Genomic DNA, 144,179 nt, shown 5'->3' on the forward strand with positions numbered 1-144,179 from the left:
ACAACCTGCCAGTTATAATAGCTGCCCATCACCCTGATTCACTGTCTCCTTCACTCATCCAATTTCCCAACCAGGTTAATAATTTGACTTCAATTCCTTGAGATTCATGTTTTAGGAGGGACTTTATCAAATGCCGACTGGAAGTCAACATAAATACCATTCTTCAATCCACTGCTTTAGTCACCTCTTCAAAAAAATTTAATTAGGTTCATCAGGCAGGAAGTACTCCTTATAAATCCATGCTGACTCACTCTGATCATTGGTTACAATGATGTTTCAGTCACTCTATTCTTAATAATAGACTAGAAACTCACTGGGTGGAATTTTCTGCGCCCGCTGGCAGCGGGCGTGATAGGTGGCACGTGTGGACAATATGGTGTGATATGGTTCATGACGGCGGGAAGGCAGGTCGTGATCATCCGCTCAACCTGCCGATAGCGGGCCGCATTTCCCGCCAACGCTCGGTGGGGAGCTCATTGTAATACATCGGCATCTCATTAAAGGGCCATCCCGCCAGGGTCTTAGACCCCACTGGATCGCCCGTCCACGTCATCGGGAAAGCACGCCGCCGTGTTTCACAACAGCACCCAGGCGACGTGCACTTGGCGGCCTTCACTTTGCGGGAACTGAGGGGAGTGAGCAGCAGAGTTCTCCACAGCTCACCAGGGTCACCTGTTGCTCTGCAGGCCTCAGGGGAGCTGGGGGGGGCCCAGGGTGATGTGCCACCCAGGCCCACAGGCGACTGCTGCCCTGGCACTGCATTCCATACACAAGCAATCGAGGTGGGAGACAGGGTAGGCGAGGGAAGTGGCCATGCAGTACGGACACCTGTATAAACTGAGCATCCCTCTGCAACTGAGACAGTTCAGGCACAGACACAGTGATATGATTGGGGTCGGGCTCCTAGCCTGCCCACCCACGCAAGCAATGTGGAGGCAGTGTGAGACTGGACCATCACTGTGGTCTGAAGCTGCACAGAGCACAGGGAAGAGGCCCTGGACTGAGACACCTGCCTTTTATCTTGTGCAGAAAGGTTTCACATCTGAGTGACAAGAAAACTGCTCATCGGAACAAGCAGCCACAGGCAGGGAGACATTCTTAGGAGTTTATTGACAATAGTGAACAGGTACAATGATCAACACATGCCCAAGCTCTGCAACTACTTTTCCTTAACTGCCCTAACCCTGTCTTGGGGCTCCCCGGACATCCACAGCAGAGGTGGAGGCAGCCTGCTGACTGTGAGTGTCCTCTGGAGGGCAAAGACTTGGAGGGCCCCGGCCTGCTTTCGGAGGTCCTGCTGTGAGGCAGTGGCACCCTCCCCGGTCTATGAAGTTGGATCTGCGGAGGTCACATTTGGATGGGTCGGACACTCCCGGAGTCACCTGGGTGGATGGCCCCGGAGCGTGCACCTGCTGATGCTGCTCCCTATGGGTGTCCGAGGGCCCCAGGCTGACTCCTTGAGGAGCAGGGACAGCTGGAGTGAGACCGAGCTGCCCGGCACCCCTCTCACATACACACTTTAGAGGCCAACTATGGCATCAGCGATGGAGTTCAGCCCGCGCAGCAGTGCAGGAGCGACGTCCTGGACCAAGGTCTCCATGGCAGCCGCCATCCTGCCAGTGTTGCCCTCGGTGCATTGCAATGCCAGCGCTATCATCTCAGCCTGAAGGCGGATGGACTCCTCCGTCGTGCCTTGCAACCTGAGGAGTGCAGATGACATCCCTTCCTGATGTTCCCGAGTTTGCCTTTGAAGCTCCAGCAACTGTGACACAGCCGAGTCCAGAGGCTCATCATCTGACTCGAACTCAACAGGTTCCTGGCCTCCAGCAGCCCTCCGAATGCTGGGGACCTGGGAAGTCCCCGCCGTGGCCTGCTGTGGATCAGACTGTGCACTGTGCTCACCAGTATGTGATTCCGCGCATATGCTAAAGCCAGGTGCCACTGAAGTGTGTGTCCACGCACTGGTGGAGAGTGTGGGTGAGCGCTGTGATGGAACTTGTAGGGGGACTTTGGATGTGCCTTCCGAACTGGCTCAGAGGCCCTGGTTCATGGGCTCCAGCAGCTCTTGGAGTGATGTGCCTGCGGATGCAAGGGGAGATAACTAGTGCATGGCAGTGGCCTGTGAAAGGGGACACATCACTGAAGGCATGTTTGTCTGATGGATGTGGCACTGCTGGATCCTCACTGACCTCGAAATGTAATAAATTCTCCAGATATAGGCATCGCTGTCATTTATTACCCGTCCCTAGTTGCCCTGAGTGGATGGTAATGGGCTGTCTTCCTGAACTATTTCAGAGGCTAGTTGGGAGTTAACCAGGTTGGAGTAGGTTGGAGTAACAGGACAGTAATGAACTAACTGGCTTTTATGTGACAACCCAATAGTCACATGGCCACTTTTACTGGTACCAGTCCTTTTATTTCCAGAGTTTTGTTCAACTGGACTCAAATAGACTAGAGTGTTGGCTTTGACTCTGTGATGCTCCATTGCTTTGCTAATCTGATCCCTATCATGCTTCAAAGATCAAAGTCCAGGCCTCCCTGTCGCTTGCCATTTTAACACACCACCCTGCTCTCATGCCTACATGTCTGTCCTTGGCCTGCTGCAATGTTCCAGTGAAGCCCAGCGCAAATGGGAGGAACAGCAACTCATCTTCCGACTAGGCACTTTACAGCCTTCCGGACTGAATATTGAGCTCAACATCTTCAGACCATGAACTCTCTCCTCCATCCCCACCCCTTTTTAAATCCCTTTCTTCAAAATTTATTTTTATTTTTTATCCACTCATTTCTATTTTTATTTATTTTTACTTTTATTGAATAATTCATCGTTTTATCCTCTTTTTTAATCCCCCCTTTTTCTATCCTTTTTTCCCCACCACTAACCCCTCCTCTACCCCACCCCCACTAGGGCCATCTGTCACTTGTTACATGTTGTTCTTTCCAGAGTGCTTACCCTTGTCCTGCTATTATCACATTCTGCTTTCTTACCTTAATGCCACCATCAGCACCTCCTTTAGCCAGTATCACTACCGTTAACATTCCCTTTATCCTTTTGTTCATGATATCTCTGGCAATCTCTCCTTTGCCCCCACCTATCACTGGCCTTCTATCCAGCTTCACCTGCTCCACTCCCTTAAACAGTAAAAATTTCACTCTGTAGCTCTGAAGAAGGGTCGTACGGACTAGAAACGTTAAGTCTGTTTCTCTCTCCACAGTTGCAGTCAGACCTGCTGAGGGTTTCCAGCATTTTCTGTTGGTGTTTCAGATTTCCAGCATCTGCAGTATTTTGCTTTTATCTTGGAAATGGCTGGCACGGCTTCGCACTGGATTTCTGTTTTAAGGAGGTACACAAGACCAGTTCGGAGAAGTACCTGTCATTTCCAAGTTCGTCGGATTTTTCCTTCTGGGAACTGGCCCGAGCTGCCCCTCCCGAACTGCACTGTGCTGATGACATGCAAACCTGGTATTTGTTTTGCAGTTTGTACAGAATGACTAACAGGGCAATTTATAGCCGGTTAATGAAAGCTCCTTTCACTTTCATTTTGAGTACATTTAATACTTCTTCCCACTCAGCCTATCGGGAACAGCAGACAGTTCCTCGGTGGTAGTCGGATTGAAAGCAACTTCTCTTTTCAGCTCCAGCAGGCAGGTAATGTGTGAATTTAATAAAAGGGGTGATCGAGAATGTTTCAGTTGTTGGTGCTGTTTACCTTCATGCACCAAGACTGGGCATGGGCTGAAACAATGAAAATTAGTTTTACTAACTGGATCATAAATTGCTCCCACTTTACAGAAAAATAATTAACTATTTCTATAGCTTTTTTTATACACAGTCAAAAGGGCTTTTACAGCCAATGAAGTCATTTTAACATGTAGGCAGCTGGAGCAGTGGGGGGATGGTGGTGCAGTGTTAACACCATTGGCCTAGTAATCAAGCATCCTGGGTGAATACCCTGTAGGGCGTGGGCCCAAATCCCACCACAGCAACTAGTGGAATTTCAAATCTGGAATATAAAATTAGTCTCAGTAAAATGAAATCATTGTGGATTGTTGCAAAAGCTCATCTTGTTTACTAAGATAAAAGCAAAAAACTGCAGATGCTGGAAATCAAAAACAAAAACAAAAGTACCTGGAAAAACTCAGCAGGTCTGGCAGCATCTGTGGAAGGGAGCACAGTTAACGTTTCGAGTCATGAACTCTCTCCTCCATCCCCACGCCCTTTCCGTTTCTTCCCCCTCCTTTTTGTTTTTTTCCAATAATTTATATAGATTTTTCTTTTCCCACCTATTTCCATTATTTTTAAATGTATTTCCATCCATTGTTTTATGTCTACCTTTTAGCCTTTTTCGATTCCTTCACCCCACCCCACCCCCACTAGGGCTGTTTTGCCGAAGGGTCATGAAGACTCGAAAGGTTAACTGATTTCTTCTCCACCGATGCTGCCAGACCTGCCGAGTTTTTCCGGGTAATTCTGTTTTTGTTTTGGATTTCCAGCATCTGCAGTAGCTTTTAGCTTTTTGTTTCTATCTGTACCTTGCTTGTCCTGCTTTCTACCCTTAATTAGTACATTCCTTAGATAATATCACCACCTTCAACACCTCTTTGTCCTTTTGCCTGTGACATCTTTTGGTTATCTCCACCTATCGCTGGCCCTCTATCCAGCTCTACTTGTCCCAGCCCCCCCTTAAACCAGCTTATATTTCACCTCTCTTCTATTTTTACTTAGTTCTGTTGAAGGGTCATTCGGACTCGAAACGTTAACTGTGTTCCTCTCCGCAGATGCTGCCAGACTTGCTGAGTTTTTCCAGGTATTTTTGTTTTTGTCAAGAGTAAGGACCCTGGCTAATTTCATTACCTCTTCCTCCCAAAGTGTGCTGAAGGTTTGCCGTGGACAGAGGATCTGTAGGGAGCTAAGACTTTGTGTGTGGGAATAATGTAAGCTGTTTATCTTTAGATGAGGCACAGAATATATTGGGTAGAGTTTGAGAGATCAGCAAGCAGAGCACTGGAGCTAATGAAGCCTTAGGCTGTGTGAATTGGACATTGAATCTGTTTAAACACAGCCTGGAGAATAAGCCAAGCCCCCATCGCTGCTTTGGTTGAGACTAGCTGTCTCAGTACTGAGTGGGGATTGAAACTGGGATCTTCCTGTTCTGATTTGTGTCAGTGTGACACTGTCTTGGAGGTGAGAACAATTAGGGCAGCTTTTTAAAACTTCTTTATCGGTCGATATGTTCGATGAAGAGCGCCAAGTAACTGCAGCATTTTTATTATTTCAGGTTGTTAAAATGAATTCTGACACCTACATGCAGAGTCCTGTGTGTCTGATTGAAAACACCCAGAAGGGGAAACTGGTGATCAATGAGGAAGCCCTGCAACTTCTCTCCAATATTAATGAGAGGGTGGTGGTTGTATCTGTCGTGGGATTTTACAGGACTGGGAAGTCCTACTTGATGAACAGATTGGCAGGAAAGACTGACGGTGAGATTCATGGCCTGTTACTCGATGAGCTTTTGGTGACAATCTGAGGGGCGACTGTTGTGAGGGAGAGGGTACAGTGAGTTAGTGAACTGCTCAATGGATACTAGACAAACATGGGATCTTCCACTTCAGTCTTGATGAGCAAAATTGATCCCCTAGGCATGTGGTGAGGCTGTTGACCGGTCAGGTATGGTTACAGCATCCAAAAATTCTTCAGTTCCCATTCTATCACCAGAATCGTAACAGTATGACATCTCTCGTTTGCTGTGATCCCTGTGATTGTGATGGGGGGAGCCATTTGCAGTTTGACTGGGCAATCTGATCCTGCTGGCAGTGTTGATGGGGGAGGAGTGGGGGTTCTGGAGTTTCACCTTGCCACAATGTAAAGGTCATGGCTGCTCCAGCCGAAGATGTGGTGAAGTGGTAATATTAGTAGACTAGTAATCCAGCAGCCCAGGCTAATGCTCTGGGGGTGTGGGTTTGAATCCCACCACAGCATCTGGTAGAATTTAAATTCAATTACTTAAATCTGGAATTGAAAACGAGCCTCAGTAATGGTGACCATGAAACTATTGTCGATTGTTGTAAAAACCCATCTGGTTCACTAATGTCCTTTAGGGAAGGAAATCTGCCGTCCTTACCTGGTCTGGCCTACATGTGACTCCATCCCCACAGCAATGTGGTTGATTCTGAAGTGGCTGAGCAAGTCACTCAGTTCAAGGGCAATTAGGGATGGGCAACAAACGCTGGCCTTGCCAGTGATGCCCACATCCCATGAAAGAATACATTTTTAAAAAAATCAACGAATGGATAGATTTTGTGGGATTCAATGTGATGTTTCCCTGAATGTAATTGATTCCCACTTGGAAGCTGATATTTCAGCATTTGTGGGCCTCATTTCCACCAAATGTTGCCTGTATCTTAAATGTAGTTAGAATTCTGGATAATAGAGGTGGAACTGCTGGGATTTTTTGCACTGATCCCGGTGATTTACTTTTCATCCTGCAACGGTTTCCTGGTGTTCACTGCTCTTGGTCCTCAGGTCTTAGTTCTCTGTCAATATGCCAAATCCACTGGAGCACAATATTAACCTGAGGCACCTCCAGAGGACTCCTTGATCAAACCTCGGCCGTCTCTGCTCCTCCATTTCTACCTGACCCTCTGATTTCACTGGACAATCTCCGGCTGTCAGATTATCGTAAAATCCCAATTGGATCAGCAATGTCCTTCAGGAACTCTTCTGCCCTTACACTATCTGATGTCCACATGACTCCAGTACCTCGCCAATGTAGCTGCTTCTTAGCTACCCTCTGAAGTGGCCTAGCCAACCGCTGAGGCGCAATAAATGCCAGGCTTGCCAGCGATTCTCACATCCCCATAATGAATTGTCTCTGTGGTTTCTTCCTCTGCTCCTCTTGCATCCTCTGCTTTTGAGGAGCTCAGCTTGTTACACCTCTCTAGCCTCTTCTTCAATGCCCTGGATCTCTACAAGAGTGCAGGTGGTGGCATAGTGGTACTCCAGAGACCCAGGGTAATGCTCTGGGAATCCGGTTTCGAATCTACTCAGTAGTTAAGAAACAGCTACATTGACGAGGTACTGGAGTTCGATGGAGGAATTTGAATTCAATGAAAATCTGCAATTCAAAGTCTGATGATGACTACGAAATCATTGCTGATTGTTGTATAATCCCATCTGGTTCACTAAATCTGCTGTCCTTACCTGGTCTGATCTGACCCACAGCAGTGTGGTTGACTCTTAAAATGCCCCTGAACAAGGGTAATTAGGGATGGGCAATTAATGCTGGTCTAGCCAGTGATGCCCATATCCCATGAACGAATAAAAAAAAGTACCAAGATTCCTACTGAGATCATCATCACTGCTTTCCCCCCTCAGCCTCTGCACTGAGTGACTTCTCACCCTCGATGGTTTTAACCTCCATGTCAACTCACCTTTCCTCCTGTCCTGTGAGTTCAATACGAAATAGGAGCAGAAGTAGACCATTCGGCCCCTCAAGCCTGCTCCACCATTCAATAAGATCATGACTGAAGTTCCACATTCCCATCTACCTCTGATAACTTTTGATTCCCTTGCCTAACAAGAATCTGTCTGCCTCTGCCTTAAAAATATTCAATGACCCCGCCTCCACTGCCTTCTGAGGCAGAGAGTTCCAAAGTCGCACAACCCTCTGAGAGAAAAAAAATTCTCCTCATCTCTGTCCTAAAAGGGCAATCCCTAAATTTAAAACAATGCCACCTAGTCCTGGACTTATCCACAATATGATACATCCTTTCCACGTCCACCTTGTCAAGGCTTTTCAGGATCTTGTATGCTTCAATCAAATCACTCCTCCCTCTTCTAAACATGGTTTTTTATTCATTCATGGGATGTGGGCGTTGCCGGCTGGGCCAACATTTATTGCTCATCCCTAGTTGCCCTTGAGAAGATGGTGGTGAGCTGCCTTCCTGAAATGGTGAGTGACTTGGAGGTGTTCCCATCTATCTGCTGCCCTTGACTGTCTAGGTGGTAGTGGTCGTGGGTTTGGAAGGTGCAGTCGAAGGAGGCTTGGTGAATTCCTGCAGTACATCTTGTAGATGGTGCACACTGCTGCTACTGTGCGTTGGTGGTGGAGGGAGTGAATGTTTGTGGAAGTGGTGCCAATCAAGTGGGCTGCTTTGTCCTGGATGGTGTCAAGCTCCCTGAGTGCTGTGGGAGCTGCACTCATCCAGGCAAGTGGGGAGTATTCCATCACACTCCTGGCTTGTGCCTTGTAGATGGTGGACAGGCTTTGGGGAGTCAGGAGGTGAGTTACTCGTTGCATGATTCCTAGCCTCTGACCTGCTCTTGTAGCCACAGTATTTATATGGCTAGTCCAGTTCAGTTTCTGGCCAATGGTAACCCCCAGGATGTTGATAGTGGGGGATTCAGTGATGGTAATGCCATTAAACATCAAGGGGCGATGGTTGGATTCTTTCTTGTTGGAGATGGTCATTGCCTGACACTTGAGCGGCGCAAATGTTACTTGCCAATTTTCAGCCCAAACCTGGATATTGTCCATGTCTTGCTTCATTTGGAAATGGACTGCTTTAGTATCTGGGGAGTCGCGAATGGTGTTGAACATTGTGCAATCATCAGCGAACATCCCCACTTCTGACCTTATGATGGAAGGAAGGTCATCAACGAAGCAGCTGAAGATGGTTGGGCCGAGGACACCATCCTGAGGAACTCCTGCAGTGATGTCCTGGAGCTGAGATGACTGACTTCCAAAACCACAACCATCTTCCTTTGTGCTCGGTATGAATCCAACCAGCGGAGAGTTTTTCCCTGATTCCCATTGAGTCCAGTTTTGCTAGGGCTCCTTGATGCCACACTCGGTCAAATGCTGCCTTGATGTCAAGGACAGTCACCCTCACCTCACCTCGGGAGTTCAGCTCTTTTGTTCATGTTTGAACCAAGGCTGTAATGAGGTCAGGAGCTGAGTGGCCCTGGTGGAACCCAGTGAACAGATTATTGCTAAGCAAGTGTCGCTTGATAGCTCTGTTGATGACCCCTTCCATTACTTTACTAATGATCAAGCCTAAACGGATGGGGCAGTAACTGGCCGCAGCAAAAGCTGGCCATGAAGTTCCCATAATGCATAGAGGAGTTTAACCCAAATACATTAACGAATCCAACACTAATGATGCATCCATGAAAAAGTTGCTAGCCAATATAGGAGAGAATCTCTCTCTTATCATTGTCGCATCACAGTAGGACTAATGAAACCATTCACCTCACCACACGGTGTGTTTGCAAATCTGGTTCAATAACAACTCTTTTTCATGAACACCACAGTCCCTTTAACACTTTCTCCTTCCCATGCCCCTGCCATTACGCCCCCCTCTACCCACCCCCCAGCCCCCACCCCCAACCCCCCCACCCCCACCCCAACCCACCCTGCTTCTGTGGTGTGCTGTGATGATAAATAAATTTAGGAGTAAAGAAGCTGCAGTTGTATAGAGCCTTGGTGAGACCTCACCTGGAGTGTTGTGTACAGTTTTGGTCCCTTTATCTAAGGAGGGATATACTTGCCATAGAGGGAGTGCAAGGGGTTTCACCAGATTAATCCCTGGGATGGCAGGATTATTTTATGAGGAGAGATTGGGGTCTGTATTCCCTAGAGTTTCCAAGAATGAGAGGTGACCTCATTGAAATGTACAAAATTCTTACAGGACGTGACAGGGTGGATGTAAATAAGAAGTTTCCCCTGGCTGGTGAGTCTAAAACCAGGGGACATCATCTCAGAATAAGGGGCAGGCCATTTAGGACTGAGATGAGGAGGAATTTCTTCACTCAGAGGATGGTGAATCTTTGGAATTCTTTATCCCAGAGGATTGTGGAAGCTCAGTCATTGAGTATGTTCAAGACAGAAACCCATAGATTTCTGGATACTAATGACATCGAGGGATATGGAGATAGTGAGGGGAAGTGGTGTTGAGGTAGATGATCAGCCATGATCTGTTAAAATAGCAGAGCAGGCTCGATGGGCTGAATGGCCTTCTCCTGTTCCTATGATGTGTGAGGTGGCTGAGTCTGGTTTAACATGACATTCATTTTCCGATGTGGAGAAAAATAAATGTTGGCAGCAAGTGAGACAGGTAGTTTGTAGTTAGTGACACTGTACAGGACCATTCATTCTAAATGGTTGAGAATCTCCCAACCTGTCAATTAATCTTTGTGATTGTAATTGTGGTACCAGGTTTCTCTCTCGGATCTACTGTCCAATCCCACACCAAAGGGATCTGGATGTGGTGTATGCCTCATCCTAAGAAGCACAATCACTGCTTGGTGCTCCTGGATACAGAAGGTCTGGGTGATATTGAGAAAGTAAGGAGATTTCATCTTTTCCATTCAAAAGCTTTTAACTGGTGAACTAAGTGAGGTGATGAGGTAACTATATCTACACATCCACCTGACACAGGTGTCAGTCTTGGCTCAGTGAGTAACACTCTTTTTGTTGCGATATGTGCCTGCATGCATTGTAATGTAAAGGTGCTCAAGGATATAATTGTTGTAATCTGATGTGTATTATACCTTTAAGAAGAATGTTATAATAGAAGATCGCATGATCTTATTATCCAATGACAGAGTAGCGTGGGTTACCTCAGTGGTCTGTAGCCTGGAGTTAGTAGTCTAGAGTAAGATTCTGTAATGTAGAGACAGGGTTTGAGTTGAAAGCACACAAGTGTAGCTGCTGAGTTCCTTTGTAAAGAAATAGAATGTGTGCTACATAAGAATTGTCTACTGATCTGCTCTGTCTATGGTACCAACTTGCTCATCCCGAAACAAGCGTGTGACCTGGATCCATCAGTCTAACTGAACTCGTGACAAGGGTCCAACAAACTGGCGACAAGGTGAGAAAGCAAGAAAAAAACAAGGAAAGATGAGAAAAAAAAGCAAGAAAAAGTGAGGAAGGAAATCGAGTGAACCGAAATCGGGCCGTACCTCACACGATAATTGTAAATAGATTTTCTGTCCTAATCGTCGACACAGTCCCCTCAAAGTATGCCGCAGTTTCGAAGAGTTGATCCTTTTGACCCAATGGTGGACAATTGGTTTCATTACGTTGAACGCCTCACGTTCTTTTTCCAAGTTAATGACATTGTAGGGGAGGAGGAGAGGCTCGCGATCCTCTTATCTGCGTGTGGGAGTAAGGTTTATGGATTGATCCAAAGTTTAATGGCACCCCGTGCCCCGGATTGGAAAAGTTTTGATGATTTAGCGAACCTTGTGAAGAATCATTACCAGCCCAAACCCTCGGTACTGATGCAACTGTTCAATTTTAATTCAAGAACGAGAGCCCCATGGGAGACAGATGCTTATTATGTGGCAAGTCTGAAACAGTTAACAGGGTATTGTGAGTCTGGTACATCTATAAATGAAATGCTTAGAGAGCGTTTGGTGTGCGGTGTAAATAAAGATTCGATTCAGAAGAGATTACTCTCTGAAACAAGTTTGGATTTCGGAAGGCGCCTGGAAATATTACTGGCCATGGAAAGCACAGTGAGGAACTCTAAAGCCATACAGGAAGCGCAAAATGGCGCCGTAAGACCATAAGACATAGGAGCAGAAATTAGGCCATTCGGCCCATCGAGTCTGCTCTGCCATTCAATCATGGCTGATAAGTTTCTCAACCCCATTCTCCCGCCTTCTCCCCGTAACCTTTGATCCCCTTACCAATCAAGAACCTATCTATCTCGGTCCTCCACGTTGGGTGGGGAACCCCTGCTAAAAAGGGCGTGAAATTGCACAGCTCTGATGAGAAGCAGGAAACAGCCACAGCTTTCAGACAAATAAAAAGAAATGACTGAGCAGCAAAAACATGGAATAATGTTAACAGGTGGAAGCAGATAACCTTGTACTGAATGGAAGGTTAAAAAAAATTGAATGTGTTTACTGTAATCGAAACGGACACCTCTTGAGACATTGTGAGGATAGAATCAGGCAGACTTTCAATCAAAAGAAAAAACCCCATGAGATTCATAACATAGGAGAGCTTAAAGTAACGGATTCAGATATTTATTCATTGCATAATTTAAAGGTAGGAAGAACAGAACCAATCTATGTAACAGTGAGGGTAAATGATAGAGCTATCAGAATGGAGGTGGATACAGCAGCTTCCACTATGGTGATAGATGAGTATACCTTCAAATAGCTGAATCATGGGGAATGTAAATTAAATTTGAAAGAAATAGATGTCAAATTGAAAACTTACGCAGGAGAAGACATCAAGATTAAAGGCAAAAACAGGGTTACTGTGCAGTACGGAAGTCAATCAGTAAAATTACCCTTGATGGTGGTAGCAGGAGAGGGGCCAAACCTCCTTGGATGAAACTGGCTGAAAGAAATTAAATTGGATTGGGCTAAGACCTTCCAACTGGGAGCCAGTGGCTACCTGAGCTCTTATAAAAATACACCTCAGTTTTCCAAGATGAACTCAGGAAGATCCATGGGCTACAAGCAAACATTCATGTTGTTCCATACTCTACCCCCTCCGATTTATGAAGGCAAGACCAATGTCTTATGCTATGTGGGAAAAGGTAGATGCCGAATTGGATAGATTTGGGAAACTGGGAATATTACAACGTGTGCAGTTCTCGGAATGGGCAGCACCAGTAGTCCCCATACTTAAGTCTGACAAAAGTGTTAGAATTTGTGGAGACTACAAATTGACTGTCAATAAAGTGACGAAGTTGGACAGACGTCCTATACCAAAAATTGAAGAACCTGTTTGCTAAGCTGGCAGGTGGAACCGCCTACACGATGCTTGATATGAGCCATGCTTATCAACAATTGGAATTAGAGAAGGCCTCCCAGAAGCTTGTCACAATCAGTACACACACAGGGTTGTACCAATACACCCATTTGCCTTTTGGTGTAACGTCTGCATGTGCCATATTCCAGAGAACAATGGAAAGTTTACTGCAGGGACTGTCTCATGTTGTAGATTATTTAGATGACGTTCTAGTGACAGGACTCACCGAAAAGGAGCATTTGGCAAACTCGGACAGTTTTGAAGCATTTTTCACAGGTGGGAGTGTGCTTAAAGAAACAAAAATGCACCTTCCAAGCGAAAGAGGTAATCTATTTAGGTCACAGGGTAGATTCACAGGGCCTAGCCTGGCTGAAGAAAAAGTGAGAGCCGTTAGAGAGACCCCAGCGCCAAGGAACACCCCTTTGAGCTCATACCTGGGGATGATCAATTACTATGGACGCTTTTTGCCTAATTTGTCGACAGAACTGGCATCGCTGTATTACCTACTCAAGAAAAACCATTGTTAGTCTTGGCAAACACCACAGAAAGACGCTTTCACAAAGGTGAGACAACTGTTACACTCATCCACCCTATGAGTACATTTTGACCAAAGAAACGAGTTAGTTTTGACATGTGAGACATCTCCTTATGGAGTGGGAGCAGTACTCTCCCATCGAATGGATGATGGCTCAGAAAGGCCTATTGGATAAGTATCAAGAACACTCAACACAATGGAAAAGGGAGACTCATAGGTAGAAAAAGAAGGCTTGAGAATCATCTTTGGTGTCAAGAAATTTCACCAGTGTGTACGCGGTCGTCATTTTACTATTGTTTTGGACCACAAAGCCTTTGCTAGGATTGTTCAGCAAGGACAAGGCTATACCACCCATAGACTCAGCAAGAATACAGAGATGGGCATTGATCCTGGCAGTGTATGAGTACACTTTCATCCACGGGCTCAGGATTGCAAACACTGATGCACTTAGTCATTTGCCTTTAAAGAAAATGATGAGGATGTTCCAGCTGCTCAAGAACTTGTTTTATTATTGATTTTCTTGGATTCATCACCGGTATGTGCTAGACAGATTAGAGACCGGACAAGTCGAGACCCAACCTTATCCAAAGTTTGAGAACAAGTTCTTCACGGTTGGTCACAAGAACAGGAATCTGACAAAATGAAACGGTATTTTCACAGAAGATATGAGATAACCAGCCAGGATGATATCTTATTGTGGGGGGCTCGAGTGATTGTTTCTCCAAAAGGGCAAAAGCCTTTGTTAACTGAATTGCAGAGTGCACATCCAGGTATTTCCCGAATGAAGACCATAGCACACAGCTATCTATGGTGGCTTGGGGTGGATGGAGAAATTGGGAGTTTAATGAAAAGTTGCATGCAGTGTCAGCAAGTGCAAAAGTTACCTCCAACAGCTCCGTTACACCTATGGTAGTGGCCAGGAAGGCCATGGGTGCAATTGCATATTGACTATATGGGACCTTATATGGGAACAATGTTTCTCCTTATTGTTGATGCTCACTCAAAATGGATGGACAGATATGAGGTAAAGTCACCAACATCTTTGGCTACAATAGCCAAGCCATGCCAAAGTTTCGCCATCAACGGACTACCAGAAGTGGTCGTACCAGATAACGGCACGGCATTTACGAGTTCTGAGTTTCAATGGTTTATCAGCCTCAACGGTATCACTCATGTAAAAACTTCACCATACCACCCTCCTTTGAATGGACTGGCTGAGCGAGCAGCTCAAATATTCAAAACTGATATGAAGAAATTAACTGGAGACTCCAGAGTGACCAAGTTAGCACGTTTCCTTTTCCACTTTAGAACCACCCCTCATACGACAGCAGGTGCCACACTTGCAGAATTGTCAATGAATCGCCATCTCAGAATGAGATTGAGCTTAGTAACGCCAAATTTAGTTGGAAAGGAGCCAGGGAAGTCAGAAAATTGTACATGATTGGCATTGTCCTGACAGAAAGTTCACCGTAGGAGAGGTGTTATATGTGAAACATTTGGTGAAGGACCTACGTGGTTATCAGGTGAAATATGTGCAGAGACTGGACCTCTTTCTTACCATGTGAAAGTAGAAGACTGAGTCATATAAGGAGGAGAGAAACAAAGTATCAGGAAATGATTCCTCCAATGTTTATGACTGTGTCAACGTCTCCTATAGAAAGAACTCAACTGAGTACAGATGTGTTTGAAGGATCGGCTGTATCTGCAAGAATTGAGGAAACAGATTTGCAGGTGCCCACCAAAGAACCTGATGTTCGGACAACACCAAGAAAGGAAGTTCCTGACAGAACATCTGAAGCTGTAGAGCTGAGGAGTTCTATACGCATAAGAAAAGCCCCAGAAAGACTGAATTTGTAAATTACTTATCTGTGTAGATAATTTGATATTTTGAGAAGAATTGTAATTGTAATTGTAATTGTAAAATGTATTTCTGAGTAAAGGGGAAGGAATGTGGTAATCTAATGTGTAATATACCTTTAAGGAGAATGTTATAATAGAAGATCGCATGATCTTATTATCCAATGACAGAGTAGCGCGGGCTACCTCAGTAGTCTGTAGTTAGTAGCCTAGAGTAAGAATCTGTAATGTGGAGACAGGCACACAAGTGTAGCTGCTGAGTTCCTTTGTAAGTAAATAGAATGTGTTCTACATAAGAACTGTCTACTGACCTGCTCTGTCTATGATACCAGCTCGAGCATCCCGAAGCAAGCATGCTACCCGGATCCATGAGTCCAACTAAACTAATGACAAGGAACCAACAGTAATCCAGGCTGACACTCCAGTGCCGTACTGAGGGAGTGCTGCACTGTCGCACATGCTATCTTTCGGATGCGATCTTAAACTGAGGCTGCACCTGCCCTCTCAGGTAGACTTAAAGGATCCTGTGGCCACTATTTCCCTGGTGACCTAGGCCAAAATTTCTCCCTTAACCAATATCAATAATGCAGATTATCTAGTCATCTCCAACATTGCTGCCTGTGAGATCTTGCTGTGCACAATTTAGCCACCATGTTTCCCACATTACAACAGTGACTACATTTAGCTGTAAGGTGCGTTTGGGACACCCTGAGGTTGTGAAAGGTGCTATAGAAATGCATGTTTTTCATTCCTGTTTGTACAGTTCTTCATGTTATTGACAGTGAGATGAATGGTGTGTTTCTCATTATGTTCGTGTCCAACAGGGTGATCAGAAGAACGACTGCTGGATCTTCTCTCTGGCCGTGCTCCTGAGCAGCACGTTTGTGTACAACAGCATGGGAACCATTGACCAGTATGCGGTGGAGAAACTCCAGTATCTTTTTATCTTGTTCTAACTTTCAGGAGAAACGTCATCATTCAGAAAGTGGCGAGAATGAGAAACTCACTAACATGTGGAGCGGTAGAGATAAAAAGTGTCAATGCATTTAAGGGAGAAACAAGATAAGAAGATGAGTGGGAAAGGCAAAGCTTAAAGCTCCACAGTGTGGGAGGCAATCTGAACTGTGGGTTACTCCTCAACTTTCGGACTGACCGACTCTCTGTGGATCAGGTCAGTAACATTCCTCCCCAGTGATGGAGTTAGGAGAGAGACTTAATAAACTTGGGCCAGCTAGTGGCTTGTGCCTATAACTGCATGACAACAATCGATGGCAAAAGTTAAAGGGAAATGTCAACCTCGTAATTTACAGTAAATGTCAAAGAGTGTCCTGACCTTGGGGCATTTGGAAGTTGGATTTGTGAATGAGAAGTATGCTACTTCACACAACTGCTACAGCACTGAAGGAGGCCATTCGTGGTTCTCCAAAGGAGCAAATCACCCAGTTCCACTCCCCACCTTCTCCACATAATCCTGCACATTCTTCCTTTTCAGATAACAGTATAATTGCCTTTTGAACCCTGGGCAATTGACCCTGCCTCCACCACACTCTCAGACAGTGCATTCCAGACCCTAACCACTCGATTGACCTTGACTCCACCACACTCTCAGACAGTGCATTCCAGATCCTAACCACTCGATTGACCCTGTCTCCACCACACTCTCAGGCAGTGCATTCCAGACCCTAACTACTCGACTGATCCTGTCTCCACCACACTCTCAGACAGTGAGTTCCAGATACTAACCACTCGATTGACCCTGTCTCCACCACACTCTCAGACGTGCATTACAGATCCTAACCACTCGATTGGCCCTGTCTCCACCACACTCTCAGACAGTGCATTCCAGATCCTAACCACTCGATTGACCCTGTCTCCACCACACTCTCAGGCAGTGCATTCCAGACCCTAACCACTCGATTGACCCTGTCTCCACCACACTCTCAGACAGTGCATTCCAGATCCTAACCACTCGATTGACCCTGCCTCCACCACACTCAGACAGTGCATTCCAGATCCTAACCACTCAATTGATCCTGTCTCCACCACACCCTCGGACAGTACATTCCAGATCCTAACCTCTTGATTGACCCTGTCTCCACCACACTCTCAGGCAGTGCATTCCAGACCCTAACTACTCGATTGACCCCGTCTCCACCACACTCTCAGACAGTGAGTTCCAGATCCTAACCACTCAATTGACCCTGTCTCCACCACACTCTTGGACAGTGAGTTCCAGATCCTAACCACTCGATTGACCTTGTCTCCACCACACTCTCAGACAGTGCATTCCAGATCCTAACCACTCGATTGACCCTGTCCCCACCACACTCTCAGACAGTGCATTCCAGATCCTAACCACTCGATTGACCCTGTCTCCACCACACTCTCAGACAGTGCATTCCAGACCCGAACCACTCGATTGACCCTGTCTCCACCACACTCTCAGGCAGTGCATTCCAGACCCGAACCACTCAATTGACCCTGTCTCGACCACACTCTCAGACGTGCATTACAGATCCTAACCACTCGATTGGCCCTGTCTCCACCACACTCTCAGACAGTGCACTCCAGATCCTAACCACTCGATTGACCCTGTCTCCACCACACTCTCAGACAGTGCATTCCAGACCCGAACCACTCGATTGACCCTGTCTCCACCACACTCTCAGACAGTGAGTTCCAGATCCTAACCACTCGATTGACCCTGTCTCCACCACACTCTCAGACAGTGCATTCCAGATCCTAACCACTCGATTGACCCTGCCTCCACCACACTCAGACAGTGCATTCCAGATCCTAACCACTCGATTGATCCTGTCTCCACCACACCCTCGGACAGTGCATTCCAGATCCTAACCTCTTGATTGACCCTGTCTCCACCACACTCTCAGGCAGTGCATTCCAGATCCTAACCACTCTATTGACCCTGTCTCCCCCACACTCTCAGGCAGTGCATTCCAGATCCTAACCACTCGATTGACCCTGTCTCGACCACACTCTCAGACGTGCATTACAGATCCTAACCACTCGATTGGCCCTGTCTCCACCACACTCTCAGGCAGTGCATTCCAGACCCTAACCACTCGATTGATCCTGTCTCCCCCACACTCTCAGGCAGTGCATTCCAGACCCTAACTACTCGACTGATCCTGTCTCCACCACACTCTCAGACAGTGAGTTCCAGATACTAACCACTCGATTGACCCTGTCTCCACCACACTCTCAGACGTGCATTACAGATCCTAACCACTCGATTGGCCCTGTCTCCACCACACTCTCAGACAGTGCATTCCAGATCCTAACCACTCGATTGACCCTGTCTCCACCACACTCTCAGGCAGTGCATTCCAGACCCTAACCACTCGATTGACCCTGTCTCCACCACACTCTCAGACAGTGCATTCCAGACCCGAACCACTCAATTGACCCTGTCTCCACCACACTCTCAGACAGTGCATTCCAGATCCTAACCACTCGATTGACCCTGCCTCCACCACACTCAGACAGTGCATTCCAGATCCTAACCACTCAATTGATCCTGTCTCCACCACACCCTCGGACAGTGCATTCCAGATCCTAACCTCTTGATTGACCATGTCTCCACCACACTCTCAGGCAGTGCATTCCAGACCCTAACTACTCGATTGACCCTGTCTCCACCACACTCTCAGGCAGTGCATTCCAGACCCTAACTACTCGATTGACCCTGTCTCCACCACACTCTCAGACAGTGAGTTCCAGATCCTAACCACTCAATTGACCCTGTCTCCACCACACTCTTGGACAGTGAGTTCCAGATCCTAACCACTCGATTGACCTTGTCTCCACCACACTCTCAGACAGTGCATTCCAGATCCTAACCACTCGATTGACCCTGTCTCCACCACACTCTCAGACAGTGAGTTCCAGATCCTAACCACTCGATTGACCCTGTCTCCACCACACTCTCAGACGTGCATTACAGATCCTAACCACCCGATTGGCCCTGTCTCCACCACACTCTCAGACAGTGCATTCCAGATCCTATCCACTCGATTGACCCTGTCTCCACCACACTCTCAGACAGTGCATTCCAGACCCTAACCACTCGATTGACCCTGTCTCCACCACACTCTCAGACAGTGCATTCCAGACCCGAACCACTCGATTGACCCTGTCTCCACCACACTCTCAGACAGTGCATTCCAGATCCTAACCACTCGATTGACCCTGCCTCCACCACACTCAGACAGTGCATTCCAGATCCTAACCACTCGATTGATCCTGTCTCCACCACACCCTCGGACAGTGCATTCCAGATCCTAACTACTCGATTGACCCTGTCTCCACCACACTCTCAGACAGTGAGTTCCAGATCCTAACCACTCAATTGACCCTGTCTCCACCACACTCTTGGACAGTGAGTTCCAGATCCTAACCACTCGATTGACCCTGTCTCCACCACACTCTCAGGCAGTGCATTCCAGACCCTAACCACTCGATTGACCCTGTCTCCACCACACTCTCAGACAGTGAGTTCCAGATCCTAACCACTCGATTGGCCCTGTCTTCACCACACTCTCAGACAGTGCATTCCAGACCCTAATCACTCGATTGACCCTGTCTCCACCACACTCTCAGACAGTGCATTCTAGATCCTAACCACTCGATTGACCCTGTCTCCACCACACTCTCAGACAGTGCATTCCAGATCCTAACCACTCGACTGACCCTGTCTCCACCACACTCTCAGGCAGTGCATTCCAGAACCTAACCACTCGATTGATCCTGTCTCCCCCACACTCCCAGACAGTGCATTCCAGATCCTAACTACTTGCTGCATGGAGAGGGTTTTTCTCATATCACTTTTTCTCCTTGCCCTAAAATTTTAATAATCCAATAGATGATGTAGTTTGTGGTTACAATCATGCAGTTCACCCCTTTTGATCATCTGGAATCTTTGTAGGTTCCTCCTTCGTGTTTGGTGTTTGTATATTTTGTTGCTCTAAGTTGACAGACATGGTGGTTCCTTTCTTTCCTCTTGATTTGTTTCTATGTTTCAGTATTTGGATCCCCCTTTAGCTCTACCTTGTGTCTGGTCAGTTTCTCCTGTTAGGCTGTAACTTCTGGGCTCCCCAGCATCAGATTGCGGGGGGTGTAGGAAAGATGCACTGTGGAATCCCTCTCGGAACTGCACTGGTAAGGGTTTGCACGGCAGTTGCCCAGAAGTGCAAACTTCCTCTGGGCAATTGCCCTACTCCTGGAACCATCCGAAAATGCGGTTTCAATCGCAAACCTTGGATGATTCCCAATAACCATAGTTACCCAAAAAAAAGTTAGAATTAAATCCTTTTCTAACATCAGGGTAGCTGTTGTAAAGACCCAGACTCCCCACCTGCTCCTTAATGTCCGACCCCCCTCAACCCCCTCTTGAATGTTGGACCCTGCCCCATTCCCTCCCGAATGTCCAGCCACCGCACCCCCTCCTGAATATCTGATCCCTCCCTAGCCCCCAGTCCTGCACAGGACTCGCCATAAGCCCCCAATCCCCCCAGGGGCTTCCCCCAACCCTGACTAACCACCCCCCATCATGGTATGCCCCCAGCCCCAAAACCCCCACGGGACTCCGCCCACAGAACCCCTCACCCAAGCCCCCAAGCTTCCCTGGGGGCCCGACTCTCACCCCCTACCCCTGAGGCACCGAGCTCCCCAACCCACAGGCCCAACCCGAAACCCCTACCCCCCACCCCTGAGGCACAACTAGACACTCACCCATTCCAAGTCCAACCCCACCCAAACCCCCATGCCTGACGCCCCCCCCTCAACCCCCAGAATGTCCGACCCTCCACCTCATCCTGATGTCTGACACCCCCAGCCTCCCCTGATGTCCGACCAGCTCAACCCCCTCCCGATGTCTGAAACCCCCCACCGAATTTCCCATGCCCCCAGCCCCCCCTCGAAGTTCGACATCTCCCAGCCCCCCCAACACCCCGAACGTCCAACCCCCACCCCCTCCCAAGTGTCTGACTCCCCCACCCCCTCCTGATGTATGACACCCCCCCCCCCAGAATGACCAACCATTCCCCATGTCCGAAAACGCACCCCCCACAAATCCTATCCACTTACCTTGGCGGCTAGTGCTGTAAAAAAGAGGTCATGTCTTCCTTCAATTCAACGGTGCTGGGTTGCGATGCTGGACTTCAGAGACAGGCACACTGCCTGGATCTTGCCCATCCAAAGTCGGAAGGTCGGGTGAGACAGGCACCGAACAAATTTGGCGTAGATAAGTGGGCACGGGGTGGCAATCTTTGTCTCTCAGCTGCTCTGTCGGCTCCACCTCCTCTTCAGTCAGTTCACCTGAATCTTCCCTTTCCCAACTGCAGACCTTTCACCCCCTGAAGCTCCACCAAGTTCCTCCCGATCAGATTTGTTCCACTTTCTGGAATTTGCTCCCTTGGAATAACAGGCGCCCGATCTCTGAGCCGACTTGTTATTTCAACAACAACTATTTGTCGGCAACCATCACCTACAGTGTTTTAAAGTAATTGTCTGGTGCAAAAGACTGTAGTCAGTCATTTCCTTAACAGAATGTAGTTTTATTTCCAATCTGACGGAGCTCATCAAGGTGAAGTCCAATGGAGGAGATGATGATGATGATGAAGAGCTAGACTTATTGAAGATCTCTCCGGCCTTTGTTTGGGCAGTGCGGGATTTCACCCTGGAACTGAAAATCGATGGTCAGGATGTCACGGCAGATGACTATTTAAACTATGGGCTTCAACTCAAAAAAGGTAATTGCACAACTACAAATATCCAATATCTTTCACCCATGTGAGACTGTGTTAGACTTTATGCTATTGTGTTATCACCAGTACTTTCCACTCTGGGCCAAAACACTTCTAGAATGACACAGCTCAGGAAGAGACCAATCAGCCCAACATGCCTATGCTGCTTCTCTGACTGAGCTCTCCAACTAAGTTCCACTTCTTCTTTCCTATTTCCAGAGACCTGAAAATATCTCCACTTCAAATAGTTATCCAATTCCCTTTTGATCGAATCTGCATCCCTCAACCTTTTAGACACTGCATTCCAAATCATAAAAACTCATGGTGTAAAGAATATTCTCCTCATCTCCCCTCCAGTTCTGTTACCAATAACCCTAAGTCCGACCCATCTCCTGCACCTCTGCCCTCACACCTTTCTCTCCCTCCCAGAACCATGATAGGGTCCTCCTTGCCCTCACTTTTCACCCCACCAGCCTCCGACATTTCTGCCAACTCCAGCATGACGCCACCACCAAACACATCTTCCCTTCACCCCGCCTTCCCTCTGTCGGCATTCCGTAGGGACTGTTCCCTCCAGTACACCCATGTCCACTCCACCATCAGCTCAAATAACTCATCTCCCTCCCACGGCACCTTCCCATGCAATCGCAGAAGGTGCAACACCTGCCCCTTTACCTCCTCCCTCCTCACCCTCCAAGGGCCCAAACACTCCTTTCAAGTGAAGCAGCATTTCATTTGCACTTCCCTCAACTTAGTCTACTGCATTCGCTGCTCCCAATGCGGTTTCCTCTACATTGGAGAGACCAATCGCAGTCTGGGTGACCACTTTGCGGAACACCTTCCATCTGTCCGCAAGCATGACCCAGACCTCCCTGTCGCTTGCCATTTCAATACACCACCCTGCTCTCATGCCCACATGTCCGTCCTTGGCCTGCTGCAATGTCCCAGTGAAGCTCAACGCAAACTGGAGGAATCGCACCTCATCTTTTGTTTCGGCACTTTACAGCCTTCCGGACTTAACATTGAGTTCAACATCTTCAGACCATGAACTCTCTCCTCCATCCTCACCCACTTTATATCCCCTTTTTTCAATATTCATTCTCAGTTCATAATTTTTAAATTTTTATTTTTATCCACTTATTTTCATTTCTATTTTTATTTAAATTCATTTTTATTCATTGTTTTATCCTATTTTCTATCATTTTCCCACCACCGTCCCCTCCCCCCACCCCACCCCCACTAGGGCCATCTGTCACTGGTTACATGTTGTTCTTTCCAGAGTGCTTACCCTTGTCCTGCTATTATCACATTCTGCTTTCTTACCTTAATGCCACTATCAGCACCTCCTTTAGCCAGTATCGTTAATCATTAACAACCCTTTGCCCTTTTGTCCATGACATCTCTGGCAATCTCTCCTTTGCCCCCACCTATCACTGGCCTTCTGTCCAGCTTCACCTGCTCCTCCCACTTAAACAGTAAAAATGTCATTACATTTTACTTCTCTTTAGCTCTGAAGTGGAGTCATAAGGACTCGAAACGCTAACTCTGTTTTTTTTCTCCACAGATGCTGTTGGACCTGCTGAGTTTTTCCCGCATTTTCTGTTTTTGTTTCAGATTTCCAGCATCCGCAGCATTTTGCTTTTGCCTTATATTTGTGTTCTCTGGTCACTGAGCCTCTTGCCAGTGTCTCTTTACTCGATCAAAATCCCCTCATTGTTTTATTAAATTTCCCCATTGCTTTATGTGCTCTAAGGAGATCAATTCCGGCTTCTCCAGTCTCTCCAGGTAACTGAAGTCCCACATCTCTGGTACCATTCTAGTAAATCTACTCAGCATCCTCTCTAACTCTCGACTGCCTAACAGGACTCCTATTGGACTTGGAGCGGGTGCAGCTCAGATTCACCGGAATGATACCAGGGCTAAAAGGGCTGAATATTGAGGACAGGTCACATAAACTTGCCCCGTATTCCTGTGCATTTAGAAAGTTGAGTGGAGATCTAGCTGAGGTCTTCAAAGTGATGAAGGGATTCAGTCGGGTATATAGAGAGAAACTATTTCCTCTGCTGGAGGAATCCAGAGCAGGGATTATCAACAATCTTAAAGTGAGAGTCAGTTATTCAGGAGTGAGCTCAGAAGGCAGTTTTTTATACAAAGTGTGGTGAAAATGACTAACTCTCCTCAAAAATTAAGGGTAAATTAAAATTTTCCAAGATTGAGACGGATGGAATATTGTTGGTATCAAGGGATTTTTAAAAAAAAATTCATTCATGGAATGTGAGTGTCACTGGCTAGGCCAACATTTATTACCCATCCCTTGTTCATAAGGGCATTTCAGAGTCAACCACATTGCTGTGGGTCTGGAGCCACATGTAGGCCAGACCGGGTAATGACAGCAGATTTCCTTCCCTAAAGGACATTAGTGACCTTAGTGGGTTTTTAAAATAACAAAAAAGACAATGGTTTTACACTCATCATCAGACTTTTATCAAATTCACATTTCACCACCTGTCATGAGATTTGAACTCCTGTCTCTGAAGTATTACCCTGGGTCTCTGGAATATTACTGCAGTGACACCACTCTGCCACCCTCTCCCCTTAGATGTGGCTATGGAATAAAGAGGAGGAAATAGATTTAAAGTACTCCAGGGCTTTTAATTCATGTTATTCTGAACTCTCGTACTGGCAGCCAAAGTGGATTTGGTTTTGTTTTCTCTTTCTACCGAATTCAGGTATCTCGAGAAAAGTGATGGAATACAACCAGCCCCGTGAGTGCATCAGGAACTATTTCAGGTCTCGCAAATGTTTTGTTTTTGTTCAGCCAACGGCCAGTTCGAATCTAAACCAGATGGAAAAGCTCCCGGAAAGTCAGCTTGACCCCAAATTTGTTGACATGTGCCATGAGTTCTGCCAGTACATCCACCTTGAATCGCAGCCTAAGACAATGAAAGGTGGTCACAGGATCAATGGTAGAAGTAAGTGCATCACAATTGGACAAGTATGTGTGTCAGCTCATTGAAGTGTTGATGGCTGTTGTTATATACAACAAACTCTCTAATGGCTCTGACACTGAAGTGCTGAGTCTAACCAGGTCTCTCTTTTCTCCTGTCTAAGTTTGCTGCTCATCGAGATGAGGGACGTTAGTAGTGAGAAAAGAGACACTTTCCAATTCAGGCACTCAGTTTCCCACCTGAGTGTTCACATCGAACACTTCCAGGTCACCAATAAATGAACTGAGGCTCCTTCATTGACGTGTTTCAGTCAAAACCTCATAATGTTGACTCTTATTACACACTGTGGCAATTTCCAGTTTTACATCCTGAGTCTAGCTTTAGTCTCTGAATAACATTAGCAATTTAATGGCAGTCAGTGCTGGATTGGAGTTGGTGTTCTTGAGAGTGCCAACCTCACTAAGAGGATTTGATCCTCCATATTTACAAATGTTCTGTAATGAACTGTTTGTCCTGTCCTTTGTTGCAGAGTTGGCAATCTTAGCTAAAACCTACGTTGAAACTATTGCCAGTGGGATGGTACCTTGCATAGAGGATGCTGTTAGCAGCATGGCTAAGATTGAAAATACAGCTGTCCTCAAAGATGGCCTCGCTCACTACAAACAACAGATGGACCTGATGGTGAAGATACCAACTGAAACTGAAGAACTGGCAAAGATGCACACACAGTGTCAGAAAGAGGCCTTTGACCTCTTCATGAGGAGGTCCTTCAATGACCAAGATCAGGCTTATTACAAGCAGCTGGTGGTGAGGGTCTAAACCACATTTCAAAAATAAAATGAGGACATTAAAATAAGCATGGAATTGGAATGGCCATTTTAAAGACCTGGCCTCTTCCACAGACCTTGTGCAAACAACTTCAGCATGGACTCTTACGTTGACCTTTTCATCTCACGATCAAAACGCTCCCTGATTCCCTAAAGTTGATCAAATAGTCATTCATCCTTACATTTTGCACTGCTCAGGCCTGACTTGTTGTTTTTCTAGACAATCTTTACCCCGACTGACATTCCCCTCACACCACACCCCACCCCCACCACCCCCCTGCCGAAATGCCCTCCCCTCCCCATTGCCCCAACACCATCCCCACACACAAACAGCACACGATTGTCTATCCTTGGGGTTAGGGTGCAGTCACATAATGATTATGGCCGGGATGTTCCACCCTATCGAAAGTCAATGGGCTTTTGCCTGGCCTGCCACACCCCCCACGGAGATTCCTGCTCTGGCAGGGCCAGGAAATCCTGCCCCATGTTACTGGACTAGTAAATCATAAATCAAAGTATTGAGTATAGGAGTTGGGATGTTATGGTGAGGTTGCATAGGACATTGGTGAGGCCAACTTTGGAGTATTGTGTGTAGTTCTGGTCATCTAACTACAGGAAGGATATCAGTAAGATTGAGAGAGTGCAGAGAAGATTTACTAGGATGTTGCCGGGTCTTAAGGAGTTGAGTTACAGGGAACGATTAAACAGGTTAAGACTACCTTGGAGCGTAGAAGAATGAGGGGAGATTTGATAGAAGTTTACAAAATTATGAGGGGTATAGACAGAGTAAATGCAAGTAGGCTCTTTCCACTTAGAATAGGAGAGATAAACACGAGAGGACATGGCTTTAGGGTGAAAGGGGAAAGGTTTAGGGGGAACTTCTTCACTCAGAGAGTGGTGAGAGTGTGGAACGAGCTACCATCTGACGTGGTAAATGCAGGCTCACTCTTAAGTTTTAAGAATAAATTGGATAGATACATGGATGGGAGAGGTCTGGAAGATTATGGACGAGCTGCAGGTCAATGAGACTAATGGAATAATATTTTGGCACAGACTAGAAGGGCCGAATTGCCTGTTTTCTGTGCTGTAGTGTTCTATGGTTCTATGGTTCTAGTAATCCAGAGGCCTGTGGTAATGATCTGGAGAGTTAAGTTCAAATCGCACCATGGCAGCGGGCGGGGGGGGAGGGGGGGATTTAAATTCAATTCACTGGAGAAATCTGACATTTTTCTCTTAAAAAATAACTAGTATCAGTAATGGTGACCATGTCGCAAGGGGGGTGCAAATGGCACAACTAAAGAAATAAAAGATGTGTCCGAGGAGGTGTTCATCTCGCGCCCCCGTCTCCCCAACACCATTTTCCCCTGGCTCTGCACTTAGTTAACCTGCCATTTGTCTAACTTCTTCCAGTTCTGATGAAAGTTCATTAACCTGACATATTTACATCATGTAACCAGCCATCCTATTCCTAACCCAAAATTAATCCACCTTGTCAGCTTCCACCAAATTTAATTCCAGACCTGCATTTACAATTGGTTTCTGCTTTGCAAATTTCCACCTGTTTTTCCACGGGTTTATCTATCACCAACGTAGTGATTTGTACATTATATTTTGTAAACTAGCACGGCCAACAGCTGAGATGATTCCATAGCTGGCCTAACTACCTCCTGCTTTCCTTTCAAACAGGTTACAGAGTATCACCTTCTCCATTTGTAATTGGTCTATTCGTTGATTGCACTTGCCTCTCTCCTCTCCTTCCCCCCCAACCCACCCATGACCAATATATGCTTATTTTGTTCATGTTGAATATGTTTAATGTCTGATTATGCTATATTGTTCTCGCTAGAGATGTTTACTGCCCTGCAATGTATTTCTCAGCATTCACTGTTTTTAACAATGTTCTGAGTATTTTCAGGCTAACTTGACACAGCCAATCAGATACTTGCTCCAATGTTGTCACCAGGCCTGGTTACACGATCTGGATTTTCTGTCATTGTCAGGCCGATGTGCAAACACATTATTTGGAGCTTTGTGGCAAGAATGAAGCTGCTTCCATGGAGGCGTGCACCAACCTGCTGGAGATCCTGTCCTCCAAGATAGAGGAGAAAATGCGAGAGGGACTTTATGCTCAGTCCGGTGGCTATCGACTGTATGAAGAGGATCGCCAGAAGATGATTCTGAAATTCCACTCCACCCCTGGAAAGGGGAATAAGGTAAATATTTCTCACCCATTTGGCCAAGCTTTCAGCAGGGAATCGATTGCAATTTTACGCGAAACGAAACCCTCCCCAAATTACCTTCATCGTGTCTCCATCGTGCCTCTCCTCAGCAATAAACCAGTGAGCACTCCTGCCCCAACAGTACAACAGGTTTACAGAGTAATGGACTAGAGGACTCCTGCTCCAACATGTAGATCAGATTTAATTCTCAGTAATAAGTCAGTGAGCACTCCTGCGCCAACATGTCTTTTTGTCAGTGTTAAAGCAGTGTGAAGTCCTGCCTAAATGTATTTGCCTTCTCGCTATTTCTTTAATTGTATTTTAAATCCCCCACTCCCACAGGCCGAAGACGCCTTGAACAAGTTCATAAAACGCAAAACTCCGGAAGCTGACTCCGTGCTACAGGCTGACAAGAAGCTGACAGACAAGGATAGGGAACTGGCAGGTAAGCTAGTTCCAGTAACTTTGTTGGTGGAAGGAAGAAAAGGCTTAAGTGGAAAGGCTTAAGTGGAAAGGAATTTAATGCGCAGGAGCTGCAGCTGTACAAGAGAGAGATGGAAAGGCAGTAGAGTTAATGACAATGTGAAGATTAGCAATGCTTGAAGTGCACAACAACTTAACACAGAATGAGAAGGTAAAAAATGTAGGTACATAAGAAATAGGAGCAGGAGTAGGCCATTCAGCCCCTCGACTCTGCTCCACCATTCAATAGGATCACAGCTGATCTGATTGTGGCCTTAACACCACTTTCCTCCCTGTCCTCCAAAACCCTTGACTATCTTGTCAGTCCAAAATTTGTCTGACTCAGCCTTGAATATATTCAGTGATGCAGCCCCCACTGCTTTCTGGGGAAGAGAATTCCTAAGATTAATGAACATCAGAGTGAAGAAATTCCTTCTCTTCTCTACCTTAAATGGGATTAAAAACTGTGTCCCCTAGTTTTAGATTCCTGCATGAGGGGAAACATCTTCTCAGCATCTACCCTACCAATCTCCCCCCTCAGAAACATTTTATTTCAATAAGATCACTTCTCATGCTTCTTAACTGCAATGCGTATAGACCCAACCTGGTCTACCTTTCCTCATAAGACAACTCCTTTGTCCCAGGAATCAGTCTAGTGGACCTTCTCTGAACTGCTTCCATTGCAAGTATATCTCTTTTTAAGTAAGGAGAACAAAACTGTACACAGTACTCTAGATGCAGTTGCACCAATACCCTGTACAGTTATAGCAAAACTTCCCTACATTTGCCTTCCTAATTACTTGCTGGACCTGCATGTTAAATTTTTGTGATTCATACACAAGGACACCCAGATCCCTCTGTACTGCAGCATTCTGCAGTCTCTCTCCATTCAAATAATATTCTGTTTTCCTATTCTTCCTGCCAAAGCAGATAGTCTCACATTTTCCACATTATACTCCATCGGCCAAGTTTTTGCCCATTGACTGAACTTACCTATATCCCAGACTCTTTGTGTCCTCCTCACAACTTGCTTTTGAATCCACAAAACAGTTAGTCCCTTTATCCAAGTTATTAATGTAGATTGTACATAGTAACTGGGTTAATATTTCAGTTATGAACCCTTCATCAGAATCATCTTAACCGTAGAGAGTATCAGAGCTGAACCCAGTCATGTTCACCTTCATCATTTACACACTTGCACTTTACAGGAGGGAGCATTAGACAGTGATGTGGAAGTTATCTCCTTCTTTGGTTCATTGTCCAGGTTATTTATTCTTTAAACAGCCTGGGACATTGTTAAAGACACTACATAAATGTGTGCAGTACTCGTAATAATAATACGAGTAGCATTGCATTAGTTACATCTAGTACCAGCAGCATCAGTAGTAGCAGCCATAGCAGCAATGCAGTAGTAGTTGTAGCATTCACAATAATCAGTAGCTTTAGCAGTAGCAATACCAGCAGTAACAGTAATGGCGGGGTCTATCCCAATGGTAGGAGCAACAGCAGGAGCAGCAGTAATAGCAGTAGGATCATAGGATCATAGAGCCCAGGGATGAGAGGATTGTCCAATGATGAGAGGTTGAATAGAGTGAGCCTATATTCTGGAGTTTAGAAGAATGAGAGGCAATCTCACTGAAACACGTAAGATTCTGAAGAAGGGTAGATTCTGAGAGGCTGTTTCACCTGGTGGGAGAATCTCAAATGAGGGAGCAACTAAAGGATTGATAATTTAAGACTGAAATGAGGAGAAAGTTCTTTATTCGGAGCATTATGAATCTCTGAGGCTATGGATGCTCAGTCATTGAGTATCTTCAAGGCTGAGATGGACTCTAGGGATATCAAGAAATATGGGGCTTGGGCAGGAAAGTATAACTGAGATCACCAATCAGCCATTGCAGGCTCAGGGGGCCTAATGGGGGCTACCCCAGCTCCTATTGCTTATGTGTTTGTTTCTCCGTGTGTACATGTATCTGTGTGTGTGTTTGTATTGTGTGTGTCTGTGTGTGTGTCTGTGCATGTGCATTTTTCAAAATTCATTCATGGGATGTGGGCTTCGCTACCTGGGCCAGCATTTATTGCCCATCCCTTACTGCCCTTGAGAAGGTGGTGGTGAGCTGCCTTCTTGAACCGCTGTAGTCCATGCAGTGCAGGTACACCCACAGTGCTGTTAGTAAGGGAGTTCCAGGATTTTGACCCAATGACAGTGAAGGAATGGCGATATATTTCCAAGTCAGGTTGGTGAGTAGCTTAGAGGGGAATTTCCAGGTGGTGGAGTTCCCATCTATCTGTTGCCTTTGTCCTTATAGATGGTAGTGGTTGTAGGTTCAGAAGGTGCTGTCTAAGAAGCCTTGGTGAACTCCTGCAGTGTATCTTGTGGATAGTACACACTGATGCTACTGTGCGTTGGTGGTGGAGGGAGTGAATGTGGATGTGGTGTCAGTCAAGCGAGCTTCTTTGTCCTGGATGATGTTGAGCTTCTTGAGTGTTGTGGGAGCTGCACTCATCCAGGCAAGTGGGGAGTATTCCATCATATTCCTGACTTGTACCTTGTAGATGTCTGTATATTACCAAAAAATGTCAATCTGGCTTCACAATTCCTTGGTGGGGTCTTGTTTGCTTTGGCATTGTTTATGGTGGTATAGTGGTATTGTCACTGGACTGGTAAGGTAATCCGGAGAACCAGGGTAATGCTCTGGGGACCTGGATTTGAATCCCACCACAGCAGAAGGTGCAGTTTGAATTCATCTGGAATTAAAAGTCTAATGATGACTGTGAAACCTTTGTCGATGGTCACAAAAACCCATCTGGTTCACTAATGTCCTTTAGGGAAGGAGATCTGCCATCCCCACCCGGTCTGGTCTACATGTGACTCCAGACCCACAGCAATGTGGTTGACTCTTAAAAATGCCCTCTGTATAAGGGCAATAAACGCTGGCCTAGCCAACAAAGTTCACACCCCACAAATGAATTTTTAAAAAACCTTGGAAGGTGTCCTTGCACTTTAAAACAGTTTTCTCTATCTCATTTCCAATTTCAGACATCAGATGACCTATGGTGGCCATCATTATTGTCTTTTAAAAAGGATCCCCTTTAAACAGTCCAGTATGTTTTTGGTTAGCTGGTGATATTACCGGCTGATATCACTCAAGTGATATCGAGTGACTTTACATTAGTCACAATTTTCCAACATTGTGGCACCGTGTAAGTGTGCGTGTGTGTATGTTTGTGTGCCCTGTGTATGTATGAATGTATGTGTTTGTATGTGTGTGTGTATGTGCATCTGTGCGTGTGTGTATACCTGTGTGTGTGCACCTATGTGTATATATGTGTGTGTGTATATTTGTGTATGTGTGTGTGTACATATGTGTTTGTGTCTGCGTATGTGTGTGTCTGTATCTGTGTGTGTGCGTATCTATGTGTTTGTGTGTGTGTGTGTGTGTTTATGTGTGTGTGTTTGTTTGTGTGTGTGTCTATGTGTGTGTGTGTGTGTGTGTGTGTGTTTATGTGTGTGTGTTTGTGTGTGTGTGTCTGTGTGTCTATGTGTGTGTGTGTATCTGTGTGTGTGTATATGTGTGTGCGTATCTGTGTATGTGTGTATCTGTGTGTGTGTGTATCTGTGTGTTTGTGTGCTTGTGTGCAAAAGCAGGACAATGGCACGAGATGATAATGCTCAGTTGGAGAGCCGGTGCAGACACGATGGACTGAATGGCCTCATTCTGTGCCATTAAGATTCAGTGATTCTGCAGGTTCTGGTGGGAAAAGGAACTTTTTATTAGCCGGCTGCAATGGCAGCTTCTCATGCCATATCATCCCAATCCCGCCTAATTATTCATGCATTCCCGGGAAACATGCCGTTTCGATGCTGAGCAGGCTCCGATTTGCTGCCATGCCACCACCTCGCCACTTCGTCACGCCGGACGCCACATTTAAAGTTCAGTCGCGCGCACACCTCTCAGTGCTTCCAGCCCAGGACTGCTGCACAGAAGACATGGCCCCGAAAGGCAAGAATACTGCTGTCCCCAGGTTTAGTGACGCGCCCCTCGAGCACCTTTTGTACACTATGGAGGCTCACTGTGATGTCCTCTAACCCCACTCTGGCCACAGGAGGGGCAGCAACATTACCACTCAGGCTTGGGAGGCGATAGCAGTGATGGTCAGTGCCAATGATGCACAGAAGAGGTTGGCTATCCAGTGCAGATAGAGGGTGAATGGTCTCATCCTTGCCGCCAGGATATGGCAACCATCTCATCACTCTAAACTCACAAACTCAAGCCCTTCACATTCACTGGCATCTCACTCACTGCCAGCTCAAGGGACATCACTGCTCAGTCTCTCACAAACACCCTCACATGTCCATTTGGCCTCCTCTGCTCTGGAGACTGCCTCCTCAGCCCTCATCATCTTGAGGCCACTTTCAATCAACAAGATCAAGTTGTGCCCCCCACACACCCTGGGATACTCCCTTCCCCAGTACAGCCCTCGCCCTGCAGCCTCTTCCCTTGCCTGAGCCCACTTCTCCCCCTTCCCCAAACAAGCCCTAGCCCTGCAGCCATTGAAAAGTCATCCACATATGGCTGATGTGGTTAGTCGAGACCTGCCTGTGAGCCCCCTAAAAGTGATGTGGCTCTGTCTGTGAAGCCTGGCACTGATGACTGCCCGTGCTGCCCGAAACAAGATAGGCAAACAAAGCTTGAAGTCGCGAGTGAAGTGCAGCCCCCAGGTGCCCGTCGCTTATGTACAGTTGTGAAACACATCGGCGTGATGTGCTTGGCTGATCCAGCGTGGTGTGGGGTTGGGGGTGATTCCGGCGAGCTGGGCTTATAACAATATACAGATATCTTACAATGCAGTTCCCGACATCCGACAGCGGGAAACATGGCCCACCATTGACGGGTGGAGCGGTGGGTTGCAAACTGGTTTCACAATGGCGGGAAACTGATTTTTGACCTTCTCGCCGTCTTGTCCACTCACGCTGCCAAACACGCCCGTTGCCAATGGGCACAGAAAATTCCGCCCATCATCTCTACATCTACCCTCCCCTTTCATAACGTTAAAGGCCTTGATCAGGTCTCCCTCTCTGTCATCTCTTTCCCAGAGAAATGAGCCCCAGCCTTGTTACTCTCCAGTGAGGACACAACTGAGCTCAGCTCTGCTGTTCCCGAGTCGCCAGTTGCTGCCTTCAGAAGAAGAGATGAGGAAATTGAGGCTGAGGGACGTCTGAAAGAAAGTCACATTATGAGTGTGTTTGACTGTGTTGCTGCTCTGCTTACTGTGCCAGAGTGTACACTGCATCAACACACGGGAATCTCCCAGTCTGAGCTGTGCTGCCTTAGGAGCTGGAGTGAAATCTCCTTTACAATTCTTAATGCATTGAGAACTGTTGTACTTTCCAGATTATTTATTCATGAGGAAACTCTGGCACCAGAGTGTGGAATATTTAATTTCCTTCTTTTCCTCCATCCCCTCCCGTGTCACACATCAGTTCCTAGTCGATGGGACTCATTGGGGAATTGTTCCTACCAGGCAAAGAAAGTAAAAATTCTGGCAATGTCTGGAAGTCCATTCAGTATGTGTGATGGGGAAAGACAAGTGAATGATGTTTTAAATGTGTATCCGTTGATCAGAACCCACGAGGGGGTTTCTGGACCTGAAACACCTTTTCCATTTCAGATTTATTTCATTGTTGGTTTTATTTTTATAATCTCATTCTCGTCAGGTCTCTGCTGAGACACCAATGAATTCTGAAATGCAGCCTAGAAATGCAAGGAATGAAGCTCAGAACTGAGATGAAGCTGTCGTGTTCAAATAAGCGACCAGCAGCAAACTATCTCCTAAACTCCTCACTACTCACATTGACAATGTTGCTGACCCTTTTTACCCCACCCTTGGAAGGGGTTTTGCAAATTGTGGGCTGCCCGCCTGCCTGTTTTGCCAGTGCGACGAGGACGAAATCGCACGGGCGGCAAATGTAAAATCGGGTTCCATTGGGTTTTGAATGGCCTTAAGTGGCCTTTTAATTGATGGCGGGCGCAGCTCCGACAGCTGCGCGTGCCCGCCGACCTGGAGATTGCGCGTGTGCAGGATGACATCGGGACGCGTGGCGTAAAATTCTGCCCCTGATAAACAACGTGGTGGGTGTTTGAATCCCAGATATTGTAAAACCCTTTTGTGATGCATTAAACTGGGAACAGGATTTATTTTTACATTGAGGCTCCAGTTCCAGCTTTTGCTCATTTTCTTATTTCTATCCCCACACAATCCCACAGAGCTGAGGAGGGTGGGTGTAATGTTTGATATTTCCAGAAGCTGTGACCTCCCTCTGTGGAAGTCCCAGTGTTTTCTGCTGTTGTCAGATTCTCATTTCCTCCCCTCAGGGCGGCACTTTTTCATGTTGGAAAACAAATCAAAAACGGTCAAATTGAGGAGAGAATTTTCACCGATCCCCAGTGAGTCTATCCCCTGATCCCCAGTGAGTCTCTCCCCCCCGATCCCCTGTGAGTCTCTCCCCCGATCCCCAGGGAGTCTCTCCCCCGATCCCCAGCGAGTCTCTCCCCCGATCCCCAGGGAGTCTCTCCCCCGATCCCCAGCGAGTCTCTCCCCCGATCCCCAGCGAGTCTCTCCCCCGATCCCCAGCGAGTCTCTCCCCCGATCCCCAGCGAGTCTCTCCCCCGCTCCCCAGCGAGTCTCTCCCCCGATCCCCAGCGAGTCTCTCCCCCGATCCCCAGCGAGTCTCTCCCCCGATCCCCAGCGAGTCTCTCCCCCGATCCCCAGCGAGTCTCTCCCCCGATCCCCAGCGAGTCTCTCCCCCGATCCCCAGCGAGTCTCTCCCCCGATCCCCAGCGAGTCTCTCCCCCGATCCCCAGCGGGTCTCTCCCCTGATACCCAGTGAGTCACTCCCCCGATCCCCAGCGAGTCTCTCCCCCGATCCCCAGCGAGTCTCTCCCCCGCTCCCCAGCGAGTCTCTCCCCCGATCCCCAGCGAGTCTCTCCCCCGATCCCCAGCGAGTCTCTCCCCCGCTCCCCAGCGAGTCTCTCCCCCGATCCCCAGCGAGTCTCTCCCCCGCTCCCCAGCGAGTCTCTCCCCCGCTCCCCAGCGAGTCTCTCCCCCGATCCCCAGCGAGTCTCTCCCCCGATCCCCATTGAGTTTCTCCCCCGATCCCGTCAGTTGCTCCCCCGATCCCCAGTGAGTCTCCTCCCTGATCCCCAGTGAGTCTCATCCCCAAAAATGCGGGCAGAGTGAGAGGGGCAGAGTGGGAAAGGGGAGGAGAGAGAGAGAGAGAGTGGGAAAGGGGAGTGTGGGAGAGAGAGAGTGGGAAAGGGCGACAGAGTGTGGGAGCCAGAGTGGGAAAGGGGGGAGATTGAAAGAGAGTGGGAAAGCGGGGAGAGTGAGAGAGACAGGGTGGGAAAGGGGGAGAGGGAGAGCGACAGAGTGGGAAAGGAGATAGTGAGAGAAACAGAATGGGAATTTTTCTAATTATTTTCACAAATGATTTTGTTACTCAAGGTTTATTTCTGTCAGAATATTTATTCAATTTTTGGGGGTTTTAACAGAGAAGGTTGATGAGGGTGATGATGTTGATGTGGTGTACATGGACTTCTAAAAGGCATTGGGACAGTGTCTGCAACAGACCTGTGAACAGGGTTATAGCTCATGGAATAAAAAGGAGAATAGCGATATGGACATGGGATTGGCCGAGAGACAGGAAATAGAGAGCAGTGGTTAATGGATGTTTTTTCGTTTGGAGGAAGGTTTCGTGGAGTTCCCCAGGGGTCAGTGTTGGGACCTTTGCTTTTCCTGCTTCATATTAATGACCTAGACTCTGGTGTACGGGACACAATTTGAATATTTATGGATGATACAAAACTTGGAATCATAGTGAACTGTGAGGAGGATAGTGGAGAACTTCAAAAGGACATAGGCGAGTTTGTGGAGCAGGTGGATAAATGGTGGATGATGTTCAATGTGGAGAAATATGAAGTGGTTCATTTTGGTAGGAAGAACATAAAGAGACAATATAAAATAAAGAATTCATCTCCAAATGGTGTTTAGGAGCAGAGGGAAAGAGGTGTATGTGCGCAAGCACTGAAGGTGGCAGGACAGATTGAGAGAGCAGTATATAAAGCATACAGTATCCTGGGCTTTATTAATAAGGACATAGAGTACAAGAGCAAGGGGGGTTTTGTGGAATTTGTATAAGTCACTCGTTCGGTCTCAGCTGGAGTATTGCGTCCAGTTCTGGGTGCCGCACTTTAGGAAGGATATGAAGGCATTGGAAAGAGTGCAGAAAAGATTGATGAGAATGGTTCCAGGGATGAGGAACTTCAGTTAAGAAGATAGATTGGAGAAGTTTGGACTGTTTTCCTCAGGGAAAAGAAGGCTGAGAGGAGATTTGATAGAGTTATTCAAAATCATGAGAGATCTGGACAGAGTAGATAGGGAGCAACGGTTCCCACTCATGAAAGGATCGAGAATGAGGCAGCACAGATTTAAAGTACTTGGCAAAAGATGCAAAAGTGACATGAGAAAAAAGCTTTGTCACACAGAGAGTGATTAGGGTCTGGAATACACTGCCTGAGAGTGTGGTGGAGACATGTTCAATTGAGGTATTCAAAAAGGAATTTGACTGTGATTTGGAGAGAATGAATGTGCAGGGTTACGGGATGAAGGCTGGAGAATAGCACGAAGTGAATTCAGGGACCGGTGCAGACATGATGGGCTGAATGGGCTCCTCCTGTGCCTTAACAATTCTGTGATTCTGTGAAATTTTATTTATCTGCAATCTATTTATATGCCTCATTTCCCCTTTTCTGGGTGTAGTTTATGTTGCTGCTGAAATCAGGAAATGAAACTGAAAGTATTTCACTTCATACTGATCACCATTTTACATAGAGCACAGAGCAAGGTTATCAGTCCTTCGAGATGGAAGCTGATCTTTCCTGTGCTATTTGCCATGATCTGTATAAAGATCCTGTCTTAATCGACTGTGATCACAGCTTCTGTCGATCCTGTATAACCCGTTACTGGGAGAAAGCTGGCACTACCTCCTGTCCTGTTTGTCGAAAGGAGACTTCATCCATGGACCTCAGACCCAACCGCACCCTCTCCAATGTCGTGGAGACATTTGTAAGTAGTGATAAAGGTGGTGAAATTCAGCAGGAATGCAGCCGTCACAAGGAGAAGCTGAAAGTTTTCTGTAAAACTGACAATCAGCCCATTTGTGTCATTTGTCAAATTTCAAAAAGTCATCAAAACCACGAGGTGCTGCCAGTGGAAGAAGCTACTGAAGAGTTAAAGGTGAGGAGATACTGTGTAAAATAAGATACAGGAACAGATAACAGAATCCCACACAGGGAACATTAATAGATTCTGTTTGAGCATTTCTCAATATTTATTATTTAATTACTCAGTCTTTAGATGAACTGCCATTTGTATCTCTGCTGCAGAAACCAGGGTGAATGTAATTTTTTGTGGGTGTTTAACTTCCAAATCCGTGAGTCTGCCCTCACTCAACATTAATTTGTCCTTTTGAGACTTTAACCATTCAGGCAATAGGAGACAATCTGGTGATGTAACTCAGGAAATGTTTATTAAGTAACAAAAGTAATACTTAACAAGTTAGGCAATGACTTCACTGGCTCAGCATGGTTCTTGTTTCCTGATTCAGCTCAGGGCACAAGGTGACATGTGATCTTCTCTCTCTCTGTCAGTTGGTTCTGTGGTCTTCTCCCTCTCTCCCTCCCGGTCGGTCAGTTCTGTGGTCTTCTCCCTCTCTCCCTCCCGGTCGGTCAGTTCTGTGGTCTTCTCCCTCTCTCCCTCCCGGTCGGTCAGTTCTGTGGTATTCTCCCTCTCTCCCTCCCTCCCCCCCTCCCGGTTGGTTCTGTGGTCTTCTCCCTCTCTCCCTCCCTGTTGGTTCTGTGGTCTTCTCCCTCTCCCGGTTGGTTCTGTGGTCTTCTCCCTCTCTCCCTCCCGGTCGGTTCTGTGGTCTTCTCCCTCTCTCCCTCCCGGTTGGTTCTGTGGTCTTCTCCCTCTCTCCCTCCCGGTTGGTTCTGTGGTCTTCTCCCTCTCTCCCTCCCGGTTGGTTCTGTGGTCTTCTCCCTCTCTCCCTCCCGGTTGGTTCTGTGGTCTTCTCCCTCTTTCCCTCCCGGTCGGTTCTGTGGTCTTCTCCCTCTCTCCTTCCTTCCCGGTCGGTTGTGTGGTCTTCTCCCTCCCAGTTGGTTCTGTGGTCTTCTCCCTCTTTCCCTCCCGGTCGGTTCTGTGGTCTTCTCCCTCTCTCCCTCCCAGTTGGTTCTGTGGTCTTCTCCCTCTTTCCCTCCCGGTCGGTTCTGTGGTCTTCTCCCTCTCTCCCTCCCGGTTGGTTCTGTGGTCTTCTCCCTCTCTCCCTCCCGGTCGGTTCTGTGGTCTTCTCCCTCTCTCCCTCCCGGTCGGTTCTGTGGTCTTCTCCCTCTCTCCCTCCCGGTCGGTTCTGTGGTCTTCTCCCTCTCTCCCTCCTTCGCGGTCGGCTCGTGGTCTTCTCCCTCTCTCCCTCCCGGTCGGTCAGTTCTGTGGTCTGCTCCCAGCTGGAAAGCAGTCTCTTGTCTTCAGTTTCTAATTCAATGCATGTCTGGTAGCTCAAAGCTGGTGCTTTTAAACTCTTTCCAAATCACAGCCCACATTCATGATCAATCATGCTTTTGAATTTTTATTGGCTCGGGCAGCAAATGATCACTCCCGATTGGTTTAAGTGGTGCATGATCAGTTTTTGATTTGTTTCTCACGTGTAACGGTCATCAATTGATGTCATTTCCTGTTGACTCCTGATTGGCCCTCCTATGTCTCAATTACTCATGGGACAGTCCCTCTCATTGTAGCTTTTTCTCTTCTTTCATTAAATGTTATGACTTTCAACAGAGATAACAGGGGTCTTAAGTTAATTTTGGTGTCCGCTTGTTTGAGATAGTAGAGGGTATGATGTCAGTAACACTCAGTGATTGGGCTCAGTGTGTCAGGTGCCTATTGATATGTAGGTGTCAATATCGTACGTCCCCTAGAACTCAGATTAAGACAGGTACTTATCAGTGTGTTTTGGTTGAGAGCAGAGCTTCGATATTTTTGTTGTATCTACCAGTGCTTGGGACAAATTAATTAAAAATAGTAAAAGAGGACAGAGCAGTGCATAGCCTTTCAGAAATTACAAAGTTACAGAAATTACATAAAGCCCATAGAAAATACAAACAAAATTAGTGCAAAAAACTGATTGGTGTGCTCAAGTTGAGGTATCAGGATACACATACAAGATGCAGCACAATACATTATATCTTCATAAGGAATTAAAGGCAAGAGAACAACATAGCGATAAAAACTGATTACAGAACTTAACTCTAAGCTTAACAGAACCAAAGATGGTTTCGTGTTGTGAAGGAAAGTGACTGCTTTTACCCTTCTTACAATACTACAAATTAAAAGGACTAGACTAATTATCAGGAATGAGGACTAACTGCTTAAAACCTTCACATGATAGGCTTTGGAATTTTAAGGAATATAAACTGGTAAGTTTTAATTGCTAGGGAGGATGATGGTCCCAGACCAGGACTGCTGAACCGTGATGTCTTTGAAGCATTGTCTTGTGGCCATGTGGTGTTGCCCACTTGTCGAGTGTGGATGTGACTGCTAAGACCTAGTCACATGATGTACTAGTGTCCTGCATTGACTACAATTCATCAGCATATCATATTGGATTAATTGATTAATAAACTTGAATTACTTGATCATTAACTAAGCTAAACTACAAACTAATTGTAAATAATTATTAAACCTAAACTCTTCTACAACAGAGGATGAAAGATTCACTTTAGTATAAAAGGAGTCTCACTTTACATCAACAACAAAAACCTATATTTATCTAGCACCTTTAATGTCATAAAACATCCTCAGGTCCTTCACAGGAGTGTTGTAAAGTAAAATTAGACACTGAGCCACATCGGGAGATATTAGGACGGATGGTGCAAAGCTCAGGCAAAGAGACAGGTTTTAAGGAGTGTTTACAAGGACTAAAAGTCGAGAGGTGAATGGGGTTAGGGAGAAAATCCCAGAGCTCAGGACCTCTGCAGTCAAAGGTGCAGCCACCAATGGTGGAGTAATTAAAATCAGGGATGGTCAAGAGGCCAGAATTAAATGAGAGCAGATATCTCACAACATTGTGGGGCCGAAGGAGATTACAGACCTAGCGGGGAGCAAGGCCATGGAGTGATTTTAAAGGATTTGTAAGATTTAAAGTTCTGGAGGCTCAGATTACCCAAAATAGGGAGTCGAGAACTCATCCGTGAATTTAAGGTAGTTTAAATTTATTAAGAAGGAACGGTTTAGATATGATGTGTAATCTAAATAGGCAGAAAATGCATAAGTAACAAGTGAGAACAGTTTATTGGTCCTGGATTGGACAAACAGCGGGGAACAGCAGGGGGATGCTGATCCCCATGGCTGATGGTGACAGTCTCCTCAGAATGGTTTACAGTCCCGGATTGGGCAAATGGAGGAATGAAGCTGATCTTCATAACTGAAAGGGGCAGTTTCTTCTGTTTTCTTCAGTCTTCTTTAGCTAGTCAAAATGTTAGGCCAAAGCCAGCATAGATCATTTTGAAAAGCTCTCCTTTGTCCAAAGTCTTCTTGGACTAACCAGGGTGCTAGGCCGGAGCCAGCACTGGTCCACCTCGAGAGGCTCCCTTCTGTCCAAAGTGTTGTTTTTCCCTTTCAAGAATCCATTTATTTACCTCATTTCTGGCAAGTTTTTATGCCATTAATTTATTCATTTGTCCATTGGCAAGGGACAGGTATTCAAAGTAATCCCTCTTATTTCCATGAGAAACCCAGGACCAGCAAACTATTCTGAGGAGGCTGCCACTATCAGCCATGGGGATTAGAATCACCCTGCTTCTCCCAGCTGTTTGTCCAATCCAGGACCAATAAACTCATTTCTTGCCAGGACATCCTGTTTAATCTTCAGACAGTTGGTTTATGTTTGAGTCATAAGATCACCTCCCATCCCTGCTATCAGGATTAATAATGGCTTGTTTCAGTGCTTGTGATAGAGACGTGCCCTTGGCAGAGGTAATGGGCGTCGCTGTTTTAGGATTTTATAAAGTTATTACACAATGTTTTATTACAGATGCAAACTTTAAAATCGAGGTGTTTTTTGCGGGAGCCAATGTAGGTCAGCGAGCACCAGGATGATAGGTGAATGGGGCGTGGTGTAAGAAGATGGGCAGCAGGGTTTTGGATGGCCTCAAGTTTATGGAGGGTAGAATGTGGGAGAGCAGCCAGGAATGCGTTGGAACATTCTGGAGGTAACAAAGGCATGAATGTGCTTTTGTTCAATATTCAAACCAGGTCAACTGTGATTGGTCAAGGCTTTGCCCTGGGGAGTGAACCAGGGAATGGCTGTTCCCCAAGCTTTTGTTTAGTTGTAAAAGGTGCAGCATGTGGGGCAGGCTCCATCTGCCTGCTAAGCACAGGGCCCTGTGTGTGAATATTTGTGGCTTCTAGCATGCATAAGTGAGCCACACTGAAAGACCGACTGATAATCTTAAATTGATTTTCAGTGTAATTCTTAGCACAATCAGGATTAGACAACACTTGCTAAATGTTGTGTTCTCAATACCCATTTGCTGGGACTAAAGAATACGGGTTGCACGCATGATTCAGAATGGCCGAGTTGGTACAGAAGAAAGAACAGATCAGCAGACCAATATTAGATGATGCACATACTGTTTATTTACACAAGAGACACAGCTGTTACACTTGTGTGCTTCTAACACAAAACCTAACTCAAGACGACTAACTACAGAGGTAGCCCGAGCTACACAGCTATTGGATGACAAGATCATGTGATCATCCTGTATACCATTCTTCTTAAAGGTATATTACACATCAAATTACCACACTAAACAATCAGAAATTCGCATCTGGGCAGTTAACTGTTCCATGCTGCATTCTGCATGGCAACGCCTCCACCAATCAGAGTCCACTTGCCAACCAATCAGCACTCTTCCCAGCAGTATAAATTGTTGTCCCCTTAATGTTGGCAATTTCTTGTGAATTGTCCTGATGAGGGCAAGATGAAAACCTTTGATAGCATTTTTCAACCAAACTGCTGAATGTGAAGCAATAGGTACCCCACAATAAGAGCCTTCAGATTTTTAATTTTAACTGTATGATGTTTAATTTTGGGTGTTTATTTTTGAAAAATGTACAAATTAATTGTTATTCTTTCATCAGGAGGAACTGCAAAATTTACTGAAGCCGATCCTGGACAAGAAGAAGGAACGTGATGCTGTAAAAAGTGATTATGAGAAAACATTAACCCACATTCAGGTACTTCTGATCTTATTTTGTTTGACATTCTGTACAGAATTATAGACATCCAGAATTGTACTGTGCAGAATTCTGTCTCCAATATTATAAAAAGGATAAAGAGGTAGTGGAGAAGGCGCAAAAGTATAATTACAAAGATGATACCAGAACTGAGAGGTTTTACCTTTAGGGAAAGATTCAACCAGCTGGAAAAGAGAATCTGTGAGATGACCTTAGAGAGTCCTTTAAAATTATGAAAGTTTTTGATAGTGTAGATGTTAAGAAGATGTTTCTGTTTGACAGGGAGTCCAAAACTTGGGGTTTTAAATACAAGATAGTCACCAATAAACCAAATAGAGAAATTAGCAACTTGATCCTCAGTTAGAGCTCCCTCTTCTGAATAAATTATCGTCTGATCATCTATCATCTATTATATCTAATGTATAATGAAGTAACTAGATTTCAGAACATTAGAGAATAACTTTCTCTGTATAAAATAAATCATACAGACATCTCAATAAATTATCTGGATGTGGATTAACAAGATTGGGAATATTTTTTCTGTATAATATTCTGATATGAACAGAACTGCTCAGGCTAAATAACCTTTTTAAAATCCTCATTTGATTTTTCAACCTCACTGATAATTTCCAAAGGACCAAAGTGTAAATACAGAGAAACAGATTACAGCCGAATTTGAAAAACTTCACCAGTTTCTCCGTGAGGAAGAGAGAATCGTGTTGGAAGATCTGAACCTGGAGAAAGAGAAAAAGAGTCAGGAGATGAAGGAGAGGATTGAGAAGATAACGGAGGAAATCTCATCGCTTTCAGTCACTGTTCGGGATATTGAACAAGAGCTGAGTGAACAGGACAACATCAAGTTTTTAACGGTGCCTGTTATTTATTTCTCTCTCCTTCACCTCTTTTCTTTGAGACTGTCGTGAAGAATGAACAGGTTGTGTCATCAATATCTAGAATATAAAATTCACTGACCAGAATAATACCAATCACCTGTGACATTTTGTTTCCTCTGTCTCACACCCAAGGTCACTAACGGCTGCCTTTAACTTGGAAATTGCTACATCTGGAACTTGTTTATATTCTGCATGGTTCAGGTTTTCAGGTTACACAGAGTGGTCTGAGACGCTATCTGTAGTATAACTGCAGACAAAGATTCAAAGACAAGTTTGATTAGCCCCAAGGCTGAACGTAAAACTAACATTGCAGATTTCCCCGTCTTTCTAGGATAGTCCGTGATTTCTATTGGACAACACTGGTACAGAGTCACAGAAACATTTGTCTCCAGGACACATACAAATTATTAAATGAAATCATTAAAGTAATTCTCTTTAAACAATTAATTAATTATTGCTGAAAAGAGAAAATAATCTTTTCATCTGAAATTTTTTCACAAGTAACGTCTCTTTTCATCAATATTCAAGTTCTGTTCTACCAAGCAACTGTTTTGTTTATTCCTTCATGGGAAGTGGGCATTGCTGGCTAGGCCAGCATTTGTTGCCCATTCCTAATTGCCCTTGAAAAGGTGGTGGTGAGCTGCCTTCTTGAACAGCTGCAGTCCCTGTGGTGTATGTATACCCACAGTGCTGTTAAATTAATTCCAATAATTGGACATCCATCAGGATTTTACAATTGGATTGTACCTCTGAGTTGTGTTGTGCAGTAAGATCGAGTCATTTGTAATATTGTGGAGTAACTCACAGTCCAGTGAGGACAGGAAGAAGCAGTCCAATAACTTGCGAAATTTATAATGTACTTTTCTGTGGAATCCAGTTTGTTTCTTTACTTTTTGTGATAAAATGTTCTCCAAACACAAACATTAATAATTGTTCTTGTTCCACAGAAAATTCAAGATCTACAGAAAAGGTAAAATTTACACCCTTGATTTGATTTTTATTTCTAACATATTTCTCCCTCACCCTGGAATGATCCAACACTGACCTTTATCTCCTGTTTCAGAGTGAAGCGAACTCTCCCAGAGCCACAGAAGGTTTACCCTTTAATAAATGTGGGGAAGTACATTGGGTCACTGCAGTACAGAGTGTGGAAAAAGATGCTGACGGTGATTAATACAGGTGGGTGTGAGCTTCCTGACACCAGCTATTAAACAGCTTTCTCTGTTATTAGTTGAAGGGATCTGTCTCTTTATAATAAATATCTAATTGTATTGTAACTGACTAGATTTTACTTCAGTCAGTTTTCTGTTAAAATATATAATTGTCTGATCTGTTTCCATTTGATATTTTTTTGCTGAACAATTAGCCTGGCCCAGAATTCCCAATGGATGTATTTTCAGGACAGATCTGGGATCTGCTGAAATTCCATCTGTCCCGTTCCTGACGCTGTACCAAATCCTGGAGTCTTGGGGATTTCCATATTGTCCGTCGGTGCCAATTCTATTTCCCACTCGATCAGTAGACTGGTCAGAAATGTAAGGGACAGGAGGGAGCTACATTTGAAAACTGAAAAATGCTGCTGCTTTTACTGGAGGCTGGTTTTCTGAAAGCCCACGATCAATCAGTGATCGATTACATTTGGGAATCAAACCTTTCAAATGTTCAATATTCCTCATGTCTTCAGTAACACTGAACATAAAATAAACATACTAAATGATAGGGGGAGTGAGTGGGCCAGTGGAATTTGTTTGTCTGGATTGTCCTATGATTTCCCTCTCACTGTGGGTGCTAAATGGAGTTAAATAGGCAGGAACTGTGACTGCCTTAACTCTGCCGGTTTATAATTCACCTCAACAAAGTGTCTTTTCCCTAATGTCCACACAGAGTCCACTCCACCACAGTGTGGGTGGTCAGCCCGCCCACACAATTTTTTAAATTATTATTCGTTCATGGGACATGGGCATTGCTGGCTAGGCCAGCGTTTGTTGCCCTTGTTCAGAGAGTATTTTAAGAGTCAACCACATTGCTGTGAGTCTGGAGTCACATATAGGCCAGACCAGCTAAAATGTCCTTCCCTGTAGGACATTAGTGAACCAGATGGGCTTTCACAACAATCAACAACATCATTAGACTTTTTTTAATTCTACTTTTTTTTATTGAACTCAAATTCCACCATCTGTTGTGGTGGGTTTGGAACCCAGGTCACCAGAACATTACACTGGGGCTCTGGATTTCCAGCCCAGTGAAAATACCACTATTCGACCCCCAATTTAATCCTCAACCTCAACCCTAGTTAATCCCGGCAGTATATGGGGGAATCCCCACTCACCAGGATTGATGATCAAGAAGATGACACTTAGATTTCTCAGTGTCTCACCTCCGAGGAAGGTGCAGCCTCTCCTCCAGTGGAGTTTAGGGAGATTTGTCCACTGATAGCTGGACTTTCACCTGGACAATATCGGCTGAACTTTACGGACCATTCGTGGATGGACAAACAGGCAGGTGGACCTGTAAATTAGGGTGCTATGTCCTTGGTGACATACCCGCCACTGGTTCACCCATTCCCACAGAAACATAGAAACATAGAAACTAGGAGCAGGAGTAGGCCATTTGGCCCTTTGAATCTGCTTCACCATTCATTATGATCATGGCTGATCATCCAATTCAATAGCCTCCTCCTGCTTTCTCCCTATACCCTTTGATTCCTTTCGTCCCTAGTGCTATATCTAACTCCTTCTTGAAAGCATATAATGTTTTGGTCTCAACTACTTTCTGTGGTAACGAATTCGACAGGCTCACCACTCTCTGGGTGAAGAAATTTCTCCTCATTTCAGTCTTAAATGGTCTACCCCGTATCCTCAGACTGTGACCCCTGACTCTGGACTCCCCCACCATCGGGAACATCCTTACTGCATCTACCCTGTCTAGTCCTGTTAGAATTTTATAGGTTTCTATGAGATCTCCCCTCATTCTACTGAACTCCAGCGAATATGATCCTAATCAACTCAATCTCTCCTCATATGTCAGTCCTGCCATCCCAGGAATCAGTCAGGTAAACCTTCACTGCACTCCATCTATAGCAAGTATATCTTTCCTCAGATAAGGAGACCAAAACTGCACACAATATTCCAGGTGTGGTCTCACCAAGGCCCTGTACAATTACAGCAAGGCATCCCTGTTCCTGTACTCAAATCCTCTGGCAATGAAGGCCAACATACCATTTGCCTCCTTTACCGCCTGCTGCACCTGCATGCTTAGCTTCAGTGACTGGTGTACAAGGACACCCAGGTCTCGTTGCACATTCCGCTCTCTCAATTTATAGCCATTCATATAATCATCTGCCTTCCTGTTTTTGCTACCAAAATGGATAACCTCACATTTATCCACATTATACTGCATCTACCATGCATTTGCCCACTCACTCAGCTTGTCCAAATCACACTGAAGCATCTCTGCGTCCTCCTCACAGCTCACCCTCCCACCCAGCTTTGTGTCATCCGCAAAGTTGGAGATATTACATTTAATTCCCTCCTCTAAATCATTAATACATATTGTGAATAACTGGAGTCCCAGCACTGATCCCTGCGGTACCCCACTAGTCACTGCCTGCCATTCCGAAAAAGACCCGTTTATTCCTACTCTTTGTTTCCTTTCTGCCAACTAGTTTTCTATCCATCTCAATACACTACCCCCAATCCCATGCGCTTTAATTTTACACACCAATCACTTATGTGGAACTTTGTGGAAATCCTTCTGAAAATCCAAATAAACCACATCCACTGGCTACCCCTCATCAACTCTACTAGTTACATCCTCGAAAAACTCCAGTACATTTGTCAAGCATGAGTTCCCTTTCATAAATCCAAGCTGACTCTGTCCGATTCTGCCACTGTTTTCCACATTCCAGCTATTAAATCTTTTATAATGGACTCTAGAATTTTCGCCGCTACCGACATCAGGCTGATTGGTCTATAATTCCCTGTTTTCTCTCTGCTTCCCTTTTTAAATAGTGGGGTTACATTAGCTACCCTCCAATCTGTAGGAACTGTTCCAGAGTCTTTGAATCTCGGAAGATGACCACTATTTCTAGGGCCACTTCCTTAAGTACTCTGGGATGTTGATTATCAGGCCCTGGTGATTTATCGGCCTTCAATCCCATCAATTTCCCCAACACCATTTCCCTACTAATACTGATTTCTTTCAGTTCCGCCCTCTCACTAAACCCTGTGTTCCCCAACATTTCTGGTATGTTATTTGTGTCCTCCTTTGTGAAGACAGAACCAAAGTATGTATTTAGTTGGTCAGCCATTTCTTTGTTCCCATTGTAAATTCCCCTGTTTCTGACTGCAAGGGACCTACATTTGTCTTCACCAATCCTTTTCTCTTCACATACCTATGGAAACATTTACAGTCAGTTTTTATGTTCCCTGCAAGCTTACTCTTGTACTCTATTTTCCCCTTCTTAATCAATCCCTTGGTCCTCCTTTGCTGAAATCTAAAGTGCTCCCAATCCTCAGGTCTGTTGTTTTTTCTGGTCAATTTGTATGCCTCTTCCTTGCATCTAATATTGTCTCTAATTTCCCTTGTAAGCCATAGTTTGGCCACCTTTCCTGTTTTACTTATGCGCCAGACAGGAAGAAACAATTGTTGCAGTTCACCCATGCGCTCTTTGAATGTTTGCCATTGCCTATCAACCGTCATCTCTTTAAGTAACGTTTCCCAATCCATCATGGCCAACTCGCGCCTCATACCATCGTAGTTTCCTTTATTAAGATTCAGGACCCAAGTCTCAGAATCAGCTACGTCACTCTCCATCTTGATGAAGAATTCTGTCATATTATGGTCGCTCAACCCCAAGGGGCCTCGCACAACTAGATTGCCAATTATTCCTTTCTCATTACACAATACCCAGTCTCACCCCACCTCATAATTTTAAGGCTAGCAGGGGAGGTGTCAGGTGGTCACCTGACTTTGGCCGAATTGAGGCGAGTTGACTCAGCAGCAGTGTGATTGCCCCTGAAATTTACATGAGGGTGTGTGGATCCCACCCTCAGCATAAAATCCAGCCCTATTACTGTTCGTGGCAGTCACGTTACTGCTGTCCTGAATTTCTCTGCACCTGGATCCTTCCAGGCAACAGGGAGGCATTGGCATTGTCATTGGACTAGTATTCCAGAGGCCCAGGGTAATGCTCCAGGGGCCTGGGTCCGAATCCCACCACAGCAGATGGTGAAATTTGAATTCAATTAAAATCTGGAATTATAAGTCTAATGTTGACCATGAAACTATTGTCGATTGTTGTAAAAACCCATCTGGTTTATGAATGTCCATTGCGGAAAGAAATCTGTCGTCCTCACCTGGCCTGCCCTACATGTGACTCCAGACCCACAGCAATCTGGTTGCCTCTTACAATGTCCTCTGAAATAGTCTAGCAAGCTTCTCGGTTGTATCAAACCGTTAAAAACAAGTCAATAAGGAATGAAACTGGATGGACTACCTGGCAATGACCTAGGCACCGGAAACAACAAAGGCAAACTCAGCCCTGTCAACCCTGCAAAGTCCTCCTTTCTAAAAATTGCCAACATTGGGAGAGCTGTCTCTCAGACTAGTCAAGCAACAGCCTGACATACTCATACTCACAGAATCATAGCCTACAGGCAATGTCCCAGACAGCACCATCACCATCCCTGGATAGGTCCCCTCCCACCAGCAGCAGGGGTGGCGTCACAGTGGTATACACTCAGGAGGGAGTTGCCCTGGGAGTCCTCAACATTGACGATGGATCCCATGAAATCTCATGGAACGATGTCAAATATGGGCAAGGAAACCTCCTGCTGATGCCACTTAGCGAGCCCCTGTCAGCTGATGAATCAGTACTGCTCTATGTTGAACATCACTTGGAGGATGCTCTGAGCGTGACAAAGGCTCAGAATGCACTCGGGGTGCGGACTTCAATGTCCATCACCAAGAGTGGCTCGGGAGCACCGCTACTGACCAAGCTGGCCGAGTCCTAAAGGACATAGCTGATAGACTGGGTCTGCGGCAGGTGGTGAGGGAACCAACAAGAGGGAAAAACATGCTTGACTTTATCCTCACCAACATGCCTGCTGCAGATGCATCTGTCCATGACAGTAATGGTAGCAGTGACCACTACACAGTCATTGTGGAGGCAAAGGCCCGCCTTCACTTTGAGGATACCCTCCATCATGTTGTGGTGTTTCAAACAGATCTAGCAACTCAAGACTGGGAAACCTTGAGGTGCATGAGCAGCAGCAGAATTGTACTCAACCACAGTCTGTAACCTCATGGCCCAGCGTATCCCCCCCTCTCCAATTACCACCAAGTCATGGGATCAACCCTGGATCAATGAAGAGTGCAGGAGGGCATGCCAGGAGCAGCACCAGGCATACCTAAAAATGAGGTGCCAACCTGCTGAAGCTATAACACAGGACTACTTGCATGCCAAACAGCATAAGCAGCAAGTGATAGACAGAGCTAAGCGATTCCACAACCAATGGATCAGATCTAAGCTCTGCAGTCCTGCAACATCCAGTTGTGAATGATGGTGGACAATTAAACAACCCACTGGAGGAGGAGGCTCCACAAAATTTGCATCCTCAATGATGGGGGACCCCAGCACATCAGTGAAAAAGATAAGACTGTAGCATTTGCAACAATCTTCAGTGCGGAGTGGATGATCCATCTCAGCCTTCTCCGGAGGAACCCAGCATCAGAGATGCCAGTCTTCAGCCAATTTGGTTCACTCCACGTGATATCAAGAAATGGCTGAAGACACTGGACAGTGCAAAGGCTATGGGCCCTGACAATATTCCGGCAATAATACTGACTGATGCTTCAGAACTTGCTGCCCGCCTAGCCAAGCTGTTGAAGTACAGCTAAGACACTGGCATCTGCCCGGCAATATGGAAAATTGCCCAGGTACGTCCTTTACATAAAAAGCAGGACAAATCCAATCCACCCAATTACCACCCCATTAGTCTACACTTGATCATCAGTAAAGTAATGGAAGGGATTGTCAACATTGCTATCGCGCAGGACTTGCTTAGCAATAACCTGCTCACTGATGCTCAGCTTGGGTTTCGCCATGTTCACTCAGCTCTTGACCTCATTTCAGCCTTGGTTCAAACATGGACAAAAGAGCTGAACTCGCAAGGTGAGGTGAGAGTGACTGCCCTTGACACCAAGGCAGCATTTCACTGAGTGTGGCATCAAGGAGCCCTGGTAAAACTGGAGTGAATGGGAATCAGGGGGAAAGCTCTCCTATGGTTTGAGTCATACCTAGCACAAAGGAAGATGGTCATGTTGTTGGAGGTCAGTCATTTCAGCTCCAGGACATCACTGCAGGAGTTCCTCAGAGCAGTGTCCTAGGTCCAACCATCTTCCACTGCTTCATTAATGACCTTCCGTCTGTCATAACATCAGAAGTGGGGATGTTCACTGATCATTGCACAATGTTCATCTTCTTAGGCAGTCCCTGGGGTCGAGGATGAATTGTTTCCTCACTAAAAATGAGTTCTCAGGTGACTGAACAGTCCAATGTGTGACCTACAGGCTCTGTCACAGGTAGGGCAGAGGGTGGCAGGGTGTAGGGTGGGTGGAGTGGTAGGGGTACAGTGGGTGGGGTGCCCGGGTTGCCATGCGCTCCTTTCGCTGTCAATGTTTGGCTTCAGATAGCCCTTGGCGATGAGGTTCAACGTGTTCAGCACCTTCCCGGATGCTTTCCCTCCACCTCAGGCAGTCTTGATCTGGGGACTCACAGATGTTGGTGGGGTGTTGCACTTTTTCAAAGAGCCTTTGTTGGTTTCCTTGAAGTGTTTCCTCTGCCCTCCTGGGGCTCACTCGCCCTATTGAGCACTTGTTTCAGGAGTCTCGTGTCAGGCATGCGGACGATGTGGCCCGTATAGCGGAGCCTTGACAAGGATAGTTCCTCTTGAGGATGAGTCCAGAACTAGGGGGCACTGTTTTAAAATTAGGTGTTGCTCTTTTAGGACAGAGATGAGGAGAATTTTTTTCTCTCTGAAGGTTGTAGGAATTTGGAACTCTGCCTCAGAAGGTGGTGGAGGTGGGGTCACTGAATATTTTGAAGGCAGAGGTAGAGAGATTCTTGTTAGGCAAGGGGACCAGAGGTTCTCGGGGGTAGACGGGAATGTGGAATTTGAAGCACAAGCAGATCAGCCATGATCGTATTGAATGGCGGAGTAGCCTCGAGGGGCTGAATGGTCTACTCCCGTTCCCATTTCATATGCTGTTATGTCCGTCATGCTCCCTCTCCCTATGTTGTGCCCCTTCTTCCGCTCTGCTTGTCGTGGCTACCTGTCACCCTCTCTAACTCCCTCTCTCTCTGCTCGTCACTCTCTGTCTCTCTCTGTCTCTCACTGACAGTCACTTGCTCTCTCTGCCTGGCACATACTCTCTCTCCCTCTTTCTCTCTGTTTTTGTCACCCTCTCCCTCTCACTGCCGATTATGCCCCCTCTTTCTCTCTCTCCCCCTCTCTGTGCACGTCACACACACTCTCTCTCTGTCACTCATGATCTCACCTCTCTCTCCGCCTGTCAATTTTCCTCTCTCTCTCACTCGCTGAAAGTTATGCTCACTGCTCTTTGTTTGAATGTCACCTTCCCCTCTTTCAAAGAAGTATAACTATTTACAATACACGCTCATGTTTAGTCCCCATTACACAAGTGCATTGAACTGATGAATCTGTGAGTCTCTAAAGCGTAAAGATAATCAGCTGGTACTCCCAGATCTTGCAATGGTAACCTCGTCTGGAGGTTTCTTTAATTGCTCACAGTGATCTGTGGGATTGTCATTCTTGGATGTTGTTCCTGGTTGTATTTGGGATCTTGTCCTGGATGCAATAGGACTGTACGGTGGTCGAGGAGCTGGAATGGATCTGATTTGTCTCCGGTTATGCTTCACTGTTGCACCTTTGTGTGTAATGACTTCATAAGACCTTGATTCTGAACAAATCCTTGTCACCTCAGCTGGTTGCTTGTGGGATCCTGGATGCAAACTCATTGACCCAACTGTAAATTTCACAATTCTGTACCTGAATTTTTATTGTGCATATTAGTCACCTTATCTTGTAGTTTTAAAATTTGCTCTCTAGTTTCTGAGGAATTCGAGTGGGTAAGAGTTGGTAAGTTGGTATGTACTGGCCTGCCAAGCATGTGCCCTGCCGGTGATGGAATAGTTGCATTTAAGGTGTTGTCTGAGATGTAACATTGCAATGTGTAGATCTTGCTTGGTCTGTCTACATTTGAGAATTAGGGATTTCACTGCATGAATGATTCGTTCAGCTAGGCTGTTCGATCTAGAGTAATGAGGAGAAGAAGTAGTGTGACTGATATTCCATTTCTCATACATATCCCAAAATGGCTTACCAATAAATTGCGGACTGTTATCCATAATGATCTGTCTAGGCACGCCAAATAAACTGAAAATAGCCCTTAAGAGTGCACGTGGCAGTTATGCTTAACATATTGTGCAATTGTTGAATAATTAGGTATTTGTAAAGTAGTCGACCATGATGATGAAGAACGTGCCATGGACATGAAAGAGGTAGAATCTGACTTTGGGCCAAGGATGCGTAAGAACTTTATGTGGAATCAATGGTGCTTTGTGTTGATTGACATGTGCTCTTGACATGCCTTGTACTCCTTGATGATGACTTCAATGTCATTGTTCATACCCGGCCAATAGACTGACCCTCTTACGAGTCTTCTCGTCTGATCTATGCCCATGTGTGAGTGCTGAAGTTGTTGAAGAGTATCAATATCATCAGAGAGCCGCTGCTCAGGAATCTGTACCTCCACCATTTTCGGTGGCTGGCGGAGAGGAGGGCTGTGGCTGCCGGGGTGACCAGGACAGGGGATGTGTTGGATGGCGGAGGAGTGGGCTGGATGCTTCTGCAGGATTTGGCACATAGTGCATCAGTATGTATCTGGCTCACAGCCAATGTCATTCAAGACCTTAGGACGGTCATGCCCAGCCCTGATGTCATTCTGGGTCTCGAGATGGTGCAGGTGTGCGGTGGCCTTCCTTCAGAGCGTACCCCTGTTTGGACAGAATTCCACATTCGCCCCAAATCCCAAACCCTCCCTCTGGAGCTGGAGCCCTGCAAACTGAGTCACCTCACGGAAATGCCCTCTGTGTCCTTTAGCATGGTGCGAAGGGGGTTCCTGTATGGGCTGCCGCTGCACACCCTTCACTCCCTTGCCCTCAGCCACTGCCCAGACACGCCCTGGCATACCTTGTTGCCCTTCAGTGGCAGAGGTCCCCAGTGGGGGGGCTCTCTACATGGAAGTCCTCCTCCTTTCCATCAGGGACCTGGGGTGGAGGGTGTTGCAGGCAGCAGTCACATACAACCGTAGCATGTGTCGGTTCACGGACTCCCAAGATGTCTGCGTCTTTTCCGGCCTTGTGGAGTGCGAGGACCACACTTTTATAGGTTGTTATAAGCTGCACCCCCTTTTTAGTTACTTGAAGAACCTTTTGCCTCTGTTTTGTTTGAACTTCAGTCCCACGCTCCTGATCTGCGGGCACCCAATGAGGAGGGAGACGGGGAGGGAGGAGCATCTCCTCGTGAACCTGCTCCTGGGCCCGGCCAAGTTGGCCATTTTCAGGCCCAGCCAGTGGATGATCGAGGGGGTCATCAGGCCCGACTGTCTCCCCGTCTTCTGTGCCTATGTTTGCAGCCGGGAGTCCCTGGAGACGGAGCACGCAGTCCCCGCTGGCACCGCCGAGGCCTTCCGTTCTCGGTGGGCACCGTGGGCACTGGGGTGTTTTATTGATCACTTTGATCACATTTTGGATTAATGTTTGTAAGTTTGCTTCAAATTTTGTCTTTTGTTTCTGCAGTTTCCCTTTAAGGGGCTGCCTTTTCATTTGTCCCTTGGTTAATTTAGTTTATTTGGTTTTGACTCAAAAGAGTTACAAAATGTAATTAAATCCCATACACAGACAGACCTAACTATTTACCCCCATAAACCTACTTTACAATAAAACAGAAAAATATTGTGAAAATTATGACACCTCATGACATCCACTATGGCCCTGGTGCTGCTGTGACTCTCATTGTATCTCCTTTCTGTGTCAGTTCTGGGCACCCTCACAGGCATCATTAGAGATCTTTTCAGTGAATAGCTCTTAATGTCTAGAATCCATCCCTCTAACGCATCCGGGCTGGTGAAGAGGTCTGGAATCTGAGAGTTCCTGAGGGTGTATGAGTTGTGTCTGCTGCCTGGGTACCTGGCACACACCTGCATGACCTGCCGAATATGGTCACACACCAGCTGGACATTGATCGAGTGGAAGCCCTTTCTGTTTCTGAAGGTGCATGGCTGTCCAGCAGGAGACTTAGTGGCTACGTGCGTGCAGTCAGTGGCTCCCTGCACCCGGGGGAAAACTGCAATCGCTGCAAATCCTCAGCCTTATCCATTTGGCCCTGGACATCCTGCGTGAAGGGGATGTAATTCTCAGCCCTTTGGAATATTGTATCTGTGAACACCTTGATGCAGTGGTGTGCAGCAGGCTGTGTTATCCCACTGAGATCTCCACAGGCTGCCTGGAATGTGTCTGTTGTGAAGAAGTAAAGCTCCACTGTTACCTTCAATGTGACAGGCACCAGGTGATTGGGTGAGATCTCCCCTGTCAGCATCTCACATAGTGATGTCACAGTGACTCCTGAAAGTCACTGAGTCTCACTCAGTTGCAGGTAGCTGAATCTCTGCCTGTATATTCTTGGGACAGAATAAGTTCATTTGTGCCTCCGCTGAGGGTTTCTGGGTTCCTCCTGCCCATTGGGGTCTGGCATTACTCTGCCTCCTTCCTGAGGAACCACAGCATCCTGAGCGCCCCTGTGCTCCCTTCTTCCTCTCACCTTTCTCATCCTGCTTCTCCTCTTAATCCTTCTCTCCTCCTCACTGGAGGATGTCTCTCCAACTGAGACCACAATGCCATCTGTCTCCGAGACTTTTCACCCCTGGGTAACAAACAGGAAAATAATCAATCGAAAGAACCCTCTGAACCAAAGGAGAGTCCTCCTGATGAAACAGTATCCAAAAGGTTCCTCTGCTCAGTCACACGAGCAGTCTCTGCTGTCAATGAAGTGTTAATTGCAAAGCTGAGACTCTGGTGTGAGCTGCAGTTTTAAAACCCGCCCTAACAAGCTCGCTTATGAAAAAAACAAAATCCCCACCAGTCGTGATTCTCACCCTGAAGGGGTATTATTATCTTTTTACCGTATTATTGCAGTGAGATGGGTAGTTAAATAGCTCTATTGCCTTTTAAATTGATATTTAAATATCGCGGGCAGGTTCCTGACTTTTTGACCCGCCCACGTACTCTATTATCAGCAACCGGCGTGATGATGTCATAAACGCGCCCGACATCATCATGTCCCATAATACTCTCCGTGAAGCTGGGTACGCTTCTGATCTCAGAGCGGATTATTCAGCTTTTCATACCTGTTTGCTTTCATAGTCCTGCTCTTTCAATCCACGAGCAATACCTTGCAACGTGAACTAATTAAATTAGACAATTCAATATAATCCAAATGGACAGGCCGGATTTTCAAATTGGAAGCAGGAACCTGACATTCGGATGAAATGGATCTACTTATCCACTCTATCTAGACCTCTCCTAATTTTATACACTTCAAATAGGTCTCCCCTCAGCCTCTTCTGTTCCAAAGAAAAGAACCCCAGCTTATCCAATCTTTCCTCATAACTAAAATTTCCTCTGTATCCTCCATAGTGCAATCACATCTTTCCGAGAGTGCAGTGAGCAGAACTGCAGGCAGTACTCCAGATGTGACCTAACTAGTGTTTTATACAGTTCCAGTATAACCTCACGGTGAAAGTCATAAGATGATTGGCTGGTGAGTATTGCTGCTTAGGGACTGAGTTTAAAAAATGTTAAAAATATTACCTATTAATAACAAATTAGTAGCTGGCGAGTTTTATCTTCCATTTTTAAGTAAGGTTTATTCCCACTAGTAAGGCATATTAAGTATTAGTAGGATTTATCAATATTAGTAAAGCTTATTAATACTAGTAAGGTTTATTAGTATCGGTAAATCTTTATTAGCAAATTCCGAGTGTGAGATTTTCCACGTGCACAGAATCGAATTGAGATGAGCACATGGGCAGAATGAACCTGAGAGGCTCGACTGGGGATGCAGCCAGAAGTGTGGCCTGGTGAAATATATTGCTTTGTTGAGTCTGGAGCCTGAAGCAGTGGATTATCTGTGAATGTTCATGTCTGGGTTTGGAGTGTAGTGTGGTCCCATATGTGACAGGGATATAAGATGGTCAAGAGGGTATACGGGATCCTTGCTTTCATTGGCTGGGGTATAGAATATAAATGCTGTGAGGTTTTAGTGGAGCTGTAAAAAAAACTTTTCACAGTTTGCTTTCATTTTGAAGCCCTGTAACCATTTTCTGTCCTAAATCACTATTTTGTGGGTGAAGCATAGAGTTAAACCAGGAGAGAAGAAACAAAGCTGAACAGCAATGCCATTGCAGTCAAGCAGCAACCAATGATCATCTAAGGCAGTTGCCACTTAAAGTGCTGCAACCTGGAGCTAAACTAAGTTCAAAAGCTGTAAAAGAAAATCTGAATAGCTGTTACAACTTTCAGATAGCATTAAAAATCCTGAAAAAAGCAAAAAGATGACCACAAAATTTCTAACACTCGACTGGAAGGCAACTGATCTTCTATCTGAGTTGACTTTGTTCTGATAACGCGTCAAGCTGTGTTTTCTGGACCTCAATATTTCTGAACGTGATAAACAACATTGAAATGAAAATTGCTGTCGGGAATGAAGGTCTCCACAGACTGAACATGTCAAGTCCGTCAGATGGCCACCTTAAAAATCTGAATAAAATATGGTCTAACACTCGAAGATCAATTACGACTGAAGCTCAACTTCAGAATACACCTTCTGGAATTCATGTCCTTTAGTGAACAACCGACAGAGACCATTGATCAGTAGCTGTCGATACAAGGGGTGTGATTGTGACTTCACGGCAGCAGAGCTAGCCGACAGAATAATCGAGCTTGTTATAGCATCTACTCCAATAGAAGTGTTCCAAAAAGACCTCTTGGACCAGCCCAAAATCTACACTATAGAAGTGACTACAAAGCAGATACAAGTATGAAACCAGACTATTGGGTAGAAAAAGTCTACAGGCTATGCCGAATTTATCCACCATTGGCACCATTGCCAATACAGGTTAGACTAGTAAGCAATGCAGGAGATACAATCTCATACATACATCCAGAAATTGCCCAGCTTTTAATGCTGTATTCAATGTATGTGGCATCAGAGGACATTGGAAGTGTGAGTGCTGAAAGCAAAGGCCAAAAGAAGTGGTTCAATGTCATGAGAAACCACAACCAGAGGCCGGACAGATGCAGCATTCCAACAAACCAAGGGTGTGCACCAAACAGCATCAAGAGAAGATCCACGACATGTCTGGCCAAGCTACACGGTCAGGTGAGAATGACCAGACCACCAACAGTGAAAGTGAACAATCAGCCTGGTGAACATCAAAGAATATATTGGCACAGTGATACCAACAGAAGCCTTTGCCAACATCCAGATAAATATGCCCATAGCTGAAGGGGCAGCATAACCCACGTGCAAAACTGGATACCAGTACCAGTGTAAACATCATTCCATTTCACACACTGAAATGTATGTACCCACAGAAATGGCAAGTGATGATTCAACCAACCAACGCCAAACTCACTGCATACAATGAGCGGGAGATTCCATCCCTGGGATCTATTACATTCAAATGTCACTTCAACAACTCACTCTGATTACCCCAGATATTTTACATTGTGGACACCACGGGTCCAGTGATTGCAGGCCGACCGGCGGGCAATGACCTGTCCTTGGTCACCATCCATAGTAACATCAAGACAAAGATGAGGAAGACAGAGCCCAAGGAGAACCATTGGAAACCCGGTGCTTACATTGGGAGAATATCACCAAACTCTGCAATGCACATCATCGGCCAGCAGGCTGAGCGGCACAATTTGAGCTGAATTTAATTTTTTATTATTCATTCATGGGATGTGGGAGTCACTGGCTAGGTCAGCATTTATTGTCCATCCCCAGTTGCGCTTGAGAAGGTGGTGGTGATCTGCCTCTTTGAACCGCTGCAGTCCATGTAGTGTAGGTACACCCACAGTGCTGTTCAGGAGGGAGTCCTAAGATTTTTGGAAAATTATGAACATATTTGCACTTCATTACCTATCACTGGTTCCTCCTGTTTTATCTGTACACAAACCACTGGATTTTCCTGTGCCTGAAACTCAGAACCCACTGTCCTCTTAATTCCAGAACTTTTCTGCACCCTATAATTCCAACAGGTTTCCCCTGCAATTTCCAGCGGACTGAGTTCATGTGTCTAACTTTATTACAATGAAATCATCTCAATTTTCGAATGTGACTTCTACCCTCAGCACCTTCCTTTGTATTCTTAGGAAAAACATCCTGACAATTTCCACCTACTCTTTCTCACCCCTAACTACAAACCTTCCTTTCACCTTCCCACTTTCTATCCTTTTCCAATTTGAAAGGGTGACGAAAAAAAGGTTTAGCTTTCTGAACTAACTCACAATCATCAGCTATCTCTGCTGCTTGCCTGACAGATTCAACCCTCTGTTCCACCACATGAGTTCTCACTACCGAAGGAATTGAATCTTTAAATTCTTCCAAAATAATTACCTCTCTAAGAGCTGCATATGTTGTCTCTATCTTTAATGCCCGTATCTACCGGTCAAAATTACTTTGTTTTACTTTTTCAAGCTCAATATAAGTTTGCCCCGGCTGTTTTCTCATATTCCTAAATTTCTGCCTGTCTGCCTCAGGAACCAACTCATCTGCACTCAAAATAGCCTTTTTTCACCACATCATAGTTCATTGACATTTCTTCTGACAGCAAAGCATAAACCTCATGTTCTCTACCCACCTACCTGGATTGTAACAACAATGTCCAGTTTTCCTGTGGCCATTTCATCTCTTTAGTTATCTTCTCAAATGAAATAAAGAATGCTTCAACATCTCTTTCCTCAAACTTTGGAAGAACTTGTACAAATTTAAACGTCTCCTCACTGGGTTTTAAATTAAAGGTTTTTACATCATCAGAACTTTCCTCAGAATATGAGGTCTCTTTTTTAACTTCCAGCCTTTGAAGTTGGTATGCCCTTTCTCTTTCCTTCTCACTTTCCCTTGCCTCTCTTTCTTTATCCTTCTCTCTTGCCTGGAATTCCAGTTCTAGCTTCCTTTCTTTCTCTTGTCTTTCTGCTTTCTCACTTTGAAATGCCCTTTCCTTTTCTGCTGCCTCTTGCTCAATTTTTCTCGTTCCTTTCTTTATTCAAGTTTAAACTTCTTCATTTCTAACTGAAGTCTCGCTACCTCCAGCTGTGACTCATTAGTGCCAGGTATCACTTCCAACTTCAAATGTTGTGTTATACCTTCAATTATATCTGCTTTATTAACCCCTGCAGGTAACCCCAATTGTAATGTATCCACCAATTCCAGTAACTTAACTTTAGATATCTTTTGTAAACAGGCCAAACTATAATTTCAACTCCCAAACAAGTCTGAGCAACTGCCAAAGCCATATTGCAGCCTCACCACTACAAAAGGCCTCAGCCAAACTTCTCAATTCAAAGTGCTTCTCCTACTCGTAGCCTTAAGATTCACCAACTCCAAACAAATCAAGGAATTTCAAATATATCCCACAAGAATGTTATGACACAGCCGACGGTAAATGCTGAGCTGTTCAAATCCCAGAGGGAAACTTGAAACAACTGTCACAATTAATTTTCAATTTGTATAAATGTTGAGATGCCTGCCTTGAATTCAGTAGTAATAAGACCAACAAATCTAATAGGTTTTTTTTACAAAACTAGAGTGAACATTTACTAATAGAGAAATGATTTTTAATCCATACACAGATCTACAAATTACTACTATGATAACTTCAAATTCCCTACTCAATCTAACTCCAAGTTATACTTTTGTCAAGGCAACAGAAAGACACATAGATTTTAAAAGACTCAGGGAAAGAATCATGATACCCTGAACAAGTCGCATTCGGAGCGCATTTTCTTCACTTTAGTCCCTGGAGACAGCAGCTTGAGGCATAGATGCTGAAGGCTTTTTCACATACTTATAAAATTTTAAAAATGCCATCCCTTACAAAACAGTCTTTATACATATCTTCCTCTTTGAATGCAAATACCCATTGTTTCACTCTGTCTTTGGACTTTATCTCCCTAATAATAAAACCCTCTTATAGCACTAAGTTTTTCCAGTAATCTTCAGGAAAAATAAACACACTGTTTCTAAACTTCACCTGACGAGGTGACACATTTCACCCCTCCTTTGAAAACAATCTAGTCTGGTTTATTTCAAAATGCAAAGGTTCCCCTGACACCTATCTTTCTAAACTTCCCCATGGTTATCTATCTAACATTTCAAAGCTGACCTCCCTTCTTAGACCAAAGCACCCAGACTAATTCATTTAAGTCTCATACACACACTGACACGTATAGACACACAGACACATCCCACTATTAGTCTATTTTACAATAAATTCCAATAACATTATAAGGATTATTACATCTTCTTAACAGTTATTCGCTACAGGATTCCTAGCCTCTGACCTGCTCTTGTAGCCACTGTATTTATATGGCAAGTCCAGTTCAGTTTCTGGTCAATAGTAACCCCCAGGATGTTAGAAGTGGGGGATTCAGTGATGGTAATGCCATTGAATGTCAAGGGGTGATGGTTTGATTCTCTCCTGTTGGAGATGATCATTGCTTGACACTTGTGTGGCGTGAATGTTACTTGCCACTTGTCAGCCCAAGCCTGGATGTTGTCCAGGACTTACTGCATTTGAACATGAACTGCTTCAGTATCTAAGGAGTCGTGAATGGTGCTGAACATTGTGAAATCATGTATACCTATTCCAACCATGTACACTTCATCATACTGCAGAACCAATACAGAATTACTATTCAGTGAACAAGCGCAGACAAATCTCCCAAGTCATCACCTGTCAGTACTCCCAAGAGATGTGACGTATTACACGAAAAACAAGGGAATGGGCACTACACAAAGGAAAACCAATCTTGGTGGATTTCTGCAATGTTCATGCACAGAGGCTTTTAAATATGTTGATAGTATCTTATTGAAACTTATATAATCCTGAGGATCTTATTGAAACATATAAGTTTCTTAGGGTACTTGATAGGGTGGATACCAGGAGGGTATTTCCTCTTGTGGGGGAGACTAGAATTAGGGGACAAGGTTTAAAAATAAGAGGTCTCCCATTGAAAACTGAGACAAGGGGATTTGATTTCTCTCTTAGATGGTCATTAGCCTGTATTCTTTTCACTAGAGAGCAGTGGAGGCTGGGTCACTGAACTTATTCAATGCTGAGTTTGATAGAATTTTGACACACAAGTGAGTCTAGGGTTATGGGGCTGCAGACAGGAAAGTAGAGTTGAGGCCACAATCGGTTCAGCTATGATGTTATCAAATGGGAGAGCAGGCTCGGGGATCTGCCTGGCCTACTCCTGCTCCTTGATCCTGTGTTCCTATGTCAACTCAATCCAAATTATGGCCCTTCGTACCCTTATACCTAGTGTACACTATGTACAGAATTAATGAGCCATATAGTAACAATGACCTGTGTGGAAGTGCTATAAAAACACCCATTCACAAATCGTCTTTTGAAAAAAACACTGTTGTTCCTACAACCCTGTAAAAGTGTCAGTCAGACAGACCATTAAAGTATCAAACACAGCAGCTTCAACACCTCTTAATGTTGTGAAAATAAACACTGAGACATCAACAAAGCTGATCACAGACAGAAAATGTATTATAACTACTGAAAGGTGTCAATCAAGCAAAGGCAAGCCTTCTCTCCATGTGTCAAAACAGAACCTCACTGAGATAATCCTTTAATGAGTCTGGACTCTCAGCCCCTTCGGCTGTAAAAACAGTAATACGTTTTCAAAAGACAATTTGTGAATAGCTTTTTATTTCTGAGCAGTTCCCCGAGTGCCATTGTTACTTACTGGCTCATTGGTTCTATACATTGTGTACAGTGGGTTAATGGGCATGGAAGGGCTATGAGTTCACATGGAGGCTATAAGGGATGATGGGATGGATGGAGGGAATGGGTTGGCACTGGGTTGGAATGGAGGGGGGAATGGTAGGTGCATGAAAAGGACATGGGGGGCATAAGTAAGACCTTTTGACCTTAGCTTTCAAAAGGCTCCTAAATCCGGACTATGTGTCACAACTCCTCTGTGAGGCCGTGAACCATGAGTCATGGAGAAGCTGGCCCGACTCGACAAAAATTCGGGAGGGCTATGATTCACCTGACCCCACAATGGAGCTGGCAAGGTCGAGAGTGCAGAGTGTGGGCTTGCTCCTCACAACCTTATCCTCTGTCAGCAAAAATTGGGGTGTGGTGGGGTGCGGTGGCGGGTTGGTGGGGGTGGGTGGCGTGCGGTGGGGGTGGGGGTTGGGGGTGGGTGGGGAACGGGGAGGGGTGCGGTGGGGGGCTGGTGGGGGTGGGGTATCTCCTTCATTTATCCTTTCTCTCCCTTAAACCAATTTTCAATTTCTGATGTTTGCCACTTAGCCTCATTTGGAAAAATAGTCAGTAAGACATGACTTTAATTGGATGTCTACCAAAAGCAATAGTAGTTTCCTTTTAAAGAAAAGTTCCTCTAATAAAATTTCAGCAGTGTTTTTAAAAGTTCAAATTGAATTTCAGACTTCAAAGCTTCAAGGCTGAAACTTAACTCATAAACAAACTCGCTGGTCCCGTTGCCTTTCCATACAAATTTTTTTTTAATATTTATTTTTTAATTTTTATATTTTTTTTTCTCACCTATATTTCTCATATTTCTCACCTACATTTCTCATATCCTGGCTCACTTCAAGGCCAAAAGGCAGGAATTTGTACTGTCCAAAACATGTGCTGAATGTTGTCACAGTGAAGATTCTTTGTCAAGCTTTAAGTCCAGTAGCCATTTCTGGCATCAAACATGGTGAAAACCTTTGCCCCTGTTGGTGCTGGTGTGATCTCTTCCAGTGTTGGAATGGGGCAGTGATCTCTCTTAATTGCTTGATTACGATCTTTGGGATCCAGGCAAACTCGTAGACATCCATTTGGCTTCTCTCTCATAATGATGAAACTTACCCAATCTGTAGGCTCTGGGACTCTGACAATCACTTTCTTTTCTTCCGTCTCCTGGAGTTCGTTTTCTAGGTTTCCTTTTAAGTCTATTGGTATTTATGTGATTGGTGAATCATCAGCTTCTTCTCTGGGTCAATGGTGATGTGATAAATCATTGACTCTATACTTAAGATCTTTGGATTTTTGGTTTCTCAGTGAATTAAGGGAAATGGGGAACGGGCAAGAAAATGGAGTTGAAGACCCAAGATCAGCCATGATCATATTAATGGTGGAGCAGGCTCGACAGGCCTACTCCTGCTCCTATTTCTTGTATTTTTGTACTCAAAACTCTCAAAGCATCCAACCGTCTCAACAAAACACTCTGGGTACATTAGGACCAGATCTTTCTTGCATCTGATTGGAGGACATTTTCCAGTGGATGTACTACCTACAACCCTCAGTGACGCCTCCATCATCTCATGGTTTACTGAGTAAGCTACAACTCTTCACATCTGCTCAACCCAGGAAAGCAGGACCACCTGTTTCAGCAACGCAGAACACGCAGTTAACGGCTTTCCCTTTGTGTGTCCCTCTGATTTGGGACATTCCGAGCTGTCGAATCTCAGTCCACCAGATGCTGTCAGTTTGACATTGCTGAATTTCAGAGCATCTTTCTTTAGGTAACTATTTTCTTTCAAATTTTCAGGAAAGATCTTCTGATATAGTCTGAGCAGGATGATGTTACTCTGTGCTTCAGTATCAAGCTTCAGCTACAGATTTATGTTTACTTCATGTCAATTTACACTCTTGTTTAAACTTATCAAATGCCTCCATAACATCATTGGCCTCTCATTTCATCCTGAGTTAGAGCTGTGTATTCATGGTTGTGGCAGCAATCATTTCGTTTTCATGCAGTTCACTCAGTTTTTTTTCATTCTATACTAATTTGAGTTGATTTTTCTCAAACTAATTCAGCATTTATTTCATTTATATGGTTTGGGGTTTACTCACAAACACTTGCTGCCACCATGTTACATCTTATGGTTCCCAGAAGTCCAAAATAATTAGAATTTTAGATACAAATATCGGAGCTGAGGTGCAGTGCATTTCTCCAGAACTCTCCATGTGCTGTGGAATGATACATTATTACTTTGGTAAACTAACCATCATGCAATAGTCAGTGATGTGGCATTCTGGATATATGTGTATACCTACATGTCAAAATATAGTTCCTAAATCATTTTGGAATATATATAACGACCTTGTGGTCTATAACATGGAATAAGGGGGAAGAATTTCCAATATCTCCTTTATTTATCCTTTCTCTCCCTTAAACCAATGTTCAATTTCTTAGCCTCATTTGGAAAAATAGTCAGTAAGACATGTCTTTAATTGGATGTCTACCAAAAGCAATAGTAGTTTCCTTTTAAAGAAAAGTTCCTCTAATAAAATTTCAGCAGTGTTTTCTGGTCCCGTTGCCTTTCCATTCAAAACAGAAAATGTTTCCTATTCATTTGTCTGAGCAGTTTTAACCTCTGTTGTGGGACTTTTAAACCTATTTTTTCTCAGGTGGGGGTTTCAGGTGGGGTTCAGTTATTGCCGGGCAGACCCCTTTCTGACCCTCTATCTGACTCTCCTTCACTCGGATGTGTGACCAAGAGTCACAGTGACTAGCCCCACCTGCTGGGCACTCATAGTATTGGGCAGGGATATTGCTCATTCAACCTCCCTTTGTGGATCGTTAATCCAGCATTCTGTTTTTCTTTTCCTTTTTTTCCCCCTTTTTTCATGTCAAAGACTACAAGGTCATTGTTATATATATATTATTCCAAAATTATTTAGGGGTTATATTTGACATGTAGGTATGCACTTATATCCAGAATGCCACATCACTGACGATTGCATGGCAGTTAATGTACCAAAATAATAATGTGTCATTCAACAAACAGAAACTAGAGCCATCAACATAAATATCTCATCCCTCAGGGTGGATTACTGCCTTGAATCCTCCCTCAGTTTCCCAAACCCCCTGTAAGGTACAAGTAAGGGGTTCTCCCAGATAGTTGAGATTAGCTATGAGTTTAGGGTCATCCATTCTGTTTACCTTAATGTTTTTCCCACTTCGCAAGAAAGTCCATCTGGTTATTCTGGCACTAGATCCTGTTCCTTCTTTCATTTTTCTGTCCAACAACAGTCGGATTGGGTTGTGCTGGGTCAGTAATGGATGCCGGTGAAAATGGTAAAATGTTTCACTGCCCAACAGGTCACTAGCAGATGTCCCTCACAGAGGGAAAACCCCTCTGCTAGGACTTTGGACACATCGGCTACTGGTCACAAGTGACCGTTTGTTTCCTGCAGAAGGACTTCACTGAAACTGACGTCAGTGGCTGCAGCTTCCAGATAAAAGTCCTTGTCGGGGTCCACAGGTCCCAGAGCTGGGCCAGTCTGCAAGCCCATTTTCAGTTTAATGTAAGCCTTTTCACATTTGTCATCCCAGTCCCAATGCCCCCTGTTCCACTAGGGAGGCTACAGCCTTTTCCAGGTCTTTCCCCACTTCCTTAGGGAAAGTGTATTGTTTCTATGGTTGGGACATGGGGTCTCCCTCTATCCTGACTTCTCCCCCAGTCACTCATCCACAATCATGTTTGTGAACAGTGGAGACTTCCCTATTTTCTTCTACTACAGTCCTATACATTTCCCGTGTCCGAGTTCTCAGAGTTTTTAAATAATAGGATCCTATTGATGTCATTTCCCATGTCTCACCGTGACGTGGAGGAATAACCAACACCTCGTCCGCTATCCATTCCACCCCACAAACAGTTATTTACCACGAGAGGCAACTTCCAATCTGAACCTAAAACTCCCATCCCAGGCTGGTCCCATCTCACTAAAACACACGTCCACTTTGTTGGGGTCCCACCCTTAACATTTAAGGGTTTGGATATCGCTCCAGCCACTGTGTCACCTGTAAATCTTCCCAATACAATGGATTCTCCTGTAGATCATAGGAGAGGGTGAATCTACCACCGTGCTGGATACTCCAGTGTCTACTACCTTTCTTTCCCTCCACTATAATATCTACACATCGTCTATCATACTCATCATACCTGAGTGGACAAGGATAATCAGGCTGGGTGCAGCCCCTTCCTGCTGAATTTCCCGGGACACCCTCTCCCTGGGCGACATGGACCTGACCCTGGGGAGTGTTTTCGTGCTGACACCATTTCATTGATGGTTGGAATTTCTGTAAACTAGGGGTGTGTGGGTCGAGTCTCTCTTGACTCCGAGTCTGACTCTGGCGCGTGCCCAACGGATGAAAAATTCAGGCCCATGGTCCAAGTGTCCATCTCGTGTGGCTGCTTGTTCCTGTACCACCCTGATGTCACGCTCTCGCTGCCCCTTCTCACTCGACCTCATTCTGTCAGTTGAGCTCCCTCTCTCTCTCTCTCTCTGCTTATCGCGGATTTGTTTTGCAAGTTGCATTCACTCTCTCATTCTCTCTGTTCTTCCCCTTCTCTCTCTCAAGAAATAAGGAGGGAGAAGATTAAATATGAGGGTAAACTAGCCAGTAATATAAAAGAAGATTGCAATAGTTTTTTTAGATATGTAAAGGGTAAGATGGAGGCAAAAGGGGACATTGGGCCACTGGAAAATGACACTGGAGAAGTAGTAGTGGGGAACAAAGAAATGGCGGAGGAACTGAATAGGTACTTTGCGTCAGTCTTCACAGTGGAAGACACGAGTGACATCCCCAATGTTTAAGAGAGTCGGGGGGCAGAGGTGAGTATGGTGGCCATTACCAAGGAGAAGGTGCTAGGAAAACTGAAAGGTCTGAAGGTGGATAAATCACCTGGACCAGATGGATTACACCCCAGAGTTCTGAAGGAGATAGCTGAAGAGATAGTGGAGGCATTAGTGGTGATCTTTCAGGAATCACTGGAGTCAGGGAGGGTCCCAGAGGACTGGAAAATCACTAATGTAACCCCCCTGTTTAAGAAGGGAGTGAGGCAAAAGATGGGAAATTACAGGCCGATTAGCCTGACCTCGGTCGTTGGTAAGATTTTAGAGTCCATTATTAAGGATGAGATTTCAGAATACTTGGAAGTGCATGGTAAAATCGGGCAAAGTCAGCATGGTTTCATCAAGGGGAGGTCATGCCTGACAAATCTGTTAGAATTCTTTGAGGAGATAACGAGTAGGTTAGACAAAGGAGAGCCAATGGATGTTATCTACTTGGACTTCCAGAAGGCCTTTGACAAGGTGCTGCACAGGAGGCTGCTCAGTAAGATAAGAGCCCATGGTGTTAGAGGCAAGGTACTAACATGGATAGAAGATCGGCTGTCTGGCAGGAGGCAGAGAGTGGGGATAAGGGGGTCCTTCTCAGGATGGCGGCTGGTGACTAGTGGAGTTCCGCAGGGGTCAGTGTTGGGACCACAACTTTTCACTTTATACATTAATGATCTAGATGAAAGGAACTGAGGGCATCCTGGCTATGTTTGCAGATGATACAAAGATAGGTGGAGGGACAGGTAGTATTGAGGAGGCAGGGAGGCTGCAGAAGGATTTGGACAGGTTAGGAGAATGGGCAAAGAAGTGGCAGATGGAATACAACGTGGGGAAGTGTGAGGTCATGCACTTTGGTAGGAAGAATAGAGGCATAGACAATTTTCTAAATGGGGAGAGAATTCAGAAATCTGGAGTGCAAAGGGACTTGGGAGTCCTAGTCCAGGATTCTCTTAAGGTTAACTTGCAGGTTGAGTCGGTAGTTAGGAAGGCAAATGCAATGTTGGCATTTATTTCGAGAGGACTTGAATATAAAAGCAGGGATGTGCTGCTGAGGCTTTATAAGGCACTGGTCAGACCACATTTAGAATATTGTGAGCAATTTTGGGCCCCGTATCTCAGGAAGGATGTGCTGGCCCTGGAGAGGGTCCAGAGGAGGTTCATGAGAACGATCCCAGGAATGAAAGGCTTAACATATGAGGAACGTTTGAGGACTCTGGGTCTATACTCGATGGAGTTTAGAAAGTTGAGGGGGGATCTGATTGAAACTTACAGAATACTGAAAGGCCTGGATAGAGTGGACGTGGGGAAGATGTTTCCATTAGTAGGAGAGACTAGGACCCGAGGACACAGCCTCAGAGTAAAGGGAAGACCTTTTAGAACAGAGATGAGGAGAAACTTCTTTAGCCAGAGAGTGGTGAATCTATGGAATTCATTGCCACAGAAGGCTGTGGAGGCCAGGTCATTGAGTGTATTTAAGACCGAGGTTCTTGATTGGTAAGGGGATCAAAGGTTACGGGGAGAAGGCGGGAGAATGGGGTTGAGAAACTTATCAGCCATGATTGAATGGCGGAGCAGCCTCGATGGGCCGAATGGCCTAATTTCTGCTCCTATGTCTTATGGTCTTACGGTCTCTCTGCCTGTTGTGATTTTGTTCTGTCAGTCGTACGTTCGCTTTCTCTGCCTATCGTACGCTCTCCCGCTGCCTGTTGCACACACTCGTGCTCTCTCTCTCTCAGCCTTGGAGATGGTTCAAATGAGATTTACTAGGTTTTTAGCTGGAATGAGCGGGTTGTCTTAGGGGGAAAGTTTGGACAGGCTGGGCTTGTTTCCACTGGAGTTTAGAAGGGCGAAGGGTGATTTGATTGAAGTATACAAGATCCTGACCAGTCTTGGCAAGGTGGTCGTGAAAAGGATATTTCCCTTGTGGGTGAGTCCAAAACTAGGGATCACTGTTTTAAAATTGGCGATCGCCATTTTAGGACAGAGATGAGGAGAATTTTTTCCTGTCAGAGGATTGTGCGACTTTGTAACTCTCTGCCTCAGAAGGCAGTGGATGCAGGGTCATTGAATATTTATAAGGCGGAGGTAGATGGATCCTTGTTAGGCAAGGGAATCAGAGGTTACCAGGGGTAGATGGGAATGTGGAATTCGAAACACAAGCAGATCAGCCATGATCTTATTGAATGGCGGAGCAGGCTGGAGGGGCCGAATGGTCTACTCCTGTTCCTATTTCTTATGTTCTTATGTCTGTCATGCTCTCACTCTCTCAGTTGTGCCCCTTCTCTCGCTCTGCCTGTCGCGACCTCGTTCCGCCTGTCATTCTCTCTATCTCCCTCTCTCTTTGTTTGTCTCTCTCTCTCACTGTCAGTCATACCCTCTCTCTGTCTGGCACATTTCTCTCCTTCTTTATTTTTCTCACCCTCTCCCTCTCACTGCCTATTACGCTCTCTCTCTCTCTTTCTCTGCCTTCATGAACTAATTCTGCCCTTCCCACCCTTAATCTCTCTGCCAGTCATTCTATAACCCTCTCCTCTCTCTGTGCATGTCATACACACTCTATCTCTTGTCAGTCATGATCTCACCTCTCTCTCTCTCTCTCTGCCCACCACATGCTCTCTCAATCTCTGCCTGTAACACTCTCCCTCTCTCTACCTGTCACGTTGTCTCTCCCTCTCTCTGCCTGTCACATTATCTCTCTCACTCACTTTAAGTCACAGTCTCTGCTCTCTGTTTGTATGTCACCTTCCCTTAATCTTGCTGCCACCTGTCTTACCACTGCTGATCACCATGTCGTGTTATTAGAATGATATAATACCTTGGGCTTATTTACTCTACAAGAGACAAGGCACCAATTTCTTATCGGTGATTGGGTAAACACGTTGTGGGTCAATCATTAAGACTAGGCACATGGTTCTACATAGGTATAAAGCTTGAAGGCATCAGAGCTGTGTGTGTGTGCTCTGCTCAAAGCAAAATGAACCAAGACTGGATCACGTGACATACTTACCTTCTAGTGATATCACTTAAAGGCATATTATAATCAGTGCTCTCTCTGTGTCATTCATGCTCTCTCATCTCCCTCTCACATGCTCTCTCTCCCTCCTCACCTGTCCCTCTCACTCTATCACAATCTCGTTCTGCCTATCACACTCTCCCCCTCTGTTAACCTCTCACTTTCATTTTATTTATTCTTTCATGGGATGTGGGCATCACTGGTAAGGCCAGCATCTATTACCCATCCCTAATTTCTCTTGATTTGAGTGACTTGCTCAGCCATTTCAGAGGGCAGTTAAGAGTCAACCACATTGCTGTGGGTCTGGAGTCACAGGTAGGCCAGACCAGGTAAGGATGGCAGATTTCTTTCCCCTAAACAACATTAGTGAACCAGGTGGGTTTTTACAACAATGGTTTCAAAGTCATTATTACTGAGAACAGCTTTTAGTTTTAGATTTTATTAATTGAATTTAAACTCTACCAGCTGCTATGGTGAGATTTGAACCCATGTCCCCAGAGCATGAGCCTGGGCCACTAGATTACTGCTCCAGTGACATTACCACTACGCCACCATCTCGGTCATGCCCCTTGCCCTCTCTGCCTGTTATGACCTAATTCTGCCTGTTGTACACTCTCTTGCTTTCTGCCTGTCACTCCCCCTTCCTTTCTCTCTCTCTCTGCTGCGTTCCCTCTTGCTCTCTGCCTGTCGTGGCCTTGTTCCGTCTGTTGCACTGTCTCTGCCTGTCATGCCCCTTCTCTCTCTTTCTCTGACTGGCATATCCTTGTTCCATCTGTTGCTCTCTCTCTCTCTCTCTCACACACACCATCAGTCATGCCCTCTTGCTCTCTCTCTCTCTCAGATGCGCCCTCCCTCTCTGCCTGTCCCTGTCTCTTTCCGGTCCTATCTCTTTCTGTCTCACTTCCCTTCTCCCACACTTCTCTCCCTCTTTCTCTACCCCTCTCTCTCCCTCCTTTGCCTCGCTCTCTCTTGCTTCTCCCTTTCCCCTTCTCTCTTCCTCTCTCCTTCTATCTGCCTGTGTCTCTCTCTTTCTCTCCCCCTCTGCCTGTCCCTCTCTTCCCTCCTTTCTCCCAGTCTCACTCTCCCTGCTTGTCTCCCTCTCTCTTTCACACTTTCTCCCCCTCTCTCCACCTGTCTCTCCCCATCTCTTTCTGCCTCTCTCTTCCTCCCTCTGCCTGTCTCTCTCTCTCTCCCACTCTCTTCCCCTCTCACCCTCTCTCCGTCTCTCTCTCTGCTCTTTGTTCCTCTCATTCTCTCTCTCTTCCTATCTTTTTCTCTCTTTCTGCCTGCCTTTCTCTCACTCTGCCTCTCTCAATCTGTCTCCCCATTTCTTCCTCTGTCCCCTTCTGTCTTTCTGCTTGCTTGTCTTTCTCTCTGTCTCTCTTCCCCTCTCTCTCTCCCTGCCTGCCTGTCTTTCTCTCTCTCTCTCTGCCTGTCTCTCTTCCCCTCTCTCTCTCCCTGCCTGCCTGTCTTTCTCTCTCTCTGCCTGTCTCTCTTCCCCTCTCTCTCTCCCTGCCTGGCTGTCTTTCTCTCTCCCCGTCTCGCTCTGTCTCTCTGCCTCTTTCTCTCTGCCTGTCTCTCCCCACTTTCTCTCTTTCTCTGCCCGTCTTTCCCTTTCTCTCTCTGCCTGTCTCTCTCTCTCCCTCTTTTCCATGTGTTCTTGTTGTCTTTTGGTTTCCAGATGTTGTTAATAATCACACTTTATATTTGTAAAGATAAAAAACTGTGTTTAATTTTGCCACCCTGTCTGATTCAAAAGAAGAAGCAGATTGAACTGGTTACATACACATCGCTTCAGTCTCTGGTGCAGCTGTGAAATGTGGCCTCCTGGAACACTTGCACATAACACATTAGTTTGAGATAAGTAGTTCCCTGAAGCTATTTACAGGTATTTACAGATAAAACAACATATAACTGTCTGTCTCTCTATCTGCCTCTTCCCCCTTTCTCTCTCTCCCCTCCTCTCTCTGCCTTTCTCTCTCTCTCTGTCACATCCTTTCCCTCCCTACCTGGCATGACCTCACTCCATCTGTCATGCACGCTCTCACTCTCTGCCTGTCATACCCCCTCACTCTCTCAGCCTGTGCCCTCTATCTCTGTTGCATCTTCTCTCAGCCCATCGCACCCCCTCGCTCTCTGCCTGTTGCGCTCAATCTCTCTCTTCCTGTCATCCTCACTATCTCACTGCCTATCAAGCCCTCTCTTTCCTTTTCTCATTGCCTGTCCCACCCCTCTCTCTCTCCCCCCTGCCTGTCACACCCTCTCTCTCTCTGCCTGTCACACCATCTTTCTCTTTGCCTGTCACACTCTCTTTCTCATTGTCTGTCACCCCTCTCAGACTGCCTATCAGGTTATCTCTTCCTCTCTGCCTGTCATGACCTCATTCTGAATGTTGCACTCTCCCTCTGTGCCTGTTGCTCTCTCCCTCTCTATCACGCCCTCTCTTGCTCACTGCCTGTTGTGAGATCATTCTGCCTGTCGCACTCTCGTCCTCTCTGCCTGTCACTGTCTCTCACTCTTTCTCTGTCTGATGCACTCTCACTCTGCCTGTCGTGGCCTTGTTATACCCTCTCCCACACTCTCTTTCTCTCCCTGCCTGTCACATTCTCTCACTGTCAGATACTATCTCTTCCTCTCTCTCTGCTTGTCTCTCTCTCGTCTGCCTCCGTAATCTCTCTGCCTCTTTCTCTCTACCACACCCCCTCTCTACCATTCTCTCTCTCGCTCACCCTCTCTTTCTCGCGCACCCACTCTCTCATTCACCTTCTCTCTCACCTCTCTCACACTCCCTCTCTCTCGCTCACCCTCTCGCTCGTTCTCCCTCTCTTACTCTCCCACTCTTGCCCTCCCTCTCTCTTCCCCTCCCTCCCTCTCTATCTCACTCTCCCTCTCACACCTTTTCTCACACTCCCTCCCTCTCACTCACCCTCCCTCTCGCTCACCCTCTCTCTCGCTGACCCTCCCTTTTGCTCAACCTCTCTACATCTCCCTCACCCTCCCTCTCTCACTTGCCCTCCCCCTCTCTCTCACCCCCCCTCTCTCACCCCCCCTCTCTCTCTCTTGCTCTCCATCTCTCTCACTCATCCTCTCTCTCTCTCACGCTCACCTTCTCTCTCGCTCTCCCTCTCTCTCTCACTCAACTTCTCTCGTTCACCCTCTCTCTCGCTCACTTTCTCTCTCACTCACCCTTTCTCTCTCGCACTCCCTCTTGCTCACCCTCTCCCTCTCTCTCTGCCCCTTTCCCTCCCTCTTTCTCTGTGCCTTTCTTTATCTCTGCCTGTCTCATCTTGTCCCTCCTTGTCTCTCGCTCTCCCTCACTCTTCTCTTTTTCTCTGCCTGTCTCTCCCTCTGCCTGTCTGTCTCTCTCTTTGCCAGCCCCCTTCTCTCTGCCTTTCTCTCTCTCTCTCTCTCTCTACCTATCTCTCTCTCTGCCTGCCACTCTCTCTCTCTCTCTCCTCCAGTCTCTCTGTCTCTCTCTATTCCAGAAACTGCAGATCCCTGATTCAGTGCAGTCCTGGGTCCTTGTCACCCTCCCTAGCCCCTCCCCCATCTGTAACGGGGTTTCCTCAGCCTCACTGCAGGGTGTGGGCACCAGGTAAAACCTTCCCCCGGGCAGTGTCTTCCCGTTTCCCCTGTGCTCTGTTTAAACTCTTCCCCGGGTGGGGGGTGAATTTCTCATTCTGGTTCATTGCTGATTTTCCCAATCACTAACCGGCTGTGAAGGTTACAGTGAGTGTGACTAACATTTTATTTGTGTCCATCTGTTCCCAGCTCCAGTGACCTTCGACCCTAATACAGCCCATCCTGAACTTCTCCTGTCTGAGGACCTGAGGAACGTGAGAAACACCGGGAAACGGCAGCAGCTTCCCGACAATCCGGAGAGATTTGATTCCTGTGTCTGTGTCCTGGGATCAGAGGGATTCACATCAGGGAAACATTCCTGGGAGGTGGAGGTGGGGAACAAGACTGAGTGGGATGTGGGTGTGGCCAAGGAATCCAGCAATAGGAAGGGGAAAATCTACCTGAGTCCAGGTAACGGATACTGGACAATGTCGCTGAGCGAGGGGAATAAATACTGGGCGTGTGAGAAATCACCGAAACTCTTAGAGCTGAGTGTGAAACCGAGAAAGATTCGAGTCTGTCTGGATTATGAGGGAGGGAAGGTGTCCTTTTATAACTCAGATAACAAGTCCCATATCTACACTTTCACTGCTACATTCACTGAGAAACTCTATCCTTACTTCTATCCAGGTACCACTGATGGGGGTAAAAACACAGAACCACTGAAAATCTGTCCCCGGACAGTAACAATCCAGGAGGCTGAGGGTTTTATCCCTTCATCCAAATAAAGATTGTTTCTTGTATGTGGGTGGGGGAGGGGAGATTTGTTCCTCTGTCGATGAGGGGCTGGTGTCCTTCACGGATCCTGCCCCCCCCCTCCCATTATCACGCACTGTCAGCGGGGGTCGTCCATTCTTCAGGAACCACGGGCTGATATCCCCAGGACCTGCTCAACCTGGTCGAGGATTCAATTAAAAAGGCCCCACACACGGGGTCACTGGGCGGTGGTGGGGGAGGAGAAGGCCTCACACACTGGGTCACTGGGCATTGGGGGGAGGAGAGGAGGAGAAGGCCCCACACACTGGGTCACTGGGCATTGGGGGGAGGAGAGGAGGAGAAGGCCCCACACACTGGGTCACTGGGCAGTGGTGGGGGAGGGGAAGGCCTCACACACTGGGTCACTGTTCGGTGGTAGGGGAGGGGAAGGCCCCACACACTGGGTCACTGTGTGGGGGAGGGGAAGGCCCCTCACACTGGGTCACTGTGTGGGGGAGGGGAAGGCCCCTCACACAGGGTCACTGTGTGGGGGTGGGGAAGGCCCCTCACACTGGGTCACTGTGTGGGGGAGGGGATGGCCCCACACACTGGGTCACTGTTCGGTGGTAAGGGAGGGGAAGGCCCCACACACTGGGTCACTGTGTGGGGGAGGGGATGGCCCCACACACTGGGTCACTGTGTGGGGGAGGGGATGGCCCCACATGCTGGGTCACTGTGTGAGGGAGGGGATGGCCCCACACACTGGGTCACTGTGTGGGGGAGGGGATGGCCCCACTCACTGGGTCACTGTGTGAGGGAGGGGAGGGGAAGGCCCCACACACTGAGGCACTGTGTGGGGGAGGGGATGGCCCCACACACTGGGTCACTGGGCGGTGGTGGGGGAGGGGAAGGCCCCACACACTGGGTCACTGTGTGGGGGAGGGGAGGGGAAGGCCCCACTCACTGGGTCACAGTGTGGAGCAGGGGAGGGAAAGCCCCACACACTGAGGCGCTGGGCGGTGGTAGGGGAGGGGAAGGCCCCACACACTGGTCACTGTGTGGGTTGGGGGATGGCCCCACACACTGGGTCACTGGGTGGTGGTGGGGGGAGGGGAAGGTCCCACACACTGGGTCACTGTGTGGGGGAGGGGAAGGTCCCAAACACTGGGTCACTGTGTGGGGGAGGGGAAGGTCCCACACACTGGGTCACTCTGTGGGGGAGGGGATGGCCCCACACATTGGGTCACTGGGCGGTGGCGGGGGAGGGGAAGGTCTCACACACTGGGTCACTGTGTGGGGGAGGGGAAGGCCCCACACAGGCACTGGGCGATGGTGGGGGAGGGGAAGGACCCACACACTGGCTCACTGGGCGGTGGTGAGGGAGGGGAAGTTCCCCATTCTCCGTCTCTGATTTTGGCTTCGGGGTCACTGGTTCTGGGATGGAGCTTTTCCCTGAATCGTCGTGTGACCCGGTGCCTGAGGCAGAGCGGGGCCCTGAACCACTGTCTCCCTCCGACCCAGAACCTCCAGAGCAGCCCAGGGAGGAGCCCTTTGTCGTCGATCCTGGGGGTGGGATGGTGACAGAGGAAGGGCCGACTAGTGTGGCTGGGCCACCTGCGGCCCTCTGTGTGGTGGGGGGAGGGGGTTCGATCACTGACAGTGACAACCCGGAGGAGGAGGGCAGGGGAATGGGGGGGAAGAGGAGGAGGGCGGGGGGATGGGGGGGAGGAGGATGGCAGGGGGATGGTGGGGAGGAGGAGGGCAGGGGGATGGGGGGGAGGAGGAGGGCAGGGGGATTGGGGGGAAGGAGGAGGGCAGGGGGATGGGTGGAGGAGGAGGGTGGGGGGATGAGGGAGCTGCTGGTGGACAGTGGGCGTGATTTAGTCCATCACGAGTGAGTTGGTGGACACCCTCATGTCCCCACCACGTCTCCCCTCATCCCCCTCGGGGAACTCTGGGAATTCCTAGCCGACAGCTTGGGTCAACGTGACAAAGTCCAGCTGGCCCTCGACCGCTGGTCGGAGCTGACACTGCTCAACAGGTCCGCCTCACAGAGGGCTCATGTCTTCTGTCAGGAGCACAGAGGAGGTGGAAGGCCAGCTCGAGGGGTTGGAACAGGAGGTGCTCGACCTGGAGTCCCATCTCGGTCAGGCCGATGAGGACCCGGCCCTGTGGAAGGTGTATGAGGTGAAGAAGGATGCGCTGAGGGACCTGCAGCTTATCCGGTCCTGAAGTGTGTTCGCAGGGTCACAGATCCGGCTCCTTCAGGACCTGGACTGTGGCTCCCCCTTCTTCTACTCACTGGAAAACAGGCAGGGGGTCCATAAGCAGCTCCTGGGGCTGCTGGCCGATGACAGATCCCTGGTCTCAGATCCACAGGGTCTCAGTGTCCTCCTCCTTCCCACCCCCAGGGTCCGTGTCTGCCCCCAAGTCCCCAACAACCACCCCGCCGTGCCTTCTCTGTTACCAATGCACCCCCACCCTCCCACCCTACCAGCTCCCTCTGCCCCCCCTCTCACACACACCATTCCCTCCTATCATGCCCACACTCAGTTCACTCCCCAGGAAGCAGTCACTGACTCCATGGAACCTTCCCTTGCACATTCACCTGGGCATCCTCACCCCCTTATTCCCTCCTCCGTGCTTTCTCCCTCCTCCCCGCTGGACACCTTTCCTCCTGCAAACTCCCTCCTTCCTCAGACAACTTCCCCTCTCCAAACTCCCTCCCTTACACCGTACCCCCAAAACCTTCCTTCCCACTTGCACTGCCCCGTTACACCCTCCCCCCCCACCAATACTCCCTCTTCCCTCTCCCAACCTCACTCCCCCGACATCTTCGTCCTCCACCTCCCAACTCACCACCGCCCTCCCACCCCCTCTCCCACTCACACCTAGACCTTCCTCTCTCCTCCCCACCCCACCCCACCCCCTTCGCTGATTATCTTTAGCAGCCCAAGGTCAAGAACAAGGTGATGTTCTGAAGCAGACCTGAAGCATCAACTGAGACCTCCCACCTTCCAAGAGCTGCTTCGTGCTAGAGCCATGTCTATGTGGATCCACCCAGCATGTGATGCATGTGTTCCTCCAGGGTCCAGTGGCTGGAGGGCTCCAGCATCTTCTCCTCCTCGGATATCCGTGATCTTAGCAAGGCTCTAACACTAAGCCCTGACTCCTGCACGTCACAATCATCCAGATGTGCTCTGGGCCGGTGTGTTTTCCCGCTGGTGTAACGGTAAATCGGGCCCCACTCTGACATGGCAGTCTCTGCTGCATTTCCTGCAGATGCACCATTCTCTTAGATCACGGACATCCGAGGAGAAGGTGCTGGAGCCCTCCAGCCACCGGACCCTGGAGGACAACATGCATCACATGACCACCACGGCACAGACCATTGTCTCACATGATGCCAGAAGATCGATGCAGAGAACAGTGGGTGGTGCTGACAGTAACAGACACTTTGTAAAAGCAGACTATCAAGCAAAGTATGAAATCACTTATTAAACATTATTAAACACGCTTTCACAAGTACTTTATACAAATTGTTGTCTGCACTGACTGTGGTTTCAAAGCCTATGTTTTATTCAGACAGTCGCGAACCGAAACGGAAACCAAGGGTGGAATTTGAGTACCTGCTCTTTGGCGAGTTTGTGGCACGGGCATTTAATTGGATGGGAGGGTAACAGGTGGGGATGCCATCATCTTCCTGCCTCTGCCTTGATTTTGTCCGGGACAGAAAGAACCCGGAATGGCTTCCTGCCCAATGCCAAATGAGGCCCTGAAGTGGGCAATAAATGCCCAGTTCAGGGCCTCAGCCTGCCGTTGTTGAGGTTGCTCGCAGGTACCCAGGAAGTTTCCCTCCTTCAAAGCTACTTGGTGCCCAATTGAGGGACTCAGTATCAGTGGGAGGGAGGTACAGAGAGTCTCACTCTGACCCCCACAGTGCAAACATCTCCCACCCCACTTCCGCTGCCATCAGTCACCTGTGCCCAGGTCCTTCAGCAATCCTGAGCCCAAGTGGTTGTAGTACCAGTAACAGCCACTGTCTCCTGGTGGCATTGCTGAGCAAATAAGAGCTGCCAGCCTCTAATGATAAACCGACATTGTAAACAACCCCATATCCCCAGATTTCTGGGAGGGGTAGGTATAAGTTAGAATTCCTGACTGTAACATCAGACTTCTGAGAACCCAGCCTGTGGCTTAGATTGCCAGTGAAATGGAAACGGATTCGAAAGTAAAGAAAACAAACCGGAGAGTTCGAATTTCAGCCAGTGGTCAGAGTAGACACAAGGGCCAGAATTTTCCGACTTCAGCGCGCGGCATCGTGATATTTCAGTCGGCGGGTGCGCTCAGCAGCGGGGCGTTCGGCTGCCATTAAGTGAAGGCCTCGTTAAAGACCTTAACTTGCCAATTGTGCTGGATTTTGAGGGGCCCGTGCGAACTTCAGGTCGGCGCACGAGCCCAATGGGAAGGCGGGTAGGACATTTTATAATAAAACTCATGCATGTCGGGATATGTGGACTCAGAGGGGTTGTTCATGTTTTACATGAAGTTTTAATTGCTGATAGTGTTTAAAAGTTGCCTGTGTGCTTGTTAGCAGTTCTCATCGATTTCCAAGAGCTTTTTGTGTACTTTGAAACCAGTCCTCAGACAGTAATCTTCCTCGGGCCTGCAGCTTTCTGGAAGCCTCCATTTAACCTGGGGGTATGGGTTCTGACCTCTCCACTGAGGCAGCTCCCCTGAGGAGGAAGGGAGGGATAGAATAAGGAGGAGGCCAGGACTGGACAATCAGCCTCCAGGGGAGCCACCTTTGGGAGTACAGGCGCAGGCACAAGGGACACAGGGACAAAAGCTTGTCCAAGGTGGAAGGGGCATGAGAAGACGCCACTATCCTGCTGCCAGGGTATACAGGCGGTGAAGCAGCTACCTCAATATGAGGTGCAGTGCCGAAGGAGGCTCCAAATCTCAAGGGAGGCAGTCAACTATATCTGTCAGATGATTGGCCCTGAGATCTCCCCTAACTGTGTGGGTGGACATCTCATGCCAGCGGCTCTGAAGGTCACAGTTGCCCTCCACTTCTATGCCACTGGTTCCTTCCAGGGCTCAGTGGGTGATCTTTGCGGTGCCTCCCAATCAGCTGTCCCCACTTGTATCAGCAGGTTACAGACGCTCTGTTCAGACGGGTATCCACCTTCATCCACTTCCGCTGCGACCAGGCAAGTCAGGCACAGTGAGCCAGAGGCTTCGCGGCCATTGCTGGCTTCCCCCGCATCCAGGGTGCTATAGACTGTACACATGTGGCCATCAAGGTGCCAGCAGGTGAACCCGGTGCTTTCATCAATAGAAAGGGCTTCCACTCCATGAACGTGCAGATAGTGTGTGACCACAGGATACTGATTCTACAAGTCTGTGCAAGGTACCCAGGCAGCTTCCACGATGCCTACATCCTCAGACACTCCCAGGTGCCGGGGCTCTTCAGTGCTCCGGCTCGGCTGGATGGTTGGCTGCTGGGTGACAAGGGCTGTCCCCTCAGAAGGTGGCTCATGACGCCTCTTCGCCATCCAAGAACAGAAGCTGAGCAGCGGTACAATAGGAGCCAGCGCACCACAAGGGCTGTGGTGGAGAGAACCATCGGTCTTCTCAAGATGCGCTTCCGTTGCCTGGACCGCTCAGGGGTTGCACTCCAGTACCCCCCAGAACCCGTCTCTCTGATAGTGGTAGCATGCTGCGCTCTGCACAATCTTGCGCTGCAAAGGGGGGATGCAGTTGGCGATGAAGACCTTGACGCAGTGGATGAGGCTGCAAATGATGAATCCAGCAGTGCCTCAGAGGATGAGGAAGCACAGGGCGATGATGAGGGCCACAACGACGACCTGCGTTTACACCGAGGAGGCAGGGACACCCGGGACACTTTAATCCAAAGAACCTTCAGCTAGCTCCACACACATGGATCAGCAGGAACAGCATTGCCTGGCGCTTCCACACGTGGCACTTAGGTGCCACAGCTTCCACCTGTTCAGCTGCAACTAAGGGCTTAGGACAGAAACATCAATGTCCACTCAAACACTCATGATAAGTATGTGAAAAAGAAAAATGCACCACAAACAAAACACCCTCAGCCATGGTAACAAAAGTGGACTTTATTCTGTCCAAAAGAAAACCAAACAATTCTCCACTGCAATGAGAAAAATTTGGGTCCCTATTCTCAGGCCAAAACAAAATCACCAGTGACATATCCGTGGAGTGCCTAAGGTGCATTATGCTTACGTTTTCGGGTGCTACGTCTAGGTGCCGCCCCATCGCTCGGAGTGGCTTGAGAGACTGCCTGCTGACTCTGCTGTCCTGTTGGCCTCGATGACCTTGGCGGGCGTCCTCTGGCCCGTGAAGCCTGTGATGGCTCCGCCTGGGAGGAAGTGGCCAGTTCCAGAACTGGCACCTCCCCAGTTGTTGCAGCCTCAACGGAAGAAACGTTGACTGGCAGAGAGGCGGAGGAGCTGCTGCCTTCATCCGGAGCGCCCTGAGAGGAGCTCGCAGCGACGTCAGGCAGCTGCTGCGCCAACATGAGGTCCAAATCTACCTCCCTGCTCACCGCAGATGCATGGGCACCGAGTGCCAACGCTTGGTGTCCACAACATTTCCCACATTGGGAATGACCACCCGTGGCCAGTATCGCTGTGAGGGCTTGCAGGTCAGAGGGTATCCCAATCATAAAATGTTCCATTCGATCGAACCCGCTCTCTATGAGAGTCGCCGATCTCTCATTGGAGGAAGCCTGAAGCTCTGCCCTGAGGGTCAAACCTTCACGTGCACTCTGCCTGGACTCCTCCATCGCAGAGACCAACTGAAGCATTCCCTCATGCAACCCTGCCAGATGCAAACGCACTTCCTGCCGCCTGTCCTGCAACTGCTGCATTGGGGACAACTCCAGAGGCATGTCATCAGTGCCAGACTCAGCATGTGCCTCATTCCCTGCAGCTCTCCAGCTGCTGGCGCCATCGGCACTCTCTGCCCCTACCATCTCCTCCAGCGATTGTGGTGTGCCCTCTCCACTGGAACCCAGGACACTTGCCGACGGTAAAGACCCCACCGAGGTGTATGTGTCTGCGCTGGTGCCTGGCTGGCTGAAAAGATGTGCTGCAAGTTGCACATGTTGGCCCTCAGGTGTGGAGGGGGGGCTGCGGGGTCGGGGTGTGGGTCGCTGTGGTGGTGATGCTGAAATTAACAACAAGGACAGTTCCTCAGTTAGCGGACAGTCAGTTCAACGTTTCATCCCTTTCCCCCCCAGCCTCATATGTCGCTCACCCCTCAAGACCCTCAGGAGACGAACATTGGTGAGGTGGAAAAGAGTCAAGAAGAGCCCCAACCATTAAACGCACATGCAGACAGGCTGGTCAGATGGCCTCAGGAATGCCTCATGGCATGTTATGTACCATTGGAGTGGGGAAAGTGCAGAGGTACCTGACCTGGATGCATTCTGGCCTTGAGAGTTGCAGGGCTGAGGAAACATCGCAAACACTTGCGGCATTTGCTGAATAACATGGTGGCATTTATTTAGGTTGAGTGCCATGAGGTTCACAGCTGAGGTGCTGAGGACCTTTTGGACAGAGTAATGTGGGGCGCACTGGCTGAAAGGGTGGTGGAGGTCCCAAACCCCCTAAGATGCAATAACTCTTTGGCTGTGCAGCAGCGATCCAATGGCATGTTAGACCATGGTGATAATGGTCACAAACGGGATAGGGTGACTTTGGAAGGTGGTGGAGACACGAATCTTCAAGGGGATGAGCATCCCTTCTGTATGACCCACACATCAGAGTGTCTCACTCTATGAATGAGCATTGTTTCAGCATTAATGATTGAAGCAACCATCAGTGGTTTGGATGGTGGGCAGACAGAGTGGATGGAACTGTGGACCTCAAATACCTGGTAGCTGGACCCCAGCCTCACCGCCCCCAGCCGCCCTGGCCTCCTGCCCAGCTCCATGGCCTGCTCTTCAAAGGTTGTGAGGTGCTGGAGGAGGGCGTGCCCACCTCCAGTCCTCTGGCGCTCCCGGGCATAGTGGCAAAACAGAGAAGAGGATTTATTGGGGCTGATAACTCATGTACTCTGCACGCGCACGCCGCACCCCAACCACAGTGGCCCATCTGAGGCCTCCAGCGGCTCCTGTCCTCACTACTTGTGATCAGTCCCCAGAAGATAGTACGGCTGGTCCCAACCCCCACCCCCAACGGCCACCTTGGACACATTTGGCGTCCATCACTTTGATAACACATAGGCCTTAGCGCCCATGGCAAGGAGGCGTAACTAAGTGTGGCGCCGATGCCAGCAGATGTCACTTGGCCAAAACACCTTGAGGCTCCCCTTCCACCATCTCTTCCACCATCAATATGACATGTGTTGGAGTTCTGAGTATGTGTCTAGCTGCCTCCCCTGCAGGTTGCCCCCAGACTACTCAAATGCCACACACACCAACATATGCTGCAGTGAACACCCTCCTTCTCCTCAACCACTAAGGCTGGTGTAAGCATGGTTAGTACCCGTTTGGCCACCCAGCATGCACCAGATGCCCTGTGCAGTAACGACAGCAAGACATGGGGGGGGGCGGGTCAAAGGCTAAGGCCACCTTCTGGGTCAAATGGCCAAGACTGACATGGTACTCACCCGTCCAGAGCGCTGCAAATCATTGAATCTTTTTCTGCACTGGGTGCCAGTGCACTGCACATCATCATGGGCACTGACAGCGTCACCTACCTCCTCCCACGCCTGGCTGGTGACATGGGGGGTCCTCCTCCTCCCAACCCCAGATACAGCAGGTGCCGACGGATAGACACCTCTTGGAGGAGGACAGGAAGGCGTGCATCAGAAAATTGGGGGGCACAGTAGCCCCCGCTGGCCTCTCCTGCAGCCTGCCCCCCTCCTCCTGCTCATGCTGCTGTGCAATTGGTCCTCCCTCCCTCTCTCCACGAGTGGCCATGGTGCACTGCCTCAAGTAGGCTGCCTGGCCACTCTTTATACAGGCTGCAGGTTCCCCAATGGATCCGGCAGTCTGAGGCAGCCTGCCCCCGCCACTATTTTCCCGTTCTCCACGGGAGTCGCTAACCCGCTTGCCGGGCCTTAATTGGCGGTGCCGCCCGTTTCACCAACGGCAATCGGCCACCCGCCCACCGCCAAGTCCGACGGGCCCGCCCGCCCGACAAACGGAAAATTCTGCCCATGGGGTGGAATTTTACAGCTCCTCATGCCGGTGGGATTTTCCAGTCCCGCCGAAGTGAATGCGCTTTTGATCGCCCTGCTGCATTTTATGGCCCCATCCCCACCGCGATAGGTCATAAAATTCCACCTGTGGTTTTTGTAGCTCAGTTTTTCAGCAGGAGATGAACAGTTCAGTGACTATGGGTATAACACAGCTAACGTAGAAAGTCATGGCACAGATAGAAAAGAAGATCAAAAAGGCTGGTTCCGGGAACAGAGTTGAGAGGGTTCCAGAAAGATGCGCCTTTGGTGTTCTCTGTAGCTGTGGAAGTCGGGTGAAGTAAAGCTGCTGTCAGATGGGTCTAATTCCTGCATGAATAAAGAAGCTGAAACTCTACCTGGTAAGAACAATGTTTCGAGGGACTGCACATAGTGCCATATGTGCTGGGGAACTACCAGTGAATCTGTGAGATCTACCTTTCTTAAATCAGCTGCTAAAGTGCATGGTCGCTACTGAGTACAATGTGCCTGTTAATTTATGTTTAATTTAAATTGATTTTGGTTTGGTTGCTGCAGTGAAAGTTTTAAAAAGTGAAATCTTGCCCATCGGTTTCTTCTTGAGGTTATTTTGGGAGTCTGGTTTCTGTACATTATTGGTCTCCATGGTGACCATAACAAGGGGTAAAATAGCAAAGGTGTCTCAGTGTTTCGTTACACAAATTCTTAAAAACAATTGCAGATCAGCAAAAAAGTTAAAAAAGCTAACTTAGAACTTGGAATTATTTCTAGGGCTATAGAATTCAAAAGTAGTGAAGTTATGTTAAACTTGGACAGGACTATATTCAGGTTGCACTTAGTGCTGTGCACAGTTCTGGTCTCCAGACAGAAAAAGGAACCATAGAATGACTAGGAAAAGTGTAGAAAAAATTCCAGAACTGGGATATTGCAGCTCTTGGGAAAGATCAAACAGCTCAGGTGTTTTTTCTTTAGGAAACAGGAGACTCAGAGGAGATCTGAGGGAGATGTATAAAACTGAACGGGTTGTAAAGGGTAGATGTGGAGAGAATGTTTCCACTTGTGGGAGAATTCAATCATAGCGGCTGTAAATACAAGAAATGTTTCGAAGATACTAATAAATCCAACAGGGAAATGAGGAATTATTTAATTACTCAGAGTGGTTAGAATGTGCAACTCACTAAATAGTTTAACTGACTCCTGACGGATGAGCTCAGACAGAATATAACAAACTAGTGGCCCCATCACAACAGAAATGTCAGAAAGAGATAGTAAATTATTAATCAAATTTTTTCCATGCCTGAGCTCAGACAGTAGATTTTTAAAAATGTATTCATGGGATGTGGGTTTCGCTGGCCAGGCCAGCATTTTTTGTCCATCCCTAGTTACCCTTGAGAAGGTGGTGGTAAGCTGCCTTCTTTAACCGCTGTAGTCCATGTGGTTTAGGTACACCCACAGTGCTGTTAGGAAGGTAGTTCTAGGATTTTGACCCAGTGACAGTGAAGAAACGGTGATATATTTCCAAGTCAGGGTGATGAGTGACTTGGAGGGAACTTCCAGGTGGTGGTGTTCCCATCTATCCGCTGCCCTTGTCCTTCTAGATGGTAGCGGGTTTGGAAGGTGCTGTCAAAGGTGCCGTCGTAAATTCATACAGTGCATCTTGTAGATGGTACACACTGCTGCTGCTGTGCATCGTTTGTGGATGTGGTGCCAATCAAGCAGGCTGCTTTGTCCTGGATGTTGTCAAGCTCCTTGAGTGTTGTGGGAGTTGCTCTCATCCAGGCAAGTGGGGAGTATTCCATCACATTCCTGACCTGTGCCTTGTAGATAGTGGGACAGGGTTTTGGGAGTCAGGAGGTGAGTTACTCGTTGCACGATTCCGAGCCTCTGACCTGCTCTTGTACTCATAGTATTTATTTGGCTAGTCCAGTTCAGTTTCAGGTCAATGGTAACCCCCAGGATATTGGTAGTGGGAGATTCAGTAACGGTAATGCCATTGAACATCAAGGGGCGATGGTTGGATTCTCTCTTGTTGGAGACAGTCATTGACTGACACTTGAGTGGCGTGAATGTTCCTTGCCACTTATCAGCCCAAGCTTGGATATTGTCCAGGTCTTGCTGCACTTGGACATGGACTGCTTCAGTATCTGGGGAGTCATGAATGGTGTTGAACATTGTGCAATCGTCAGTGAGCACCCCCACTTCTGACCTTATGATGGAGGGAAGGACATTGATGAAGCAGCTGAAGATGGTTGGGCCGGGGACACTACCCTGAGGAAATCCTGAAGTGATGTCCTGCAGCTGAGATGACTGACCTCCAACAACCATAATCATCTTCCTTTGTGCTCGGTATAACTCCAGCCAGCAGAGAGTTTTCCGCCTGATTCCCATTGACTCCAGTTTTGCTCAGGCTCCGTGATGCCACCCTTGGTCAAATGCTGCCTTGATGTCAAGGGCAGTCACTCTCACCTCACCTTGGATTTTAGCATGCAAAAACTGGAGCAAACCATCCTGTTGTCAGAGGTGAAAATTTGAAAATCTCTTCCCTGACTGCCTCTAATCTGCTTACTAATGTGGTTTATGGATGTACAACAGGGGGCAGGTAGCCAACCCCTCCCAAGAGGCACATTAATAATGTAAATATTGTAATGAGGCTGGCAGCAGCTGATTTGAAATGTTTCACAGGTTTCATTGTCATGGTCTGGTTTCCCAAGACTCTAAGTGTGGGGTTAGGGGGTTGGTGAGGAATTGGAAACCAACCAGGACAAAATTCTGATCCTCTTGGGATCAATGTGCAGAGATGGGACTATCTGAAGCTCTTCCCCACCTACATTACCTGATCCTAATAATATCCAGGTCAAAGTATTTCAGCAAAGCCAAAGTAGTGAAAATGCTCCAAATGAAATAAAACACAGAAAATAAAGAAAACACTCAGCAGCATCTGTGGGGAGGGAAACAGAGTCAATGTTTCATGTCCATAGCCTTTCAGCAGAACTGGAAGAGCTTTGCGATTAACTTTTAAAATGAATGAATGTGACAAATAATGGTGGAGTTGGAGGAGGAAAGCACAGAGAGGAAAGTCTCTGATTGGCTGAAGGGCAGGAGGGAGGGATTCAATGATCAAAAGGAAGGTGGTACAAGGTGAATGGGGTTATTGAAGAAAGTAAAGATGGATCCAGAGGAAGTGTCCATGGCTGTAGAAAAATAACAAAAGGGAAAGGAAGCAAAGAAAACATGTCTGGGAGGAGAGGCTCCCATGTCACAGGAATAAAGGCGGGGGAGGCAGTGGTGCTGTGGTAATGTCGGTGGGCGAATAATTTAGAGGCACAGACTAATGCTCTGGGGGCAAGGGTTCAAATCCCACCAATGGCATCTGGTGGAATTTCAATTCAATTAATAAATCGGGATTTCAAAAAACAATCATTAATGCCATTGAGGGAAATCTGCCATCCTGACCTGGTCTCACCTACAAGTGAACCCAGACAAACAGCAATGTGGTTGGCTCTGAAATGGCCTTGCAAGCCATTGAGTTGTATCAATTCACAACTGGACGGACCATCCGGCATCGGCCTAGGCACTGTAAATGACCAGGGTTCACCTAGCCCTGTCCACCCTGTAAGGTTCTCCTTACTAATATCTGGGGGATTGTGTAAAAATTGGTATAACTGTCCCACAGACTAGTCAACCTATAACCCGACATAGTCATACTCACAGAATCATACCATAACAACTGTGGCTGTACCAACATGACATGGCCTGCAGTGGTTCAAGAAGGCCACTCAATGCTACCTTCTCAAAGGCAATTAGGAATGGGCATAAGTCCTGGCCAAACCAGCGATGCCCCACACCCTGTGAAAGAATAATAAAAAGTGATGTGCACCTGCCTGTTGACCACTAGTGAAGCCCCACCCAGAGCGCCAACACACATCTCCTCCACTTCCAGTGACTCTGAAATAACCACACTACATTTGCAGCATGTGTCATTGGAGAGGTGATTATGATCTGATGGTTTTAATCCCAGTACTCAGTCTGACAGACAATGGCACGTCTAATGGGAAAACAGGATGCTCTTCCTCAATCAGTTTCAAAGTAGAACACTCTAGCAGGCAGAGGATTGAGAAACTAGAGTCGATGTTTTATTTCCCACTCCAGAATGTGAGAGGAATTCCAATGGGAATGACACATGAATGGAACAAAACAGATCAATTCCCGATGGGGCCTGAGGAATATCCCAGCAGGACAGCATGAGGGTGGGCAGAATGGGGGGAGGGGGAACTAATCGGGCAACAACATTATGGTGTCAGGCAAGACGCCTTATTCTGAAACTATCCCCCTAGTTTTAGATTCCCCCACAAGGGGAAACATCCTCTCAGCATCTACTCTGATAAGCCCTTCAGAATCTTCTCTGCTTCAATAAGGTCATCTCTCATTCCTCTAAACTCCAATGCATATAACCTCAATGTGTTCAACCTTTCCACATAAATACAACTCCTTTATCCCAGGAATCATCCTACTGAACCTTTTCTGAACTGCCTCCATGCAATAACCCCACTTAAATAAGATGACCAAAGTTGTATTAAACTCAAAACAGAAAATGCTGGAAAAACTCAGCAGGTCTGGCAGCATCTGTGGAGGGAGAAACAGAGTTAATGTTTCGAGTTGTGTGGCACTTCTTCAGAGCTCTGAATACAGACTCGAAATGTTAACTCTGTTTCTCTCTCCACAGATGCTGCCAGACCTGCTGAGTCCTTCCAGGATTTTCTGTTTTAATTCAGAATTCCAGCATCTGCAGTATTTTGCTTTAATTTGAGACCAAAATTGTAGGCTGTACTCTCAGCATGGTCTCAGCAACTCCCTGTATAGTTGTATGAAAACACACCCACTGTTATACTCTTTGATACTTGTATCAAAGGACATTAAAACCATGTTGACTCTACTTGATTGTATGATTTTTAAAATGTCTTGCTACAACAAAAGCAGGAATAGGGGTTAAAGGTCTTCATTTAGAGAGAATCTAACCATCACCCCTTGACATTCAATGGTATTACCATCATTGAATCCCCCACTATCAACATCCTGGGGGTTACCATTGACCAGAAACTGAACTAGACTAGCCATATAAATATTGTGGCTACAAGGGCAGGTCAGAGGCCAGGAATTGTGCGAGCAACCCACCTTCTGACTCTCCAAAGTCTGTCTACCATCAACAAGGCACAAGCCAAGAATGTGATGGAGTACTCCCCACTTGCCTGGATGAGTGCAGCTTCCACAACACTTAAGATGCTTGATACCATCCAGGACAAAGAAGCCCACTTGATTGACACCACATCCACAAATGCTCACTCCCTCCACCACCAATGCACAGTGGCAGCAGTGTGCACCATCTACAAGATGCACTGCAGGAATTCACCAAGGCTCCTTCGACAGTACCTTCCAACCCCATGACCACTCCCATCTAGAAGGACAAGGGCAGCATATAGATGGGAACACCACCACCTGGAAGTTTTCCTCCAAGTCACTCATTAGCCTGACTTGGAAATATATCGCCGTTCCTTCACTGTTGCTGGGTCAAAATCCTGGAACTCCCTCTCTAACAGCACTGTGGGCGTAGCTTTACCTCAGGGAGTGCAGCAGTTCAAAAAGGCAACTCACCACCACCTTCTCAAGGGCAACTAGGGATGGGCAATAAATGCTGGCTTAATCAGTGAAGCCTAGATCCCGTGAATGAATAAAAAAAATTTAGACTGGTGGAAGGTGAGAAGTGATTTCCACAAGGACCAGGACTGGGACAACTGTTGTTAACCATTGGGCTAAATGATAAGGAGTCAGGAAGCAGAAGCAGAAATGCAGAATCTGTAGACAAAATAGTAATTGGAAATGCAGTTAATAGAGAGGAAAAGTGCTTAAAAAAAAAATCTTGCAGCTATTAATAAACTTGCAGATTGGGTGTTTTACCCAAAAAATTATTTCAGTACAAATGTGAGGTGTTTGATAGGAAGAATGAGGTTCCCAAAAATTCCCTGAAAAATCTGAATGGGAGAGATGGGCAAAGACTTTCACATGTGCAGAATCAGAATGAATCTAAAGTAACAGCACACGTTATCAAGGCCATAAACAATAAAACACTGGAGTTCATTCTAGAGCAAGGAAATGAAAAGCAAAAATGTGACATTGGAACTCAACTGGAACCTCGGTTATCAGACACTGGACACGGTGTGAACAGTTTTGGTTTCCACATTTCCATGTATCAAGACAGAGAGGTTATTTTTACAAAGATGACACCAGATTGAGAGATTATAACTCACAGGAATAACTGAACAAGGTGGGCTCTATTCTATAGGTATGAGGAAGCTGAGGGGTGAGCTAGTAAAGATCTCCAGAAAGATCCAGGTCTGTTGTGAGATTGAGATAAAGAAGGTATTTCCAGTTGAGTGGGTACAAATTGGACTGCAGCAGTTAAAGAAGGCAGCTCACCACCACCTTCTCAAGGCAATTAGGGATGGGCAATAACTGCTGGCCTAGCCAGTGATGCCCACATCCCATGAACAAATGAAAGAAACCTGGATGTTCATCAAGGTCACTAATAAATCCGATAATGGATGTTGGAGAGATTTTGTTTCTCAAAAACGTGTTAAATTGTGGAACTTGCCAAAACATGGAGTAGACGAAGCGATAAACAAAGCTGGATTTAAGAGAAAGAAGGATATGTACATGAAAGAGAAAGGTATGGAAGGTTATGCTGTTCAGATTAGATGGGCTTGAATGGAGAGAAGCTCACCTCAGAATTCCCAGCCTTTGACCTGCTCTTGTAGCCACGGTATTTATGGCTGGTCCAGTTTCTGGTCAATGGCAGGATCCAGCATGTGGATGGTGGGGATTCAGTGATGGCAATGCCTTTGAATGTCAAGGAGAGATGGTCATTGCCTCATACTTGTGTGGTGTGAATGTTGCTTTTCACTTATCAGCTGAAGCCTGAATGTTGTCCATGTTTTGCTGCATGTAGGCAGGGTCTATTTCATTATCTGAGGTGTTGCGAATGGTTCTGAACACTGCAGTTATCAGCAAACATCCCCACTTCTCCCCATTTATGAGGAGGGGAAGCTCACCTCAGAATTTCCAGCCTCTGACCTGCTCCAGTGGCCACAGTATTTATATGGCTGGTCCAGTTTCTGGTCAATGGTAACCTCCAGGATCTTCATGGTGGGGGATTCAGCGATGGTGAGAACTTGTGTGGTATACCTTCACTAACTTGATGACAGTGTTTGCATGGGGTAATATTACTGGATTTCTATGCTTAAAATCGAGAAGGGGGCTGTTGCCAAGTCATTTACTTATGTGTTCTGACCAACTGGAGCTTTTTGGGGTGATGTTTTGTAAGATTGTTTTAACTGTGTGACTTTAATCTTGTGTGTTTAAGATTTTTTCCTTCTTGCTAATAAATCTTTTAATTTTAAAACCCTAAAAAGTGTTCCTGGGATTCTACGTTTTTGGGATCAGTAGTTCTTTCCTTCATTTTCAAAATATAAAATAAAGGTTATGATCAGTCAGGCAAGTTTCCCTCTGGGTTTTTGCTTGCTGAATAACATCAGCTGTGGTCATAACATTTGAAACTCTCCTCCTAAAAAGGCAGTGGAGGCAGAGTCTTAGAATATTTTTAAGGCAGAGCTGGATAGATTCTTGATTAACAAGGGGGTGAAAGGTTATCAAGGGTAGGTGGAAATGTGGAGTTGGGGTTACAATCAGATTATCCATGATCTTATTGAATGGCAGGGAAGGCTCGAGGGGCCGAGTGGCCTGTTCCTGCTCTTAACTCTTATGTTTATACGTCAGACAGTGAATCTTTGGGCATCGTATTTATTGAATTGATTATTACCAATCACATATCTGCATAACGATCATCATTAGACCAGAGTGTAACATTATCAGGCACAGGCAAAATCAGGAACCAGCTCAGATTTATAAAACTTCAATAGTTATCGTTACTTACCAGGAATACCAATAAAGGCAAGGACTGTGTAGTATATTCCTTCAACACCATCAATTGGTAGATGCATTTTCTATGTGAAGAAATCTGTCCCTTTGTGCTACAGGTTATCCCTGTGATTTAAAATATGAGGCCATACATTCTCAGAGCCTGTAATTTATATCCTGTGGGATCTCCACAGGGACACTGTGGTTGCAACATCTCCCAAAACAGTTGTTATTTAAATTTGAAAAAAACAGGTTATGACAGTTGTGCTAAATCCCAGTTGTGATAGTGCTGAGATTGAATTAGAAAACCTCAAAGATTGTACAATTCTGCTCAATTCATTAACTAAAGGAGATTGAACACTTTAGCCTTAAGGCGATGGTCCTTTCCTACGAACACTACCAGCATCATCTGTAAACCTCATATTGTTTCAGGGATGTCTTTCAGTCTGCTATTTCTTTAGGCATCAAATTTCAAATGGATGAGTTTTCTCTCATGCTGCTTCCTGAACCCAGGGATGTGTTTGCTCCCTTTTCCTGTAGCCATTCAGTAATTAATTTTTATTCATTTACAGGATGTGGGCTTCGCTGGCTAGGCCAGCATTTGTTACCCATCCCTAATTGCCCTTGAGAAGGTGCTGGTGAGCTGCCTTCTCGAGCTGCTGCAGTCCATCTGGTCGAGGTACACAGAGTGCTGTTAAGGAGGGAGTTCATGAATTTTGACTCAGCAACAGTGAAGGAACAGTGATATATTTCCAAGTCAGGATGGTGAGTGGCTTGCAGAGGTGGTGTTCCCATGTATCTCCTGCTCTTGTCCTTTTAGATGGTAGTGTTTGTAGGTTTGGAAGCTGCTTCCTAAGGAGCCTTGGTGAGTTTCTGCAGTGCATCTTGTAGATGGTAAACACTGCTGCTACTGTGTGTCCGTGGTGAAGGGAGTGAATTTTTGCAAGCTACAGCATGAACTTCATTACACCATCGCTCTGCTGTAGTCTGAGGCTGCCTCATGTGTGTCATCAGCCACAGCCTCTGTCGGTAGTCCTGTCTCCAAGGAACAATCCCTGCAACTTCTGTGGACCCTGGAAGACTGCAGGGGTCTGTGACTGACTGAGCATGTAGAAGTCATGCACACTCCCTGGAAAACGTGTTTCTGGTGGTCACACACCAGCGGCACATTCAGCGAATGGAACCCCTTGAAGTTAATATGGTTTACCGTGTATTTCGATAGAGGCCTGAGCTCCACATGAGTGCAGTCGATTGCACCCTGAACCTGTTGGAAACCAGAGATCTGGGCGAATCCAATCACTCTTGCATCCTGGCTGTCCTGGTCCTAGGTGAAATGCACAAAGTTGTGTGTCCTCGCAAAGATGGCATCCGTGACCTCATGGATGCATTTGTGGGTGGAGGCTTGTGAGATCCCACAGACGTCACATGTGGAGCCCTGAAAGGAGACACTGGTGAAGAAAATGGGTGCCGCGGTCAATTTCACAGCCACTGGCACTGGATGCCCTCCATGCCCCCATGGTGCTAATTCCTGCAGTAGCTGGCAGATGTGACAGGCCAGTTCCCTAGACAATCATATTCTTCAGTGACACTGGTTGTTGGTCAGCTGCAGGAGTGACAGGCGGCATCTACAGGCCCTAGGTGTCGTTAGGCGTCAACCAGTGACAGCTCGTTGTGGCTCTTCAACTGTGTGTGTGAGAGACCCAGCTGCTCCTTCTTCCTGAGATTGCTCCTCCTGCCTCTGAGCAGCCAGGAGCCTCAGTCACTCTCTCCTCCGACATCTTCACTCTCTGTAGGCCATCAGACATAGAGCTAGGTCACCAGGCTCCATGATCCTGGAAGAAATCCAATTGGAAATTTGAGAGAAACTTCTTCACTGTTATGATACCCAGCTGAGGTTACCCCAGGACAAGCCTGACCCCAGAGTGGAACCCAGCTTGATAGATCCTAACTTTTAATTTGTTTGTTTAGATACGTGGAGAATAGCTACTGAACAGAGTCACAGGAGTCAGCTGATGAAATTTTAACAAGAATAAAATATATATCCAATAAGAAAAGACGAAATATATTTGAAATGCTCCTTCACCAACAACTATACCTTTACAGGTATATGCAGATTTGTAAGAATAACACAAGTTACAAACGCTATTTTATACTGTAATGTCCTCAGCAAGTACACTGTCCATTTACCAATAGGCACCCCGTGGTCAGACACACCAGCCTCTGAAACCAAATGGCAGATGCCACCTCAAACAGATGCTATAGATATATCCTCAACTACCCTGCGCCACCCCCACCCCCCACCCCCAGATATATGTCACACCATGAGCCAACCAGTCTCACTGCACTCTGTTTTTCACACGTGGGTTTCCAATCTCTACTCTCCAAGGACTCGCTTTGGAATCTTCTCCCAAACTGACACTTTCTCTCAGACGCCTTCTGCAAGGGTTCACCTACAGGGTTTTGAGCTATCCTTCTGATGTTCCTCTTCCATGGGTCACCACATGCATTCAAGCTGTCTTGCACACACCCATCTCACCGACTAAGCTGACAACAGCATGCCGCTGTTTTTCATACCCATAGCAAAGAGTTACAGACCTTTAATTGTCTCTTTGGACCTTCTTGCCACTTCTGAAGCCTTTATCTCTTGAAGCTTGAAACTTTCACCTTGAAGCTTGGAACATTTCTCTCTGCCCCCCCACTCTTCACTTAAGAAGAGCTTTTTCAGGTTCCAGTCCTTCCTTTGATGAGAAGGTCTGCTTGGGACTTTCCCCTGTTCCACTCCCCTGGATTTTTGGGGTTTTCCTTTAGCTTGGGACTTGCTATCTGTCCCTTTCTAGGCTGCTCCTGCCTGGCAGCAATCTTCAAAAGCAGTTGAACTCCAACAGCTTCCAAAACCAATTGCTGTTTCTAACTTTTCTGTGTGTGCCTGTGGGAGGGACCTGCCTCTCTGGGTCCCTGTCACCAGGCAACAGCTTAATTCTTCTGCCCTTGTGTTCGCTTTACTTCTTAAGTCATAAGCTCTCATTCAAAATGCAAGCACCTTTTTAAAGTGAAACTGAAACTACATTTGACCTTTCTTAATACACGGATACGGAAATACAAATCAAACTTAAACATTAAAGGTAACACTCATTCCTAACACCTCCAAATACGATCTCTATTTCCTGAAAACCAACCCTTTGGAGGAAAGAGAGCTTCACAACAATGAACATTTCTTTACAATGGCCTTACATCTGCCTCACACAAACTTACCATAAACCCCTGGCAATAGCTTATTACATACTATATAAAATACGTATTACGTTTTGTTTCACAATTATATATGTTATCGTACAATTACAAATATTTAAGCAAAACAAAGTCAATGTAATATTAGTTGAGTTTGCACATCATAGATTTATCATAACTTAATTCTTATGTTTCTTTTTCCTCTTATTCCGAGTCATGAACTCAGCAAAAAATGTTTCATTTAAGCCTACAGCCCAATTGTCCTTTTTGTTCGCTCTAGGTGTAATTCCATCTTCAAGATTACTTTCCAAACTCAAATATGGTAAATTCTCATTTTGATTTAGCAAAGTCAAAATTGAATTCTTGTGCATTAACATTTCATTTCTTCTCTGACCAAAATCTCTTATTGCCGTTTCAAGGATGTTATTGAGATGCTTCTTTTGTTCACACAAAAGTGTTTCATAATCCTGCTTGGTTTGATCTTTAACCTTTGTGATATTGCTGTTTCTCCAAATCCCATTTCGAATTGAACTTTTCCACTTCTTTTTGAGCAAAGTCAATTATATTCTCCCTGTAGAGTTTCATAGTTTGTTCCAACACTTCAATTCTTTTGCATAATCCATGAACTATATCATCCCACTCTTTTCCAGGTTTAGAATGGTCTTTTGCAAACTGTCCATTTGCCTGGATTCTAACTGCTGTATTTTGCATATTAGCACTGGCAAGCACTTTCAAATCAGTGTCTCTGTTCATTGACTTTGCCAGGCCATTTTGCACTTTGTTCTTTTTGTTGTCAATTCTTGATTTCCAATTTTGCATACACTTCAGCTATCTTCACATTGTCCATGACTGAGTTTGATACATCAATAATTTTACGTGGATCCGTTCTCTGCTCAACTGGGCCTCAATTCAGAGTTTTTATTCACAGGAACAACTTTGGAACTGTGACACTCCATATCACATATCTTCTCCTTCATCTTTCCCAGATTGTTTTAATGTTCAAGAATCTCATTATTATTTTCACAACAAAATCCTGACAGTTCATTTAATTTGGTTTTTAATTCTGCATTCAACCAATTCTGATTGACCAACAATTTCTTTTCCTGTTCAAGGCATTTTCCCTGATATTTCATAGCAACTGCCGATGCTTGAAGTTCAAGTTTCAATTGAAGATTGACTTTTGTTAAGTTTGCTTCTACAAGTTTATCACTTAGACATTTCAAGTCCTCAGTCAACTGTTCCACTTTCTGTCACTGATTCTCAATTGATCTAATCAATTCTCTTCATTAGCAAACTCCTCTTTCATACATGAATGTTGTTTTTCTACCTTAATTAGTTGTCCTTCTTCCAATTACTTGTTATCTGCGGTAAGTGTTTCATTTTTGGCCACAGTAGTTTTTTGAAGTTGGTTGAGCCCAGCATGACCAACTGCCTGCTGCAGTACAGTCATTGCCACATTACTGGCTCCACTAACCAAATCATTACTCAGAATAAAATCTACCCCTTCAACAGGTGATTTAGGAATAGTTCCCATCATAACAGTTCCATTCACAAAGTGACTTTGTAAGTTAACTTGGATAAAGAAACAGGTTCATAAATTATATTAATACCTCATCAATATTTTTTCTTTCATCAAACTGCCTGGAACACAAATTGGACCATCAGCCACCATTAATGATTGATCTGCTCCTGCATCTCTCAAAATTTTTATCTGTTTACTTATTTTGTTTGAGGAGTAAGGGAACATGTCTCCCTTTGACATAAAACATCCTGGTTAGCCTGGCTTCCTTCACCAGTAATCAAAGAAGAATTCTCTGGGCTCTTCTGTACCATATCCCCCTTTCCTGTGTGTTTTCATGGAGCACGTTTCACCTTTACTACTGCTGCAGTTTTAACAACAATTTCCTTTTCTGATGCAACCTTTTCTGAGGAATCCTTTGGCATCCCTATTAATGCAATAGGGCTATAATTTTAACTCCAGCAATCTGCCCCAACATGCCCCACCTCATTACAATGAAAATGCTTAGGATTTTGAAGTCGCTTCCGCCCTTAGCACCTCCCTTTCCGGTCTGAGGAGAAATTTCCTGGGAATTCTCAACTGTCCCTTCTCTTCCCTGTCTACTTGACTTCCTTTCACCTTCCCATCTGCTCAGCTTTATAGGGATGACAGAAGAAGGGTCTAGATTTATGAACCAGTTCATAACCATCAGCCATTTCCGCAGCCTGTTTAGCTGTTTTAGCCTTCTGATCTTCAACATGGGCCCTAATTAGAACAGGAAGTGAATCTTTAAATTCTTCCATGAAAATTATTTCCCTAAGAGCTTCATACATCATCTCGACTTTTAATGCCCGTATCTCACAGTCAAAATTACTTTGCTTTACCCTTTCAAACTCAATATGGGTTTGCCCAGGTTGTTTTCTTCTCTTCTGACATTTCTGCCTGTATGCCTCAGAGACTAACTCATATGCACTCAGAGTAGCTTTTTTTACTGCATCATAATCCACCAATTCTTCTTCTGAAACTGAAGCATAAACCTCATGAACTCTACCTACTGACCTACTCTGCCACAGTAATTTCCAGATTTCTTTTGGCCACATCATTTGCCTAATTACCTTTTCAAACGAAATAAAGAATGCCTCTACATCCTTTTCCTCAAACTTTGGGAGAGTTGCACAAAATTAACCATCTCCCTACTAGGATTTAGATTGAAAGGTTTCTCATCATCAGAAGTTTCCTCAGAATCTGAGATCTCTTTTTTAAGGTCAAGCCTTTTAGGCAAATATTCCCTTCCTCATTCCTTCTCTCTTTCTTCCATTGCTAATTTCTCCCTCTGGAGGTCGAATTTTCGCATTTCCATTTCTCTTTGAAATGCTCTCTCTTTTTCCTTTTCTGACCTTTCTTTCTCCATTTCCTTCCCCTTTGCCTCTAATTCAAGTTTTTTCAGTTGTAACTGAAGTCTCACTACCTCCAGCTGTGACTCACCCACCTGGAGAATGTGGTCTTTCTGTTATCCCTTCCAGTTTTAAATGCTGTGCTATTACCTCAACTATGACTGTTTTCCTCATCCCTGCTGGTATTTATAACTCCAACATACCCCCAACTCCATTAGCTTACTCTTGGTTAATTTCTGTGAACCAGTCAGTTACATTTTCCATCTGCAGAAAAGTCTTAGCAACCTGCAAAGACATTTCAAATTCCAACCTGTACAACAGACCTCACAGCAACTCCAATTCATATGTCCAGTTCCTCTTTACCTTCACATATTCATTTTTTGAGATTCATAGATCCAACCAATGTTCAAGGTTTTCCAATTCCACCTTATCATAAATCCTGAACCAGTTATTATTCCATGTCCAACTTTAATTTGTTTTGCTTAGATAAGTGGAGAGTGGCAACTGAACAGAGTCATATGAGTCAGCTGATGAACTTTTAATAAAAGAATAAAACATTTATTCAACAAGATGAAGTATATTACAAGACTCCTTCACCCACCACTATACCTTTAAGATATATGCAGATTTGTAAGGATAACACAAGTTGCATAAGTTATCTTATACAGTAATGTTCAAAGAAAATACACAGTACATGTACTAATAGGCACCAACTGATACAGTGCATAAAATGAATGCAACATCCAATATTGATGGAACATCTCAGAATAATTTTTCTTCTCAGTTCTCTGCCCAAAAGCAGTTCAAACCCACAGCACCATGATCTCCAGCGCAGGTAAGACAAGGAGGCAGCTCCCAGATCCACCCCAGCTGGAACACGGATCAAACCCCATGCTGTCGGCACCAATCGGATCCTCACCAGCCAATTGGCCCCACAAAGTCTCTGAGTTGCTGAGGCAACACACACTTTAACACATGGGCAACCATACCCACATCCCATGAATGAATAAAAAAATGTTGTGAGCTGGAGCTATGAATATTGCTGGTAAGTGCTCCAGATTTCTTTCCATCACATGACTGACCAGGAATCGTTCCCATTCTCATCGCTGCCATAAGCACATGTTGGAAGCTTTTTCAGGTTTCTGCTCAACCTGTTTAGCTGCCTTCAAAACAGGGGCCTTGCATTGTCCATCAAGCCCTATGATGGGTCTTGAACTGTCAGCTCCTAATTTAGAGGCAGGGATGGTACCACTGCGCCACAAAACTTCCTCTTAAGTTAATGCAGCACTTCAAACTACACCATGGCTAGTTAGTACAGCACAGTAAAATAATACAGTACGTCAAACTGAATCCCAAGAGAAACTAATACTGACTCCTCTGCCAAGCTCCCCTCTTATCAAACCCCACCCAGTAAAATTAACTCACTGCCTGTGAATCTCTTCACCTGTGTGTAAATCTACTTTCTCTGGGAAACATCTCATGCCTTGAGGCTCTCCCCCTCTGTGAAACTCCCAATCAGAAAAAAAAACCCTTAAAATCCTGAACACTGTGAATTCCCAGGCCCTGTGGAAAGCTCCCTTTGAAACAGGGAAAACAGTGAAACTCCATCAACTGTGAAATTCCTCCCACTGTTTGTGGAACTCCAAAACTCATAGTGTGTGAATTTCCACCCTGGGAAACTCCTCCCAGTGCCACCCACCCCCCACCGCCCTGTGAAACTCCTCCCGGTCACACCGACCCCCCACCGCCCAGTGAAACTCCTCCCAGTCACACCCACCCCCCACCGCCCTGTGAAACTCCTCCCAGTCACACCCACCCCCCCACCGCCCTGTGAAACTCTTCCCAGTCACACCCACCCACCGCCGCCCTGTGAAACTCCTTGCCAGTCACACCCACCCCCCACCGCCCTGTGAAACTCCTCCCAGTCACACCCACCCCCCACCGCCCTGTGAAACTCCTCCCAGTCACACCCACCACCCTGCGAAACTCCTCCCAGTCACACCCACCCCCCACCGCCCTGTGAAACTCCTCCCAGTCACACCCACCACCCTGCGAAACTCCTCCCAGTCACACCCACCCCCCACCGCCCTGTCAAACTCCTCCCAGTCACACCTACCCCCCAACCAACCTGTGAAACTCCTCCCAGTCACACCAACCCCCCACCGCCCTGTGAAACTCCTCCCAGTCACACCCACCCCCCACTGCCCTGTGAAACTCCTTCCAGTCACACCCACCCCCCATCGCCCTGTGAAACTCCTCCCAGTCACACGCACTCCCCACCGCCCTGTGAAACTCCGCCCAGTCACACCCACCCCCCACCGCCCTGTGAAACTCCTCCCAGTCACACCCACCCCCCACCGCCCTGTGAAACTCCTCCCAGTCACACCCACCCCCCACCGCCCTGTGAAACTCCTCCCAGTCACACCCAAACCCCACCGCCCCGTGAAACTCCTCCCACTCACACCCACCCCCCACCGCCCTGTGAAACTCCTCCCGGTCACACCCAAACCACACTACCCTGTGAAACTCCTCCCTGTCACACCCACCCCTCACCATCTTGTGAAACTCCTCCCAGTCACACCCGCCCCCCACCGCCCTGTGAAATTTCCCCTGTGAAACGAATCTCTATGAAACTCCTGCCCTGAGTAAAAATTCTCTCAAAAATACTCCCATCTATCCCCTCCAGTGTGCTAGGTTGGCCACTGATGGAACTCAGGAATCCCAGACACTCTCCCTCACCATCCCCCGTGCATGCAAATTAACAAAAATAATTAGGAGCTTATGGCCAGGCCAATATAATTGATTAAAACAAGCACTGAGATTGTATTGATACACTGAATTACTTTATTGATCAAGTTTAAAGAATAATTGTTTATAACCACTGAACTAATAACTGATATCAATACTGTATACATTGAATATAGTAATCGTGGTGATGTGCACAAGGCACATCCTTTCTCCTTGCCTCCCGGTCCTGCGCTTTCCTCTTCAGTTTCTTTCCTATTCTGTCATGAGGAATGAGTGTCACAGCGTTAATTGAGTGGCAAGGCTCTGGAATGCACTGCCTGAGATTGTGGTGGAGGCAGGGTCAATCGAGTGGTTAGGGTCTGGAATGCACTGCCTGAGAGTGTGGTGGAGGCAGGGTCAATCGAGTGGTTAGGGTCTGGAATGCACTGCCTGAGAGTGTGGTGGAGGCAGGGTCAATCGAGTGGTTAGGGTCTGGAATGCACTACCTGAGAGTGTGTTGGAGGCAGGGTCAATCGAGTGGTTAGGGTCTGGAATACACAGCCTGAGAGTGTGGTGTAGGCAGGGTCAATCGAGTGGTTAGGGTCTGGAATACACAGCCTGAGAGTGTGGCGGAGGCAGGTTTAATTGACTCATTTAAAAGAGAATTAGATTGTTATTTGTAAAGGGATAATTCGCAGGGTTACTAGGAGAAGGCAGGAGAATTGCACTAATTTATTGGTCATTTGGAGTGCCAGTGCTGACATGATGGACTGAGTGGCCTCCTTCCACACCTTCTGCTTCCTATTACCTCCCACATGTGTGGTTAAATGAAGCACAAGTCTTTTTCCCAAAGGATCCTCCGCCCATGACCAGCTGTTGTCCCTGACGGTTTGAGCTCTTCCACCATCACCACCCAAAATTTGCTGGTTCCACCGTGGGCCTTTTCTCCGAACCCTGAGCGAGGAACAATTAGCTGAGCCTGGGTGAACTCACAAAAGGGCGGAGACAAGCACCCCCTGAGGTCTCACATAACCCTGCTGCCCTAAACAACTGATACATGTGGTGTAAGAATTGGAAATAAAACCAATAACTTAAAGCCAAAGTACCCCCTGGAAATGAGCAGTGTTTATCTGTTCCCCAGTGGCTGCTATTGGCACAAGCTGCAGAATGCAGGATGGTCTTTCTCTTGGGGATGGTGAATTGGTGAATGGTGTCAGAGACAGGGACACACTGTTCATCGTGGTGTGGAATGTGAGGGTGGTGATGTCAAGACAGACACAGCAACCAGGCAGACCCAATCGGATCATTATTTATGAACACGCGCTCATAATTGGAAATGATTTTACGTGATATTGGTATCAGCTAATGAGAATTCGAGGCTGGGAGAGGAAGCAATTGGCACCACCCAATGTCTAATCTTTATTGGTTAATATGGGTTACTTGCGTGTCAAACAGCATAAACAGCAAATGATAGACACTAACCGATCCCACAACCAACAGGTCAGATCAAAGCTCTGCAGTCCTGCCACATCCAGTCATGAATGGTGGTGAACAATTAGACAATTCACTGGAGGAGGAGGCTCCACAAATATCCCCATCCTCAATGCTGTGGGAGCCCAGCACATCAGCGCAAATGTTAAGGCTGAAACAGCCAGAAGTGCCAAGTTGATGATCCATCTCGGCCTCCTCTGGAGGTCCCTAGCATCATAGAAGCCACTCTTCAGCCAATTCAATTCACTCCACGTGATATCAAGAAAGGGCTGAAGGCACTGGATACTGAAAAGTCTATGGGCCCTGACGATATTCCGGCAATAGTACTGAAGACTTGTGTTCCAGAACTTGCTGCGCCCCGAGCCAAGCTGCTCCAGTACAGCTCCAACACTGGCATCTACCCAGCTATGTGGAAAATTGCCTGGCCAATTACCATCAGTCTACTCTTGATCATCAGCAAAGTAACGGAAGGGGTCATCGATAATGCTATCAAGCAACACTTGCTTAGCAATAATCTGCTCACTGATGCCCAGTTTGGGTTCCGCCAGGGTCACTCAGTTCCTGACTTCATTGCGGTCTTGGTTCAAACATGGACAAAAGAGCTGAACTCCTGGGGTGAGGTGAGAATGGCTGCCCTTGACATCAAGGCCACATTTGACTCCGTGTGGCATTAAGGAGCCTTAGCAAAACTAGAGTCAATGGGTATCAGGGGGAAAACCCTCCACTGGATGGAGTCATACCTATCACAAAGGAAGATGGTTGTGGTTGTTGGAGGTCAGTCTTCTAAGTTCCAGGACATCACTGCAGGAGTTCCTCAGGCTAGCATCCTCGGTCCAACCAACTTCAGCTGCTTCAACAATGGCCTTCCTTCCATCATAAGGTCAGAAATGTTCAATGACGATTGCACAATGTTCAGCACCATTCACAACAGATACTGAAGCAGTCCATGTCCAAAAGCAGCAAGACTTGGACAATATCCAGGATTTGACTAACAAGTGACAAGTAACAATCGCACCACACAAGTGTCAGGCAGTGACCATCTCCAACAAGGGAGAATCTAACCATCGCCCCTTGATGTTCAATGGTATTACCATCAATGGATCCTCCACTAACAACATCCAGGCGGTTACCATTGACCAGAAGCTGAACTGACCAGCCGTATAAATACTGTGGCTGCAAGAGCAGGTTAGAGCTCGGAATTGTGCGATGAGTAATTCACCTCCTGACTCCCCAAAATCTGTCCACTATCTACAACGCATAAGTCAGGAGTGTGATGGAATACTCCCCTTTTGCCTGGATGAATCCAGCTACCACAACACTCAAGAAGCTTGACACCGTCCAGGACAAAGCAGCATCTTGATTGGCACCACATCCACAAACATTCACACAGTAGCAGCAGTGTGTACGATCTACAAGATGCATTGCAGGAACTCAGCAAGCCTGCTTAGACAGTACCTTCCAAACTCACGACCGCTAATATTTAGAAGGACAAAAGCAGCAGATAGATGGGAACACCACCACCTGGAAGTTTCCCTCCAAGCCACACACCAGCCTGACTTGAAAATATATCACTGTTCATTCACTGTCACTGGGTCAGAATCCTGGAACTCCCTCCCTAACAGCACTGTGGGGTGTACCTACACCACATTGACTGCAGCAGTTCAAGAAGGCTGTTCCCCACCACCTTCTCAAGGGCAATTAGGGATGGACAATAAATGCTGGCCCAGCCAGCGAAACTCACATCCCATGAATGAATAAAAAACATTGCATGGAATCGTTTCCATTATTTTAAACTGAAAATAATTGCCTGAGAATAAAGAGACTATTGGACGAGACAGGCTGGCCATTTCCAAATTCCAAATACTGGACATGAGGACACCCGATAATGGAATGGAGATGGACCCACTGACAGTCAGATTGTCTGCTACAAAACCTGACAAATGACCACATTACCTCTGAGACACCCCACTGAGGAACTCCTCACTGTCAGAATCCTCATCTTGTGAGGCTCCACTTCCTGTGACACCCATCCTCATTTTAGTCTCCTCCCCCTGTGAAACTCCTCCCCCTGTTAAACTCCTCCCTGTGAGACTCCTCCCTGTGAGATTCCTCCCTGTGAGACTCCTCCCTGTGAGATTCCTCCCTGTGAAATTCCTCCCTGTGAAACAGCTCCCGGTGAAACTCCTCCCCTGTGAGACTCCTCCCTGTGAGATTCCTCCCTGTGAAACTCCTCCCGGTGAAACTCCTCCCATGAAACTCCTCCCCCTGTGAGGATCCTCCCTGTGAGAATCCTCCCCTGTGAGACTCCTCCCCTGTGAAACTGCTCCCTGTGAAACTCCTCCCCTGTGAGACTCCTCCCCTGTGAGACTCCTCCCTATGAGACTCCTCCCCTGTGAGGCTCCTCCCTGTGAGACTCCTCCCCTGTGAGATTCCTCCCTGTGAGACCACTACCCTCTGAGGCTCCTCACTGTGAAATTCTCCCTGTGAAATTCTCCCTGTGAAACTCCTCCCCTGTGAAACTCCTCCTCTGTGAGACTCCTCCCTGTGAAACTCCTCCCCTGTGAAACTCCTCCTCTGTGAGACTCCTCCCTGTGGAACTCCTCCCGGTGAGACCCCTCACTGTGAGGCTCCTCCCTGTGAGACCACTCCCCCTGTGAGTGCGCACTCCATGTGATTCCCCTCCCCTCTCAAAAACTATGAGCTGTGGCTCTCCAATCTGCCTTCACTTTCATCACTTGCTGTAATATTTTTAATGTTCCCCAGCGAACTCACATTCTCTGTTCAATCTTTCTCTGAGGTTTGACACATAATCCAGGAGAGTAGGTTCCAAATTTTGAGCCATCAATTTCCCATCATATAACTTCAGTGGTCCCCTTACCTCATGACCACAGGCTAATTCAAAAGGACTAAAATCAGTCAATGCATTAGGAGCATCCCCAATAGCAAATAACAAAAATGGAAATCCCTTATCCCAATCCTGTGGATCGTCCTGACTCTCAGCCCTCATCATGGCTTTTAAAGTTTGATGCCATCTATCCAAAGCCCCTCATGACTCAGCTTGATCAGCTGTTGATTTATACTGTTTTATACCCAAACTCTTTGTTATTTCCTTAAACAGTTGTGACGTGAAATTTGAACCCTGATCCAATTGTATTTCTTTTGGTTATCCATATCTTATAAAAGATTGAATCAACTCTTCCACAATTCTCTTTGCTGAAATATATCTCAAAGGTATCACTTCAGGAAACCTTGTAGAAATATCCATTATTGTCTAGTTTCCACCTTTAGTATTAGAAAGGGATCCTGCAAAACCAATCATGACCCTAAGCAAATGTTCCTCAAATGATTGACTTGGAATTAAAGGTGCTGTGCTGGCTTAAACACTGCTTGTGGTTTACATATCACCTGATATATGTGATATGTTCTACAGAAATTGATTACATCTCTATGCAATCCAGGTCAGTAAAAATGTTTTTGCATTTTCACATGTGTCTTTAAAATTCCTAAATGCCCCCCTATTGGAATTTCATGAGCTATTCTCAGTATTTCATTTCTATACTGAGATGGTATAACACCTGATGCACTTCCATCCATTTTTCATCTGCTGGAACTTGATATTATCTCTGCTTTCTCATTAACGCATTACCCTTAAGGAAATAGCATTCTGGACTACACTCTGCCTCTGTTTCTGAGCAAGCTGAGTAAACTGTTTTATACATGGATCCTTTTGCTGTAACTCAAAACACTTCAGCTGCATTCTTTTCCAATCTCTCCTCCTGAACAATCTTATCAAAGACAGTATCAGCTATTTGAACTTCAATGCCTTTTCCCTGCCTTTTAACTTTCTCTTCTTTCTGTTTCAACCCGTGAGCGTGTGATATCATTACCATACAGTCTGGAAACAATCCAGGATGCTCTTTCTGCAACACTCCTGTTGAAAGCACCTCTACAAGCAGCTCAACTACCATAGGCAGCACCCACATCTGTGACCGAGCTATATCAGTATCTAAAATAAATTGAACCCTTGCAATGGGCAATTTTTAAATTCTCCAACAATTACGTCACCTGTTTTCCACTTACTCTTTAAATTTACCTTCCAAAATGGGAAAGGCTTAGCATCTCCATGAATCTTACTTATTATCTCCTGCTCCTGCAATACTCCCTTTAAACAACAAATATCGTTATCCCACAATTAAGGATTGACAAGCCCCTGTGTCTCTTAAAATTTTAAAATCTTTACCTGCTCCACCCTGCACACTTGGAAAGACTTCCCCTTCACATAAAAAATCTTTAAACATTTCTGCAACCTGATCTTCAGAAATCCTTTGGGTAAATTGTGAATTCATTCCCACTTCTTTACCTGTCACTGATTCTTCTTATATAATACCCCCTATTGGAATTTCATGAGCTATTCTCAATATTTCATTTCTATGCTGAGTTGGTATAACACCTGATGCACTTCCATCCATTTTTCATCCCCTGGAGCTTGATATTATCTCTGCTTTCTCTTTAACACATTACCCTTAAGGAATTTTTCTAGGTTCTTCTTGGTTTACCTGTACATAAACCACTGGTTTTTCCTGTGCCTGAACCTCAGAACAGACAGTCATTTTACTTCCAGAATTTTTCTGCATTCCAATTTTTGCAACAGATTTTCCCTGTAATTTCCAACACATTGGCTTCTTGTGCCCAACTTTATCACAATGAAAACGCCTCAATTTTCGAGTGTCACATCTACCCTCAACAACTTTCTTTTTAGTCTGTGAAAAAAACTACCTGGGAATTTCCACCTACTCCTCTTCCCTGGCTACCTACCTTCCTCTCACCTTCTCTGTTAAAAGGATGATGAAAGAAGGTTTAGATCCAAGAACTAACTCATAATCATCAGCTATTTCTGTTGCTTGCCTTACTATTTTAACTCACTATTCCTCCACCTGAGTTCTCACTACCAATGGAATCGAACCTTTAAATTCTTCCAAAAGAATCACTTCTCTAAGAGCTGCATATATTGTCTCAACTTTAATAACTGCATCTACCGGTCAAAACTCATTTGTTTTGCTCTCTCAAACTCAGTATAAGTTAGCCCAGGCTGTTTCCTTATATTCCTAAATTTCTGCTGTTATGCCTCAGTAACCAACTCATATGCACTCAAAATTGACTTTTTTTTACCACATCATAATCCACCAACACTTCTCCTGACAGTGAAGCGGAAACATCATGAGCTCTACACACTAACCTGGGCTGTAAAAGCAATTTCCAGTTTTCTTGTGGCCATTTCATCTGTTTAGCTATCTTCTCAAATGAAATAAAGAATGCCTCAACATCTGCAGTCATTTCCAGCAGCCTTCGTGACACAAATGGAACCTTCAGCAGTGTCATAGAAAATGGGGGAACTCAATGGTCGCAGCCTTTTGAGTTAGTTCAGATCCAGGGTGTGGTCAACAATACAATAGAAAAATCACAGTCAAAAGAAATTGGACATTTCTGCTAGATCTAACAATCAATAGGAACGGAGCAATAATAACAGAAGAATGAGCCTCAGGAATGTCCGGGGAATTGGTAACCAGTGTTTCAGATGTAATTCAAAATATCATAATGCAGTAAATTGTACAAAACAGAAAAAACAAAGTTTTTGGGGCAACCCTCGACATAGAAAGTTCCAAATTGGAGGATGATATTGATCAAGCTGAGGGAATTGTACCTGGTCATAAGAAGATTCAGTCCAATAATTAGTGCACTACTCATTGATTCATTTCATTGTGCCGTGTTGGATAGTGGTTGCGTATCGAAAGTATGTGGAATGAATTGGTTGAAAGATTATTTAGATTCACTCGGTAGTAATGACTGAAGTAAGACCAGGGAATATGAAAGTTCTACTTGTTTCAGGTTCGGGGATAACAGTATATTGGGGTCACTGAAAAGATTGGTGATTTCATGCAGAATAGCTGGAGTAAGCCATTTTGTTAGTATAGGTGCAGTCTCCAGTGAGATACCTTACTGCTGTGCAAGCCTTCCATGAGAAAAAGCACAAATGAAAGTGGACATGGGACACAATAAGCTAATTGTCTTGGAAAGTAAGTAGATTTGCAGCTTACCCAATCAGGACATTGTTGCATTCATTTAACAAAACCCAGCCTCTCTAATCCAAATGTTAAACATGTATTAATGACATCAGGTGGTAGGTGTTTGAGAAAAAAGACACATTTTCTTAAAGTTACATCGACAATTTGCTCATCCCTCCCTCTTCTCACAGATTAATAATCCTGCTAACGGACACAGGAATGGCTGCTGAGTGCACAAAGCTTAATGAAGAGGTTAGTGTAAATGTGATATATGCAAAAGTATTGGAAGATGCCATCACAGTCTATTTAATGTCTCACATTAGTATGAGGCTTTAATGAAGGTACAGCTATGGATTTAAAGGTGTGGAACAAGGTTAGAAACATTTCATTTCTAATTTTATAGATATGGCAACAAGATGCAGTCTGTCTACAGTAATGTATGTTAAAACAAGGAATAATTGTAGATAAAATCATACAGACGACAGTAGGGGCACCAGCAAAATTCCTAACTAACAATGAAGGGAGTTTGCGAATGAGTATTTTTGAGACTTGTGCGAAAATATGCACATTGTAGTGATGAACACTGCAGCTAAAAGTCTCCTTTGTAACGGGCTTTGTGAAAGAACTCCTGTGGTGGTTGATGGGATACTCCATAAGATCTTAGCTGACCAACAAACTTATCAGCTAATAAGCTAAAACCTGTCTTGCCATGGGCAGTCCATGCAAATCATTTGTTTCAAATGATTGGGGCCTATAGTCTGTATCAGTTGGTTGATGGGAGGACTCCCAAAATATCTTCGGTGCTGTTTGATAATGTACGAGCCCAGAAGGGATTACAATTAGTTGCACCTTCTCTCTGCACTTTAATGCTCTACATGCAGTGGTCAGGGCATTCCTTAAAGCAGAAGTCTCAGGCAAAATTTAGCAAGCTTTACGGCATTGCATAAGATCATCAGAGATAAAGTTTAATCCTGGGGATTTAGTATGCTGTGAAAGAGAGAGCGAGAAAGAGTGGAAAGGTCCAGATAAAGTGACAGGGTGTGAACGGAAGACAGTAATTCTCCAACATGGTAGTCAAACTATTAGGGTACATACATCTAAGTTAATTGGGACTGATAATAAACTTTCAGAATGTGAGCAATTAATAGAAGATGAACAGGTATCCTGTACCTCACATACTCAAATGTTTGACAGTTAAGAGGAACAGAATACAATGGACAAAGGGCCAGATGAATGTAGACAAAGTGATGCCAATGCACAGGATAGGGCTAAAATATCCAAAATACAACTGCCTAAGGTACTTGGGTAATGTGCATACCAGGAGGATCCGGTGAAAGGAGAGATGTAACCATTATAGGGAGAGCAGGGGAAGCCTCTGGCAATATTTAAACTGGGCGAAATGTCCAACATAGTGGGCAAGAGATATGATCTATGGTTGGCAAAATGAGGTGGAAAGCAAGGAAATGCAGCGTGAGTCCCCATAATGGATCTAGAAGTGACTCAAGCACCAGGAAACAATCACGTTACTGGAAACAGATCTTCTGGTTACGGGAGGGAGGTAGGAGGGCAAGTAGAGGTTGTAGTTTGACTTCGCTATGCGATAGAACAAAGGCAACAGAACAACCCAGAAACAACGCTTGAAGTGGAAGCCCTAATGATCTGGAAGTTTTGTGGATGAAACAAATTGGAAGATAAATTAATAAGAGAGGAAAAACAAAAAGAATATTTGGAAGGAATTTGGTGTCCACCCTAAAGTGCCAGATAGAGTACAGCCAGTCTCATCCCATAGATGGAAAAAGTAATCCCAGATGGGACACGTAAGGCTAAAGTGAGACTGATGGTTTTTGAAGAGAGACTTGTTGTCCAAGATGTTACAGAAGACTCCCCCATGGAAGGAAAAGTGATTGTGAAAGTTCTCTTAGCTCTGTTAGCCACATTCGTGGCAATGTAGGGCGATTGATATGAAAGCTGCATTTTGCAGGATGAAAAATTTCAAAGAAAAGTGTTTTTGAAACTGGCTGAAGAAGTGAGTGATATAGAAGGGAGGCTGTGGAAATTTTTAAAAAATGCATTTCTGAATTGAATGATGCATTAAGGGTCTTGTATTTCTTGGTTAAGCCTAACTTGCTGAAAGTAGGCTGTATTCAGCTGAAAACATGTTCTACTGGTATCACAAAGAGAGACTCACAGGCATCATTATGATGCTTGGTGATTATTTTCTATGGGGAGGCTCTGTGGAATTTGAACAATTGATTATAGGTAAGATCAAAAGGGAAGTTAAGATTGGAAGTCAGGCCTAAGGCAGCCTTTAAATATACAGGTTTAGACATTAATCTGATTAGGTCAGTAATAACCTGGAATTAACAATCGTATCGAGAAGGCATTAACCATATCATGATAAATTGGGCCAAAATTGTCACAGAAAACTGATCTTCCATCCAAAGAAGGGACTGAACATCTAAGAAGCTTGATTGGACCGAATGACAGTTTTAGGTGTATTGGAACTGATTACTGTGACAAAACACTCTCCATTTAGAGAGATTTTGAGGGCAAATAAAAGATTAAAGAAATTATGTTCGGAAATATGTTTATTCATGTTTCCAGCCCTTGGTGACCCGAAAGATATGAAAATAATTTTTTCCAGTGACGCTTCCCATGTCACTCTACTAGGTGGGTATCCAAGCACAGATGGGTTTATAATATTCTTTCCACATCAAATTGGAAAATGTTGACCCTTGGCCAGGGAAGCCAAGAAAATAGAAAGGTTGGTGAAAAGTACCCTAGCTGCAGAAATGTGGGCTCGAGCAGAAGGGATAGATATGGTCCTTCACTTTTCAAACATTTTGAAGCAAATTCCAGACAAAGGGAAAGAGAAAGGTTTACCCATTGAATGGCATGTGGGTAACCGTTCCTTGTGGGATAATGTACATCTGACCAAGAGCTTGATTGAGAAAAATTTAAGGCTTGACTTTACAAGTATAAACTAAACGTTAGAAAGAAAATAGACCTGTTAAGATACATGAGTCAATCCAAGTCAGCGTTTATTGAATGCTTTACAAAAAGGAATATTAGCTCGAAGAAATTGTTAGAGATCCTAAAAGAGAGATATATTTTTTCATGATGGGTTATATGTAGAGATGGAAAATCAGTATTTTCCCTGATTGGTTTTGTAATTGCTTGAGTGTGTTTTAAAGTTTTTGTTTAAGAAAGGAAGGGGAATCTATAAATGGTCTGTTAATTAGATTAAGATACAAAGCTGAAGGGCTATGTTTAATTACTTAGACTACTCATGAAGGGACACTGGTCACTTTAACCCCATCCCCGGAGTTTGTCACAAAAACCCAAAAGATGCTCATCGACTTCTTCTGGGACAAAAAGCTGCACTGGGTCGCTACTGAGGTTCGGAGTCTCCTGCTTAGGGAGGGCGGTCAGGCGTTGGTGTGCATTCGTACCCAGGTGGTGACCTTCCACCTTCAGACCCTACAACAATACCTTCACGTAAAGCCCTCTCCTAGATGGTGTGCCCTGGCGATGTATTTTTTCACCAGCTGCACGGCCTGAATTACGACGTGCCGCTCCTGTTCATCAACCTGATTCGTGGCTCCTTGCAGGTGTTGCCCATATTTTGCCAGGACCTGATCAAAGCCTGGATCATGGTCACCTGGTGCCGCAGCTCTCACCCATCAGGGAACCACTGCTCAGGAATCCGCAGCTCCACCAATAGCACTTCAGGTGGCTGGCGGAGGGGAGGGCTGTGGTTGCCGGGGTGACCAGAATCAGGAACGTGCTGGGGGGTGGAGGTCTGGGCTTGATGACCCCAATTAAACTGGCTCTTTGTGCGTCAGTGAGTGTCCAGCTCACATCCAATGTCGTCCAACACCTTAAAACGGTGGTGCCCGGCCACGACGGCACACGTGGTTTAGAGGCGGTTCTGGTGTGCGGTGAGCACCGATCTGACTGTATCCCTGCTCGGACGGAATTCCATGTTGGACCCAAGCCATGGAACCTTCCTTGGGAGCTGGAGCCCAACCACTTGACCTGAGCTGTGGAAATTCTTTCCGTGCCCTTTCGGTGCAGAGGGGTTTCCTGTTTGGGCTGCTCCTGCACACCCTTCACCTCCTTACCCTCACCCGCTGTCCAGACCCGCCTTGACATGCCCTTTTCCCATCTGGCAATGGAGATACCCAGTGGGGAGGTCTATACGCATGAGTCCTCCCCCTTACCATCAGGGACCTGGGCTGGAGGGTGCTGCATGTAGCAGTCAGAAAGAACCGTAGGTTGCGTTGGTTCATGGACTCCCAAGATTCCTGTGTTTTTGCTGCCTTTTGGAGTCCGTGGACCACGTGTATATTAAGTGCATTAAAATACACCCCTTTTTTAGCTTTCTTAAGGACATTTACTTAATTTCTGGTTGCACTTCAGCCCCACGCCCATGATCTTTGGGCACCCGTTGCAGAGCGGGCGGTGAGGGAGGAGGACCTCCTTGTGGGCCTGTTCCTGAGCCTAGCCAAATTGGCCATTACCAGGTCCAGGCAGCAGGCAGCTGAGGGGTCCCCTGGCCCAGCTGTCTGCCCCTTTCCCACGGCTGTGTTCACACTTAGAGAGGGAGCATGTGGTGTCTGCCAGCACGATTGAGGCCTTCTGTAACTGGTGGGCACTGTGGGGGCTGGGGTGCATTGCTGACCCCCAAAACAACATTTTGATTTAAAGTTTAGTAAGTTCCCTTTTCCGATTTTGTTTTTGTTTGTTGGTCCTTTAAGGGACTGCCCCCATTAACTTGTTAATTTGATAGTTTGTCCTTTTGTTAGTTTGTTGATTCAATGCCATTTGTTTTTCGAAAAAGAGTATAAAGGGAGACTGGGTGGGACACTGGGTTAATACATAGGAGACAGACATATGTAATGCCACATTCTGTAAATGAACAGGCTATCAAGAATTTGCATCTAGTTTCATATTTCAGCTCTGGCTTAGCATCCATTTATCACTACGGGGAGAAGGCTGGGCAGTGACTAGGTAAATTGCTCCTATGAAGAGGCAATGCAGACACGATGGGCCAAATGGCCTTTCTGTGCTATTAACAATTCTGTGGTACTGAAATTTGTGCTTTAAATTTAAAACCACGACCTGACTCAGGGCCACATCAGACATCCAGTACCTGAGAAATGATTGTCACGGTGATAGAAATGAGTTTGTACATCACCGCCCATCATTTCTAGCTCACTACACATTGTTTCCATCAGCAGGAGGCCTGAACATTAACACCAAAGAGATTCAATATGTGGACTGAAGTTCCAGATAACGTAATAGAGACAAAAGCCTTGCAAACATTTCAGAAACAATTTGCTGTTGCAATGGGAGGATATTAAATTGTGCTGGAATGGATCAAATTGTCAGAATGACCTCCCTTATCTGTAATTATCTTGATATTGAATTTTTTTATATTGTACATTCATGAGATGTGGGCATCACTGGCGAGACTAACATTTATTGCCCATCCCTAATTGCCCTTGAGAAGGTGGTGGTGAGCTGCCTTCTTGAACCGCTGCAGTATATACAGCTTAGGTACGCCCATAGTGCTGTTAGAAAGGGATTTCCAGTGTTTGGTCTCAGCGACAGTGAAGAAACAGCGATGTATTTCCAAGTCAGGATGTTGAAAGACTTGGAGGGGAATTTCCAGGTGGTGGTGTTCCCATCACCCGCTGCCCTTGTCCTTCTAGATGGTAGTGGTCATGGGTTTGGAAGGTGTTGTCGAAGGAGCCTTGGTGAATTACTGCAGTGCATCTTGTAGAAGCTATTTAAAGACACATCCGAACAATAGTTTTTCACCAACCAATGAATCACGCTGTTCTTGTGATGTTGCTCTTCATTTTTTTCTTCAATCCTATCAGCCTAGAACTGAAGCTGAAACAGCCTCTCTCCCGGGTAAATGTAGGTGTCGCCTGTACCTTCTCCAACCAGGGTCGCTCTCTGCCTCTCTCCTGGGTAAATGTAGGCCCCGAGCTGCGCTCTCTTTACATCCTCACTGTCTCCTGTATGTTCTCCAACCAGATTCGCTCTCTGCCTCTCTCCTGGGTAAATGTAGGCCCCGAGCTGCTCTCTCTTTATATCCTCACTGTCTCCTGTACGTTCTCCAACCAGTTTCTCTCTCTGCCTCTCTCCCGAGTAAAATGAGATCCTTTAAAGTGGGGGATTTTTTTGGTGAATGTTTTTCAGATTGACAGCGGGATCTCGGTTATCTATGAGAAAATGAGTTGGAGTCAGACTGGGTTTGAATAAAATGAGTATATGCAACAGAGCGTGTTTTTAAACTGATTTTTCACAGACTCCGGGTTACTGCCCCAGCAGGATAAGACGTTGTTATCTGGGTGGACAAGGAAATCCATTTGTCATTTAAAATGGAAACATGGTTTTTTGGGCACACACTGGACACGTGGTCATGTCAACAAAATAAAACAAAAAGCTAAACAACTGTGTGTGAGACTAATTACGGGAAACTCGATTATTGACCCATTTCCATATCTATTGGGGTTCCCAGTCTCACAGCAGATGATTGAGGTTCTAGTATTGTTTATTTCGAGAGAGAGGGAGATGGAGAGGAGATTATTAGGGTCTCTCTCTCTCCCTCTCTCTCTGCACTGATTAGATCAATTCCTATTGCTTGATTACAGTTTATGTTTTAGAGCTCCTCATGTGTGGCTCTGATTGCTCAGTGGTTAAATGCACCGACTGGTGTGATACTGAGACACACAGAGCAAGGAGGGCTCCTGTACTGAGTTCACTGGTCTCAAACAGAACAGTGCTGGGGATATGACAGTTGTCACAGAGTAGCCTGGCTGATAGATTTCTATTACACATTGTTACACGCTACTTACAGCTCAGAAACTGCTCATTCAATCCAGCCCATCTATGTTGATGTTTAATTTCTACAGAAGCCTCCTCTAACCTCTGCTCATCTCACCCCATCAACATATCCCTCACATGTTTATCTAGTTTCTCCTGAAATGTTTCTGTACTAGTACTCAAGTACTCCATGTGGCAACGAGTTCCACAATCTAACCACTTTCTGGGTAAATGTTAGGAAATAGAAATAATTTCATTTAGTCATTTGGTACTTGTGGGTGTTAGGAATGAGTTTTAGCTTTAAAGTTTAAGTTCAATTTATATTTCTGTATCTGTGTGTTAAGAAAAGTCAAATTGAGTTTCAATTTCACTTTAAAAGGTGCCTGCATTTCTAATCAGGTTTTTACGACTGTTGCAACTTGGTTAAACAAACAGGAGTGGAAAAAAAAACAGGGCTGTTGCCTAGCAACAAGGGTCCAGAGAGGCAGGTCCCTCCCACAGACACACACACAGAAAAGCTAGAAACTGCAGTTTGACTTATAAGCTGTTTTGAGTTTAGTTTTGAAGACAGCTGCCAGGCAGAAGCAGCCGTGGAGGCTCAAATAGCCAGTTCCAAGCTGAAGTTGGTTGAAAGTAGGTGCCAGGAGAGACTGGAGCAAAGGGGACAGATAGACAGTCCCAAGCTAAAGAAAAGACCACAACATCCAGGGGATTGGAGCAGGAGAAAGCCCCAAGAAGACCTTCTAGCCAAAGGGAGGACAAGAACCTGGAAAAGGTCTGGTTAAGAGAAGTTAAGAGTGAGGGGCAGATAGAAAGGCTCCAAGCCTCAGATTTAGAGACAAAAGCTGCCAAAAGCGAATTCTGGCAATGTCTGGAAGTCCATTCAGTATCTGTGATAGGGAAAGACAAGTGAATGATGTTTTAAATGTTTATCTGTTGATCAGAACCCACGAGGGGGTTTCTGTACCTGAAACACCTTTTCCATTTCAGATTTATTTCATTGGTCGGTTTTATTTTTATAATCTCATTCTCGTCAGGTCTCTGCTGAGACACCAATGAATCCTGAAATGAAGCTTTGAAATGCAAGGAATGAAGCTCGGAACTGAGATGAAGCTGTCGTGTTCAAACAAGCGACCAGCAGCAAACTATCTCCTAAACTCCTCACTACTCACATTGACAATGTTGCTGGCCCTTTTTACCCCACCCTTGGATGGGGTTTTGCCAATTGTGGGCTGCCCGCCTGCCTGTTTTGACTGTGCGACGAGGATGAAATCACACAGGCGGCAAATGTAAAATCAAGTTCCATTGTTCCAGAGTCTGTGGAGAGGAAGGACTAGGTCAGTCTGAGCCCAGAGACTGGATTCTGGACCATTGGACGGTTTGGGGATCAGCTTTTTATCTTGTGTCTCTCCTTCCTTCATTTACTCCCTGCTTCAGTCAGTCAAACCACCCAGTCCCATCCTTCATCTCTTCACCTGTTTCCCAGTCTGTAGCTGGGATTTCTTCTGTGTTTCCATTTCTCACTCTGCACTCAGAACATGAAAACCTGAGAGTGAAATCCAGATATTGAAGGGTGACAATACTGCATTTCCACGGCGATTGGGAATTTACATTTTTCTCTCTTCAACCCCCTCACTTGGAGCTGACCCTTCCCCCAGAGTTCATGCTGAGACTCTCTTTCCACATTCCCTCTCAGTTTAATATTGACACACTCCTTCCTCACACCCTAAAGAACCAATCCGAGGATCTGCCCCTTTCCCTCTCTGCTCCTCTGTCACCCATTTCCCCACTTTCCCTTCATTTCACTTATGACTCTCTGGAACATCACCCATCTCCACCCCCACCTAGCTCACACCCAGTGCCTTATCCCTGCCACTATCATCCCCACACTTGATAACTCCAACACTTTCCTCGTTGAGGTTCCATGTTCCACCTTCAAACTGAGAGGATCACACTGGCAGAGCAGAGCAGAGGTGCTCAAAGCTGTTCCCTAATCATTATCTCTGCTCAATGTTCCTGAAATGTAATAGGATAAAAATATTGTTGGATAGTTTTCTAATATTCTTCAGGAAAATGTGTGCATCCGGCAACAGCTCCATCAGCCCTTTCTCATCACTCCCACTGTCACGTATATTAAAAATCAGGTTAATATTGTATTCTGAAAATGAGAAGATTCCTCGGGTATTCAGCACCTCAAATACACAAATTAGCTTCTTCAAGGATACGGGGAGTTTGGAAATCTTGGTTTTAAAGAGCAGAAATCACACGTGTAAAACACGCGCTGATCCGCTAACGCCAGTTTTGTGACCGCTGATCAAAGTGAAAATTCCTCCCAGTGTTTAACTTTCCCTTGCAGTTCATTGTAGTGCCAATTGCAGCCAGCAGATGGTGCTGTTGAGCTGTACAAAGATCAGTCAAGTTTTACAGCGCAGTATCGCCACCTGCTGCTGGATACCTGGGACTGGCGGCAACACCAAAAACAGAAAATACTGCAACACTCGGCTGATCAGACAATTCAGGCAGGGACCTTTCTTCACAACTGAAAGAGAATTGGATCAGAAAAATAGGAGGGAAAATAAACATGAGCCTGTACTTCCCACTTCCATGTTCCTGTTACACACCGAGTCCCTATCGGGAAATTCCACACTGCCGGTCTGTATAATGTTCAAAAAGTCCAGGTTGGGAGTGTGAAATTTCCCAGTTTGGGATCTTGATGTGTGTCAGGAGAGACAGATTCAAAAAGCTGCGCCTGTATTCTGAGTACAGAGAGGAGATTCACATTTCCAGCATCCGCAGTATTTTGCTTTTAACAGAGAGGATAAGAACTCCCTCATAGTTAAATAACTGGGGACATTGATGGATAGTTAGAATGTGAGAATGAAAGGAAAATTAGACTGTGCAACACCACCACCGCCTGGCCCAGAAGGGTATTGCAGGAATAAAATCAGATTGCAAAAAACCGTGCAGCGCCTCCACCTAGTGGCTTCTGGTGATACTGCAACATCAAGTTTCCTGTTCTATTCACCAGCAAATTAAAATAATAAAAACAGTCAGCGCTGGAAAAGTGCCCACCAGATGCAGTGTGTGGGGAGAGAAACAGAGTTGACGTCTCTTCTTAAGATGATTTCCAGCATCCGCAGTATTTTGTTTTAATTACAACAGACCAAATTGTTAAATTGTATAAATATAGTTTATTGGTGCAACAACACTACTTGTCAGCAAAACAGTAAACCTAAAACCACAAACTGTCTACGATTTTTTTCCTAACCGAGTAATTTCTCAGAATCTTTGTTATTTAGTGAGAAGAGTTGGTGGCCATTCAGGCCCTCGAATTTATTTCCATGCTCAATGAGATCACTCAGCTTCATTTACTGCCTGAAAGACGATATCAGAACTTCAGTCACTACTGTCTGATGTTAGCTCTCCAGGGCTCCTGTGTATCGATGTTGATGAAGATAGTTGGACAAAAACACTTTTTTGACATCAAAATCCTATTTTGCATGGAGCAACACCGCCACCTGCGGGCTGTGATCGGGACTCCACGGATTTATTTTCTCCTGCATTACCGAATGTAGTCAGCTGGTGGGGGTAGAGCACCGTCATTCCTTTCTCTTTGGAGCCGATTCTGTTGACTGGATTATCAGCTTTAAATGACTTTAAATAATGACTTTTTGTGCCAGTGAATGGCTCCATTAGTCTGTGTAGATATTAGGGATGGGCAACAAATACTGGCTTTTCCACTGACTCCTACCTGTTCTGAACTGCCACCATCTTCTGAGATTGGGTTTATCTGTCTTGGACACCAGGCGTGGGACTTGGTTCTTTGACAGGCTGTAGACATACTTTAGTATCTGTTTAACAATTGTTTATTAGTACTACTTCTAAACAGATTACAGAGTAGGCAGGTAGCTCTTAGTCATGATTCCAATCTCTCATGTGAGAGTCTAATTCATGACTGACTCATCATCCATGTCATATATTAACATATCCCGTCTGTTAATCCTATATACTACAAGTTAACCTCTCCCCAGGTATGCTATCCTACTTTTAACAACAGCATGAAACTATGTCTTTAACTATTCACATTGCATTTCTGTGACTTGTTTTTTACAATTTCTCCAAATCCCATTTTGAATTGATCTTTTCCACTCCTTTTTGAACAAAGTCAATTATATTCTCCCTGTGGAGTTTCATAGTTTGTTCCAACACTTCAATTCTTTTGCATAATCCATGAACTATATCATTCCACTCTTTTCCAGGTATAGAATGGTCTTTTGCAAACTGTCCACTTGCCTGGATTCTAACTGCTATATTTTGCATATTAGCACTGGCAAGCACTTTCAAATCAGTGTCTCTGGTCATTGACTTTGCCAGGCCATTTTGCACTTTGTTCTTTTTGTTGGCAATTCTTGATTTCCAATTTTGCAAGCACTTTAGCTGTTTTCACATTGTCCATGACTGAGGTTGATATATCAGTAATTTTACTTGGATCAGCTCTCTGCTCAACTGGGCCACAGTTCAGAGTTTTTATTCACAGGAACAACTTTGGAACTCTGACACTCCATACCACATATCTTCTCCTTCATAATCGTTTTATAAGGATTCATAGATCCAACCAATGTTCAAGGTTTTCCAATTCCACCTCATCATGATAAATCCTGAACCAGTTATTATTCCACGTCCAATCACCCGCTGTCCACGTTTCAAATCCGGCAATAGCCCCCAGTTTGTTTTGATCCCTGGACAAGCCTGATCCCAGGGTGGTAGCCAGCTTGATAGATCCGAACTTTTATTTGTTTGTTTAGATACGTGGAGAGTGGCTACTGAACAGTCATATGAGTCAGCTGATGAACTTTTAATAAAAGAATAAAATATTTATTCAACAAGATGAACTATATTACAATACTCCTTCACCCACAACCATACCTTTAAGATATATACAGATTTGTAAGGATAACACAAGTTACAAAATTTATCTTAGACTGTAATGTCCAAAGAAAATACACAGTACATGTACTAATGGGCACCAACTGATACAGTGCATAAAATGAATGCAACATCCAACATTGATGGAACATCTCAGAATAATTTTTCTTCTCAGTTCTCTGCCCAAAAGCAGTTCAAACCCACAGCACCATGATCTCCAGCGCAGGTAAGACAAGGAGGCAGCTCCCAGATCCACCCCAGCCGGAACACGGATCAAACCCCATGCTGTCGGCACCAATCGGATCCTCACCAGCCAATTGGCCCCACAAAGTCTCTGAGTTGCTGAGGAAACACACACATTAACACATGGGCAACCATGCCCACATCCCATGAATGAATTAAAAAATGTTGTGAGCTGGAGCTATGAATATTGCTGGTAAGTGCTCCAGATTTCTTTCCATCACATGACTGACCAGGAATCGTTCCCATTCTCATCGCTGCCATTAGCACATGTTGGAAGCTTTTTCAGGTTTCTGCTCAACCTGTTTAGCTGCCTTCAAAACAGGTGCCTTGCCATGTCCATCAAGCCCTATGATGGGTCTTGAACTGTCAGCTCCTAACTCAGCGGCAGGGATGGTACCACTGCGCCACAAAACCTCCTCTCAAGTTAATGCAGCACTTCAAACTACACCATGGCTAGTTAGTACAGCACGGTAAAATAATACAGTATGTCAAACTGAATCCCAACACAAACTAATGCTAACTCCACTGCCGAGCTCCCCTCTTATCAACCCCCCCGCTCCCCCCCAGTAAAATTAACTCACTGCCTGTGAATCTCTTCACCTGTGTGTAACTCTACTTTCACTGGGAAACACCTCATGCCTTGAAGCTCTCCCCGCCTGTGAAATTCCCAATCTGAAACACAGCCCCTTAAAATCCTGAACACTGAAATCCCAGGCTCTGTGGAAAGCTCCCTTTGAAACAGGGAAAACGGTGAAACTCCATCAACTGTGAAATTGCTCCCACTATATGTGGAACTCCAAAACTCAGCGTGTGCATTTCCACCCTGTGAAACTCCTCCCAGTGACACCCACCCCCCACCGCCCTGTGAAACTCCTCCCTGTCACACCCACCCCCCACCGCCCTGTGAAACTCCTCCCTGTCACACCCACCGCCCTGTGAAACTCCTCCCAGTCACACCCACCTCCCACCGTCCTGTGAAGCTCCTCCCAGTCACACCCACCGTCCTGTGAAACTCCTCCTGTGATACGAATCCCCGTGAAATTCCTGCCCTGCGTAAAAAATCCTCTCAATGTGGGACTCCAAAAATACCCCCATCTATCCCCTCCAGTGAGATAAGGTGGCCATTAATGGAACTCAGGAATCCCAGACAGTCTCCCTCACCATCCCCCCATGCATGCAAATTCACAAACATAATTAGGAGCTTATGGCCAGGCCAATATAATTAATTAAAACAAGAACTGAGATTGTATTGATACACTGAATTACTTTATTATTCAAGTTTAAATAATAATTGTTAATAATGACTGTACTAATAACTGATAAAAATACTGGATATATACAATGTAGTAATAGTGGGGATGTGCACAAGACGAGCTCCTCTGCTCCTTTCTCCTTGCCTCCTGGTCCTGTGCTTTCTTCTTCAGTTTCTTTCCTATTCTGTCAAGGGAAATGAGCGTCATTTGCTGCCCATCCCTAGTTGCCCTTGAGAAGGTGGTGGGGAGCTGCCTTCTTGAAGCGGTGCAATCCATGTGGGGTAGATACACACACAGTGCTGTTAGGGAGGGAGTTCCAGGATTTTGACCCAGCGACAGTGAAGGAACAGCAATATATATCCAAGTCAGGATGGTAAATGGCTTGGAGGGGAACTTGTAGGTGATGGTGTTCCCATGCGTCTGCTGCCCTTGTCCTTCTAGATGATAAATGTCCTGGGTTTGGAAGAAAAGAGAACCAGAGGGCACGGATTTAAAGTAATTTGCAAAAGAAGCAAAAGTGATATGAGAAAAAAACTTTCCCACTCAGCAAATGATTAGGCTCTGCAATGCACTGTCTGAGAGTGTGGTGGAGACAGGTTCAATCGAGTGGTTAGGGTCTGGAATGCACTGTCTGAGAGTGTGGTGGAGACAGGTTCAATCGAGTGGTTAGGTTCTGGAATGCACTGTCTGAGAGTGTGGTGGGGACAGGGTCAATCGAGTGGTTAGGGTCTGGAATGCACTGTCTGAGAGTGTGGTGGAGACAGGGTCAATCGAGTGGTTAGGATCTGGAATGCACTTCCTGAGAGTGTGGTGGAGACAGGGTCAATCGAGTGGTTATGATCTGGAATGCACTTCCTGAGAGTATGGTGGAGACAGGGTCAATCGAGTGGTTAGGATCTGGAATGCACTTCCTGAGAGTGTGGTGGAGACAGGGTCAATCGAGTGGTTAGGATCTGGAATGCACTTCCTGAGAGTGTGGTGGGGACAGGGTCAATCGAGTGGTTAGGGTCTGGAATGTACTGTCTGAGAGTGTGGTGGAGACAGGGTCATCGAGTGGTTAGGATCTGGAATGCACTGTCTGAGAGTGTGGTGGAGACAGCGTCATTGAGTGGTTAGGATCTGGAATGCATTGTCTGAGAGTGTGGTGGAGACAGGGTCAATCGAGTGGTTAGGATCTGGAATGCACTTCCTGAGAGTATGGTGGAGACAGGGTCAATCGAGTGGTTAGGATCTGGAATGCACTTCCTGAGAGTGTGGTGGGGACAGGGTCAATCGAGTGGTTAGGATCTGGAATGCACTTCCTGAGAGTATGGTGGAGACAGGGTCAATCGAGTGGTTAGGATCTGGAATGCACTTCCTGAGAGTATGGTGGAGACAGGGTCAATCGAGTGGTTAGGATCTGGAATGCACTTCCTGAGAGTGTGGTGGGGACAGGGTCAATCGAGTGGTTAGGGTCTGGAATGTACTGTCTGAGAGTGTGGTGGAGACAGGGTCATTGAGTGGTTAGGATCTGGAATGCATTGTCTGAGAGTGTGGTGGAGACAGGGTCAATCGAGTGGTTAGGATCTGGAATGCACTACCTGAGAGTGTGGTGGAGACAGGGTCAGTCGAGTGGTTAGGATCTGGAATGCACTGTCTGAGAGTGTGGGGGAGACAGGGTCATTCGAGTGGTTAGGATCTGGAATGCACTGTCTGAGAGTGTGGTGGAGACAGGGTCAAACGAGTGGTTAGGGTCTGGAATGCACTGCCTGATAACGTGGTGGAGACTGGGTCACTCGAATGGTTAGGATCTGGAATGCACTTCCTGAGAGTGTGGTGGAGACAGTTTCAATCAAGTGGTTAGGATCTGGAATGCACTGTCTGAGAGTGTGGTGGAGACAGGGTCAGTCGAGTGGTTAGGGTCTGGAATACACAGCCTGAGAGTGTGGCGGAGGCAGGTTTAATTGACTCATTCAAAAGAGAATTAGATTGTTATTTGTAAAGGGATAATTCGCAGTGTTACCAGGAGAAGGCAGGAGAATTGCACTAATTTATTGGTCATTTGGAGTGCCGGTGCTGACATGATGGACTGAGTGGCCTCCTTCTGCACCTTCTGCTTCCCATTACCTCCCACATGTGTGGTTAAAGGAAGCACAAGTCTTTTTCCCAAAGGATCCTCTGCCCATGACCAGCTGTTGTCGCTGACGGTTTGAGCTCTTCCACCATCACCACCTAAAATTTGCTGGTTCCACCGTGGGCCTTTTCTCCGAACCCTGAGCGAGGAACAATTAGCTGAGCCTGGGCGAACTCACAAAAGGGCGGAGACAAGCACCCCCTGAGTTCTCACATAACCCTGCTGCCCTAAACAACTGATACATGTGGTGTAAGAATTGGAAATAAAACCAACAACTTAAAGCCAAAGTACCCCCCTGGAAATGAGCAGTGTTTATCTGTTCCTCAGTGGCTGCTATTGGCACAAGCTGCAGAATGCAGGATGGTCTTTCTCTTGGGGATGGTGAATTGGTGAATGGTGTCAGAGACAGGGACACACTGTTCATCGTGTTGTGGAATGTGAGGGTGGTGTTGTCAAGACAGACACAGCAACCATACAGATCCCATAGGATCATTATTCACGGACACACACTGATAACTGGAAATGATTTGACATGATATTGGTGTCAACTAATGAGAATTCGAGGCTGGTAGAGGAAACAATTGGCACCACCCAATTTCTAATCTTCATTGGTTAACATAGACTACTTGCGTGTCAAACAGCATAAACAGCAAATGATAGACAGAGCTAACCGATCCCACAATCAACGGATCAGATCTAAGCTCTGCAGTCCTGCCACATCCAGTCGTGGGTTCTGGTGAACAATTATACAACTCACTGAGGAGGAGGCTCCACAAATAATCCCATTCTCAATGATGTGGGAGCCCAGCACATCAGTGCAAAAGATAAGGCTGAAGCATTTGCTGCAATCTTCAGCCAGAAGTGCCGAGTGGATGATCCATCTCAGCCTCCTCCGTAGGTCCCCAGCATCACAAATGCCAGTCTTCAGCCAATTCAATTCACTTCATGTGATATCAAGGAACGACTGAAGGCACTGGATACTGAAAGGCTATGGGACCTGACAATATTCCGGCAATAGTACTGAAGACTTGTGCTCCAGAAGTGGCCGCACTCCTAGCCAAGCTGTTCCAGTACAGCTACAACACTGGCATCAACCTGGCTATGAAGGAAATTGACTGGCCAATACTGCCCTATCAGTCTACTCTCGATCATCAGTAAAGCAATGGAAGGGGTCATCAACAGTGCTATCAAGTAACGCTTGCTTAGCAATAACCTGCTCACTGACGCCCAGTTTGGGTTCCACCAGGGCTACTCAGCTCCTGACCTCATTACAGCCTTGGTTCAAACATGGACAAAAGAGCTGAACTCTTGGAGTGAGGTGAGAGTAACTGCCCTTGACATCAAGGCCGCATTTGATTGAGTGTGTCAACAAGGAGCCTTTGCAAAACTGGAGTCAATGGGAATCAGGGGGAAAACTCTCCACTGGTTGGAGTCATGCCTAGCACAAAGGAAGATGGTTTGGTTGTTGGAGATCAGTTTGCTCAGCTCCAGGACGTCACTGCAGGAGTTCCTCAGGGTAGTGTCGTCGGCCCAACCATCTTCAACCGCTTCATCAATGACCTTCCTTCCATCATGAGGTCAGAAGTGGGGATGTTCGCTGATGATTGCACAATGTTCAACACCATTTGCAACTCCTCAGATACTGAAGCAGCCCATGTCCAAATGCACCAAGACTTGGACACTATCCAGGCTTGGGCTGACAAGTGGCAAGTAACATTTGCACCACACAAGTGCCAGGCAATGACCATCTCCAACAATAGAGAATCTAAGAAAGCAGGCAGGTTGGCAGAGGGGTGGGGTTGCTTTGTTAGTAAGAAATGAAATTAAATCGATAGCAAGAAATGACATAGGGTCAGATGATGTAGAATCTGTGTGGGTAGAGTTGAGGAACTGCAAAGGTAAAAAAACCACAATGGGAGTTACGTACAGGCCTCCGAACAGTAGTCAGGATGTGGGACACAAGATACACCAGGAGATATAAAGGCGTGTAAGAAAGGCAAGGTTACAGTGATCATGGGGGATTTTAATATGCAGGTAGACTGGGAAAATCAGGTTGGTAGTGGATCCCAAGAAAAGGAATTTGTGGAATGTCTACAAGATGGCTTTTTGGAGCAGCTTGTGGTGGAGCACACTAGGGAACAGGCAATTCTATGTTTAGTGATGTGTAACGAGGCAGATTTGATAAGGGAGCTTAAGGTGAAGGAACCCTTAGGAGGAAGTGACCATAATATGATAGAATTTGCCCTGCAATTTGAGAGGAAAAAGCTGGAAGCTGGTATTACAGTTGAATAAAGGCAATTACAGAGGCTTGAGGGAGGAGCTGGCCAGAATTGACTGGGAGATGAGCCTAGCAGGAAAGATAGTGGAACAGCAATAGCAGGAGTATCTGGGAGTAATTTGGGAGACACAGCAAAAATTCATCCCTAGGAAGAAGAAGCATACTAAAGGGAGGACGAGGCAACCATGGCTGACAAGGGAACTCAGGGACAGCATAAAAGCTAAAGAGAAAGCATATAATGCGGCGAAGAGCAGTGGGAAACCAGGGGATTGGGAAGCCTACAAAGACCAACAGAGGACAACTAAAAAAGAAATAAGGAGGGAGAAGATTAAATATGAGCGTAAACTAGCCAGTAATATAAAAGAAGATTGCAAGAGTTTTTTTAGATAAATAAAGGGTAAGAGAGAGGCAAAAGTGGACATTGGGCTGCTGGAAAATGACGCTGGAGAAGTAGTAGTGGGGAACAAAGAAATGGCAGAGGAACTGAATAGGTACTTTACGTCAGTCTTCACAGTGGAAGACACGAGTGACATCCCCAATGTTTAAGAGAGTCGGGGGTCAGAGGTGAGTATGGTGGCCATTACCAAGGAGAAGGTGCTAGGAAAGCTGAAAGGTCTGAAGGTGGATAAATCACCTGGACCAGATGGATTACACCCCAGAGTTCTGAAGGAGATAGCTGAAGAGAGAGTGGAGGCGTTAGTGGTGATCTTTCAGGAATCACTGGAGTCAGGGAGGGTCCCAGAGGACTGGAAAATCGCTAATGTAACCCCCCTGTTTAAGAAGGGAGTGAGGCAAAAGACGGGAAATTACAGGCCGATTAGCCTGACCTCGGTCGTTGGTAAGATTTTAGAGTCCATTATTAAGGATGAGATTTCAGAATACTTGGAAGTGCACGGTAAAATAGGGCAAAGTCAGCATGGTTTCATCAAGCGGAGGTCATGCCTGACAAACCTGTTAGAATTCTTCGAGGAGGTAACAAGTAGGTTAGACAATGGAGAGCCAATGGATGTTATCTACTTGGACTTCCAGAAGGCCTTTGACAAAGTGCCGCACAGAAGGCTGCTCAGTAAGATAAGAGCCCATGATGTTTGAGGCAAGGTACTAGCATGGATAGAAGATTGGCTGTCCAGCAGAAGGCAGAGAGTGGGGATAAGGGGGTCCTTCTCAGGATGGCGGCCGGTGACTAGTGGAGTTCCGCAGGGGTCAGTGTTGGGACCACAACTTTTCACTTTATACATTAATGATCTCGATGAGGGAATTGAGGGCATCCTGGCTAAGTTGCAGATGATTCAAAGATAGGTGGAGGGACAGTATTGAGGAGGTGGGGAGGCTGCAGAAGGATTTGGACAGGTTAGGGGAATGGGCAAAAAAGTGGCAGATGGAATACAGCGTGGGCAAGTGTGAGATCATGCACTTTGGTAGGAAGAATAGAAGCATAGACTATTTTCTAAATTGGGAGAGAATTCAGAAATCTGGAGTGCAAAGGGACTTGGGAGTCCTAGTCCAGGATTCTCTTAAGGTTAACTTGCAGGTTGAGTCGGTAGTTAAGAAGGCAAATGCAATGTTGGCATTTATTTCAAGAAGACTCGAATATAAAAGCAGGGATGTGCTGCTGAGGCTTTATAAGGCTCTGATCAGACCACATTTAGAATATTGTGAGAAATTTTGGGCCCCGTATCTCAGGAAGGATGTTCTGGCCCTGGAGAGGGTTCAGAGGAGGTTCACGAGAACGATCCCAGGAATGAAAGGCTTAACATATGAGGAACATTTGAGGACTCTGGGTCTATACTCGATGGAGTTTAGAAGGACGAGGGCGGATCTGATTGAAACTTACATAATACTGAAAGGCCTGGGTAGAGTAGACGTGGGGAAGATGTTTCCATTAGTAGGAGAGACTAGGACCTGAGGGCACAGCCTCAGAATATTGGGAAGACCTTTTAGAACAGAGATGAGGAGAAACTTCTTTAGCCAGAGAGTGGTGAATCTATGGAATTCATTGCCACAGAAGGCTGTGGAGGCCAGGTCATTGAGTGTATTTAAGACCAAGATAGATAGGTTCTTGATTGGTAAGGGGATCAAAGGTTATGGGGAGAAGGTGGGAGAATGGGGTTGAGAAACTTATCAGCCATGATTGAATGGCGGAGCAGACTCGATGGGCCGAATGGCCTAATTTCTGCTCCTATGTCTGATGGTCTGATGGAATCTAACTATCGCCCCTTGATAGTCAATGGTATTACCATCAATGAATCCCCCACTATTAACATCCTGGGGGCTACCATTGACCAAAAACTGAACTGACTAGCCAAATAAATACTGTGGCTGCAAAAGCAGGTCAGAGGCTAGGAATTCTCAACGAGTAACTCACCTCCTGAGTCCTCAAAGCCTGTCCACCATCTGCAATGTAAAATTCAGGAGTGTGATGAAATATTCCCCACTTGCCTGGGTGAGTGCAGCTACCACAACACTCAAGAAGCTTGACACTGTCCAGGGCAAAGCAGCCTGCTTGATTGGCACCACATCCACAAACATTCACTCCCTCCATCATCGACACACAATAGCAGCAGTGTGTACCATCTACAAGATGCACTGCAGGAATTCACTAAGGCTGCTTATATAGCAGCTTCCAAACCCAGGACCGTTGCTATATAAAAGGACAAGAGCAGCAGATAGATGGGAACAGCCCCACCTGTAAGTTTCCCACCAAGCCACACACCATCCTGACTTGTAAATATATTGCTGTTCCTTCACTGTCGCCAGGTCAAAATTCTGGTACTCCCTCCCTAACAGCACTTTGGATGTATCTACACCACGTTGACTGCAGCAGTTCAAGAAGGCTGCCCACTACCACCTTCTCAAGGGCAATTAGGGATGGACAATAAATGCTGGCCCAACCAGTGAAGCCCACATCCCATGAATGAATAAAAAGCATCGTTTGGAGTCTTTTCCATTATTTGAAACTGACAATTATTGCCTGTGAATAAAGAGACTATTGGACCAGCCGCAGGATGGCCATTTCCAAATTCCAAATGCTGGACATGAGGACAGCCAATAATGGAATGGAGATGGACCCACTGACCGTCAGACTGTCTGCTACAAAACCTGACAAATGACCACATTACCTCTGAGGCACCCCACTGAGGAACTCCTCCTCACTGTCAGGATCCTCATCTTGTGAGGCTCCACTTCCTGTGAGACTCCTCCCCATTTTAGCCTCCTCCCCCTGTGAGACTCCTCCATCTGTGAGACTCCTCCCCATTAGATGCCCCACCCGTGAGACTCCTCCCCGTGAGGACCCTTCCCCCATGAGACTCCTACCTGTGAAACTCCTCCCTGTGAAACTTCTACCCGTGACACTCTTCCCCTGTGAGACTCCTCTCTGTGAAACTCCTCCTTGTGACACTCCTCCCTGAGACACTCCTCCCCCTTGAGACTCCTCCCCATGAGACCCCTCCCTGTAAAACTCCTCCCTGTGAGACTCCTCCCCGTGAGACTCCTCCCTGTGGGACTCCACCCCCTGTGAGATTCCTCCTTAAGAGACTCCTCCCCTGTGAAACTCCTCCCTGTGAAATTCCTCCCCTCTGAGATTCTTCCCTGTGAGATTCCTCCCTGCAAAACTTCTCCCTGTGAGAATCCTCTCCTGTGAGACTCCTCCCTGTGAGACTCCTCCCCCATGAGACTCCTCCCTGTGAGACTCCTCCCTGTGAGGCCCCTCCCTGTGAGGCCCCTCCCTGTGAGACTCCTCCCCCATGAGACTCCTCCCCTGTGAGACTCCTCCCCTGTGAGTCTACTCCCTGCGAGGCTCCTTCCCACCTCCCCGCTTTGAGTCTCCACCGCAAGTGAAACTTCGCCCCTTGTGAAACTCTTCTCCTTCTGAGGGTCCTCCCCCTATGAGACCCCTCCCCCTGTGAGAGCCCACTCCATGTGAGACTCCTCCTCTGTCAAAAACTACAAGGTGTGGCTCTCCGATCTGCCTTCACTTTCATCACTTGCTGTAATATTTTTAAATGTTCGCCAGCTAACTCGCATACGCTGTTCAACCTTTCTCTGAAGTTTTATGCATAACCCAGGAGAGTCATTTCCAACTTTTGACTCATCAATTTCTCATCAATTTACTTTAGTGGCCCCCTTACCTCATGACCATAGACTAATTCAAAAGGACTAAGATCAGTCAACATATTAGGAGCATCCCGAATAGGAAATAACAAAATTCCTAAATGTCTCCCGATTGCAATTTTATGAGCCATTCTCAGTATTTCATTTCTATACCCAGATGGTATAATATCTGATGCACTTCCATCCATTTATCTGCTGAATCTTGATATGATCGCCACTTTCTCATCAGCACATTACCCTTCAGGTAATAACATTCTGGAATACACTCCTCTGTTTCTGAGCAAGCTGAGTAAACTGCTTTATTCATGGATCCTTTTGCTGTAACTCTATCAACTGCCTTGAGCGAAGCTCTTCAGCTGCATTCTCTTCCATTCTCTCTCTCCTCCTCAACAATCTTATCAAAGACAGCATCAGCTAATTGAATTTCAACACCTTTTCCCTGCCTTTTAATTCCCTCTTCTTCCTGTTTCAACCTGTGAGCTTGTGATCTTATTATCACACAGTCTGGAAACATTCCAGAATGCTCCTTCTACAGCACTTCTGTTGAAAACACCTCTACTGGTGCTGCTCAACTACCATAGGCAGCACCCACATCTATGGCCCAGCTATATCATTATCTAAAATAAATTGACCCCTTGCAATGGCAATTTTTCCACTCTCCAACAATCACATCATGTGTTTTCCACTTACTCTTTTAATTCACCTTCCACAATGGGATAGGTTTAGCATCTCCATGAACCCTGCTTATTATCACCTGATCCTGCAATACTCCCTTTGAACAACAAATGTCACTATCCCACAACATTAAGGATTGACTAGCCCCTGTGTCTCTTAAAATTTTAAAATCTTTACCTGCTCCACTCTGTACACATGGAAAGACGTCCCCTTCACAGACAAAATCTTTAGACATTTCTGCAACCTGCTCCTCAGAAACCCTTTGGGTAAATTGTGAACTCATTCCCACTTCTTTACCTATCACTGATTTTTCTTCCTTTACCTGTATAAAAACCACTGGTTTTTCCTGTGCCTGAACCTCAGGACACAAAGTAATTTTCCTTCCACAACTTTTCTGCATTCCAATTATTGCAACAGATTTTTCCTGTAATTTCCAACACATTGACTTCATCTGCTCAACTTTATTCCATTGAAAACACCTCAATTTTTGAGTGTCATATCTACCCTCAGCACCTTCCATTGAAGTCTGAGAAAATAAACTTCCTGGGAATTTTCACCTACTCCTTCTGGCTACCTGGCTAGCTACCTCCTCTTATCTTCCCTGATGTAAAAGGATGACGGAAAAAAGTTTAGATCTATGAACTAATTCATAATCATCAGCGATCTCTGCTGCTTGTCTCCCCATTTTAACTCTCCATTCCTCCACATGAGTTCTTCCTACCAAAGGAATTGAATCTTTAAATTCTTCCAAAGCAATTACTTGGTTGAAAGTAGTTGCCAGTAGAGACTGGAGCAAAGGTGACAGATATCCTGTCCCAAGCTAAAGAAAAGACCCCAACATCCAGGGGATTGGAACAGGAGAAAGCCCCAAAAAGACCTTCTAGCCAAAGGGAGGGCAGGAACCTGGAAAAGGTCCTGCTAAGAGAAGTTACGAGTGAGGGACAGAGAGAAAGGCTCCAAGCTTCAGATTTAAAAAGACAAAAGCTGCCAAAAGCGAGAACAGTTTGTAAGAGGCAAGGAGGTCCAAATAGATGGCTGAAGGACTGTAACTCTTTGCTCTTGGAGATTGGAGATTGGAGATTGGAAATCCTCATGTGAAAGATGGAGTTCACTGAGACCAGTTGGCTCACAGTGTGACAAGCGTCTGGGGGGAGTTGATGAGAGATCCATAGCATCTGATTGAGGTGGCATCTGGCTCTTGGTTTCAGAGTGTGGTGTGTCTGACCACAGGGTGCCTATTGGTTTACGTGAACTGTGTACTTACTGTGAACACTGAAGTATAAAATAGCTTTTGTAACTTGTGTTATCTTTACACATCTGTATTCATCTGTAAAGGTACAGTTGTGGGTGAAGGAGTACTGTAATATAGTTAATCTTTTCTTGTGTAATAAATGTTTTATGCTTTTGTTAAGAGTTCATCAGCTGACTCCTGTGACTCTGTTCAGTGGCTACTCTCCACACATCTAAACAAACAAATTAAAAGTTAGGATCTATCAATCTGGGGTCAAGTTTGTCCAGGGGTAACCTCAGCTGGGGATCATAACAGTGAAGAGGTTTCTCCCAAATTTCCAATTGGATTTATTGGACCCTAGGTCAGGTCTAACGAGGTGTTGAGGCATCAGGTGGAATTGTCCCAGATTTGTAATCCTTCACACAGCGAGTGGTTCGGGTCTGGAATACACTACTGTGAAGTATGACCCTGGCAGCATCAATCGAGGCATTTAAGAGGGCATTAGATGATTATTTGAATAGAAACAAGGTGCAAGGGTATGGGGAACAAACAGGGCAATGGCACTAGGTCAGACATGATGGGCTGAATGGCCTCCCTCTGTGCCATTAAGATTCAGTGATTCTGCAGGTTCTGGTGGGTAAAGGAACTTTTTATTAGCCGGCTGTAATGGCAGCTTCTCATGCCATATCATCCCAATCCCGCCTCATTATTCATGCATTCCCGGGAAACATGCCGTTTCGATGCTGAGCAGGCTCCGATTTGCTGCCATGCCACCACCTCGCCACTTCGTCACGCCGGACGCCACATTTAAAGTTCAGTCCCGCGCGCACACCTCTCAGTGCTTCCAGCCCAGGACTGCTGCACAGAAGACATGGCCCCGAAAGGCAAGAATACTGCTGTCCCCAGGCTTAGTGACGCGCCCCTCGAGCACCTTTTGTACACTATGGAGGCTCACTGTGATGTCCTCTACCCCCACTCTGGCCACAGGAGGGGCAGCAACATTACCACTCAGGCTTGGGAGGCGATTGCAATGATGGTCAGTGCCAATGATGCACAGAAGAGGTTGGCTATCCAATGCAGATAGAGGGTGAATGGTCTCATCCTTGCCGCCAGGGAATGGCAACCATCTCATCACTCTAAACTCACAAACTCAAGCCCATCACACATTCACTGGCATCTCACTCACTGCCAGCTCAAGGGACATCACTGCTCAGTCCCTCACACACACCCTCACATGTCCATCTGGCCTCCTCTGCTCTGGAGACTGCCTCCTCAGCCCTCATCATCTTGAGGCCACTTTCAATCAACAAGATCAACTTGTGCCCCACACACACCCTGGGATACTCCCTTCCCCAGTACAGCCCTCGCCTTGCAGCCTCTTCCCTTGCCTGAGGCCACTTCTCCCCCTTCCCCAAGCAAGCCCTAGCCCTGCAGCTGTTGAAAAGTCATCCACATATGGCTGATGTGGTTAGTAGAAACCTGCCTGTGTGCCCCATGAAAGTGATGTGGCTCTGTCTGTGAAGCCTGGCACTGATGACTGCCCGTGCTGCCCGAAGCAAGATAGGCAAACAAAGCTTGAATTCGCTTGTGAAGTGCAGCCGGCCAGGTGCCCGTCGCTTAACTGATACATTAAACAGGGAACAGTATTTATTTTTACATTGAGGCTCCAGTTCCAGCTTTTGTTCATTTTCTTATTTCTATCCCCACACAATCCCACAGAGCTGAGGAGGGTGGGTGTAATGTTTGATATTTCCAGAAGCTGTGACCTCCCTCTGTGGAAGTCCCAGTGTTTTCTGCTGTTGTCAGATTCTCGTTTCCGCCCCTCAGGGCGGCTCTTTTTCATGTTGAGTGACAGGAAAACAAATCAACAACGGTCAGATCGTGGAGAGAATCTCCCCCGATCCCCAGCGAGTCTCTCCCCCGATCCCCAGTGACTCTAATTCTCTGCTTTTCCCTCCCAGTCTCTGTGACCCTGGATGTGGAAACAGCGAATCCCGGGCTCGAGGTGTCTGAGGATCTGAAGAGTTTGAGACTTTTGCAGGCAGAGCAAAGATGCTCAAAGCTGTTCCCGAATCATTATCTCTGCTCAATGTTCCTAAAATAGGATCAAAATATTGTTGGACAGTTTTCTAATATTCTTCAGGGAAATGTGTGCATCCGGCAACAGCTTCATCCAAGCCCTTTCTCATCGCTCCTACTGTCACTTGTATTTAAAATCAGGTTAATGTTGTGTTCTGAAAATGAGAACGTTCCTCAGATATTCAGCACCTTATATAAGTCACGACAAATAAAGATGTGATTGCACTAGAGAGAGTGCATAGGAGATTTACCAGGATGTTGCCTGGGCTGGAGAGTTTTAGTTATGAGGAGAGATTGGATAGATTGGGGTTATTTTCCTTGGAGCAGAGGAGATTGAGGGGGCACATGACTGAGGCGTATAAAATTATGAGGGGCATAGGGTAGACAGGAAGGAACTTTTCCCCTGGGTGGAGGGATCAACCAGGGGGCATAGATCTAAAGTAAGGGGCAGGAGGTTTAGAAGGGGTGTGAGGAAATTTTTTTTTCACCCAGAGGGTGGTAGGAATCTGGAACTCACTGCCTGAAAGGGTGGTAGAGGCAGAAAACTTCATAACATTGAAGAAGTATTGGGATGTGCACTTGCGATGCCATGGCATACAAGGCTATGGGTTTAGTGCTGGAAAATGGGATTAGACTAGATTAGGTACTTGTTTGACCGGCACAGACTCGATGGGCCGAAGGGCCTTTTTCTGTACTGTAGACTTATATGACGCTATGACGAAATACACAAATTAGGTCAAAGCAAAATACTGTGGATTCTGGAAATCTGAAACAAATGTTATTGAATGGAGCAGGCTCGAGGGGTCAAATGGCCTCTTCCTGCTCCGATCTCTAATGATATTATGAAACATCATAAAGCAGATACATAAACAGGCAAACACAAATTCATATTCCCAATTCCCTTAAGCATCAAATTAAAGAGCAGGCTGTCTTGATCAGGAGAAGAAGGGTCGTGCATGGTGGGGGAAGAAAGGCTACAAGATAGAATGGAAACCAAATGACTGTTGTCTCCTATTCCTTTGTCAGATGACCAAGTCTCCTCTAACCCCATATTGGGCAATACTGCCCTACTTGGCTCTTTCCCTTTAGAGTGGAACCTTCATTTAATGTGAAAACATTACAATTTAAGAATCCCCTGTTTGCCTGGAGGAGGCAATGGTCTGCGATCTGAATCCACTCCAGGTCCACAAAATAAGTTCAGATTGTCAGTTGATGCACCCCAGAGCTCCAGACTGGAGGGAATGTTATCTGAATGGAAATTGGCTGACAGCTCATCTCTGTTAAAATAGTGTTGCTTTGGATTTACACATCCATTTGACCGATGATTTTTCTTTCAATAAATCCAGAACAAATATATTTCATTTGCTACTTTCCAAGCTCAGCCTGTCTTTTAAATTGCACTTCTGATGAACGTCGGCAAATTCAACAATTGAATAACTACAGAACGCAATTGGCGACGAACGCATTGTGAATGTCATCCGTCCCCAAAACCACTCAATGAGAATCCCAGCTCAGTTGCATGTTGCCTGCATGTTGCATGACAATGAAGTTGAACAGCGAAAGTCTTGTTTGGGAATGTGAGAGGATTTGTAAGGAACTATTGAAGGAGTGCAATTTTTTCTCTCTATTGTTGGTTTGATGTAAAGTTGCTCAAATGCTCTCAGGTATGGCAGCGCTTAATGGTGGACTCGGAGCGACCGGCTTGACGAATGGATCGGGTGGCACCATGGACGCACTGACCCAGGCCTACTCAGGAATCCAGCAGTACGCAGCGGCTGCACTGCCCACATTGTACAGTCAGAGCCTGCTTCAGCAGCAGAGTGCTGCAGGCAGCCAGAAGGAGGGTGAGTGCTTGTCTCCCTCCCCCCACCCCCAGCCCTTCTGATTCTTTATCTACTTTGCTGGTTAGCACTCAGATTGCAGAGCTTTCACCTCACTGATACAAAACATCCAGTAAAACCGAGAGTTCATTCCTAGACATTGAAGAGTTTAAGAGACTAAATTAATTAGGTCAGTGCATGAAAGGGAATAATTTGCTCAAAAATTGGATAACTCTTTCAAAAACCCGGCACAGGCAAGATGGGCTGAATGGCCTCCTCCTGTGCTGTATCAGACCATGATTCTATAAAAAAAAATGCTGGGAAAACTCAGCATCTGTGGAGGGAGAAGCAGAGTTAACGTATCGAGTCCGTATGACCCTTCTTCAGAGCACAAATTAGCTTTACACAAATTAGCTTCTTCAAGGATATGGGGTGTTCGGAAATCTTGGTTTTAAAGAGCAGAAATCAGACGTTTGCTGCAATGCTGGTGTAAAACACGCGCTGATCCGCTAACGCCTGTTTTATGACCGCTGATCAAAGTGAAAATTCCTCCCAGTGTTTAACTTTCCCTTGCAGTTCATTGTAGTGCCGATTGCAGCCAGAGGATGGTGGTGTTGAGCTGTACAAAGATCAGTCAAGTTTTACAGCGCAGTATCGCCACCTGCTGCTGGATACCTGGGACTGGCGGCAATGCCAAAAACAGAAAATACTGCAACACTCGGCTGATCAGACAATTCAGGCAGGACCTTTCTTCACAACTGAAAGAGAATTGGATCAGTAAAATAGGAGGGAAAATAAACATGAGCCTAGACTTCCCACTTCTATGTTCCTGTTACACACCGAGTCCCTATCGGGAAATTCCACACTGCCGGTCTGTACAATGTTCAAAAAAGCTCAGGTTGGGAGTGTGAAATTTCCCAGTTTGGGATCTTGATGTGTGTCAGGAGAGACAGATTCAAAAAGCTGGGCCTGTATTCCGAGTACAGAGAGGAGATTCACATTTGCTTTTAACAGAGAGGATAAGAACTCCCTCATAGTTTAATAACTGGGGACATTGGTGGATAGTTAGAACGTGAGGATGAAAGTAAAATTAGACGGTGCAACACCACCACCGCCTGGCCCAGAAGGGTATTGCAGGAATAAAATCAGATCGCTAAAAAACCGTGCAGCGCCTCCACCCAGTGGCTACTGGTGATACTGCAACATCAACTTTCCCTGTTCTGTTCACCAACAAATTAAAATAATAATGAAACCAGCTAGTGCTGGAAATGTGCCCACCAGATCCAGTCTGTGGGGAGAGAAACAGAGTTGGCGTTTCTTCTTCATATGATTTCCAGCATCCGCAGTTCTCATTACAACAGGTCAAATCGTTAGATTATATAAATAGAGTTTAATGGTGCAACAACACTACTTGTCAGCAAAACAATAAACCTAAACCCGCAAATTATCTAAGAATTTATTTCTAACCGAGTAATTTTTCAGAATATTTATGTTACGTAGTAAGAACAGGAGGTGGCCATTCAGGCCCTCGAATTTATTTCCATGCTCAATGAGATCACTAGGCTTCATTTACTGTCTGAAAGACGATATCAGGACTTCAGTCACTACTGTCTGATGATAGCTCTCCAGGATTCCTGTGTATCGATGTTTATGAAGGCAGCTGAATAAAAACACTTTTTTAACATCAAAATCCTATTTTGCATGGAGCAACACCGCCACCTGCGGGCTGTGATCGGGACTCCACAGATTTATTTTCCCCTGCATTACCAAATGTTGTCACCTGGTGGGGGTAGAGCACCGTCATTTTTTTGGTTTTGCGAGCCGATTCTGTTGACTGGTTTACGAGCTTTAAATAACTTTAAATAATTACTGCTTGTGCCAGTGAATGGCTCCATTAATCTGTGCAGATATTAGAGATGGGCAACAAATACTGGCTTTGCCACTGACACCCACCTGTTCTGAACTGCCACCATGTTCTGAGATTGGGTTTATCTGTCTTGGACACCAGGCGTGGGACTTGGTTCTTTGACAGGCTGTAGACATACTTTAGTTTCCGTTTAACAATTGTTTATTAGTACTAATTCTAAACAGATTACAGAGTAGGCATGTAGCTTTTAGTCATGACTCCAATCTCTATTTTGAGGGTAATTCATGACTGACTGATGTAAGTGGTGCGAACATACAAACATACAAAGGAACAAGGATCAGGAGTTGGCCATTCAGCCCCTCGAGCCTGCTTCACCATTTAATAAGATCATGGTTGATCTGATAGTAACCTAAAACCTGCATCCCAACTACCCCTGATAACTTATCACCCCTTGCCTATCAAGAATCTATCCACCTCTACCTTAAAAATATTCAAAGACTCTGCTTCCGTCGCCTTTCCAAAAGACTCATGACCCTCTGAGTGAAAAAAAATTGCCTCATCTCTGTTTTAAATGGGAGACCCCTTATTTTTAAACAGTAAGCCAACTTCTAGATTTTTCCACAAGAGGAAACATCCTCTCCACATCCATCCTGTCAAGACCCATCAGGAGCTTATACGTTTCAATCAAGTCACCTCTTACTCATCTAAACTCCTACAAGCCTAGCCTGTCTAACCTTTCCTCATAAGACAACCTGCCCATTCCAGGTATTAATCTAGTAAAACCTTCCCTGAACTGCTTCCAATGCATTTACATCCTTCCTTAAATAAGGTGCCAATACTGTACACAGTACTCCAGATGTGGTCTCCCTAGTGCCCTGTAAAACTGAAGCATTACCTCCCTACTTTTGTATTCAATTCCCCTCACAATAAGTGATAACATTCCATTAGCTTTCCTGATTACTTGCTGTACTTGCATACTAGCCTTCTGTGATTCAGGCACTAGGACACTCAGATCTCTTTGCAACTCAGAGCTCTGCAATCTCTCACCATTTAGATAATATAATTCCCTTTTATTCTTTATGCCAAAATGGACCAATTATACATTTTCCCACATTATACTCCATTTGCCAGATCTTTGCCCACTCACTTAATCTATCTATATCTTTTTGTAGCTTCCTTATGTCTTCTTCACAACTTACTTTCCTGCCTACTTTTGTGTCATCAGCAAATTTGGAAACCATCCCTTCATCCAAATCATTTATATAAATTAATCCCAGCACTGATCCCTGTGGCACACCACTCATTACATCTTGCCAACCTTAAAAAGACCTATTTATGCATATCTGCGTTTTCCAGTTAGCCAGCCAATCGTCTATCCATGTCAATATGTTGCTCCCTATACCATGAGCTTTCATTTACTGCAATAACCTTTGACGTGGTACTTTATCAAATGCCTTCTGGAAATCTAAGTACAGAATATCCACCGATTCCCCTTTATCCACAGCATGTGTGACTCCCCCAAAGAACTCCAATAAGCTGGTTAAACACGATTTCCCTTTCACAAAACCATGTTGACTCTGCCTGATGACCTTGAGCTTATCCAAGTGCCCTGCTATGACGTTTTTAATAACAGCTTCTAGCATTTGCCATACGACAAATGTTAAGCTAACTAGCCTGTAGTTTCCCGCTGTCTCCCTCCTTTTTTGAATAATACATTTGCTATCTTCCAATCTAATGGGACCTTCCCCGAACCTAGGGAGTTTTGGAAAATTAAAACCAGTGTGTCAACTATCTCACTAGACACTTATTTTAAGACCCTAGGATGAAGTCCATCAGGACACAGGCTCTTGTCAGCCCACAGCCCCAACAATTTACTCAGTACCACTTCTCCGGTGAGTGTAATTTTCCTGAGTTCCTCCCCCACTTCCATTTCTGATTTATAGCTGCTTCTGGGATGTTACTTGTATCCTCTATAGTAAAAACTGATGCAAAATGCCTGTTCAATTCATCTGCCATCTCCTTGTTTTCCATTACCAATTCTCCAGACTCACTTTCTATCGGACCAACACTCACTTTGTTAACTCTTTTCTTTCTAAATATTTATAAAAACTTTTGCTATCTGTTTTTATATTTCTGGCTAGCTTTGTCTTATACTTTAATTTTTCCCTCCTTATTCGTTTATTAGTCATTCTTTGCTGTTCCTTATATTCTGTCCAATCTTCTGACCTGCCACTTGTCTTTGTGGAAATGTTTGCTTTTCCTTTAAGTTTGATACTATTTTTAAACTTTCTAGTTAACCACAGATGGTGTGTCCGTCCCTTGGCCTTTCCCATACTTGTTGGAATGTATCTATTCGGTGTATTCTGAAACATCCCCTTAAATATTAGCCACTGCACATCTGTTGACCTATCCCTTAACCTAATTTGCCAATTCGCTTTGGCCAACTCAGAGTTCATGCCTTCATAATTGCCTTTATTTAAGTTTAAAAACTTCTTCTCAGACCTACTCCTCTCTCCCTCAAACTGAATTTAAAATTCAAATATATCATCATCACCTATGTCATATATTAGCATATCCCATCTGTTGACTCAGTAAACTACACATTAACCCTTTATGCTACACATCGCCCCAGGTATGCTATCCTACTTTTTAACAAAAATATAAAACTATTCTTAAACTATTTACATTTCATTTACGTAACTCCTTTTTTTACAATTACAGATTCTACTCCAACTCACAGTATGGAGTCCTCCCATGCCCACCAGCATTTAATGGCATGTGGGGGGTGGTAGAATTCGGCAGGAGGACCAAAAAATGGTTCCACACTGGTGTAAAATGACGTGGGATCTTACTCTCCAACCCGCCAAGGTGGATCGCAATTCTCTCCAGAGGCCAGTGTGAAACTGATTTGCATCCAGTTAATGGGCGGCGGATAAAGGATCAACCAGAATAACCCCACCAAATTGTACAGGACGCCAGCGGGAAATCACACCAGCCCAGAACACATCTCGACCAACGTGGCATGCGAACGTTGCAACTTATGTTAAGACGACTTTGGACAACCGCGGAGATGAGGAGAAGATGGAGTCTGAGGGTTTCCTTCTCCACTATGGAGTACCATTTCTGATACTTGTTTAGTTTTTTGGAGAAGTACCTGATTGGTTTCTCTATCCCCGATTAGTCTTCCTGGAGGAGGACAGCCTCTATCCCGATGTCACTCACATCGATGGCTTCTTTAAATGCTGGGTTAAAGTTCACCGCTGCAAGCGCAGGCTCACCTATTAAAATGGCTTTCTGCTTTTCGAAAGCTGCCTGGCATTTCTCAGTCCATACTACCTTTGCTTTTTTCTGTGGTCGGCCTGTCAGCTGGGCGGCTACTGTGCTGAAGTTTGGGTCGAACTTGCGGTAGAACCTACACATCCCCCAGAACCTCATGATTTCCCGTTTTGTTGTGGGAATGGGGAACCGGGCTACTGCTTGTACCTTTGCAGCTCTGGGCAGTACTTGTCCTTGAAGATAGGTCACCTGAGCCTTAGTGAACTCACTTTGTGAGATTGACCACTTGGTCAGCTGCCTGTACTTTTTGGATGAGGACTTCCAGTTGCTCTAAATGAGTTTCCCAGGTGTCACTGTACACTAGGAGGTCATCTTGGTTACTATGCAATTGGATAAGCCGCCACTACCTGGTTCATCAGCCTTTGAAAGGTGACTGGGCAATTTCAGAGTCCAAATGGCCCCACACTGGTATAACCCATCCAGAGTTACAAAGACGGAGATTTCCTTCACGCGGGCAGCCAAGGGAACCTGCCAGTATCGCTTGAGTAAACGTATCTTTGTAATGTAGGCTGCTTTACCAACCCTATCTGTGCTGATTCCAGCCGGGGTATCAGGTGGGAGTCGGCTCTGGTCACTGCATTAACCCTTCGGTAGTCAATGCAGAACCTTGTGCAGCCGTCCGGCCTGGGCACCAGCACAACAGGGAGCTCCAGCTACTGCTGCTGGGCTCTATTAGTTAGTGCTCCAGCATATAGTTAACCTCCTCCTGAACTGGGCCAGCTTTCCTGGGCTGAGACGATAGGGATGTTACCTTATGGGAGGGACCTCTCTCACATCCACATTATGTCGAGCTAGTGTGGTGCAGCCTGGCTTGTCTCTGCATAAGCCTTTAAATGTAGTGAGCAGCCTCATCAAGTCTGCTCGCTCTTCTGTGCTTAGGTGGGTGAATAAGGAGTTTCGTTCACTGGTATCTCTGTGTTGGTTAGTCGGGCAGTAGGGGGTTCAATGTGGGTCTCACCCACGTCTCATACCCAGGTTCCCCATAACTTCCTGGAAGATTTGGATATGAAATTTGAGCCCTGATCTGACTGGATCTCGGTGGGCAGACCATACCCGGTAAAGAATTGGGTTAATTCCCCCAGCCACTGTTTTAGCAGATATGGTCCTCAGGGGAACAGCCTCTGGGAAGCGGGCAGCCACGCCCATGGTGGTATGGATACACTGGTAGCTCCCTTTTGTTTAGGGTAGAGGCCTCACATAGAACACTAACACCTTGCTGAATGGTTCCCCAAAAGCCGGAACGGGAATCCGAGGTACAGCTCTTATTGGAGTATGGGGTTTTCCCACAACCTGGCAGGTGTTGCAGGTTCTGCAAAACCGTACTACATCCCTGTGGAGAGCAAGCCAGTGGAAATGCTGGTAGCTGCGGGCTTGGGTTTTGCGTTTACCGACATGCCCAGCCATCGGAATTTCATGAGCTCACCCTAATATTACCCCACGGCACCTCAGCGGCACCACTACCTGGTGGATCACTGTCTGCTCCTCATTTGTAGCTCTGTGAGAAGGTCTCCATTTCCTCATCAGCACCTCATTTTTAAAATTCATTTCACATTCATGTGGGCATTGCTGGCTAGGCCAGCATTTATTGCCCATCCCTAATTGCCCTTGTTCAGAGGACATTTAAGAGTCAACCACATTGCTGTGGATCTGGAGTCATATGTAGGCCAGACCAGGTAAGGACAGCAGATTTCCTTCCCTAAAGAGCACTTGTGAACCAGATGAGTTTTTACAACAATTGACAATGGTTTCATGATCATCTTTAGGCTTTTAATTCCAGATTTTAAAAAATTGAATTCAAATTCCACCATCTTACATGGTGGGGTTTAAACCCGGGTCCCCAGACCATTACCCTGGGTCTCTGGATTATAAATTCAGCAACAATACCACAACGCCATTGCCTCCCCACTCAGGGACAGTTTCTGCCTCAGCTTCAGTGTGGGCAGTCTGAGCTCATGTTTTTAACAGTGTTTTGGTTTGCTGAGCTACAACTAAGGAAGACCTAGTTATTACCTCCTTAGGATCTTCCAGACTCCCAAAAAAGTCACAGATAACCAGACCGTCGGCTCTTCTGCCTGCAGTGCCACTTCAACCTCCACTGACAGAGCTTGTCTGGCCGTAGACCGCATTACCACACAGTCAGGCAAAATGACAGGCACTTTCTCCTGCACCTGTTCTGACTCCTTTACCTCAGTGGGCTTCTCTGAGACAACTGGGGATGCAATCACTTTTGATCCCGCCACGTCATTGCCGAGAAGCAGGTCAACCCTGTTCACAGGCAGACTGGAGACGACTCCCATGGTCACTGGTCCTGACACAAGGTCACAATCCAGATGCACCCGGTATAAGGGGGGATGGGATTGTTGTTGTTAGAGGTCAGTCAACTCAGTGTGAACAGCTGTGTGTGTGTGTGTGTGTGTGTCTGTGTGTGCCTGCATGTGTCTGTCTGTGTGCGCACAGGTCTGTCTCTATGTGTGTGTGTGTGTCTGTGTGTGTATGTGTGTGTGTCTGTATGTGTGCGTCTGTGTGTGTCTGTGCATGTGTCTGCCTGCGTGTGTCTGCCTGCATGTGTCTGTCTGCGTGCGTCTGTCTGTGTGCGCGCGCGTGTCTGTCTCTATGTGTGTGCGTGTCTGTGTGTGTGTGTGTCTGTATCTATTTGCCTGTCTGTGTCTGTCTGTCTGTGTGTGTGTTAATCTGTCTGTGTGTGTGTCCCGATGCTTCACATCGTGTTTTTATTATTTCTCTCGGATTTAGTAGTTAATAAATTTGCTCTTTCTTAGACTCAAGAAAACCTTGTTTGATTGGTTCTTTATTGCTCACAGCTTAAATAGTTAAATACATTCTGATTTGGA

The 144,179-nt window shown here is 46.0% G+C and overlaps 2 protein-coding genes across 2 annotated transcripts; both read left to right on the top strand.

Annotated features, from left to right (window-relative positions):
- Positions 1-3,585: 3,585 nt before the first annotated feature.
- LOC144695588 (guanylate-binding protein 1-like) lies at positions 3,586-28,552 on the top strand. The gene is made up of 9 exons (XM_078566480.1): positions 3,586-3,649; positions 5,280-5,481; positions 10,218-10,345; positions 15,990-16,099; positions 21,739-21,935; positions 24,659-24,901; positions 25,407-25,684; positions 27,705-27,917; positions 28,266-28,552. Exons 2-9 carry the CDS (start codon positions 5,289-5,291, stop codon positions 28,428-28,430), a joined length of 1,527 nt encoding a protein of 508 aa, XP_078422606.1. The 5' UTR covers positions 3,586-3,649; positions 5,280-5,288; the 3' UTR covers positions 28,431-28,552.
- An 8,653-nt stretch (positions 28,553-37,205) lies between these two features.
- Positions 37,206-75,016, top strand: LOC144695597 (zinc-binding protein A33-like). The gene is made up of 6 exons (XM_078566496.1): positions 37,206-37,682; positions 42,639-42,734; positions 43,370-43,603; positions 44,575-44,597; positions 44,691-44,806; positions 74,439-75,016. The coding sequence occupies exons 1-6, from the start codon at positions 37,308-37,310 to the stop codon at positions 75,014-75,016; spliced, it is 1,422 nt and encodes a 473-aa protein (XP_078422622.1). The 5' UTR covers positions 37,206-37,307.
- The last annotated feature ends 69,163 nt before the right edge of the window (positions 75,017-144,179 follow it).

The sequence above is a fragment of the Cetorhinus maximus genome, chromosome 21 (assembly GCF_964194155.1).
Source record: "Cetorhinus maximus chromosome 21, sCetMax3.hap1.1, whole genome shotgun sequence".
NCBI lineage: Eukaryota > Metazoa > Chordata > Chondrichthyes > Lamniformes > Cetorhinidae > Cetorhinus > Cetorhinus maximus.

Excerpts from the sequence above, each read along its gene's own strand:
- LOC144695588 (XM_078566480.1), top strand. The coding sequence starts at position 5,289 with ATGAATTCTGACACCTACATGCAGAGTCCTGTGTGTCTGATTGAAAAC. Across the intron at positions 10,346-15,989 it reads GTCTGGGTGATATTGAGAAA|GGTGATCAGAAGAACGACTG; the intron begins GTAAGGAGATTT and ends CGTGTCCAACAG. Across the intron at positions 21,936-24,658 it reads TGGGCTTCAACTCAAAAAAG|GTATCTCGAGAAAAGTGATG; the intron begins GTAATTGCACAA and ends TACCGAATTCAG.
- LOC144695597 (XM_078566496.1), top strand. The coding sequence starts at position 37,308 with ATGGAAGCTGATCTTTCCTGTGCTATTTGCCATGATCTGTATAAAGAT. Across the intron at positions 42,735-43,369 it reads AAACATTAACCCACATTCAG|GACCAAAGTGTAAATACAGA; the intron begins GTACTTCTGATC and ends TAATTTCCAAAG. Across the intron at positions 44,598-44,690 it reads ATTCAAGATCTACAGAAAAG|AGTGAAGCGAACTCTCCCAG; the intron begins GTAAAATTTACA and ends CTCCTGTTTCAG.